Genomic DNA, 131,523 nt, shown 5'->3' on the forward strand with positions numbered 1-131,523 from the left:
AGCTCAGTCTTTGTTACTAGGTACAAGAACTCAGTGGTGAAGTCTTCATGTCTGGCTATTACTTTAGGTTCTGGAATATGGACAAAACCTGTTCCTCACTACAGATATCACGCTAACCTGCCCCACTTTGTTAGAAAGTTTGGCACAGAGCTGTGAGACATGTGCAGGGGACCTAGGCCACCCCATGGGCTCTTGTCAACAACTACTGGGTGGTAGAAGGTGTGGCTGACAGGGAGATGTACTGCTCAAATCTGCCTTCGGAGAGGACTTGCTTCCCAGGTGGGAGGAGTGTGGTTTTCTGATAGTCTCCAGCTGTTAGCTTCTCCAGGGTCTGCCTCAAGTTTTCAAGCCAAGGCCATTCTGTTCTTTGGCCAGCTAGTGACTAAGCGAAGTGAAGGCACAGAAGCCTGGCCATTTCTGCTCAATACAGGACTTCTCTCATGCTTCTGCATCAGAGTCTGACATCTCTTCTGTCCAATCCTGCTTCTGGCCTTTTTCTTTTACAGGTGTTAGTCCTTGTAAACCCTTTGCATCTTTAACTCCATCTCAGCTGCTCCTTCCTGAAGAATCAAACGGGCACAGAACACAGTAGAAGTGGAAAGGAGGAAAGAAGGAATGGGCTCCTCTCATGCCAGGGGCTCTGAAGTTTGAGAGTGGGTATTGTTTCCTGCCAGCTCCTTCTCAAAAGACAGATCAAAGTTATGGGATCTAACTTTGCCTGAGAAGTCCTGTCATCTCTTTGTAAAGTTACCATCTGAGGCAGGACAGCACCAGTTAGGAGACACTAGGTTAGTAGGAAAGATCAGGATATGGCCCTGTGGCCCTACTAGACCAGCTGGGCAGACTGAATGTGACCACGCTATTCTGGCTGTGAGCATTAGAGACAAATATGAAAGGGCCAGTGAGACCCTAGAGGATCATTGCAGATCAGGGCCTTGCTGAGGCAGTAAAGATCAACATGGTTTTGCCACAGGAACATGGAGTAGGGAAGGCTGCAAGGAGGAGCAGGTGATATTTGATGTGAGCTTTGATGGGCAAGCTCCCGGGGGACATAGTTATAAACCAGGGCTCACAGCCCTCTCAGTACATGTGTATTTAGAAAGCTGAGCATGCATTAAGGTATCACAAAGACTTCTTTGGACACAGCAACAGAAACTGACTCTGGCTAGTGTAAAAGAAAAGAAGATTTGCAGGAAGGCCACTGGGGAGCTGAAGAACCAGGCAGGGGAGCAGAGAGAAGCCTGGAAGCTCTGGGGCCCTGTGTGGCAGGAGCTCTTTTTCAACAATTCTACCAGGGCACCACTGTGAAAATGGACGAATACCACCATTTTTAGTGTCATAGTTTATTTGTTCATGACTCAGTTTCTAAGGAGAGATACAGTGTTCTCCCATTAGCTTGGTAGGGTCTGATGTTTTGATTGACAGTCCTGACAAGAAAGTATGCACACTCCAAGAGGTAAGAAGAGAACCAGGAGAATGTGAGTTCACAGAGATAAGGGAGGAGAGGTTTCTATGAAGGCAATAGCCAATATCATCCAATGCAACCAACAGGTCCAGTAAAATGAGGACAAATATTTATCCATTGGAATTAGCAATCAGAAAAAGTGGTTTCAGTGTGGAGGTAGAAACAGAAACTAGATGCTCTGGGTTGAAGATTAAATGACTAGGGAAGGTGTGGGCAGACCATTCTTTTGAGAAGTCTGAATAAGAAGAGAAGGCAAGAGATTTGTTATTAGAGACGTCATTAGATAAAGGGAAGAGTCTTTAAGGATAGGGGAGATGTGTCCTTCTGTATAAGCTAAGAGAAGAGAGCAGAGAAGAGGAGAAGGTAAAGACACAGAAGAGAGCGGCAAAAACAGACAAATCACAGGGGCCAGAGGAAGGGATTAGGGCCTAGGCAAGGACCTCCTTTGCATTCTGTCTTTGATGTAGTGTGCTCCTTGCAGTTCAGAATATATTATACCTCACACTTTCTTGCTCTCTTGTTGCTTGAATATGATTTTAATCTCTATGACAATTAATTTTATGTGTCAACTTGACTGGGATAAGGGATGCCCAGATAGCTGGTAAAACATTATTTCTGGGTGCATATATGAGGGTGTTTCTGGAAAAGACTATCATTTGAATCAGTAGACCGAGTAAAGAAGTCACCCTCAAGAATGTGGATGAATATCCTCTCATCTACTGAGAGCTGGAACTGACCAAAAATCCAGAGGAAGGGCAAATTATCTCTCTTCTTGAGCTGGGACATCCATCTTCTCCTGCCCTCAGACATCAGAGTTTCTGATTCTTGGACCTTTAGAAACACACTAGCATCTCTCCTGCCTGCCCCAGTTTTCAGGCCTTCAGCTTCAAAGCTGAAGTTACACCATCAGCTGCCCTGGTTTTCAGGTCTTTGGACTCAGACTGAATTACACCATGGGCTTTCCTGGCTCTCCAGCTTGCAGATGGCAGATGTGGGATTTCTTAGCCTCCATAATTATGTGAGCCAATTCCCTTAATAAATGTCTTCGTCTATCTATCTATCTGTCTATCTATCTATCTATCTATCTATCTATCTATCTATCTATCTATCCATCCTATTGATTCTGTTTCCCTGAAGAACCCTGACTAATATAACCTCAATTCAACCATAAGCTCCTTGAAGGCAGGAACCACGTCTTTGTAAGCAGAATAGGAATGGTGCTGCACGAGATTGAGAGACTAGAATCCTAGGACTAATTTGTATTATCAGATTATGCTAGGCTGAATGTTACTGATAACTACAGTGGCTTGGTCCGTTTTTAAATTTTCTTATAAAATAAGAAGCCTGGAAGTAGGCAGTTCAGAGCTGGTACAGCAGCTCCACAATTTAACATGTATTTAACATATCAGATGTATGTATTTAACATATATTTGACATGTATTTAATATGTCAGACTCCTATTCACTCACTCAGCCATCCTTAGTAGGTGGCTTTGGAGTTCACGCTTGCAGTTCATTTCTGAGACTCATAATGGCCCCTTGACCTCTGGGCTTATACCCACATTCTAAGCCAAAAGGAAACAGCAGGAGAGGGACAGAAAGCTCCTGTGCTTGCAAAGCAAAATCTTCCTACTAATCCCAGGTAGACTCCTGTTTGCTTCTCATGGCCATCTCTAGCTGCACAGAAGTCTACTGCTCTAAACTGAATTGGGGCTTCATTGTACTCTGGCTTCTCTGCATCCCTGCCTTCCTCCTAACAGCATCCTTTGGGTTTCCTTTTGGGAAATTGTCCCTCTCCACTATGAGAGTCTTAGTAGGAGAGGAAATTCAGATGCTTTCCTTTCAACATCTGCAGTTGAAGGAGTTTGCCAACACCTTTCCCAGGACAAGCAGGAGAGTGTATACTAATCTTGGCCAATCTGAGGGCCTCTTCCAAGACTTTGACTAGTGTGTGAGTGAAACAAGGGCATAGGAAGTGTCTGGAGTTTAATCATCTATCTCTGCAACAGCTTCCTGACCAGACCATTACTACTAAGAGATTATTCCCAGGGTTTTCACTTTCTAGCTTTTCAGAGTTGCTGTCTCTCTATCCCATTCTAAGCCTGGATCTCCAAACTTTCTGTAAGTTCTGAAGGCCCAATCCTGCCAACAAACTCCCTTCTACTGGGTCACAGAGACTGTTTCAATTGCTTCTAACAAAAAAGTCCTGATACTCCAAACCCACCACTGGTCAGGTGTGATCTTAAGAAAATCACCTAACCTCTCTGGGTACTCTCTCCTGATCACAAAAGGATAGGTTATTCCTAAAGTGTTTTCCATTATGACTTTGACCACCTCCAGAAGGCCCTCTTTGTACCAAGTAGGCCCAAATGGACATCAAAGCCTGGATTAGGGTTTTAGCAATGGGGTAAAATATAAAAGCTCCATTAGGAACGGCAGCTGACAGCATTGGGATGCTGCTACGGGAGCACTCCTTGGACAATTAGCCCTGGTAAGCACCAACCAAAACCCACTCCACTGCTTTTGGCACCAGAGTGCAATGTTTTCATTAGCAAACAGGCACTATTTAGTGTCTTTCTTGCCATAATTATAAGGGTCCACTTATAGTTCTGTGCTTTCAACTGTTCTTGATTATAAGACTTCTTAATTGTGCCACCATAAAACATGTTTTCACGGGGAATCTGTTTTCCACTTTAAAGCCTCTCCTGCAGCAATGTATTTGTCTTACAAAACTTCAGAATAAAGGGTAGAGGTCTCTGTAAATTCATAGTCTGTACCCTCAAGGAAAAATTACTTTGTTAGAATAGCAAAGTGGCCCCAGTTTGGCCTTATTTTCTAGCAAAAACTCATTACTTAGCTGCATTTAATAATCCATGAAACATTTCTATTAACTTCAGTGTGTGAATTGTGTGACTGCAGAATGGGTAAAAAAAAGTGAGAAACAGGAAAACAAAATATGCAGAAAATGAAAATAAGTAAGATGTTAAATATTTGATCAAGGCCTTTATTTTCAGGTAACCAGTTACCACCTTGGGGTCTCAAATGCCAACAGAAGCCACAGAATACCATTCTGAATTATTAAAGTGACTAGGAGAACCTTGCTTCTTTTTACTGCTTTTAAATGAGTATGTAGCCTTTCAAGCTAACCTTTGCTTAAATGTTTAAGGTAGACATTGGGTCAAATATAAAAAAGCGAAAGTTCTCAGTCTAATACTCAACCTGTAATTATAAATCAGATTATGTAATATGGCTCAGACATTTCATTTTATTTTTCTCTCTGTGTTCCAACAATTTTTTTCAGTTTGAGAGGAACCTAACCTAGATTAGTTGAAAATCTGCATTCTAGAATATTTTTATCTGTATGTGTGCTGAATATATTTTTCATTTGCTCAATTCAATGCATTCATTCATTCAACCGATATTTATTGAATATCAGGTGCTAGGCACTGTTGTGGGTGTGAGAACTGTCAGAGAACAAAATGTACAAAGATTCAGCCCCTCTTGGGCACTACACTTCGGCAAGGGAGAGAGATAATGAGTAAAATATCCTCCAATGATAGGTAATAAGTACTACAAAAGGGGTTGTATGGGAGTGTTTTTGTTTGTTAAGTGGAGCAGTCTATTAGAAAGCTAATGAATTGGGAAAGTTACCGTAAGAGTGGGCACTGTGTCATTTAGGTCAATGAGGACAACAACATGTGGTTCTGGGTGCAAATAGGCCCTGTATACAAGGAACAGCAACAGAGTCAAGGAAACCAGAGATGAGAACGGCTGACAGCTGGAGCACTTGTCAGAGCAGATCCTTGAGGGCCTTGCACACTAGGGGGAGGACTTGAGATTTTACCCTAATTGTGGTGGAAGCCACTGGAAACTTTTGAGTAGAGGAGTGTTATAAACTGATTCATGTTTTAAAAGCATAATTTTAGCTCAATAGTAAGTATAGCCATGAAGCCAAATTGACAAAGTGGAGGTTTTCTAGTGAGGACCTGCTTTGATGCCTGTATAAGGAAGATCTGGCATGAGCATTATCTGTTCACTGTTTGTAAGAAAACACCTGGCCCGGCACGGTGGCTCATGCCTGTAATCCCAGCACTTTGGGAGGCTGAGGCAGGTGGATCACCTGAGGTCAGGACCAGCCTGGTCAACATGATGAAACTTTGTCTCTACTAAAAACACAAAAATTAACTGGGCGTGGTGGTGAGCGCTTATAATCCCAGCTACTTGGGAAGCTGAGGCAGGAAAATCACTTGAACCCGGGAGGTGGAGGTTGCAGTGAACCAAGATCACGCCACTGCACTCCCACGTGATTGACAAAAGTGAAATTTCATCTCAGAAAAGAAAAGAAAACGCTTATCTGCTGAAGTCGTGGCAGTGACTGAAAAGTCCGCCCTCTTTGGTCATTTGAAAAGTCCACCAGTCTCCCTTTTACATTTTATTTTTACCCACGCAAAGCTTGCTTTTCCTCAGTGACAGGTCAGAAGTCAAGGTTAGAATGGGTTCATCCAAAAGCAGAGGCTGCCCCAGTCTACGGCCTCATCACAATCCATCCACAAGCAAGCTTTCCAGAATGTCCTCAGGTCCAACCCAGGACTGTGACTCTCATCCATCTGCACACTGCTTACTGCCCAAAGAGTTCCTCCTGAAACTTCATCAGCACACCGTTAGGTGATAGAAGGAAACTGCAGAAGAGTATTATATTATAGCCAGATCTCAGTTTAGTAATGACATTTTATGCCTAGAAATAATGTTTTAAATGTTCAAAAATAGGAGCTAAGTGGTCAGTTCCAGCTTTTTTCCCTGTAGAGACCTGTCTCCTGCAGCCTTGGGTGGGATGATTCCAAGGCATGCTCTTCACACTGTTTTCTAGGGTTTTCCCCTAGGATTAAGCCCTAATCATCTATTATAGTAGCTGGCTTAATATTTTACTGAGCTCCCCTTTTCTTCCCTGTATTGCTTCTTCACTACTCTGCTGGTGTTCCATGTGCCTCTCAAATAACTACTTGCATTAATTCTTACCTCAGGATCTGGTTCTGAGGCACTCAAGCTGAGCCATCCTCTACGTAAAATCTTCCTCCTTCCTGAGGTGGCATTAGGTGGCCACCTCCCTTGAGCCATAATGGCAGATAAGATCCAGGAAAAATGAAACTTACCAATAAAGGAGAGATCTGAAAATATTATTACCATTATACCCATAATCCAGTAGTCTTTTTGTGAGCTTAAGCAAGTACATGACTTGCATTTACGTATTCCTCCTTCTAAAAAATTAGGAGGTAGTTGCCTCTCCAAAATGGATTTCTCAGCCACTGCATCTTCCCCACTTAGGTTAGGTAAAGCTTGGCTATTATATGAGGTTTTACCTTCCAGCACAAGGGGATGCTACTTTTTTAAAAACATAGTTTTATTTCCATAGGTTATTGGGGAACAGGTGGTATTTGGTTACATGAGTAAGTACCTTAGTGGTGATTTGTAAGATTTTGGTGCACCCATCACCCGAGCAGTATACACTGCACCCAATTTGTAGTCTTTTATCCCTCACCCCCTTCCCATTCTTCCCTCTGAGTCCCCAAAGTCCACTGTGTCGTTCTTATGTCTTTGCATCCTCATAGGATAGCTCCCACTTATGAAAATATACGATGTTTGGTTTTCCTTTCCTGAGTTACTTCACTTAGAATAATACTCTCCAATCTCATCCAGTTGCTGCGAATGCCATTAATTCATTCCTTTTTTCTTGCCTAGGAAACCAGGCTTCCTCCTAGACCAAGCTTTAGTCTTCACTACCTCAGGCAAAGAAAGCTTCCCTTGCATGAGGAAGTCATTGCCCAGCCTCTTCTCTGCTCTCTGTGTGCAGCTTCTCCCTCCCTGGCCTAGGGCCCTGACTCAGAATGACTCTTCAGCCCATGATTTTAATCAAAGGCCTCTAATCAACCTGTGGTACTACATGCTACACAAGGTTCTTAGAAATCCCTAAGCTTTCTCAGGAGCCTCCCACCCTGCTGGGAAACAAGCCGACTTGTCAATTAGAGAATATCCAAAGATGTTAAGCCACTTAATCCTCCCCAAAACTCAGTGTGGTAGGGATTGTTACCTGCCATTACAGGAAAGGAAACTGAGGCTTGGGAAGGTAAAGAGACTTGTCCAAGATCACCTTCTGGAGCCACATTTTACACCACAGGTAAGAGAAAAGGGATCCGAGAGGGCATGGACACTGTGTCTTCAGACTGAGTGGGGAAGTACTCTTTACCTGGGTACTTATTGGGTGCAAGTTGCATGCCCCCTGTGCTAATACACAAGGGACAAGTTTATGGGCCTCCTAAAAGTGCAGACAGTGCACCTGTCCAGCCAACTTCATGGGTGCACTGTGAGGCTCTGATGATGGGGACAGGCTTATAAAACACTCTCCATACTAAGATGAGGACGTGTCCCTGTGTCTAGGAAACGCTGGAAATTAAGTGTACAGCAATCAAAAAACCTTGACATCATCCTTGATGGCTCTCTTTTTCGCACACTCCAATTCACTCCATTAGAAAACCATATTGGCAGAATCTAGTGAATCTTGTCCTTCAAGGCCTCTCCCTGCAAGGCTCCCATGAGCCCTGGGGGCTTATGGAGAGTTCTGGGTAGGCAGAGGAAGCCAGACTGCATTAGGGAAGCAAATTTGGAACGTAAATTTCCTCAGAAGGTCTCAGAGGATAGGGACCCCAATCTCCAAGGCCCCAAGATTCTGTTATGATTTATTTCTCATTCTAAATAAATATCCACTGGCAAGCCCCAATTCTGTCTTCTCTTTCTCAAGCAGCCCTCTCTTCCCCTCTCCCCACACAACTGTGTACGCTTCAGGCCCCAGAAATCCTTCGCTGATTTGAGGTCTGGCGTTTTCCAGGGCAGGGATTGAGAATAGAGGTGTAAATTTGTCAGAAGGAAACGGGCCGCGCAGTAAGAGAATAAATCCTCATATAACATGGCAGAAAGTCAATGGATAAATAAAAAAATCGCCATGTAAGCTTCTTTTATTTTATTTTATTTATTTATTTATTTTTTGCGACAAGTGGGTGACCACCAGAAGAAATTAACAGAGGAATTGTTAAAAAGAGCTATGATGGGAGGGAGAGGTGGCCTGTTGCTTTCATTATAAGCAAATCTAGATAATTTTATTTCGTAATAAGTAAGTGGGCGTTACTTTCGTGTATTTTTTTAAAAAGAAAATTAAATAAAAATACAAAACAAACAGAATACAAAACAGGAAAATAAAAAGCAAACACGCACGCAACACAAAAGGGCCTTGGCGGTGGGGAGCCAACGGGCGGTGACGGGGGCGGGGAGAGGGCGGGGCTTAGGGACCCGGGGCGGGGCCAGGGCCGGGTCTCCTTAGGGCCCGCCCCAACGAGGGGGCGGGGCGCAGATCTGTTTGCCTTAGACACCTTCCGCCCTGGGCCGCCAAGGGAGCGCAAGGTCACGTTAGCCTTAGGCTCCGCCTCCAGCTCGGGTACTAGACGGTCTAGACCCGAGGCTACCCGGGCCGGAGGCAGGCTTGAGTACCGAGACCAAACGTTGTTCCCTTCCGGACCTTGGGCGCCGGGCCGCGCGCTGACCGACAGCCCCCGCTAGGCCCAGCAGGTCCCCTAGTCCCCCGCAGTGTCCCGCAGTCCCCCGAGACTCGCCGAGCGCCGTTGCTGGGCCCTGCGAATAGCAGGTAAGCGCAGCCCGGGCCCCTCGTCAGCCCGCTAGGACCTGGATCGCGGCTGAACGTCAGGACCCTCTGGACTCCCGGCCCCCAGCGGAGTCCTGGGAGTCCCCGCTGGGGCGACAGGTGGCGGTGGAGTACGGAGCCACCGGGAGTCGAGCGAACCGGGGCACAGCTCCGCGCTGCCTCTGCGCGCGGTTGGTTCTCACTGCAGCGTATCAACCTAACCCCCAGCACCCCTTTGGCTATGACCAGAGCCCCGGAGACGTGGGTTCGGATCCCACCTTTAGCACTCGTGCACTCAAAGGTTAAAAATATAAGCATGGTGTCTAACAGATAACGTGTGCCACTCAGTGCCCGCTGCTGAGCTAAGTGCTGGGGTTACAGTGGCAGGCCGACAAACGTGGTGCCGTCCCCCGTGCAACTCACAGTCCAGTGGGGGGAGACCGACAGCAAATGGATATCTATGCAAACAAGTGTGAACGTTAAAACTGTAGTCAGAGCTATGAAGACTGAAAGTCTAGGGTGCTGGAGAGTTTTTATCAGGGCCCCCAGCTACAAAGGCTGCTGGAACTAAAACTTTAGAGAATTCCCGAGCGGGGAATAACAGAGCACACTCATTTTGTTGGGAGAGAATGTGGCTTGAGGAAAGGAGGGTCGGTGGGGCTGGCCTGCAGAGAGCTGGGGAGAAAGCAAGTTCCTTCACCTTAACTTCCTCCTCTGTAAAATGGGACTGTTCTACCCATTGAGGATGGAAATGGTGAATGTAAATGACTTAGCACCGCATGATGGGTGCTGGATGTTACTCAGCACTAAATATCCAAGGCTGGATGTTGTTCTGGACTGAACACAGTGTGCCTGCCTCTCAGCAAAGTCACTTCCCCTCTCCTTGAGTCCTGTTTCTTCCTCTATCAAATAAGTAGTTCTGAGTAGAATCTCTCAAACAGCCTATTCTCTAAAACGATGACTGGTTTAGTTGTTCATTCTTGAAACGTTTAACTGGCACCCACTTTGAGGATTCAGAGAGAAATCAGTCAGGGTCCCTGCCCTTCTGGAGCCCATGTCGGGTGGGCCAGGTGAAATAAAGTGACTGTTCCATCCTGGCAGAACCCAGAGGAAGGGGTGTGACCCTCTGGCCTTGCAGGGGAAAGCTTCTCTATTTTTGGCCAGGTGCACATTTCTCATAAAGCCACCCAGGAGCCCCTGAAGGTATGGTTCACACAGCTCCACTGAGCATCAGTTACTTCCTGAATTTCATTGGTGGTTCTCAGCTTTTGGTGTCACCCCTAAAACTGGACAGAAGACTTCCCAGAAGCAGCAACTATGCTGGTACCTTGCTGAGGACATATCAGACCTCGAGACCCCATGGATTTGGGAGAGCATTTTAGGTTTCAGGAAACACCTGTCAGCTGCTCACTGTATTTTATTGGCTCAAATGATCCTAATTTCTTATTTGGCTCTGTTCACACCATTGACGTAGACAAAGGAAGTGCTCTATGAAAACTGAGAGGCCCAGAGAGTGGGGGAACCCAGATGAGGCAGGAGTCTGGCACCATTTGTGGGGAGTGGTAAAAATGAACAGTTAAGATGTTAACAGAGGGCGCTGGAGGGAAGAGGAGAGAGGGCAGCCGTTGTGCAGCCTCTCTTTTCCCCTCTCAGACCACAGCAGGGTGCTAGCCCATAAGAAGGGAAGCTCCAGGCTTGGTGGTCACAGACCTGGCACTTCCCAGCTCTGTGATTGACCCTGGGCAGCTCACTCACCATGTGAGTCATGAGGATTGTGCAGGCTTAACAGGTGCTTGGCATATAGTTGGCCCTGAAGAAATATTAACTCCTACCCTTTACTTCTCCTGAATGAACTAAAATATGCATAGTTGTACTGTCTACCTCAGAAGGTTATTATGGGGATTTACTGAGGACCTAAAATACATAGAGCAGTGCCTGACATGTAGGAGGATACTACTACTATAACTATTGATATCGTTCCTTAGGCTGGACAAAAATTGAAACAAAACAGGGCAGCGGCAGGAGAGGGATAGGAGTGGAGGCGGTATGAGGAACTGTGCAGGGTGATTAGTTGGGAGTGAGATTATCTGTTGCAGTGGTTTTGCCATAAAGCAAGAGCCTGGCAGCAGAGAGGGGTGTTCTGCGTGATAAAGGGCCTCCTGGGCAGCTGCACTGTCAGGAAGTCCCAAAGTTTGAGTGTCTTCGTAGACTCAGGCCAAAGAAAGCATAGCAAAAGTTGGGTAAAACTAGGGTTGAAAAAGGTCTAAAATGGTCTTTTTGATGATGTGTCTCTAACCGATGGCTGAGTGGGGGTTCCCTGCAGGGGGCTGCCACTGCTCCTTGCAGACCCTTGCCATCCATTTGAGCATGGTAACTGCCTGAGACTGGTCTGGCTCTTTGACCTGGGAGCTATGGAGTCTAATTTTGCAAACTTTGCACCCAGTAGAGTACCAGGCCAAAAAGGCATGAATCGGTAATGAACAAATAAGTGAACAAAAACCCGAGGCAGATTTTTCACTGTATCTGTGCACGTGTGTGTGTGTGTGTGTGTGTGTTTAAAAGGAATTGGAAGGTAAGGAAAGATAACTAATGTATTTAAGCATTTGCTGAGGGCCAAATAGTTTCATGTATGTCGCAGCTTCGTGGTGAACACCATAGTCTTGTAAGCAGATAAAATTGCTTGTGTGACTTTCCCATGTATCACCAAAATGCTCTAAACCTGTTTTTACATCTGTAAAATGAGAATCATTGTAGCTAATTCATAGGGATGTTAGGAGCATTAAGCAAGATAAGCATATGAGGCACTGACCTCAGTGTACAACGTGTAGTATGGTAAGTGCCCTGTCAATAATGGCTGCCTTATTATTATATTTATTCATCTTGCCAATGCTCTCCACTGTGATAAGGAAACTGAAGGCCGTAGGCACAGATGGGTGGCATGGATTCTGAACTCAGTCCCACCTGGAAGCAAAGGCACTCTGCAGACACTAACCAGACAGCTTGTGTGAAATGAAATCAACTTTATGTGCATTTCATTCATTACTTAAAGCACTTGACTATGAAATTTTAAAAAGAAAAAAACCTGCAAAATTATAATTTATGTGCCTTTCAAGTTCAGGTATTTTATCATCTCAATAAATCTTCCATGCATCTATGTTAAACCACTTTGGGCTGTCGAAGCTCTTAAATAAAGTGGCTTGTCCTCACCAGTGTCTGTCTTTGCTCGTTTATCATGGTTCCCCAGTAAAGATGGACAGATCGCATTTTGCGGGGCAGGCCTCAGGATGGCAGCTCCTGTCCCATTGGTTTAGCTGTGCAGTTCTGCATGATGGTATTTAGCAAACCGCGGTGGACTCATGATTCCTTCATCATTGTTTCTCCCACATACACGTAGACCCACGTGCTACTCTAGGAATTAGGAATAGAAGGGCATTCTATTGCTAGAGAGAATCTGAGAAATCAGCTCCAGGGAAATCTAAGATTCTTTATAATAGGTTTTAGGTGGAAGTGCCTGGGATGAGGGTGACCGTGCATCTGGAAGTCAGCACTGTCTGCTCTTTCCACCCAGGAGTGCTGTGTCTGGGCTGCCTTCCTGCCGGGGGAAGGCCTGGTCTGCATCCCTGTGCCTCTCTGCTGTCCCTGCCTCTGGCCAGAGCTGCCCCTAAATCCAGAATGCCTGGGAAGCCTTCCTGAATCCCTCTTCAGCCTTCCCATAGTACCAGTGGGTGCCTGTCGGCCTGCCCTTCTCTGGCTATGCTGAATTAGCTCCTCTGATGGGCTGTGAGCACTTCCGCAGCTTTGGACCAAGTGTTGCCTGTACTCAGCAGCATGCCTGGCACGTTGTCCTCTTTCTCTCTCTCTCTCTTTATTCCTTCCTCCCTCTCTTTCTTCTACAAATACTTCAAGCAGTGTCCTGGGGATTCGAACAGTGAGTCAAAATGACGTAGTCCTGACCCTCATGGAGTCCGCACACATCATGAGACAGATTTAACAATAGAATTAAGCACATAAACACACATACAGCGACACATTTTAAACTGGGTTAACTCTCCTGAAGGAGGAGCCTGGTGTGTCAGGGCCGTATGTGGAAGGGAGAAAGATAGAGAAATATAGTCAGTATCACTAGAGAGAGAGGGGCCCAAAGTGTTGGATGGAGGGTTATGTTCATTTTTTCATATACCCTTGAAGACCACTGGATGATATTTTTCTGTAAATCCTGGTAAGCAATGGTGTATGCTGCCAAGGTCATCCTACTGAGAATGTATACTTTTAAAAACAACTGTGCTCCAGCTTCCAAATGGGAGAATAACGCTGTAATCCAATTCACTTACCCCTTTATAGCTTCCAGAGCTCCTCCTCGGGTGTTGTCTGGTGGGGTACTGCAGTTCTCAGTGTCATACATCTCATCTTGAGTAGCAGCAGCAAACAGGGATCCAGCTCATCTGAGGGTAAATCTGGTGGCGTGGACACTGGAGCCTTTTCCCTTCTGAGTGACAGAGTCCACCTGAGAGCCTATTTGTTTCCTCCTTCTCTGATACTCCTGGGCACACCAGGCTGAGGCTCTGGCATAGATTTGATCATGTTGTGGCTAGTGGTCTGCTGAGAGGAAAGAAGGGCACTGCTGACTACTGTTGTCCAGAAAGGTGGGCCCACTCATCTGTGTGCAGCTGTGGCAGGGTGAGCTGGCAGTGATCCTACCGATGCAGAGCCATGCCATGCCAGCACAGTCCTTCGTGAGGAACCAGCAGTTCTCCAGAGGGGCACCATGCTTGCCTTCAAAACCTATTCATTTCCACTGAGAACAGGGAGAAAATCACACTAAAGGCCTCTTTAAAATAAGATGTGATCCAGTCTCAGGAAACATTCTCTGTCCATACTTGAATATTATTAGAGAGTTACTTTGGCCAGAGCTGTTGACAAAATACATCTCCAATCCCTACCAGTCTCAGATGTAGACCTTATCACCAGAGATGAGCTGCCATCTTCTCTGCAGCAAAAGAAGGATGCATCACTGCACAGAGATTGAAAAGGCCTCCATGCTACTCTTAGTGGGGTGAGTTTGCCTGCCTTGCCCAGACTGGTGGGGAAGGGCTATATTCTCAAGGTATAGCTATAATAGGACTATAATCGTGTGGCTCTTAGCCATGGAGAAAAGAAGTGGTTCTGGAAATCTCCCTTTCATAAAGGCTGACACGTTGACAGTATTTATGCCTCTTGAAAGTACATGTTAAGTGGTGGATATTTATGAAAAGGGTTTTGAGGAGTAAATGTGTCCATCAGTCAACCTGGAACTTTTTAGAGCTCCTAAGATGATTTTAAATTAGAGCCAATCTTCTTCCTGCCTTCCCCCTTCCATCAGCACACCCCCTTTCTTTGCTTTCTCTTATAAAAATGAAGTGTCAAGGCAGTACACAGCCCAGGGTGGAGGTTGTAACTGCCTTGCAGAAGCAGAGTTAACATATTAAAGGCAGGTGTGTAGGGGTTAGAGCCTTGATTCTGCTCCTTCCCACTTGTCACAGTGTTCTGGAAAGAGGAGAGTATGGAGCAAGGCTGACAAGCATGGCTCAGCCTGACTGCATCCTAACCACTGTCATCAGTGGCCCTGCTATCAGCCAGGCTGCTCGCTGAAAGGTTTACAACCATAAAGGAAAAGAATGATGAAAACATGTGATGCAAACCAGCCCGAATTTGGGCTCAATAAGTGGCAGATGGGAGTGAATGAGTGTCAGTGTGAGTGAGGGAATCACACCAGGTCAGGTCAAGAGAAACCTTTAGAAGGCTGGAAGCTTCTCTGTGAGCCAGTGATCATTAGGACAGAATGCCTGTTACATGAATTAGTGTGTAGGAGTCTAACTTGGAATTATTACTCACTTTCAAATCTTCGTTTTAAAGATCAGTAATAGGTTTATTGCACAAACCTTATACTTAGTAACAAAGACTGCTTTGCTTTTAATTTCCCATCTGGCCTTCTTCTATGTAACTTGTATGATGTTCTTGATCATTCTTGTCTTAATTTTTTTGTGTGTGAGAGAAAGGATACCACTGTCTGTTACTCATGCTGTGTTTTGTAAGTAATCAAAGGACCATCGATGATAAAAGTATAGGAGCTGCCTGTTTCAGGTGTCACTGAAATGCTGCTACCTTTTGGCTGCTTCTGAGATTCTGCTTTCAGAAAATAATCTGAACAGTAGAAAGAGCCACTGTATAAGAATGCTGTCTGCATCATTATTTGTAATGGTGAAAACTTAGAAGTGATCTGAATATACAGTATAGGAGGAGAACAAATTACAGAACGACGGGCTGATGGAATATTATGTAGTACTTTAAAATATGAAGATTGGTCACATGGGAAACCTTAACATGCTCTGGGAACAGAACGCCATTACATAACAGACATATTTAGGAAAACAGCCTTCAAGGGAACCCTCTAAGGGGATAAGAGTTACATACGAACAAGGGAATTATGGATAACCTTTTTCATATATCAAGCTTTCTATATTGTTTTATTATTCCTATAACTATTTTAAAATCTTAAAATCAGCCAAATTAAACAATGATCTTTCTTCAGTTTGTAATTTCAGGGCACTACCTTTGTGGCCTTATCCTGAATTAAATCATCCAATCAAAAAGAATGTTAAAGCCAGGTTTGGCTCCCTGTTTCCAGGTTTCCAGTCCGGGGATACAATCTGGGTTCCTGGCTGAACGGCCTGCAGATGTACTCACCCTGGCCCTGTAGACTTGAATTCTCAGGGATTTTAAGTTACAGAAGGCCACTGCCTCTCCTGGTCCCCAGTAGTGTGGGAGGAAGGAGGAATTTGGAATTGCAGCCTTCAGAGACCTTATTGGTGACATTTCAGCAAACTCTGCCCGCAACCCAACGCACACAGTTAGCAATTGCCTAGGGTAGCCCTGTCTCATTCTGGCTTCTTGTCTTGCAGGCATTGTATTCTAGTATCTCAGGAACTGGATATTATGTGTGCACTGCCAACTCTCACTGTGACGGCCTTGTATCTGTGTATTATTTGCTACCTAATCCTGGCCAAAGCCTAGTGCATGGCCAATGGTATGTTCTAAATTAAACTCAATCAATTGGCTAAATATTAGGAAGTCATAACACAAGACAAGGACTTGAGTTTGAGTAGTTCATTTGAGAGTGGACCCCAGGAAGCACTAGCAAAATGGTGGGAAATGAGCTAGGGAAGTGTACCATCACTTCATCTCCAATTAAAGATTTCAGTAGCTCTTCATTAAAATATCTGTTCATAAACGGGGCATACTATATGGTTGTGCTGACATTTCAACTTAATTCACTCTATAGTTTTGTGGATCCCAATTCTTTTTTTTTTTTTTCTTCTGAGACAGGGTCTCACTCTGTTGCCCTGGCTGGAGTGCAATGGCACGATCTTGGCACTCACTTGAACCTCCGCCTCCCAGGTTCAAGCAATCCTCCCATCTCAGCCTCATGAGTAGCTGGGACTACAGGCATGCACCACCACACCTGGCTAATTTTTTTTGTACCATCAAGCAGCCATGACCAGCAGGGGCAGCTGGGCTTTAATCCTGATGGGGATCTCCAGAGCCAGCATAGAACCATCTCAGAGTTATGCCATCATGGGGCTGGGGGCTGGGTGTACGTACACATGCCATTTCTGTCAGTCATTGCTTTAGCTTTGTTCCTTAAGGGAAGTTAATTCTCAGGTTCTTCTGGCAGGTTCCAGTCACCAGGTAAAACACTCAGGCAAAGAGATGGAGATGCTGTCAGTGGAAGTCAAGCTCTTCATTAAAATATCTGTTCACAAACGAGGCATACTATATGGTTGTGCTGACATTTCAACTTAATTCACTCTATAGTTTTGTGGATCCCAATTCTTTTTTTTTTTTTTTCTCCTGAGACAGGGTCTCACTTGTTGCCCCAGCTGGAGTGCAATGGCACGATCTTGGCACTCACTTGAACCTCCGCCTCCCAGGTTCAAGCAATCCTCCCATCTCAGCCTCATGAGTAGCTGGGACTACAGGCATGCACCACCACGCCTGGCTAATTTTTTTTTGTATCTTGTAGAGATGGGGTTTCACCATATTGCTCAGGCTGGTTTTGAACTGCAAGGCTCAAGTGATCTGCCTGGCTTGGCCTCCCAAAGTGCTGGGATTACAGGCATGAGCCACTGCACCCAGCGCCCCAGTCCATTTTATAGGCTTTTCTCCGCCATGCATAGAAGAGGACTAGCAGCAGAAATTTGGGGCATAATGCAGATTCTAGAAACACTCTCTATGTATTTATTAAGTCTATTGGAATATTTGTCACTACAAATGAAGGCCATACTCCAAGAAATGATTTAAAATTGTAAATTATGTAGCAAGTTCAATAGGGTTTACTGGTTAAAGTTCATATGCTTTGAGTTCTGGGCATTTTAGATTTGTGTAGAAAGAATTCAAAATCTTAGTGTTTTAGATAAATGAAGTCATTTCCCTTTAAGTTATGGTCCAAGATGCATTCCATAAAGACTGAGATGACCATTGTATTTGTCCCTGCCATTTCTGGGAATGGTCAACAAAGGAAGTTTTCATAGTCTCCCTTACAAAAAATTTTTTTTCAAGATAAATTCAAGAGGCAGCTGGTTTGACCACCTAGTGCCTTTTGAGCCACCTCTCTGTTATACAGATGGTAGGTATTCTATTTGTCAATGACTGACTGTCTCCCTTCCTTTTTTCCTTCTATCATGTGCATTTTGATTTTCTTTCTTCATTTCCTCTAATGTTGCTAAGAAGATAAAACAGGAAGCCCCAAATTATTTGCTGTTCTCTCTCTTATAGAGTTTGTTTGAAGTCATTTGTATTAACGGAAATGCATTGAGATTTTGATTTTCTTTTCCTACCCTCAGGAAGACTGCTCTACTATAGGTCACCAGTGACCTTCACATTACCAAATCTTACAGGCTTTCTCTGTCCACATTTTCAGTGCTACATGTGATATCTCAGACCGTGCCCCACCTTTTGAACTGTTCTTTCTTGGACTTTCTTCTCTCTTCCCTCATTGTTTCTTCTTTGACTTCTCTACCTGCTCCCTTTCCTGTGCTGGCATTTTTAGTGGGGCATCCCCAAGATTCTTCCCTTGGGTTCCTCTTGCCTGTACACTACACCTGGATAATTTCATTCACACACCTGGTTTTTAACCATCACCTTTATATAGATACCTCTCATATCCTTATCTCTATCACATCCTTTCCCTATAAGCCAGACATCTGTGTCCAGCAGCCTGTTGAATGCTTTCTCATGTAGCTTCTGTAGGCATCCAGAGTCAGCATGTTTTGTTTGTTCTAGACTATTTCCTCTTGCACAAGGCTGACTAAATACTTGCCCCTCTCGGATTGTTTCTGCTACCTCCTTGAAGTCATACATACACCATTATGGGCTTGTCAGAAGGCTTCTGTCTTGGAAGATCAAGTGTAAGACAAGCACAGGAACGAAGAACTGTGGGTTAAGATTTAGGAACTTAAAACAGAACCGTAATTTTATTATCTCTTGCAATTCTGGGGGTTGACTGGGCTCAACTAGGCAGTTCTCACTCTGGGTCTCATTCAGAGGCAGTTAGAGGGGGTCTGAGGCTGGACCCACTCCAAAGGCTTCCTCACTCAAGAGAAACCTAGAGAATGGGAGCAAATATTTGCAAACTGTCCATCTGACAAGGAATTAATAACAAGCCTATGTAAAGAACTCAACTCAATAACAAAAAAAAAGCCCAACTATTTTTATTTTTTAAAATGTGCAAATGATCCAAAAGAGATTTCACAAAAGAAGACGTATGAATGGCCAACAGACATATGAAACATCCCCAACATCACTAACATCAAGGAAATGCAAATCAAAACCACAATGAGAGGTCATCTCACCCTATTTAAAATGGCTATTATCAAAAAGACAAAAAGTAAATGCTAGCAAGGATGAAGAAAAAGAGGAATGCTACTATATCATTAATGAGAATGTATTAAATAACTTAGTACAACCATTATAAAGAGCAGTATGGGAGTTCCTCAGAAAACTAAAAGTAGACCAATCAAATGATCAATCCCACTGCTGGGTATATACCCAAAAGAAAGGAAATCAGCATATTGAGGAGATGTCTGCACTCCCATGTTTATTGTAGCACTATTCATAATAGCCAAGACTTGGAATCAACCTAAATGTCCATCAGTATGCCAACCATTCTATCAATCAATAAAGAAAACATGGTATTATATGCATAATGATACATTATTTGGCCATAAAAAGAATGAAATCCTGTCATTTGCAGCAACATGGATGGAACTGGAGGACATTATGTTAAGTGAAATAACCCAGGCACAGAAAGAAAATTATTGCATGTTCTTACTCATGTGGGAGCCAAAAGAGTTGATCTCATGAAGGTAGAGTAGAATGATAGTAACCAGAGGGTAGCAAGGGTTGGGGAGGGGTGAGGTGGGTACAGTAAAGGGAGGTTGGTTAATGGGTACAAATGTACAGTTAGAAGGAGTAAGTTCTAGTGTCTGATAGCACAATGGGGTGACAATAGTTAACAGTAATTTATTGTAGATTTTTAAATTGCAGGAAGAGAAGATTTGGAATGTTCCCAACATAAAGAAATGATAAATGTTTGAGGTTATGGATTTCCTCATCATTACACATTGTATGCATGTAGCAAAATATCACAAGTTACCCTGTAAATATGTACAATTATTATGTATTAACACAACTCAAAATAATGTTTAAAAGGCTTTCTCATTCAGTGACTGACAATTGATGGTGGCTGGCAGCTGGGGCCTCCACTGGGATGCTGGAATGGCACATCAGGTGGTCTAGATTTCTGCACAGCATGGCATCTGGGTCCTAAGAACAGGTATCCCTGGAGGACCAGGTGGAAGCTGGGTCACCTTTTACGGTCTACCCTCAAAAGTCTCATAGTATCACTTTTGCCATATTTTCTGGCCTGCCTATCTTCAGGGAGACGGAATAGACCCTCCTGACTATGGGAGGCATGTCACCGTCCCATTGTAAGAAGAGCTTATGGACAGCGCATGCTGTTGTGCGTGGGTTGGGAAATACATCCTGCCACAGGTCTCCAACATGTCTGACTACTCCTCTGAGAACCACCTGGAATGCCACAGAAGCTTTCCGTTTTATTTATTAAATTTTTTGATAGGCAACATTTTTACATGATTCAAAAGTTAAGAAAAATAAATATGAATATATTCAATGAAAATATTCCCTCTCATCTCATAGCTTCTACATTTGCCTCCCCATAGACAATCACTGCTATATTTTTATATGCTTTGAGTTTATAGATATTTTGATATTTCACTCTTTTTATACAAAAGAATATTTCATACTCACTGTCCCACATTTTGCTTTTTTTTCACTTAAAATAATTCTGGAGATGACTTATCAGTACAAAAAGATCTTGATCTCTCTCTCTCTCCTGTTACAAATGAATAGTATTCTATTGTCGGCTTTACCTGAGATCACTAAATTAGTTTTCTATGGGTAGGCACTGAGCAGTTTCCAATTTTTTTACCGTTACAGATAACGCTGCAGTGAATAACATGCCATCTTTCATAGGAGAGAATTAGGAAGCCTTCCTCAAGAGCTCAAGCCAACATGGTCATCCTCTTCCCACAGTGCCTTATACCTCATTCTGTCATGGCACTTACCATGTCTCCTTTCACCAGACCATGGCTGCTAGAGATTATGGACTGTGGCTACTGTAACTTATTTCCATACTGCCTAGCATAGGGCGCTCTGTGTCCACACTTTGCTGAGGAGGTCTGTGCCAAGGAGGGAAGAAGGAGGGAGGGAGGTGAATGGGTACAGGTATCTTGGGGGCCTGTGTTTCACCTCCTTTTATTGCATCTGTAACTGCATTTCTCAGTGGCAGGTACCACTTAAGGCCTGTGTGTTTCTTCCTCAATCTGTCACTGAAACTGGAATCTGGTTCTACCCTGTTTGGCCTGGCTTCGTTTACAGGGTGTATCCCAGAAGACTGCAGCCCGAAGCCTAGTTTCTGTAGAGTCTCCCAGGTCAGCCCAGAACTACTCCCTGACAGCTTGTCCTGTTCAAAAATAGCACCAGCAGGAGCTTATTGTGGGGGAGGGTGCAGGTGGTGGTCATCACATTAGTAGTACTAAGATATTGTTGAAAAATTGCTGTCCTGATAAAAATCCAGCAAAATAGAATTCTCCTTTGTCAAGGAAGTATTCTTAAATCTCAGTCTTTTGTTAATTTTGCTAGGAAATGTATTCTTTAAGAAATATAAATTGTTTTGTTAAATTAAGGAGGCAAAATTCTAATTTTCACAAGAAAGATTGACAGTTGTGCTCACTGCTTTAAAGAAGGCTTTCTGGGATGGCTTATATTCAAGATTCTTTCTATTGTAAGGAAGAGAAACTTCACTGAAGCTAGATTAAGCAAAATTAGGAGTATGGCTAACATAATAGAAGCGTTTTGGGGAATCAGACACAGCTGGGTCCAGGTTATCAGCTAGATGATGGTGCTAGGAATCTCACCTTCTCCGTCTTTCAGCTCTTGTTACCACTGAGTTGGCTTCATTCTTTAAGGTAGGGAAGATAGCAGTTCCAGGCTTACATGGAGTTTATAGCCCCTTGTCTCAGAAGACACTCTTTTTTTCCAGTATCCCTATTGAAAGAGGAACTGATTTGTTCTTCAGGAATCATGGCTCCTGGGCCACTCATTTTTCACAGATAGTTGAAGTTTTCTAGCCATCTTGATTGACAGACTTTTCAGAATCATGAGGAATCATAGTCTAGCAGTTTTGAAAGTGAAGGTGTTGCAGGACCACACAATGGAGCTGCCTACCATGGATGGTGATTCAAAATTTGAATTTCAGACTGTAAAGAGTATCTAACTTGGGGATGCTAGACCTCAGTTAAGAAAGGGTTCCTATGTTAATCTCTCTACTTTCGTTTATGTTTGGTATTTTCTGTAATATAAAGTGCTTTTAAAAATCGCATTAAAAAATGTTTAATGCCTTAGTTTGGGAACTCTCAACAAACAAGTCTTCACATTTCTATATGTTTACTGTCTGATGTTCTCACCTTCTGTTTTTCTTTTCATTGCACAAAGAGACCTTAATCCTTACTTCCCTCTAAGCTGGGAATTCGGGGGAAAAAACACAGTAGTTGACTTTAGATTTGTGTGGTATGCTTGGAGGGTATTGAGGTGAAGACAGTCAGGTGCTCTTAAATCCATGTTTCCAAGCTTCCCAGAACAAAAGCCTCAGAAAACTCCAACCAGGGAGAGAAGGAAGTCTTTGCTGTGACGATAAGTCTACATCTCCTCCTTTCATGGGCAGTACTTGAGCTGGGGTCAGTGTGGACAGATCAGGTGAGGGCTCAGTAGGGTCCTGACTTCGGGTCATGTGTATAGTTTGAGGGAGGCCCAGATGCTCAGAGGGTCATGAACTAGCTGCTGGAGGGACTCTTAGAGAGTGTTTCGACTGCCTTTTTGTTTTACAGGTGAGGAAGCTGAGGCCAGAGGAGTTAAGTGGCCCAGATTCACACAGTGAAGTAGCAGGAGCACAGCTAGGTTTGAAATCCTGGAATCTAACCTTGGAGTCTAGTACTACTTAATAGCTGTGTGACTTTGAGTAAGCACCATTGCTTCTCTGAGCACTGTGAGATAGGCAGAATAATGGCCCTCCAAATGTCTACATCCTAATTCCCAGAATCTGTAAATGCGTTAGTTTCTGTTGCATGGGGGCATTAAGGTTGCAGATGAAATTAAAGTTGCCAATTATCTGACCCTAAAATAAGGAGAATATCCTGGACCATCCAGGTGGACCCAATCTAATCACAAATGTCCTTGTCAGTGAAAGATGGAGGCAGGAGAGTCAGAGAGACGCAGCGTGAGAAAAACTGGACTGCCCATTGCTGGCTTGGAAGATGGAAGGGAGGCAGGAGCCATAGAATGTGGCAGCCTCTGCAAGCTGGGAAAGACAAGAATAGATTCTCCCCCAGAGCCTGCAGAAAGGAACACAGCCCTGCCAACACCTTAACTTTAGTCCCTTTTGGACTTCTGACTTCCAGAACTATAATAAATGTGTGTTGTTTTAAGCCACTAAGCTTGGGGTAGTTACAAAAGCAATAGGAAAGGAATACACCTGTAAAGGGGAATAGCCGTGCCTCCCTCAAAAGCCTGGCATTTACAGTCAGGAAAATCATGTCTGAAAATTACCCAGAAAAGATCCTAGTAGATGCTTCATAATAGTCATATTGATTGGGGGGTCATTAAAAGAGAGCAAAGGGAGAGTAGCTGATGGGTAGGTGTCTGAAGAACCAAAGTCTGTGCCTCTGTGGTAAGGCACAGGACTACTAAGAGGCCAATAGGAGACACCAGATGGCCCAATGGGTGGCCAAAGGCACCCTTGGAGAACCTCTCTGCTCCTAAAGTCAGCAAGGCCTTCCTCCTCCAATTCTTCAGCACTTCCATCTCCAGCAGCACCACTGTACGTCAGAGGAAGCAGGAGCTAGGAGCCCACCTTGAGGATTTGGTAGCATGTGGGCCTCTCTTTGACCCCTGAGCTTCTGCCTGGCCATCACCCTAATGCTATTGCCTACTCTCATGGCCTTAAAGATTATTACTGCTACCCCCAGCGTTAGCAACTGAACTTTAATGAGTTTACTATGGGCCAGGCACTCTGGGATAGCCTATGTCACTGTCTCATATAATCTTGATGACAACCCACTGAGGCAGGTCTCTATCCCCCATATTACAGATGAGCAGATAGAAGCTCTAAGAGGTCAGGCAGCTTGCTCAAGGTCAAACAGCCCATCATGGCAGAGCCAGGATTACAAATTAGGTTCATCTGACTCCAGATCCAGCCTCTTAGACAAAGCTGGTTACCAGGTAGGAGAAGAGAGACAACTGGCATTCACTGGCTCCTGGAAGGAGGCCTGGGAGATCCTCCCACCTGGACCTCCAAGTAGCTGAAACTACAGGCACACACCAACACACCTGGCTACGTTTTTTTAAATTTCCTGTAGAGATAGGTCTTGCTGTGTTACACAGACTGGTCTCAAACTCCTGGCTACAAGTGATCCCTGCACTTCAGCCTCCCAAAGTGCTGGGATTACGGGTACGAGCCACCACACCCAGCCCTCTAGTTTTCTATATGTTTGTAATTTTCCATAACAAATTTTTTTTTAAGTCATTCACTGAGTACTAGGATGTACTTAGTCTTAGGCTGAAGTAGACACAGCCCTACACTAGGTGCCTTGCCCATGGTAGGGCAAATCTTGGGAACAGGCTCAAGAAAGCCTTATCACCATACTTGATTCTTAGTTCGCCCCATTGCACAGGTGCTTTTATTGAGCTCTTTATAGTCAATCTGCAATCAAGCAAATAAGAAACAGTTGGCTGAGTCTTTTATGCTACCTGACCGTTGAAAGATTCCTTATGGTGTGCGACTGTCCTTCCACAAACAGGTGGGCGGGTTTTTCCTTCGTGGTGGTGGTATTCCTTTACTGTATTATGATACAAAAAAAGGAACATGGTGTTTTGTGAAATATCTCATGGTACATACTACTTAATAGGCATTGCATATGTCACTTCAGATTCCCCAGCACGTTTTCTTTAGCAAATTCTAATCTTTTTGGTTTTACCTGAAAGTTCATTTTTCAAACTTAGCATTGGAATAATCAGATTTTTTGATCTCCCCTTAGCCTCGTCTTACTTTGTATTTTTTCTTATCAAAATAGCCAGCCGGTGAAGAGGAGCAGCCCTTGGAGTGTTTGTTGTTACCTTATCTTCTCTCTCACTGTAAGGTAACAGTATTTCCAAAGACTTTACCAAATCTGAAGAACTATATTGAGTATCTTTTAATAGAGACATCACTGCTAATCAGGAGGCCAGGTTTTGCCCAAGTTCTGGTTTAGCTCTCTAAATACAATATTATCCCTCAGATAAAACTCCATTTCTTTCCTATAAGCCTTTGGACATGTGAACGCATAACCGGTGACCTTAGTGGTAATTTCATAAATTCTTGGTGAAATGAATTGTATAAGATCAATATATCTGCAGACTCATCACATTTTCTTGAGCTGTGAGGGACTTTGAGATGAATCTGGTACGGCTCTGTTAGTGGAGGAAACATTCATTTTAACTGTGTCGTCAATTCTCAATTAACAAGGGTAATGGAGTGGAAGGAGGTCACTGATAAACAAAAATCATAGTGAAAATAAAATTGTAGTCAACACTCGATTTTCTGAGGGCTGATTAACTGGTTTGTGGATTGAGATTAATTCTCGATGGACCATAGGTTGTCATCCTTTTGGTCACTGGCCAGCAACTGCTCACCACTTGGCACGCCCCCATCCTCTCTGTACTCAGGAGGAGAGGCGCTTCCCAGAAGCTAGACCAGGCAGACCTAGTTGACACTGGCTGGAGAAGTACCACAGTGGTGGAGACCTCAGTCTCGGGAGGCAGCAGTGGCCTTTTGGACTTGTCCCATCCACCTCTAAAGCAATGGGTCTCAAACTTCAAGAAATAGAACCACCCACAGGGCTTGTGAAGACCCAAGTTGCTGGGCCCCAGCCCTGATTTCTGATTGCAAAGATCTGGAGTGGGATATAAAAACGTGCATTTCTAGAAGCGCCCAGGTGATGCTGATACTGCTGGTCTTTGAAAATTACTACTTTCCAAAATGTTTCTCATCCTATGTTGCATACTAGAATCACCTGGGGAGCTTTTAAAGACTATCGATGACTGGATGTACCTTGACCAATTACATGAAAGGCTTGGGTTGTGGGACTCAGGCCAGGGGGATTTTTAAAGCTCCCAGCTGGTTCTAATGTGCATCTAGGATTCACAACCATTGCTCAAGAATGTTTGCCACACCTCAAATGCCTGCATGCAAGCCTCATGAGGTTTTTCTTATCTTTGCTCCCCCCGTATATTTGTTTAATATTTTTCTTTAAATCAGCTTTTCTGTTATGTAAACATATATATTTAAAAAGCAAACCATGTATCCCTTGCATGTAGGAAAATTAGTTTCACAGGCCATAAATGGGGCATAGTTGTAAAAACAAATATATTATCATTTGACATTTTTAAGTTCTTACCTGAAATTGTCTTGTATTCCATCACACTTGGGGAGTCTCTACTCTAGAACTGTGCTTTCTGATCTTCTATCACAAAGGTGATAAAATGCACTATTTATGTTCTTCATACACTCCCATAGGCCAGAGGGCTGTGCTAACTTTGAGCACCTCGGATCTCCTCAGCAAGACAAATGGGTCCGAATGCTAGTGAGTGCAACTGTGTTACAGAATAGCCTCGAATCAGTGATAATCTTTAATTACAAAAAAGGTAATTCATCAATAGGAGAACAGATAAACTGTGGTATAGCCAAATAATGGAACACCATTCAGCAATGAAAAGGAACAGGCTGCTGACACACAGAACAATGTGAGTGAACCTCAGAAACATTGTGCTGAGTAAAGCAGACACAGAAGACCAGACAGTGTGATTCTATTTATATCTGAAAGAGGCAAAATGTGTCTGTGGTGGAAAAACTTAGAACAGTGGCTGCTTGAGAGAGGGGTACAGAGGGATTGAGTGAGAAGGGACCCAAGGGGACATTCAGGGTGAGGGAGATGTTCTGTATGTTGAGAGGGGTTAGAGTTACACGGTGCATGCATTTGTTAAAATTTATTGAATTATGCCCTCAAGATTGTGCATTTCATTGTATGTTCAAAGAAAGGAAAAAATGCTAAACAAATACTGAATTCTGGTTAATAACATGTATGCTGAAGTGTTTAGAAATAAGTATGCTGCTGTCTGCGACTTACTTTGAAAGGCATCAAAAACAATAAGCAGGGTTGCCAGATACATAGAGGGGTAGATATATGATAAAACAAACAGTAAAATATTAATGGTAGAAATTAGGTGGTGGATATCCAGATGTTCACTTTAAAATTATTTTGACCTTGCTGCACGTTTGAAAATCTTTCATAATAAAGTTTGGGAGGAAATTGCATACATTCAAAACAAACAAGTACTTCATCTGCACATCTGTGTTCTTGAGTTTTTGCCACCCCAGAGGGTCTTGCTAGGAGATGGCTCCTCGCAGAAGTCAAATGGGCCGGAGGCTTGTAGCGATGAGCTGGGAGTGTGAGGGCAGGGTCCTTAAGAGAAGCCTCTGCACTGGGAGAGAGGACTCTGAGCCTAGACTCCTCAGTGCTGGGCCCCACTGCAGGATGAGAATGCCAAGGGTACTTCCTTCCTTTCACTTATGTTGTATCTTGGGGAATCCCAGGGTAGATTAGCTGGGCAGTGAGCTCTGGGAAAGGAGCCCTGCAGAAGCTATGTTAGATGTGGCCTGCAAATACTACCTGAGCCTTACCACAGAGAGGGGTGCTTCCCGAGCTCCTTCAACCAGCAGAACCCCAAAACATGCCACCCCTGATGTCCACTGGCTACCCGGAGACCAGAGAATGTGAAGGCTGGGGGTAGAGTGTGGGTGGGGTTCCTGGGGCATGCACTTACCATTTTGGGGATTGGGCAGGTCCAGTGGGCAAGAATGGCATTCTCAGGCCTGGTAGGAGGGAGCTCTCTAGGGAGCCCCACAGCACACTCATGACATATCTCCACAGCACAATCCCACAGCATGCCCATTGCACCTCATGACACACTCCCACAGCACTACTACACCACACCCACCGTGATACCCTCCCATAGCAAAACCCCCGACAGTGTACCCTCATGGCACATTCCCATGCTATATCCTCCATACAATACCCCTATGATCTATCCTCCACAACATGACTTCCACAACACATCGTGCAGCATGGCTCTCCTGTCACCCACCCTCACCCCACCTTCATGGCACACTTCCCCATGAGACATCTATAGGCATGTCCCCCATCCAACCCCTCCATGGCAGACTCCCCACCACAGAAGCCCCCACAGCACCCCACCACGGCGTGTGCTTCTGTATGACAACCACTGCAACACACACCGGCAACAGCCACAGCACACACCCCACTGCACACCTCCTAAGACACACCCCTGTTGAACCTTAAGTGGAGGCCCCATTGCCTTTGCTACTGAAGAAAGAGTAATTTCTGACACCTGCTGCACTAACCTGTTTTTCCTTCCTTTGCTTGGGCAAAGATCTTGAGATACCCAGGAAGGAGAACAATTTATTCTTGAGGGAAGAAGTTATCATTGATGTCTAAAGGATAGTTAATATGCTGATTACATTTATTTCCTACAAAAATGAATGAGCCCATCTTGAATACCAAAGATCTTGTGGCTTGGATGGAGGGACTGACTGGGCTCAGTGAGGGCTCCTGTTAGTTTCTGCCCATCTAAAAGCAGTGGGGAGTGAAATGGCCTGGCTGGCCCTTCACTACAGGAGCTTGAACTTGCCTGTATTTCCTAGTACCACATCTTGGGATGGAGCCCGGAGCTTCTGTGTCCCCATCAGAAACAAGATGATAGCACTTCTCTGCAAATGTCTGCAGTGTTTGCAAATATTAAAGATAGAAGTGTAGCTACAGGCACAGTATAGGTACTGCCAAAATATGAGTTAGTAGACCTAAAAAGCACCTAGTAAATAGTATATTAACTTTTAGTTATTATTGATTTGTCATGCTTGATTTATTATTGTCATCCATGAAGGTTTAAAATGTAAAAATAATAAGATTTGGAATTCCTATAGCTACAATGTTATGACTTTCGGTTTTCTACCACAAATAGCATTTTGGTTTTTGTTTGGTTTTAGAGACAGGGTCACCCAGGCTGGAGTGTAGTGGCACAACCATGACTCACTGCAGCCTCAACCTCCTGGGCTCAAGAGATCCTCCCACTTCAGCCTCCCAACTAGCTGGGACTGCAATCATGCACCACTACATCCAGCTGTTTTTTAAAAACAATTTTGTAGATATGGGGGTCTTACTATGTTGCCCAGGCTGGTCTCAAACTCCTAACCTCAAGTGATCTGCCTGCCTCAGCCTCCCAAAGTGCTGGCATTTTGAGTATTTAAGGAGCTGCTTGTTGTTTTTCCATATCTGCCCCACTAAAATGAGTTCCGTGAGAGCAGAGAGTATATCCTCCATGCCTCTTTTCCCAAGACTGAGCACAGTCACACATGGAAGATGTTAGGAATTTGGATGGTCATCACAATAACAAAACTGTTTAGCTCATTTGAGCTGCACTTTAGAACAAAGCCACCAATAGGACCTTCAAAACCATGGTTGTGATCTCATTTACATGCTACTCTGTCAGTTAATGTTACATGCCAATTAAATGCGACATTAAGCTGCCAATAGGTCTGCAACTCTGCATGATAGAATCCTTTTCACTTCAGCCAGTGACCTGAATTCATTGTGTCCTACTCGTTAATTACCAAGGTTTGTCCTCAACCCCATCCCCAGTCACCCCTGAGCAGTGCAGAAAGGCAGCCAGACGTGGCCCTGCCATGGGTCTTGTTTAGGAGAGGTGGTGATGCAAGTTAGCATGGCTGGATTTCAATCATATTACCAAACATTGTAGTTGCTTGGCTGCATCTGAGTTAGTGACATTCTAATCTTTTAAAATTCCTGCTAGAAGCAGAAAAAGCAAGATTTAGAGCCCAAAGACGTGAGGGGATGGCCAGTCACATAAAGCAGCCCAGTTTTCAAGGAGCTACTCTTGGAAAGCCCTCAAAAGCAGCAATTCTGCTACCAGCTCAGCTCACCTCTGGTTTGCTGCAGTCCAGCCAGGTTTTAGGTAAATAATCACACTGAGCAAATGTGCCCATCTGGAAGGCCTGGTCTAACACATCCCACAAGCTTACATTTTAGTTTTCAAACTCTTGCTATTATATTGCCATTGGCAAAAGATGCAGCAGTGCTTACTACTTCCCTCCGTCTGTGGCTCGGGCACTTTAGTAATTTAGAAATGCTTCTTCTTCTTCATCTAGTGAAGTAAAAATAATTATAATAGAAAATGGGTAATTTGCAGCTACAATGCCAGGCTGATAATCAAAAACTTGTAAATGGAAACATGAGCATATGTTTATCACTTCTTGAAATTAGAATGCAATTGAAAGTAGCTGTGGCCTCAAAGAGAGGGCATTACGGAAGGGAAGGCAGGCTTACTTGTTAGTTGGAGACCTGCCTGCTAATGAGGCTTTTAAGTTGCTGTTGCCTCAGGAGCAGTGAATAAAGGAAAGCATCCCTGAGAGCTTCTCAGCTTGTTCAGCGGACCCTCAGGTAATCACTTATAGATTGATCACTCTCCTGCATAAAACCATGCAGAGGCTTACCAGCCACCACCGTCAGGATCAAGTTTGACCTTGTCAACATAGAGCATAAGGCCCTTGGCAAGCTGGCACAGGCCTCCCATGCACCTTAGCCACTCTGTTGACCCTGCTACTGCCTCACCATGCTCCATGGCTTCTCACATTCCCAGGCCTTTGCAAATGCTGTTTTCTCTTCCAAACTCATTAACCTGCCTAACTCCTAGTCATCCTTCAAAACTCAAAACATCTGTTACTTCTTCCTAGCATCCCCCTCTTAACCTGACTGGGCCGAGGGCTCTCCTCTGTCCACCTGGGCTCCCTCTGTTTCCATTCGTGCCAGCTCTTACCACCCTGGGCTGTGACCATCCTTAGCCTTTCTACCTCCCACCAGCACAGACAGGTGAGCCTCTAGGCATGACTGTGGTGTGTGTTTCTGTCTCCCTTGTTCTGGCATACTGCCTGACTCATAGTAGCTGCTGTTTGATGTTTGCTGAATGAAGGGATTATTAATGGCAGTCAAGGACTTTGAAACCATTTTAAAGTTTGTCTTTGAAAAGCACAGTTATGGCATAGAGTCATTGATAACATAAATCCTATAATGCATTCCACAGCCAACTGGGCTGGTTGGGTCCTCTGTGTCTATGTTCATTTTTGTGATAGACTTAGGGTGGATCATGAGTTAGGCCTGCCCAGTTTTCACATCAAAGGCAAAATTGGCCCTAGAAACATAATAGTTTTGCCTCTGTACCATAATCAGGACAGCAATGTGTTTGCTGCTTTGCATCTTATTTTTGTGATATTGTTAGAAGTACTGAAGGGCACACAAATGCTTTCGGCATCTAAAGGAGGTCAGTTTTATTAATGAATCAATTGTGAGCCCAGAAAGTAAGTTTTCTCACTTTTGCCTTTGCTCTGTAACCCAGCGTCGGGCTCTCTCTCCCTAGTGGGCCCACAGGCCTGCCAGTGAATGGGCATGTCTGCCAGTGGTTTCATTTTTCATCACCATCCTTATTCGGAGTCAATTCCAGCCTCATGGGTCAGTAGGGACACACTGTTTACGTTTAAATCAGTCCCCTGGTTTGAAGTTGACTTTATTTTTATCTGCAGGTTAATTGCCAAATGCTTAGCTTTTCAGCTAATCAGGTACCTCTCATGCTCCTATCCACAGGGAAATAAAGGGGAGCCAAGTGCAAATCCTGCCTGAAGGATCTCATTTATAAGACATAGTGAGCATGATGGTTTTGGGAGCTGTCCCAGACTAAGACTCTGCGTGTGCCCTGTACTCTACTAGCTCCTGGACACTGAGGGACAAGAGGGAGTAGCGGAAGCACTGGTCAGAGGGCACTACTTGCCCTTGATCAGATCTCATAGCTTGTCTCCAACCTGCTGACCTATGGAATGATGAGGCTAAACTAGAAAATGTCTCTGGTCCCTTCCACCTTGCTCTGAAATGCTGCCACGCCCTAGGTTTGAGTTACAATGTGTTGCTGTGACTCAAGCAGTGAGTGAAGGGAAGTAGGGGAAGAATGTCTAGGCAGCCAGGATTTGCTTGAGGAGTTTCTGGGGCTGGAATAGGGTTGGACTGTGGGGAAGCTCATTTATCCATTCAGCCAGCATTTCCTAAACCTGGCTTATGCCCCAGGTGGGACAGAGCTAGGCAGAGACCTTGAAGGCAACAAACTGAACCCTCTCAGGCATCCTCCTGACCCCACCACGTGGCTACTACACTTAGCCGTCTGTTGTTTGTTTCCAAAAGTGTCAGTGCTGGCTGTATTTGCTAATATAGTCAAATAACTTTATTAAATATTATATACACTGATGAACTATGAGTATAAAAGGAAAGAGTAGGTTTTGCTGATAAATGATTTGTTTGCTCAGAAAATAATGGCTTCAACTCACATAAGCATTTTATAACTTCTGATTTCCATTATTTTTAAATAGAACAGTTTTTTTTAAAATTATGGGGGTTTTAACAATATCACCTTTTGCATTATTCCATGACACATTGAGAGGTGTAAGATATTTTGCATTTGAATTAAAACACACACACACACACCTCTGAGTCCCATGTTATTTACAGGATGACCTCTTAGGAGCCATTTAATCCAAACATAAGTATTTTTATAAAATGGAGTAGGCACAGGAAATGACAGAATAACACCAATAGAGTGACATTTATGAAGCAATGACTCCTTAAGTGGCAACTTATGGCAACTTATGGCACCACCCCCCTGCCACCGCCGCCAATCTATCCTTTCCTTTAACATTTTTACTCCATTACTTCAATAAAATGAGAGTAAAATACTTATCATGAAACCCATTTTATACTTTGAATCTTTTTAATCCTCTTAAGTGAGTGTGCCTCTCACTGGTGAGGCACATGGAGTTCCTGCTTTTCTCTGGTCGCTTTTGCTTCTGGACTTCTAGAAGTACAGCCAAAACTGTTTGCTCTCACAGAGGCAGAGCTGCATTTGGTTGTGTGGTGATTCCCAGTCTCTCTCGAGGAAGAGAAGATGCGTGGTTTATTGGAGCTCAATACCCTCTCCCAGGGGAAGAGGCTGCAGGACATCTGTTTGCTTTTGCTTTCAAAATTAAAGTGGATTTAATTTGGTTTTGAAAATTTTGCAATTTCACTTAAAAACATTGCTGTTGGGAACCGGGGCGTCAAAGCAGTGAAGTCCTCGCAAGGGCCTCTCTTGGGCCCACTGAGAAGTGCTGTTGCCCCCCATAGGCTGCTCTTGCTCCTACCCAGGTCCTGAGGGGCCACACCACACAGCTCAGCAGAGATACCTGGAGCACCTGGCAGGGAGGGGTTGAATCTCAGCTCACTCCTCCTTGCTATGCAACCTTGGGCAAACAAGTTCAGTTCTCTAAGTCCCAGTTTCCTCATCTGCAAAGGTGGAGTAATAACATCTAATTGAAATACGTGTGCCCCTTAAATAGTTGGAAATAGTCAGTGCAAATGCTTATTCTTTAGCTTTCCTTGGATTGTTCATCCGGAGCCATTTAGCCTCACTTCTGAGTCCCCTTACACACAGTGAGGTTGATCATCTGGGTACCCACAAAATGTAGGGGGACATTATAGCCCTGAGCTGCTGCAGGGCAGTGATGCTGTGAGTCTTCTGGAATGCCATGCCTGGCCTGGGCACTGGCTGGCTGAGGGTAGACCTCAGGGCACGAGGGTCTTCCCCAGGCATGGCTTCCTCCCAGAATCACCTCCAGCCTAGGCTTTGGGGCCTCTGGGCAAGGGCCTAGAATTTTCTCTGGCAGGCCTGAAGCTGGGTGGAACAGTGAGGTCTGGACACAGATCAAGGAGTGGGCTCCAGATATACTGCTCAGTGGGGACGGGAGGACTTAGGTCCCCAGGCTGTCAGTTTCCCTCCTCCAGGGCAGGGAGCGTGGAGCATTCAGAGGAACACTGACTTTGGAATAGCAGAGAAGGCAGGAAATTGCTGTAGCAGGAACACTGAGTTATGGCTGGAAGAAGCTTTAATAGGCCATTAGGGGGTGGGATAGGGTAGGGGAAGTAAGTAAGGAGGTCATTTTGCACCACTGCCCAGAGGCTGGGACCCTGTGGCCAAGAGTCTAGGGATTCCTTCTGCCCTGAGACCTGCCAGCTCTCCACACAGCCTGAGCTGTACCACAGATGTGGGCCACCTTAATTCCAGCAGCTGCCTTTGAGATGCACCCCTTGGTTTTCAGGAGTCTGGAATCTCATCATGTCTGATGGAGAAGCAGTTCAAAGTCGTTGGCAGTGGGTCAGCAGTATTGTCTGCAGATAAAGCATAGCTTCTCTTCTCTTAATATCACAGATGTTAGGCAGCCTTCTCCTCTCAGAGTAACCTCTAGCTTTTGAATCATTTGACATGAATATATATGGAATAATTGGTGGAGTTTTTAGTCTGTTAGTTTTCCATTCAGATTAGTTAGAAATGTACCTTCTTGAGCTAAGGCCTAATACAGAAACTACTTTGCAGAAAAATGGAGACTTGGGAAACTTAAAATGAAAACCATATAATGGAAGCCATTCTTTAGTCTCTAATCATGAGTTTTTATGCTGTGCAGGTATTCATATATTATACTTTCTACTAAAGTTCTTCACACAAACAGGCCTTCTTACCAATTACAAAAATTATGGTTAACATATCATGCCAACTCCATGCTCTTCTTATTTTCCAACATATTTTCCTTTTACAATAGAAATGTTCATATTGGATTAAATTAGAAAGTTATTTTAAATAATCACTTCTGAGGTATCAAAGTGAGGAAGATTTTTTTTTTTTTTAATTTTAAAAACAGTGTGGTGGTTTTCTTTGATTACTTCTTGGATCCTGCTGTTCAGAAAAAATCAGATACTCCTTTTTGTAAGTGAAGTTATGAACCTTCCCTGAAGAGTTTTAGAAAGACAAATACTTCTCCCTTGGCATGATGTCAGCAACTTCTGCCTCGAGGAAGGGAAATGGAGTAGAGAATCGCTCCAGGTCCTTTTCAGCCTTAGATTTCTCTGAATTCATCACCTTTACAGAAGGGAGCTCCCACATCTTCCACATTTGTCCCAGAGTGTCGATCTCATTAAGCCTAGTGATGAGGGTTATATGTCAGGATGCATTCCTCAGGTAAAACCTAAAAGTCTCCACAGCCAAAGAGCTTGGTTTATAAAGCACTGTCACAGTGTGATAGAAATCTCAGCCCTGAGCCCAGAGCTCTGACTCTAGCTCTGCTATTAACTTACTGTGTAACCTTGGATAAGCAACATCACCTCTCCTGTACTCAACTACTAGTGAGTTTCTTCAGTTATAACACAGGCGGTTTGGACCACATGTTAACAGTCTGCAAACGGGAGCACAAAACCAACAGGGTTAAATATTGTGGTTAAGCATAAGCCTTCCAGATAGAGCATTCCAGCTGCCTAAGGAAAAATCCAACTCCCAATCTGTATATTTTTGTAACAGTATCTTTAAAATACAGAAGATGAAAATCTTTCCCGAAATTTGTAATAAGGAGTCATCAAATGTCAAGACTTCTTATGATTTGTGGCAAATCTTGGAGAAATATGTCTTGAAAAAATAAACATTTCATTTTATATGGAGAAGAGAGAGGGATTGGTTCCTTTCATTCAGCAAAAAGCAGTAATTGCAGTAAGAGCCATCGCTTAAGAAGTACTCGTAGAGACCTGTCACCCTTAAAGCACTGCCCCTGTGCCATCTGTGTTTGAGACAGAAGTTACCCATGCCCCTGCTTTTGTTTATCCAAAAGGCAGTTGCGCTCCTGGTTTCTTGTCCAGAAATCACATCTTTGCTTTGGGGTCTTGAGACACACTCCCATTCATCTCTTCAGTGCCCCTAAATTGAATGTTGTAAAGTCAATGCATATTTCTCCTAGCTGTATTAATGCCTTTGGGGTGTGTAGTTTGTCAGCCTGACTGCATTCATCCAAAACAGTGTTTCAAATTGGCAAGTAAGGTGGGACTCTTTTGATCCAAGAGCTCTCCTTTTGTATGTGATGAGGCATGGTTTGGGCGTGTTTTGGGGTGTACTCAGAGGAGTGAGGCTAGGGGTATCCTTTTCAAAGGTATAGTGCCCCCCTCCCTGGTGTGCAGCTCACAAACACTGGGAGGGTTGTGTACAAGAGCTAACCCTGCAGGAACTGACTGCTCACTGGTGAGAAGCTGCCCTTCCAGGAGGTAAAACAACCTTTGGAAACATCGTCATGTAGAGTTTTTCAGAAGGAAAGTGTTCAAAAGACAGATTCCCTTGGCTTTTGTGTGAAACTGAGTCAATGAATGGTGACTTTGCCCCACTCTTGTAGAAGAGACAAAAGACACACTTGCCTCAGACTTTGGCTACTTACTGTGTGTCTTTTTTTAAAAAATAAAAACATGGAAGACCACCAGGGAGTTTGGTGTAAAAGCCTGGGGTTTTTGTTGTTGTTGTTTGGGTTTTTTTTTTTTTCTTTGCTTCCTGTCCTGCAACATTAGCTGGGTTACAGGAAACCTCCAGAAGCCACAGGCAATCTTTAAAGACCATCTGCTGCACAGCCCTTCACTGAGCACACAATTACTGAGGGTCTCCATTGTTTGCCCGACATCATTCAAAACAAGGTTCTCATGGTGTATCTTTATTGCATTTTCATCTTTTTTGATTCTTAAAGTTACAAAAAGAGTACGTGCTTAGGGAAAAAGTGTATTAGTATAAAGCAATACTAATAAAGCCCAAGTCTGTCCACTCTTTTGTCACACCCTCAACAACCCTACTCCTTCCTTTGAAAGTAATGACTTCTTATTTGATGTGTACCCATCCAACAAATTCATAAACATATCTAGGTATACATATATATAGTTTCTGTATATTATAGCACAGATTGCTTTGTTTCAACAATGTGAGAAAATAATATTGTCTGCAACTTACATTTTTTACCAATATTTACTCATTAATAATCTCCCACATCAGTATATGTAGAAGTATGTCACTCTTTTTAACAGCTGCATAGTATTACATGGAATGTAACCATTCCCTTGTTGGTAGACAGTAGGGTCTCTAACTTTTCACTATTGCAGATAAACCTTCAGAGGACAGTCTGATGACATATGTTTGCAGGTATCTGGCCATGTTTATTAATAATTAAACTATTGGTTTAAAGATATGCTTCCCCGACACATGTACATGCCTACACAGCCCTATCCAAAGTATGAGGTTAATTTATAGAAAGTTTCCTAAATCCTTGGTTCCCCCCTAATTACCTGCCCCTTCATGCTTAATCTGTTCACATGTTTGCTTTAAGAACTAAGCATTTCTTTTCTCATTCCCTTAGCCTTCTGCTTCAGGAGGGGACGCTGCCCAAAACTGGGAGTTGGCTGCCTGCTTTTCTTAACCTACATGTATCAGTCCATTTTCACACTGCTATAAAGAATACCTGAGTCTGGGTAATTTATAAAGAAAAGAGGTTTAATTGACTCGCAGTTACACATAGCTGAGGAGGCCTCAGGAAACTTATAATCATGGCAGAAGGCAAAAGGGAAGCAATGCGCATCTTATGTGGCAGCAGGTGAGAGCACAGAGGAAACGGACACTTTTAAACCATCAGATCTTGTGAGAACTCTCCCGCTATCATAAGAGCAACATGGGGAAAAGCCCCCAGGATCCACTTACCTCCCCCCCAGATTCCTCCCTTGACACGTGGTGATTACACTTCAAGATAAGATGTGGGTGGGGACCATAGCCAAACCGTATCACTACACCTGCATTCAACCCTCTCCCTTTCCACTTACTGCAGGCAGGAAGTTAAATTCAGCCAAATATTGTCAAAGAACCATAGAGTTTGGGAGATAGCTTTTGTACAAACTGAAACTCTTCCCTCCAACATGTCTGTGAGTGTATTAGTTTTCTGTGGCTGCTGTAACAAATTACCCTAAACTTGGTAGTTTAAAACAAAGGAAATTTATTTTCTCACAATTTTGGAGGCCAAAAGTTCGAAATCAGTATCCCTAAGCCAAAATCAAGGCATCAGCAGGGCTGCATTCAGTTCAGAGGCTGGAGAGAGAAATTTGTTCCTTGCTGATTCCAGCTTCTGGTGGCTGCCAGCATTCCTTGTCTTGTGACTGCACCCCTCCAACCTTCAAGGCCAGCATCTTCAAATTTCCCTCTTCCATCTTCAAATGGCCTCTCTGTGTGTCAAAACTCCCTTTACCGTTATTTTATAAGGATACATGTGATTGCATTTAGCACTCCCCCTTCTCAAGATTCTTAATCACATCTGCAGCAACCCTTTTTCCAAGTAAAGTAACATTTACAGGTTCTAGGGATTAGGACCTGACATCTTTGGGGGACATGATTCAACCTAGTTTGATGGAGTTGTTGACCTCCTTTCCGATATATTTTACTGCTGGGGCACATTTGAGATTTCCTTTGAACCATTTGGAAGAATGTATTTTTATTCATAAGGGAGGCAGAAATAGATGTTATTTTGCTCTGTACATTGAAAACTTAGCTAGAAAGGTGAAGTGCCAGAGTCAAGGTCAGACAGAAAATCTCTGGCTTACAAGCTTCTTAAATTGGAGACTGTGTGGCATGAATTGCATGCACAACTGTAATGAGTTAAATTACAAACGTGCCTGTCTTCACTTTTCAGTTTAGAAATGTTTAGCTGTATGAAAGTGTATATGCCCTAGCTAGAAGGCAGTTGAGAAGCTGTCTATTATACCTTCTTTCCTGCAGATCAAACCACACCCATGCCATAAATTTTTTAAATCTTCCTAGATGTGCATACAGGTGTTCCACTCTTGTTAAAAACAATGAATGATGCTAGGCAATATTAAGGGCATAAGGCCAGCAGAAGTGCACACCGCTTAGGCATTTAGCAGCATTCAAATACAAGGATAAGCTTCATGAGTGTACATTTAACTGGCATTATGTCTGCTGCTTCGAACTCTTCAGTCCTCCCTGTAAAAAGCCTATTATAGTTTTGGACTTGGCCCTCCCCTTGCCATGTGAATGCTAATGTCTAATACCTCCATTTCCCAATTTCACAGCAGACTTGCATGCTCATAAATTAAACTGCATCGCTCAGCATTATCGTGTGCACTCTAGGATTCAGTCCAAAATGGCCCAAACTGCTGCCTATTTCAGCAGAACTCCCTTTGGCCATTGCCTGTTAATACATTATAGAGACATTAGGACAGTGATTTGAGAGTGCAGACCAGGCAGGTAGAGAACATACTTCCCTGCAGAGAGGTCTGTCGGCAAATGGGAGTAGCTCAGGGAAATGATTGTAGGGAGATGTTGGCTGCCTCATTTTAGGATGGGGCCTACGTGGACTGCCCCACCTGAAACAGGGGGAATTCATCTGACAGAGACTTTCTCATAAAAAACTATTGAATGTGAATAGCTAAAGTTTAAAAGAACAAAATCAATTGAAAGAAGTAAAAGAAAGCCCAGACCATGGCTAAGTTTTGTCACTTTCTAAGCCAGTGATGGGGGTTTAAAAACATGCCAAAATGTCCACTCCAGAAGCAGATTGCCAAGAACCAGACTGTAAAGGAAAATAGTGGTGCTTGGCTTCTCAACATAATACTAAACACCGATACTTTTAAATCACAACCATATCTGCACATGGTTTTTTAAAAACTCAAGTAATACGGAAGGGTTTTTAATGAAAAGTTGCAGCTCTGTCCCTACCGTCCCCCACCCCACCTACATCCCAAAGGCAAGTTGCTTTTGCCTTTTGAGTCTTTATTTTGGAAGTTAAAAGCAACTTTAAATTGTATACCATTGAGTCCCATTATGAAAAATAAAGATTTAACTCATTTATACTCTCTGCACCCTACCCTTCCTCCTTCCTCTCACTTTTGATGATTCTATTATGTTTATTCTTTAATTGGATACATTTTTACTTGAATAATACACTTCTATCACTTGAGTCACAAATGGCCAGTTTGCCTATCCAATATCTGTTTCCCGCTTCTTCCTTGCTAAAACCCAATTTTGTTGAGAGCAACAATGTGCCATCAAAAAAAAACTATACTTCTCAGTTTTCCTTGTGATAGTTTGCCTTGTTACAGTGTTCTGGCCAGTGAGATGTAAGTAGAAATTGTTGGGTAGGGCTTCAGGAAAACTCCTTCTAAAGGGGACTGACTCGGCAAGTAGGTTCCTTTTACCCTTCTCCTCTCTTTCTTCTTCTTACCTGGAGCACAGGTATGATGGCTGGAGCTGCAACAGCAATCATGTGACCATGAGATAATCTTGAGGGCAGCTGGAAGTCATGTTCTAAGAATAACAGAGAAAAAATCTAGAGTAGATCCTGGCAAATTAGTGACATCAGAGCTGCTGCCCTAACCCTAAACTGCCTATCTTCCTCAACTTCATTTTATGGGAGACAAGTGTAGGCCCTGTTTTGTCTAAGGCATTATTTTCCCCCACATTTGTTGTTCACAACAAATCTGTGCCTCTCGTTCATCAACTGTAATCAGTATCTAGACTCCTCATGAGGTGAATGGAAGCTATTGGTGCTTTTGCCCTCCTTCCCATTATTCTCCAGCTACTGCTTCTGGTAGCTGTATTTTATTTATCTTTTTTTTTTTTTTTTTTTGAGATGGAGTCTCTGTCACGCGAGCTGAAGTGCAGTGTCATGATCTCAGCTCACTGCAACCTCCGCCTCCCAGGTTCAAGCGATTCTCCTGCCACAACCTCCTGAGTAGCTGGGATTACAGGCACGTGCCACCACGCCCAGCTAATTTTTGTATTTTTAGTACAGACGAGGTCTCACCATGTTGTTCAGGCTGGTCTCGAACTCCTGACCTCATGATCCACCCACCTCAGCCTCCCAAAGTGCTGGCATTACAGCTGTGAGCCACCACGCCTGGCCGTGAGCTGTATTCTTACATTGCCAATAATGGTAACATTACCTTTCTATTCTGTGATTACAAGCCTTCTGTGCCTTTTCACTAGAATGACTCTAAAAGTTGAACACCATTAACTAGGATTTAGATTATTATGACCACATAGGTGTTCACTCCTGGGTCAAGTGTCCCTGGATCACTCAAAGAGAAATTCCTAATATGGGAGTCAAATGAACTTTTTTCTCATATTCCATCAAGGAGTTAAAATTTTGTCACATTTTAATTTACATTATTTTTGGACCATGTTATTTAAATAGCTGTTTGTCTTGGATTTTTTGTTGTTATTGTTGAGAGAGAGATGCTTTCACTATATTCCCAGTTTACCAAACCTCTCCAGCATTCACCTTTTTTCTTAGAGCTCCACATTTTCACACTCTGCCCTCAGCTCTTACTCCTCAGCCTATACAACTTTCATTCTAGCTTCACCTTTCCCCAGAGTTAAATTACCTCTACTTATGTTGTTTTTCTTCCTTGTTTTGCTGGAACACATCCTTAAAGAACTTCTTAGAGTGACTGAGAGGTAAACTTTGGGTCCTTTCATATTTTAAACTGTATTTGTTCTATTCCTGTACTTAATTGATGGTCTAGATTTAAAATTGTTTTCTCTCAGTATGCTGGTATTGCTCATTGCATTTTTGCATGCAGCATTGCAAATAAGAGGTCAGGTACATGCCAGTCTTATTTGCATTCTTTTGCAAATTTTTTTCTATTCCCTAGAAATCTCAGAGCTGTTTTCCTTATTGTTAGCGTTCTTTTATTTCAGGCCAAATGTGTCATCAATTAGGTTGATGTTGGTTGCAGCTGTCACACCAACTAAAATTGACTTCATGATAAAAAGGGTATTTATTGGCTTACATAATTGAAATGCCCTAGATGGGATGAGATGGGATTGACTTTAGGAATAGTTCTATCAGATCTCTGGTGCTATTTCTCTGTGATTCTCTTGGTATAGGCAACTGGCTAAATCTTAAGACAACCCTGATAGAACAGAAAACAAGGAATCAAGGCAGAGATTGACAAGCAATGCAATGGTATCGAAGCCTGGCATCAGAGAAGGCTTAACAAGGAGACCTTTAATTTTAAATGTTTGATTGTGATAAAATACACATAATATAAAATTTAACATCTTTGTCATTTTTAAGTGTATAATTCGGTAGTGTTTAGTGCATTGATATTGTTGTGTAAGCAATCTTCAAAACTTACCTCACAAAACTAAAAGTCTATACCTTTTAAATAATAAGTATTCCTTCCCCCTCTCCTCCCAACCCCTGACACCACCATTCTACTTTATCTTATTAATTTAGCTGTTGTAGGTACCTCATATAAGTGGAATTATACAATAGTTGTTCTTTTATGACTGGCTTATTTTTACTTAGCATGATGTCCTTAAGATTCATCTATATGGTAGCATATGTCAGAATTGCCTTCCTTGTTAATGCTGAATAATATTTTGTTATATACATGCAATGTGTGTTTTGTTTTTCCATTCATTTTGTTGATCCATTCTTCTGTTAATGGACACTTGGATTCCTTCCACCTTCTGGCTACTGTGAATAATGCTGCTGTGAATAAGAGTGTACAAATATCTGTTTGTATCACTGCTTTTAATTCTTTTGAGTATATACTTAGAAGTGGAATTCCTGGATCATATGGCTATTCTATTTTTAATCTTTTAAGGAACCTCCATACTGTTTTCTATAGCAGCTGCACCATTTTACATTCCCACCAACAATGCATGGGAGTTCCCATTTCTCCACATTCTTGCAACACTTGGTATTTTCTATTTTTTAGTTAACAGTCATTCTAACAGATAGGAGGTGGTTTCACATTGTGGTTTTGATTTTATTTCCCTAGCTATTAGGGATGTCGAGAATTTTTCATGTGCTTGTTGGCCATTCATATGTTTTCTTTAAAGAAATGTCTACTTAAGTCCTTTGCCCACTTTTTAATTGGGTTGTTTGTTTTTGTTGTTGAGTAAAGGAGACCTTTTATGGACAGCCTCATATGTGCTGAGTGTTGGGGGGCAAAATTTAACAGAGAGAGATGGATGGAAAGGACATTCTAGGCAGAGGGTCCAGCAAGATCAAAGGCATGGAGGTGTCAGAGTGCAGTGTACATTCAGGTTTTTTCAAGTCGCCAACCTGTGTCAGATCATAAGTTACAGGAGGGAAGCAGCCAGCACTAAGGCAGGAAAAGCAGGGCTGCCTCACCCTGTGAAGAGGGGGAGTGAGGACACTGCAGTGAAGGAAGCCACCCTATGGAGCGATCAAGAATGTGGAGATCGTTCTACCAGATGCAGGGCTGCCCTCATCAATGTCCCCATTGTGCCCATGGGACACTGGATGTAGTCCAGAGGGGTCTGTTAAGAGGTTCTGGAGGCAGCTTTCCCTGAGGTTTAGTTCTCAGTGCCAACCAAAAATAATGTTCATTCAAAGTAAGTCACAGTGCCAACCAAAAGTAATGTTCATTCAAAATGGTTTCTGAAAAGTTCCCAGAGCAGCGCCACAGTGGGGCTCAACATACCATCCTTTCCTAGGCCCCATACACCAAGGCCTCCTCAGGCACAGGTGCAGTCTCTCTTTAACTGCAACCCACATGAAGTTGCTCCCTTGATGTTAGGGACCAAATTATGCAGAAGATACTTATCTTTGCACACTGGGATCACATTTGGCCCATGAAAGTGTACACACCATTAGAGAAAGGCAAGATCTGAGGCCTCTTGAGGTGTATCTCTTTGGATGCTTTGGGCCACACACCACCGAACACCTGACCAGCAGGAGCTTTACCAATAAAGGTATTTTAGCGGTTTATGTAATCATAAGTCTGGAGAAAGGTAATACTGTACAAGGTTAATATAGTTCTCTAGGCCTTCCCTTTGTGGTCATAGGAGGGCTGTAGCAGCCCCAAGCATCGTATCTCTACGCCACAGTGTCCAGGGGAGGCAGGTAAAAGAAGAGACAGAAAGGGGGATTTCTCATCAGTGCTCTTTATCATCTAGGAGAATATTTCCTGGTTTCCAGGTACTTTCTTTTGCATCTCATTGGCCAGAACTAGGTCACATGCCCATGCCTAACCAATCGCTAACAAAGAGCATGAGACTTCCATGGTAGGTGTGGTGCTGTGGTTCTTATGCCCCTTATCCCTGAAGCAAAACAAAATTGGTGTTTGTCAGCCAGAAGAAAAGGGAATTGTTGGGCTGCAAGAAGGACCAGCAGATTCTCCTGGGCTGTATCACACTTACTCTGGAACATCTGCTCGTGGAAGACAGTATAAATCATTTCATGTCAGCCTACATTTTATTTTATATGTAAATTATTATTTTATTGAGTCCAGCACATACAGGTGAATTCTCATGAGTTGGATGTCTGTGGGCTGAAGCTTCACTGTCTTAATTTTGGTGCTGATACCTTCATATGTCTTCCCTGGGCTTTATCCCAGCCTCCAAGAGTGCAGTGTTCTTTAGTTCCTCTGGCCTAACTATAACCTAGCTCTGCCTGTTGACCTTGAGGCCCAGGGATATGACTGGTCCCCTGGGGCCAGGCCCTTTCTTTCCTATCCTCTGGACAGCCTCTCTGTTCCAACTATAGAAAATGCTGTGCTTGTGGCATGCACACTCATAGGTCAACATGTATCACAATGGCCTAGAAAAAGAGCCATCAGCTAAGATGTAGCATAGCAGTTCAATACATTAGTTCTTTGGAAATCACAGAAGCAAATTAAGCTTTTGCTGATTTTTAAATTCATACACAGTAAGGGAAGTCAACAAGTCCTCATCTCGTGGGAGGGAGCCTGGTATGGGGTTAGCTGGAGGGTTGTGTATAACTTACTGGCAAATGTGTCAAGCTTCTTGACCCTTGTTAACCTATGCATAGGCTTTGGTGGGAACATGGACAGGACATGTTCTGCCAGTTGCAGTTGTGGATTCTGAAGCAATAACTGCAGGAAGAAACAAAATTAAGTTTGTCTGCTTAAGAATCATAGAGACGCCGGGCGCTGTGGCTCACGCCTGTAATCCCAGCACTTTGGGAGGCCGAGGTGGGAGGATCACGAGGTCAGGAGATCGAGACCATCCTGGTCAACACGGTGAAACCCCGTCTCTACTAAAAATACAAAAAATTAGCCGGGCGCGGTGGCGGGTGCCTGTAGTCCCAGCTACTCGGGAGGCTGAGGCAGGAGAATGGCGTGAACCCGGGAGGCGGAGCTTGCAGTGAGCCGAGATTGCGCCACTGCACTCCAGCCTGGGCGATAGAGAGAGACCCCGTCTCAAAAAAAAAAAAAAAAAAAAAAAAAAAAGAATCATAGAGACTACAGTTGTTACTTATGCACTGCCCACCATTCAGGCCTAATTTCTAGCTAACACAATAGTGATTATGCATACCATTAAATATATGTTAGATGAACTCAGTTAAAATTTTTAATTAATCACAGCCTCAAATCTGACTCAGGCCTGCTCTGACTTCACAGATCACTGCCTAGATTTGCAGTTATCTGCTTATCACCATGGCAGTCTACTCATAGCTCAGTGAAGAAGAGAAGCTGGGCTGCTTGGCATATAATTTCTAGGAGGAAATTATGCTACATGAGATTGGAGAGAATGGCTCTGGACTTGGTTATGTTGCACCCAGTGAACGTATCAGGTGAACAGCTCTCCTTGGTCACCATGTCTCTTGCCTGCACCTCCCCACTGTGATTCATGGAGCCTCCACTGGCCTGTTCAACCTTCATGGAGAGCCTGGCCGAGTTTCCACCCTTCCCAGATATTTCAGGATCCTGTTGTTATCCTGTTAGCTTAAGGAACTCAGTAGTAGTGGCAGCTTGATTTCTCTTTGAGTAAATGAATGAACAAACAAATTAAAACAAAGTGACCTTTTTTGTTAGGATTTTTAGATTACATTTTAGGGCTGGTCCTAAGAGGATATGAGAACTTAGGGACAAGGCTGACAGTAGCATAAGGGAGACAGCTGTCACCCTATATTCCTCAGCAATTTTTCTTTCTCCTTTATCAGAATCTTCATTTCTTAAAACCAGAAAGCAACCTGGATGATCTGAGTTTTCCCCTGATCAGGCTGCTTTTTGCCCACTCAGAAGGGACACTAGCCCCTTCTGTCTGACCTCCTTCTGTTGACTGGAATCCACCACGCATACTGATGATCATGGTACGATTTCTACTAGCATGTTCCTAGGACCCTTATGCATGCATAGTTTGAGAAAACCTGTCCTGCTGGTGCATGGGACTACAGAGTCCCACCATGCACTGTCCTCACTGGGAAAGGGGTTCTCCTGATTCTGTTTCCATGTGAAGACAGCTGGACTGTGGCTGTGTAGACAGTCACTTTTATCTGAGTTTCTTTCTGATGGAAATAAATTGTATTATGTATGGAAGGAGTGTGGTCAGGGCCTCATGAACTCTAGTATCTCCTCAACATCTTTCTCTTCTCAATTGTCCATCCATCTGTGGATTTCCTGGTTCACTAGAGGAAGTCCAGAATTGACTGCTGTCTGTAAAGAACCATAAAAGGTCTGAAATTTTACCCTACTTGCAAGCTAACAAGTTAACCTGCCACTGTTTCATGGATGCTGGCAGAAGACATGAGACTCCTCCCACAGAGACAAAATACTTTATTATTCACGGCGACAGCGGTAGCCAAATGTCAGCATTTTCTTGTGCCATTTTCTGAGCTACAGTTCCCACAGGAGGACATGACGATGGCCACACAATACTCATACTTGCAGTGGATTGTGTAATGGGAGAAGATCCCTGGGCTTCGGAAACCCAGTTATTTTATCAGGGACAATAAACATGTCTGTCTTTTGCTCCAAAGAGGGACATCATCTCATCATACTAGACAGTAACTCTGCCTGCTTTTGCCCCAGCAGGAGACGATATTGGTCTTCCAAGGCTGCTGTTGGCTATTCAAATATCCATGAAAAGAAGTCCAGAACAATCAGCAGCCAATGCCTTACTTGAAAGACATGCAGAAACATGAGCAACCCATGGAGAATTGCCTCCCAACATCGTTTTTGTCTTGACCTCATCTATACATTCAATTTGATTATTCCACACACGTTTTATACTACTCTGAGCAAGACCCTATGCTTGGAGCTTGGGATACAAAAATAAAACACATTCTTTGCCCTCAAGAAGCTCACTCTCCAGTAAGATAGATAGGCAATGAATAGAGGGTAAGGTAGGATGGGATGAGATGTAAGAGAGAAAGGTCTAAGGGGATGTGGAAGGCGCAGGAGAAGACCCAACTTAGCTTAGAAGGAATAGGCATTGAGAGCTTTGTAGAAGAGGTAAAGTCTAAGTGATGTAGCCATTAGCCTGGCACAGATGGGTGAGAATGAGTGAGCACTCAGGACAGGATGAAAGGCAGTTTGACAGAGCAGCCATAAGGAGGGGTTTGGAGGGTAAGTAGCAAGCCTTGGGGGAAAAGGTCACGACCAGGTAAGGGGCTCTGGATGACACCCTAAAGAATTTCAACATTATCCAGAGTGGAACTGATGGGGAAGAGATTAAGCAGGGAATCAGCATGTTAATGTTTGTGTTGAAAGATCCCTTGGGCAGCTACGCAGAGGATGGATCAGAGGTGAGACTGGAAAAAAGAGACGAGCTAGGAGTACATTCAGATCCAATTGAGAAATAATGAGTCCCAATCTAAGGCAGGGACTGTGCAGTTTGAGAGAGGGATGAGCAATAAAGATATTACAGAGGTGGAACTATCAAGGCAGGGGAGGGAGAAGAGCCACATGGCTGCCAGTTTTGTGATTTGAGCACTAGAAGGGCCATGGTGCCGTCCCCTGATGTCATTATGAACAATTGCTTCTGCATTTTGCTGCTACACAGGGAAGCCCTCAGGGCTGTAGATGGCACAAGATGCTTTCCCAACACTAAATGTGGCATATTGCCCACTGTTAGACTGGAGTGGGGGCCTTTGGGTGGACCCCAGGTTGGGTATGGGCAGAGGCAGGGAGAGGATAGAGGAATCAAATATTACCTCTAAGGTGGGAATCAGGAATCAGGGTCTTTGGATGGGACTCAGCCAAGGCAGCAGATACAGTTTATGGGGTTAAAACAAAATTTAAGTTTGGAAGGGAACTGACACCCCAGATTAGGAGGCACAAATTCTCAAAAGGGAAAGCAAACCGGGTAAAGAAGAAGTGCCAGATGCTGAAGGCAGTAATGGGGATGGGAGGGTGGACAAACCTGGGGCTCTGCTGTTTTGACTTGGGGAATATTTCTTCCACAGCTACCTGCTTCAGCCTAGATCCTGCCATGAAGTGGGCTGCTGCTCCCTGGCTCCCACTCTGTTCTACTTTTCACTCTTACCTTGTCTCCCAATGAATAAGGTAAATATCTCTTAAAGTCATCTTCCACTCTGCATTAGACCCAGTGGGATCCCTGCCCTCAGGGGTTTACAGTGTGCTAGGCAAGGAAAGAGTGGGGGCTCAAAAATATAGACTAAAAATATTTGTCTGTATCTAGACATACAGTATATCACCTTTACAAGGTTAGAGGAGGGAGCTCTGACTTCCAGGTGGGCCTTGCAGGAAGCTCCACAGGAGAGTTAGCATGGAAGAGAACATTCTAACACTAAGAAATGGCATAAACAGAGGCCCAAGAAGCAGGAACGTGCAGAAGACACATCAGAGAATGGTAGGTGATCCCAGCTTGACGATGATACGGAGTACTTGTAAGGAATAGAGAAGGTGGGTGAGAGACAAGTAGGAGAGGTAGAGTGAGGCCAAAATCTCCATTTTCCGTATGGGTCACTAAGGCTGAGACTGACCGATTAAGTCATAGTAAGCACAAGGCTATTTGCCAGATATTTCTGGCTTTCTACCTTCAGCACATGGAGACGAATTGTACTTTCTAGCTCACTGTAGTTGCATGGGATCTATAGAGGTGACATGTGGCAATTTGGGGCCAAGCGTAAAGTTGCTGGTGAGGGACTTTCCAGAGCCTTCTTTCTCTCTACTATTGTGACTAACTGCATTCCATGTAGTGGCTGGTCTATCATCCTGAGTCATGGATTGAGGGACAATTTTGTCGATGACACAGAGCAGAGCCTTCAACCCGTGTGGAATGGGTATATATTATGAACATGAAATAAACCTTTATTGTTTTAAGCCACTAAGATTAAGGGTTGTTTGTTAGTGCAGCTTACCTGGCCTGTCCTGATTGATACACTTAGTCAAGATAACTCGGTTAGGAAGTACTTGTTGGCTTTGATTCCATGTCTGTCTTGTCATCAAGCCAGTGTCAGGCAGATGCCCATGGACCTTTAGGGGCCCATAAACAGGGTCAAGTCTGGAGCTGTAGATTTGGACATCACTTACACAAATGTGGAAGGAAATGGAAAGAAAGTAATAGAGATTTAGTCTGTGGGCTTTAGGGGTGAGGCTTCTTGCCCTCATGTTCTTTCTGTCCCACAGGTTTGTAGTCAATTCCACGTGGTCTGTTGATAAGTAGGACATCACTGCTGCCTGCAGGGTTTGGTGGTTCAGAGATGCTGGCTTGAGTTTGTTGACAGCTGCACACTCATAACATTGCTAAAAACTTCATAAACTCTGATGTCTGGAAATAGCCCAAGTGATTTGAGGTTTTGCTCACTTGTAAATGTTTGAGTATTGTGTCCACAAATTGCAAATTGAGTAACTCAATTTTGAGGCACAGCTGTTATTTGGAAAAGACCCATCTAGGAACGCAAGCTCCTTGCAAAATAATTGTGCTTCATTTTTGTCAAGTATCAGAAAACCATTAAACTGCCAAGCCATATGGCAAATGCCCACTAGAAGCAGAGTGCGACAACGAGCCATAATGAATCTGTTTTGGGGGAGAAGTAGATGGGACAGCGTCTGGTTTTTGTGATCTACAGAAAATCACATTTCAGCCATCCAGAGTCCTGAGTAAGGATTTTTCCTCCCATGAAAAATTCATGTAGCAAATTAAGTTATGGTAGTTTTTGTTTTTTCCTTAGGTGAATTTTTTCCCTTTCAAACAATGTCCATTTGAGTTTCTGCGTATAAAATAGACTTAACTGGGGCAATAGAAAGTTCTAAAAGTTTACATACTTTTCCATTTTTATATACTAACACAAGAAACATTCATTAAATATTGGCATAGCAGTTAGAATTAGGTTTAGCTGTGTATAATAGAAAAATGGAAAATAATGGTGGCTTTGAAGATCGTTTCTCCCCCAGGTAAAAGAAACCTGGAGGTAGGCAGCCTGGGGCTGGTATGAAAGCTTCAGGGTCATCGAGTCCTGGTTTTCTCTTGACCTATTCTTTGTCAAACCTGGAGTTGGTTCTTGTCCTCAGGGTCTAAGATAGCTACCATACTCCAGCTATCACATTCCTGGTAGCAAGAGTAGAGAAGAGGAGAAAGGCATGCCTTTCCCTTTTAAAGACAGTGCCTGACCTAAGATCACTGGCCAGACCTTAGGCATGTGGCCTCAGCCTACTGCCAAAGACATTGGGAAAGGTAGCAATATGCCCAGCTGAAGGCAGGCATTCTGTGACTAAAGAGAATGGGAGAATGGATATTAAGGAGTCACCAGCAAACTCTATCCTACCAGAGGTCCTTGATGCTTGTTCTTCCTGCTAGATTATAACCTTCTTGAGGACAGGAACAGATTTTATTTACTCCTCTATCTCCAGGGCACTAGCACAGTAGCTAGTAGGTTGTGTTTTTAATTTTCTGCTATTTGCATTCCTAACAGCAGACCCAAAACACTCCTCACCTTCTAACCCCCTTTTCTGCCTTCTTTGTCCAAGTTGACAGGTCAGCTATGATTTGAGGCATATTTATTTTTCATCATTAGAAAATGTTACTTCTACCAGAATGATATTAGACTGTCTGTTCCTGTGTTTTTCAATATTGACTCTAAATTCCAGAGACAAGAGATACTTAGAGGAGGATTGTTTTATTGGAGCTAGACAAATGACTGCAGCATTGGTACTTGGGCTTGACCTTCCTCATCAGCACCCTTCAGTGGTGACATCTCCCAGGCCGAGCTGGTCTGAGTGAGCTGACTAATGGGTAGAAGGATGCCGAATGTGTGTCCAAGGGCTGGCAGGTCTTGATCATGGGTAACTAGAAAAATGGGAGGTCTTTTTCAAACAAGGTAAAGAACTGCCTGGAAGCTGGTATACGGAGTGGCAAATTATGTTTTAAAGACAATGAAAGACAAAGGAGCTAATATTTCTGGAGAACCCTCTGTGGGCCAGGCACTGTGCTAGTTGGGTCACCTCCAGTAACCTTCATGAGAGTTCTAAGAGGTAGATATAATTATCTCCATTTTCTATGTGGCTCACTGAGCCTTGGGAGGTTGATTGGACTCTTTACCAGAAAGCAAGCACAAACCCTTCCCTTCCAGGCATGTTGAAAGAATTAGCATTGATGTGTGTGAAGTTTTTAGCACAGTGCCTAGCCTATTACTCAATAAACCCAGTAGCAGTTACTCAGATGTACTTTATTGCAGCAATTGAAACTAGTCCCAAACTCATGAGTATGGCATTGCAAGAGATCTCATTCCACTCCCTGTGCTCCTTCAAATCTTTTGAAATTTCTCGAAACTGAAGAGTGGGCTGCCTGCTTTCCTGGGAGTCTCATAATGAGGATGAATGCTTAATTGACATGTTTGTGTCCTCCAAGGGGTGGCTGGCAGAGGATCCTCACACTGACAAGGAAGGCATGCTTTGCTTTTGTTTTTAGCAGCATTGTGTGCCCGTAGCGACAGCAGGTGAATCCAACAAAGTTAAAAGGGAAAACTACTGGAGTTCGCATGAAGGTTGATTGCCCTGGAGAAGTCGACACACGCACACAGATGGAAATGGTTTCACCGAGTCCTGAAAAATGTGGTCGTCAGCCCCACGTACAAACCATGACTTGTGTTTTCTTTAAGATGAGGAGGCTGGTCAAGAGGTCTGTGTAATGAAAGATGTTTGTAGAATCCATTTCCATTCTGCCTGAAGCCATCTGCTTTATGTCTATAATAAACAGGGATGTTTTCAGCCACTTTCCCAGGCCTGGCCCGTTAGAAATGCTCACTGCAGGGAAAGGTAAATTAACTGCCTCCCAAGCCATGAGCATTAGCACATTACATCTGCAGTGACGGCACTTAACCTTCCCGGGTCGCCTTCCTTACTGTGCCTCTGTGACGGCCTGTGACAAATGGGCTAAGGGGTGCACACTAGGTTAGAACTTAGTACGCATGGAGTATTGGCCAGCATCACATTACGTGGTGAGCCAGGTGAGATGTGAGCAGTGGAAGAGACCATATTCCAGGAAGATGGAGGCTGCCTGGCCTTCTCCAGCCAGAAAGACCTGAGGGCAACTGGGGCCGTTCTGAGACTTTCTGATGTACCCACTGTCCCTGAAACTTCCTGATGCACTTGAGTACTCTTTCTGAAACACAGACTGAGCAAGTCACATCCCTGTTTAAAATCCTTCAGAGGCTTCCTCCTTGCCCATAGGATAAAATCTAAACTTCATAGGCACCCAGGGTCCCTCGTGATCCTTCTACACTCTGCAGCTTCATCTTGAGCCACTCACACATCAGCTCCTGCCCACACGTGAGCCATACTGACATCTTTCAGCTCACCCCCCACCTTCAGCTGCTGTGTCTAGGCCTTTGCAGCACTATGCCTTGTGCCTGACACAGTGTTCGCTATCTTCCCCAGCATCTCAATTCCCTCTCCATTCCTGCTGTAGCTGGAAAGTCCTTTCTGACAGCCTGCCACTAAAAAGTGTGTTAACTTCCTATGGCTGCTGTAACAAATCACTGCAGCCATAGGAAACTAATGTGTGGCTTAAAACACCACCAATTTGGCCAGGCGCGGTGTCTCATGCCTGTAATCCCAGCACTTTGGGAGGCCAAGGCAGGCAGATCAGCTGAGGTTGGGAGTTCGAGACCAGCCTGACCAACATGGAGAAACCCTGTCTCTACTAAAAACACAAAATTAGCTAGGCATGGTGGGACACACCTGTAATCCCAGCTACTCAGGAGACAGAGGCAGGAGAATCACTTGAGCCTGGGAGGCGGAGGCTGCGGTGAGCCGAGATCATGCCATTGCACTCCAGCCTGGGCAACAAGAGCAAAATACTGTCAAAAAAAAAAAAAAAAAAAAAAAAAAACCACAAATGTATTGCCTTCAAGATTTGTAAGTCAGAAGTTTAAAATGAAGGGGTCTGCATTCCTTCTAGAGACCCTGGGGACAGTCATTTCCTTGCCTTCTCCAGCAGCTAGGGGTCGCTTGCATTGCTTGGTTCATGGCCCCTTCCTAGCACCTCTCTCTTCTCTGACGACTGCTTCTTTCATACATCTCTTTCTCTGTTTATGTAGCCCCGTTGCTGCCCTCTTTATGGGGGCCTTCAAGATAAAACTGAGTAATCCAGACTACCCTCCTCATTTCAAAAATCTTTATGTAATCATGTCTGTAAAATCCCTTTTACCATGTAACATAACATATTCACAGGTTCCAAGGATTAGGACACGGTCATTTTCAGGGGCCAATTATTCACCCTCTCACAGTGAGGTGTTAAGCCCTGAGCCCTTTCCCTGGGGTTATTGTCTGTTGAATTGTCCTTCCCATAGATGACTGGAAGCTCTTTGAGGGTGAGGGCTACATCTGCATTTCCTCCTATTGCATCCTACTGTCCAGTCGAGGGCCTGGCCACTAGTAGATGCTTAATAAACAGTTGTTCACTGAGTAGTTGGCAGGCAGGGCAGTGCCAGAGACCTGGCTGTTGTGGAGAAACTGGATGGACTCTGAAAAACAGTGCAATGAGCAATGTCTAGGCAGTAAAATCTGGAAGGAATTGTCTGGACCGTCTTGGCAAATGGACAGCCATCAACCTCCAGTTCTCTAGGGCAGAGGGATGACCTCGGTGTCAGTTTGCAGGAGGCCAGCATATCCCTGTTGACAGGATCATGGTGTTAAAGAGGGCCCAACAGGCAAGGATGTCTTTTTTAAATTTCAGATTGAGTGAAATTTAAAAAAGTGAAGTGAGGCTTTGGGGAGAGATATTGTGTACCTTCAGGGAGCCAGAAAGTTCACTTTATATCTCTGGAAGACTCATTCCATTGACTGGGACAGAACCAAAGAGAAGAGGTAGCCATCTGACAAAAATACTTGGTTAGGGATAGACATTGACTCTCTTGTTCGTTCCACACACATTTCCTGAGTACTTATTGGTGCCAGGCACAGTGCTAGGAGTTGAAAGGACCAAGATGAATTTAAAAACCACTCTCTAATCACTTGAGCCCAGGAGTTTGAGGCTGCAGTGAGCTGTGATTATGCCACTACACTCCAAACTGGAAAAAAAAAGTGAGACTCTGTCTCTTAAAAAAAAAATTTAAAAATAAACACCTCTAAGAGATTATCTTCCACTTGGAGAAGAGCAACATGCATAAAAAGCAATGACAATTCTCTGGTGAAGAAAGAAAAAGGTGATAAAATGTGAAAAACAAGTACAGAGTTAGCATGATAGTGGGGGGCTATTGGGGGAGATACAAGGTAAATATTCCAGGGAGAAAACCTTGAAGGCAGATCACCAGGGTGGCAAGGATGAGGATGGCATTTCAGGTGGTCATGACTGCATTTGCAGAAGCAGCATGTTGTGCTTGAGGAGTGGGACGAGATGCTCTCTGATGACTATGGAGTGGGAGGCAGTAAGCTGGAGAGGGGGCGGGAGCCAAAGGTAGAACCTGTTTGCCTTGTCTCCAGTTTAGTGATAAATTCCAACAAGCCTGTACACCACATTCTCAACTTGTTAAATCCTTTAGCAGCAATTATTACTCTGTGGCCTCCATTAAATGCTTATTGATGAGAAGCCTTTCCCAATAGCAAAAGTCTCCTTCACTTGCTCCGTCTCACTAGATATTATTAGATGATAAGGGCAGATGGGACACTTTTATGGCATGCATCTTGCCTTGTGTCTGATGAGACTGGCACTCAAATCAGAGCCAGTTTATTGTCCTGGTGGGTCCCTGGAGTGAGTCCATTTTAGCCCTATCACTGTATTTCTCTGGGTTTGGCTTGGGAGGGTACTTAGTTGAAGCAAATTGGAGTGTACAAATGGTACAGGTGCACTGACCCTGTTACTGATCCTGGGAATGAATGCACACTCACTGTGTCCTTCAGCCTGCGACGTGGCCCAGACAGAGCACAGTCTCCATTAGAACAGTGTGGCTCAGTATGCCCACAGCAAAAAAAGAAAAAGCAAGAGGCACTTAATAAAGGTCATTTATTCTCCTTCTCAGCATCACATTTCATTGCTGTTGATGCCACCATTCAAACAAATGTTCTAATTTACAGTTTCTGGGAACTTTTGGAAAAATGGATGAGAGCCCCCAGGTTACTTGAGATGCTACAGTTACATGTTTTAATGGTTCTAACAATGTATATTTTGTCAAAATGAAATAGAATTTTGAAAGACTTCATAATAGTTGTAAAAAACAGCCACCTTTTCAGTTACAGTCATCATGAGGCTGCTCTTGTGAATAGCTTGGCACACTTTGCAAATATCTCATTAAACCATCCAATCTCCCTGGGAAAAAGCTAGCAGCAGCTTGTTGACTGCTTTCTTCCCACACAGTAGGGGGGATTCCTGCTGCCTCAAAGGAAGTGTGAAGACACCACGGCCCACCTAGGCTGAGAGTTTTTCATCTTCACACTGTAGCTCAGAGTACACACCCTCCAGCCAGCCAGTGCCCTGTTTCAGTCTTCACTGATCCCTACTCTGGGCCAGGCTCTGTGCTTCGAGCTGAAATCCCAGGATGGAGAAAACACCACTTCCTTTCCTAAAGGGTTTACTGTCCAGTGGATAGGAAAGACATATAAGCAGGCTTTTTCAATAAAATGCGGCATGTGATTTATTAAAGGTAAGTCAGAGATGAGTTAACCTAAGCTAGATGTCAAAGAAGCCGTCTCAGCAGCCTTCCACCCTCCCAGCACCCAGACACTTGTATCCCCAACTCTGTGGCAGCCACGGTGGATTAGTTAATCCAGTTTCCAATACCCTTTCCCTTACTGTTCTCACTAGAGAGGCTGTCAAGCTAAATAGATGCCTTTCTAGCCTTTGTTGTAGCTAGAGTGGCCATGTAACCTAGTTCTGGCCAATGAGACAGAAGCAAAATCTACAGGAGGTTCTAAACAAGCTCTTGTGTTCTTGATTAAGAGGAATAGCTAATCTGGTACAGCTTCTTGCTCCTCCTTCTTGCCTTTATTGAGGTTATGATGGCTGTAGCTGCAACAGCAATCTTGTGACCATGAGAGAGAAACTGAAAGAATTGCAAGTCATTGTTGAACCCATGATCTAATGTCATTAGGTGCCTACTTCCAGACTTTTTGTCATGTTAGAAACAAATGAACCTCTCTTTGTTTAGACCACTGAGGTTAGGCTTCTGGTATTTGCAGCTAATATATCCCTAACTGATATAGGTACCTAGCAAGTAATTGATAAATAGTGATTGAAGTAATAAATAATGTAATCATATGAATTGGGTCTTAACATATTGGGATGTGCTGGGGGGTTTTCTGGTTGGAGGAAACCAAAATAGCCTGTACAGAAGGTTGAAGCAGGAAGCCATGAAGATGTCACAAAGAAGTCCTAACAGGTAGTTCATTGTTGCTAGAATATAAAGTAGGAAGCTGGATGAAAGCCTGGAGAAGGAGATAACATGGGCCAAATTGAAACAGTTTCCTTTGATACAAGCAGGGTCCCAGGTTCCTGTGACTGAGCACTCTACATGTTGCCCCCAGAACTACAGGATTACAGCTAAGACCATCATAGCAAGATGAACAATAAAGGCAGTAAATGCATTCCTCCTGTTGGTTGCTGTATTATCTATTACTGCATAACCAATTACACCAAAATGTAGCAGCTTAAGACAACACATTTATTTATTATTTTTATTTATTATCTCACAGTTTCTGTGGGTCTTGAATCCAGACATAATTTAACTTATAAAACCTGTCTTATAAAGCTTCCGTCAGTGTTCACAGGGTTGCAGTCACATCTGAAAACTTGACTGGGGGAAGATCATGCCCACACTCATGCACATAGTTGTTGGAGATCCAGTTCCTCACTGGATGTTGGCCACCAGAGGTCTCTCTCACTCCCTGGGCCCATGGGCATCTCCATGGGGCAGCTCACAACCTGCCTCCTGGCTGCATCAGGGTGAGCAAGTGAGAAAGCAAAAGAGGTGAGCAAGAGGGAAGCCAGAGGCCTTTGGTAACCTTAGCTCAGAAGTGGTAACCACTACTGCTGTATTCTGTTTGTTGTAAGCAAGTTTCAGCCTATACTTAAGGGATGAGATTACCAGTGAATTCTAGAAGGATCACTGGGAGCCATCTTAAACACTGCCTACCACAGAAACACCGCCATCTCCTTTCTCCTCCTGCTCCATCAGGGTCAGCAGTAACAGCACCTTTCTCACCATTGTTGTCATCATCACAACCACAGTGATTGTTTATTAAATGCTTCTTCTGTATCAGGCACTTTCCATATGTAACTATCCTTACTATAACCTTGTAAGAGTAAGTAACTTATCCCCATCTTGCAGGTTAGAAAACTGAGGCTCAGAGAGGGTCTGTGGTTTGCCCTAGGCCTCACAGCCAGTGAGAGGCAGAACTAGGGGTCACCCAAGGCCCACCTCAAGGACGCAGCATCTCAGAGGCAAGAGAACCGTGTCTGCCAGCCAGTCCTGGAGCCTGGGCTGTTTCCTTCTCACTTTTAACCTCAACAGAGTGAGGTCAGAGGGTGGACTGCACCCTCTCAAAATGGTTGGGCCCCAGATAAAGGACAATATGTGAGATCAGAATTCAGTCTGCATATTAGATAATAGTCCAGTAACAATGTTGGTTTCCTGATTTTAATCATTGTTCTGCAGTTATGTAACAAAGTGTCTTCATTCTGAGAAAACACATACTGAAGTATTTAGAGGTAAAGAGATTTTATGTCTATGACTTACTCTCAAACATTTCAGAAAAAATATTTATAAACAGGTATGTATGTGTGTGGAAAGAGAGTGAATGATAAAGCAAGTGTGGTAAAATGTTAACATTGGGGAATCGATAAAGAGTATAAAAAATTTTGTATAAATTTTGTAACATTTTTTCAATAAGTCTAAAATTGTTTCAAAGTAAAAAGTATTTTAAAAGTGCTAATATACTCTAGGACCTTGTGAGATCTATTAGGATTACCAGAAATGACACTGTGGGGGTCTTCTAGCCCTCCTTCTGACCCCAGGGTGATCTGTCGGAGCCCAAGGAGGATATAGAAGTCCAGAACAGAACATGGGTTCTGGGATCAGGCTGCCTGGGTTCCAGTCCTGGCCCAGTAGCTTCTAAGGTCCCTGAGCTGTATGAGTAACCACTCAGGGTTGTTAAAAAGGACTTGGCAAGAGAAGGATATACCTTGGCATAGCACTTGGCGTACTTCATGGCCCATGGCAAACCCTCCTTAAATGTTGTTTTAATGGCCTCCTCAGTCATCTTACAAGTTGAGAAGTAATGGTCTGTGTATGGTTTAGAGAGACTGATCTGGATAATTGTCTCAGTGCTAACTCCCTGACATGAGCTTTTGTCCCCATAAAAGCAGGGTGGCCACTGCAACGGGTGTGGATGTGCCGGACAAGATGAAGAGCCGAATCCCTGTGGTTCTCCTGGCCTGTGGCTCCTTTAACCCCATCACCAACATGCACCTGCGCTTGTTTGAGGTGGCCAGAGATCACCTACACCAAACAGGTCAGTCAGGGGGCCCTGAGTCCAACAGAAGAACTGATGGGTTAGGCTTCATGGGGCTTTTCTGGCTGCTGGCATCACTATTATTAAAACAGCTCAGTTTATTTATTCACAGCATAACTAGAGGCATTTTTTTTTTCATCATATTCAAAGGGTTGATGCTTACAGTCTTGTGACATGTATACAAGTCATACACCTTGCATAGACCTGAACACATCTCAAGGTCTGCCCTCCCTGCCCACCTCACATTGGCAATGAATGACAACAGGCCCTCTATAGAACCTGTGCCACAATCAGGGCATCCTTTCTGGTACTCCCAACATCTACCTACACAGCCAGATGAATAGGTTGCATATGCCTTAGAAAGCTCCTGATACTCTTCAGAGGGTAAGCAAATGCTTGACAACGGGCATTTTGACATTTTCTCATTTTAAAGAATATATCTTAGATTATTACAAATTAATAATCTTGTATATAGGGCATTTCCAATACAGATGGCATGACTTGGCAGAAATATTTAATCAGCTGAAAATATATAATCTGAGGATATTTCATCTCCTTGACTTTCTATTTCATTATTAAAGGAGTAAAGTGACATTTATAATCTGCATGATTGTTTCTGAAGAATGTAAGTAATGTATCTGTTGGCTATCAAGTATATATGAAATTATTTACTTGTATATTTATGAATGTATTATGTATTCATATATGTATTTTGTGTTTCTATATTGTTTGTAAAAGTTTGCCTTTAAGGACATTGTTTTTATACCAGAATCGATTCCTATTTACTTTTAATATAGCAAAAAGTAGTTGAGTAACGTGGAAATCATTTCTTCAAAGAAATAATGCATAAGTATTAGTTTATTTTAAAGGAAATATCTTTATTTTAAAAACATATTTTTATTTAAAAAGTGAAAGTGAGTGTCTATCCTTGATAAATAAATAGCTTAGTAAATAATAGGAATAAAAAATATTCAAACAATTCATTAAAACTAGTTGGTGGGCATTTTTAGACAGTATACCAAAAAGGAAGTATAAATGGCCAACAAATTTAGGGAAAGATGCTCAAAATCACTAATAATCAAAGAAAGTGCAAATAAAAATGTGATAAACTATACAAAGTGATAAGCACCACCATGAGGGCATCTCCTGTGGCTGCTGGAACACCACAGAATTGCCACCATCTGCCACTGGGCTTATAGTTAGTGCTCAAAAAATATCTGTTGCAGGATTAAATAGTTTTAGCCTATGAGACTGGCAAAGATTAAAGATGGACCAAATTCAGTGCTGGCAGAATAAAGAAGCACTGGCAGTAGTAGGACTGTACTGGTAGTAATAGGATAAATTTTGAGGACAATTTGGTGTTCTGTGACAAAAGATTTAAAGTCTCTACCCATACTCATAATGAAGAGAAAAATGAACCAATGGAAACCAAACCAGATTTGATGCAGATGTTATAATTAGCAGACAAAGACTTGAAAACAGTTATTATAATTACGTGCTATATGTTCAAGTTAAGCAGAGATATGGAAAATATAAAAGGACCCAAATCAAACATCTAGAATTAAATACTACAACCTGTGAGATGAAAAATACACTGTAAACAATAAAAAACAGATTAGACATTACAGAAGAAAAGGTTAGTGAACTTGAAGATATAATAACAGGAACTATCTAAAAATACAGGAAGAAAAAAATTTAAAAAAGAAAGAATAACAATGAGATATGGGAGAACTTGAAGCAGCTTAATATACTTGGAATTGGAATCCCAGAAGGAGAAAACAAAGGAAGAACTAGAAAAAATATTTGAAGAAATAATGACTGAAATTTCTCCAAATTTTATGAAAACCCACAGATCCAACTATCTGAACAAACTCCAAACACAAGAAACATTAAGAACACAACACTGAAATATATAATAATCAAATTTCTCAAAACTGGTAATAGTCAAAAGCAACCACAGAACAAAAATAAAGATGACAGCAGATATCTTGTTACTGAATTTACCAAAAAAGAATTTAGTGTAATAACATTGTTAAAGAACTGAAAGAAAATACTGTCGACCTAGAATTCTATATCCATTCCATATCCGGCAAAAATATCTTTCAAAAATGAAAGCAAAGTAAAGGCATTTTCAGATACTCAAAAGCTGAAAGAACTCACCACCAGCAAACTTGCATTACAAGAAATGCTGAATTCTTCAGGCAGAAGGAAAACAATACCAAACAGAAACATGGACCAACACAGAGGAATACAGAGCATTAGAAATGGTAACCACATGGGGCAATTATGTAATATTTCTTATTGATTAATTTTCTTTAAAAGGTAATTAACAGTTTAAACAAAAGTAACAATACACTGTGGGATTTATAACTTATGTAGAAGTAAAATATATGATAACAGTAGAATAAAGGCTGAGGGGGTAAAAGGGAATATACATAAAGTGGTATAACATCACTTAAAGATAGACTGTAAGAAGTTAAAGATATGTTTTAAACTCTAATGCAACTGTTAAAATGAAGCAGTTAGTGTTAATAAGCATACAGAGGAAGTAAAATAGAATTGGAATATACTCAGTTAATTCAAAAGAAGAAAAAGAAGAAACAGATGAGACAAACAGAAAACAACATAAGAGATTTAAACCTAACTATATCAATAATCACATTAAATATAAGTAGCCTAACAACTTCTGCAAAGAGGCAGACTGCCAGATTCAATAAAATAAGCAAGACCCAACTATAAACAAGAAGCATACTTTAAACATAGAAACCCAAATAGGTTAAAAGTAAGAGAACAGAAAACTGTCCTATGCTAACACTAATTAAAAGAAAGCTGGAGTGGCTATAGTAGTATCAGAGAAAGTAGATTTCAGAGGAGTGAATATTACGAGGGATAAATAAGGTCATTTCATAATCATAAAGGGGTTAATGCTTTAAGCAGAAGTAATACGCTTTTTGCACTTAGTAATATAACTTCTAAATATATAAGAAGCAAAAACTTATAGAATTGCAAGGAGAAATAGACAAACCCACATTTAGAGTCAGCTATTTTAATGCTCTTCTCAGTAATTAATAGAATAAGCACACAGAAAATTAATAGAAGACTTGAACAACACTATTAAACAATTTGACCTAATTGACATTTATAGACCACTGCATTGTACATCACAGAATACACATCCTTCCCAAGGGCACACAGAACATTTACCAAAATAAGCCATATTCTGAACCATAAAACAAGTCTCGGCCTGGTGCGGTAGCTCACGCCTGTAATCCCAACACTTTGGGAGGCCAATGTGGGTGGATCACCTGAGGTCAGGAGTTCGAGACTAGCCTGGCCAACATGGTGAAACCCCATCTCTACTAAGAATACAAAAATCAGCCAGGTATGGTGGCACGCACCTATAATCCCAGCTACTCAGGAGGCTGAAGCAGGAGAATCAGCTTGAACCTGAGAGACACGGGTTGCAGTGAGCCGAGATCATGCCACTGCACTCCAGCCTAGGGAATGGAGCGAGACTCCATCTCAAAAAAAAAAAAAAAAAAAAGTCTCAATAAATGTAAAAGGACTGAAGTAATACAAAGTGTATTCTCTGACCACAGTGGAATTACATTAGAAATCAATAACAAAAAGAGCTCTGGAAGATCTCCAAATATGGAAATAAAATAACATACTTCTAAAAACTCATGGGTCACAGAAGAAATCAAAATGGAAATTAGAAAACGTTTTGAACTCCATGAAAGTGAAAACAATATATAAAAAATTTAGGATGCCACTGAAGTAGTACTTAAGGAGAGTTTTATAATACAAAATATTATATTAGGAAAAAAATGGTCTCAAATCAATGATTTCAACTTCCACCTTAATAAACAAAGGAACAGATGAAAAACAAAATAAGCAGAAGAAAGGAAATACAATAATGTGCCACACTATGACATTTCAGCAAATAACAGACCATATGTACGACAATGGTCTCATAAGGCTGTAATGGAGTTGAAAAGTTCCTATTGACCAGTGACGTTATAGCATCATGTCTCAAGGCATTACTCATGTTTGTGGTGATGCTGGTGTAAATAAACCTACTGCATGACTAATCATATAAAAATCTAAAAAGTCTACCATAGGCCAGGCATGTTGGCTCACACCTGTAATCCCAGCACTTTGGGAGGCCAAGGCAGGTGGATCATGAGGTTAAGAGATCAAGACTAGCCTGGCCAAGATGGTGAAACCCCATCTCTACTAAAAATACAAAAATTAGCCAGGCCTGGTGGCGCACGCCTGTAATCCCAGCTACTCGGGAGGCTGAGGCAGGGAATTGCTTGAACCTGGGAGGTGGAGGTTGCAGTGAGCCAAGATCGAGCCACTGCACTCCAGCTTGGGTGACAGAGCGAGACTCTGTCTTAATCAATCAATCAATAAGTCTAGCATATACAATTATATACAGTACATAATACTTGATAATGGTAATAAATGACTAAGTTACCGATTTATGTATTTACTATATGTTTATCCTTAGAGTCTATTCTGTTTGTTAAAAAAAAAAAAAAAAAAAAAAACCTCACACCTGTAATCCCAGCACTTTGGGAGGCCGAGACGGGTGGATCACGCGGTCAGGAGATCGAGACCATCCTGGCTAACACGGCGAAACCCTGTCTCTACTAAAAATACAAAAAAACTAGCCGGGCGTAGTGGCGGGCGCCTGTAGTCCCAACTACTCGGGAGGCTGAGGCAGGAGAATGGCGTGAACCCAGGGGCGGAGCTTGCAGTGAGCCGAGATCACGCCACCGCACTCCAGCCTGGGCTACTGAGCAAGACTCCGTCTCAAAAAGAAAAAAGAAAAAAAAAAAAGTTAACTGTAAAAGAGCCTCAGGCAGCTCCTTCAGAAAGAATTCCAGAACAAGGCATTGTTATCATAGATGACAGCTCCATGCATGTTTCTGCCCCTGCAGACCTTCTAGTGGGACAAGATGTGGAGGTAGAAGATGGTGATATTGATGATCCTGATCATGTGTAGGCCTAGGCTAATATGTGTGTTTGTGCCTTAATTTTTAACAAAATTTACAAAGTAAAAATTTAAAAATAAAACTTATAGGATAAGGATATGATGAAAAACATTTTTGTATATCTGTACAATATGTTTGTGTTTTAAGCTAAGTATAATTACAAAAGAATCCAAAAGTTTAAAAAGTTGACAAGTTTATAAAGTAAAAAAGTTATAGGAACCTAAAGTTAATTTATTATTGAAGAAAGAAAAATATTTTTTAAAATTTAGTGTAGTTTAAATAAACAATGTTTATAAAGTCTGTAGGAGTCTACAGTAATATTGTAGTCCTTCACATTGACTCACGCCTTGACTTACCCAGAACAACTTCCAGTCCTGCAGGCTCCATTCATGGTAAGTGTCCTATCAAAGTATGGTGTTTGTATACATATTTTGAGACAGAGTCTCGCTCTGTCACCCAGGCTGGAGTACAGTGGCGTGACCTCAGCCTACAGCAACCTCCACCTCCCGGGTTCAAGCGATTCTCCTGTCTCAGCCTCCCGGGTAGCTGAGACTACAGGCATGCACCACCATGCCTGGCTGATTTTTTGTATTTTTAGTGGAGACGGGTTTCATCATATTGGTCAGGCTGGTCTTGAACTCCTGACCTTGTGGTCAGCCTGTCTCAGCCTCCCAAAGTGCTGGGATTACAGGCGTGAGTCACCGTGCCTGGCATGTTTATCTTTTATACCATGTTTTTTACTGTACCTTTTCTGTGTTTAGATATGTTTAGAACATTTCTCAAAAAAAAAACATATACAAACGGCCATCAGGTATATGAAAAACTGCTAAACATTACTAACATCAGAGAAATGCAAATCAAAACCAACATGAAATATCATCTTACCCATTCAGAATGGCTATTATTAAAATAACAAAAAATAACCAATGTTGGTGATGATGCAGAGAAAAGGGAACTCTTATAAACTATTGGTGAGAATGTAAACTGGAACAGCCATTATGAAAAACAGTATGGAGATATCTCAAAAAACTAAAATTATAATTACTATTTAATTCAGCAATCTGTCTACAAGGTATCTACCCAAAGGAAAAGAAATCAATATATCAAAGGGATACCAGCACTCATATGTTTATTGCAGCACTATTCACAATAGCAAAGATATGGAATCAACCTAAGTGTCCATCAATGGATGAATAGATAATGAAAATGTGGTATATATACATAATGGAATACTATTCTGCCATAAAAAAGAATGAAATCATGTCATTTACAGCAACGTGGATGGAACTGGAGATCATTATCTTAAGTGAAATAAGCTGGACACAAAAAGATGAATATTACATGTTCTCACTTTTATGTGGGAGCTAAAAAATTTGAACACTTGGAGGTGGAGAGTGGAAAGATAGTTAACAGAGACTGAGAAGGGTGAGTTGGGGAGGAAGTGGAAGAATGAAGAGAACTAGTTTAAAAGGTACAAACATGCAGTAAGATAGAAGGAATAAATTCTAGCCAGGCGTGATGACTCATGCCTGTAATCCCAGCACTTTGGGAGGCCAAGGTTGGTGGATCATTTGAGGCCAGGAGTTCAAGACCAGCCTGGCCAACATGGGAAAATCCTGTCTCTACTAAAAATACAGAAATTAGCTGGACATGGTGGTGCACACCTGTAATCCCAGCTACTCGGGAGGCAGAGGCATGAGAATCACTTGAACCTGAGAGGCTTGCAGTGAGCCCAGATCATGTCACTGCACTTCAGCCCAGGCAACAAAGCAAAGCCCTGTCTCAAAAAACAAAATGAAACAAAATAACAACCCAATGAAAAACTGGGCCAAATATTTAAACAGACACTTCACCGAAGAAGACATATGGAAATGACTTCTCATAGCATTAGGGAAATACAGATGAAGATCACAGTGAGATACCACTGCACCCCTATTAGAATGACTAAAATTAAAAACTGATTATACCAAGTATGGCTAAGGACCTGAAGCAATTGGAATTTTCATACACTGTTGGTGGGGATAGAAATAGTGGAATGACTGTGGAAAATAACTTCGCAGTTTCTTAAAAGTTAAATATGGCCAATTGCATGGCTCGTGCCTGTAATCTCAACACTTTGGGAGGCTGAGATGAGAGGATGGCTTTGAGGCCAACCTGGGCAACATAGCAAGACCCTATCTCTACAAAAATTGAAAAAAAGTAGCCAAGCTTTGTGGTACATGCCTGTGGTCCTAGCTACTCAGGATGCTAAGGCAAGAGGATTACGTAAGCCTAAGAGTTCAGAACTGCAGTGAGCTATGATTGCACCACTGCACAGTGTCATAGATGACAGCTCCATGCGTATTTCTGCCCCTACAGACCTTCTAGTGGGACAAGATGTGGAAGTATAAGACGGTGATATCAGGACGACAGACTGATATCCCATCTCAAAAAAAAAAAGAAGTTAAATATGCATTTACTATATTACTATATGATTCAGCCATTCTATTTCTATTTACACAAGCTGTTGTCTTTGTTGTGAGATTTACCAGAGAGCAGGGCTTGTACTCTACTTTGTAGAATGTGCTGCTTCTCAGACAGGTCTACCTACACAGTGTTATTAAAACACTTGATGTACTTGCAGGCTCTCCTTTAGCCTCAGGAGAAGCTTCGGCATGGCCCAGTGAGGTTTCACAGGGTACTCCTGGTCCCCAAACGCCATGATTACTATGGCATGCATAGATAATTGATCACATTGGATACATTATATGTTTATATTATATATAATTTCTATCATTTGGAATATTAGTAGGTAGAGGGGTTTTCGTCACATATGACCTCAATCACCCTCTTGCCTTTATTTTCAGTCATCCCTCCATGGAAAGTACTTGGTCATTTTTGAAAGTTCGGAATGGACTCTTCCACCTATGTTGGTGTTATACACTGGGTTGCCACCTTTCAACATTCCACAGATATTTACTGCATCTTCCAAGCACTATTGCTGAAAATAGAGTTGGTTAAATTGCATCTCCTACCCAAAAGGATTGCATAGCATAGGTGGTGAGAGACCTACCACATGGTAGCAGGTGATTGTGGCACTAGGTACAAAGGAAGGGCATCTTCCAACTGCAGTTGGGGAAAATTCCCGGGAGGAGGTTTAGCCAGGCACAGTTTAGGCAGCATATATACAGAGAAAGCAGCATGGGTAAAAGCCGGCAATGGAGGAGAATCACGTTCCAGTGCATAGGAGAGACATAAGGCTGACAAGATGGGGAGGACTCAGGCGTAGAGGTGAGACTGATAAAGCAGAGTGGACCCACTTGCCACCATGAGAGTATGTGGAGTGAATTTTCCTTCTCTGCACAGCCAGGCATCACCCACTGCTACCCACAGCCAGCTGATCTGTGCACTGAGCCATAACCCGACCCATCTTCTTTCTAGGGACAGATAATTTAAACAGTGCCTTTATTCTCCATCTGAATCAACTCATGATTAAGGCTGAATGAAAATTTGGTCCCAAGCTTTCTTTTTTTCATTAAGAAAACTAAATCTCTCTTCTGTGGGTGTATTTTCACTAAAACAATTCACAATTTTCATTCAATATTACATGCATATAAATCAAATTAAGCACGCTGAAGCAATTTGTTTAGTAACTTTAAATAGAAATTAATAGTGTCTTCCTGGTTTGCTGCAGTAGCACTAACTCCTTATTGGCCTTGCACTCTTTCCCCCTTTCAAAAGCATTCCTTCTTCAAACTACAATTGTCCTCCCTTCGTTGATGTCTTCCTTTTCCTCCTGAAATAACAACATAACCTTAAAAGCTGACAGAGGCACTATATCGAAACTTTTAACTATCTTTAGTCCTGTGATAACAGACCCCTTTATGATGAAAAAAGTGTACATTATATAAAAAGGAACTTACATCTGTAGATTTCATTGTTAATAATACATTACCAAAGTCATCAGTGCTCAAGAGATAAAATGTTGAACTCAGCTGTTTTTTTCACACTCCTTTACTTGAAAGAACGTTTGGGAATTAGATATGGGCTGGTACAATTATGTGTTATCTGTGGATTTTCTGTACTTTATAGTGTGGTTCTTTGATCATGGGCACATCTTTGGCTTGTGTCACATGCTATGCAAGTTCTCACAGAGAAGATTCTCAAAGGCTTGATGGATGAATTTGTGTGGTGGATGTAGGTGGTTTTAAAAAGTTCATTTGGAATTTTTATTTCTATTTTGCTGATTTTTTACAGAAAATGATTCAGCACAACATATGACTAGTCAGTAGCTTTGGACATACCTAAAGCATTCATTGAATATGTAAAGAATTTGAGCCTACATTTCTCTTAAGATGTTGGATGTATTCCCAGTTGTAAATGCTTGTTTTCCCAACATGTAAGTTTGTTTCCCAACAAACTTACTAACAGAGATTGAATTACACTTAAATTCTGTTTACTGTTATTTAGTTTGTTACTTCTAATCAATATAATTTAATTATTGGCCTATATTTCAGCAATAATCCACTTGTGTTTATTTCAAATTGAACTTTGTCGGTTAATATTTAGTTAACAACTATTTAGCACTTGTTTATTTTCTGTATTTAACAAACACTTATGTCATCCTTACTGTTTACCAGGTAATGCTCTAAGTGCATTACATGAACTGATTTAATTTTCATAACAGCCCTACCAGGTGGGTACTGCTATTCTCCCTATTTTACAGATGAGGAAGCTAAGGCTAAGGCTCAGAGACATTGAATAACTTGCCTGAGATCACACAGCCAGGAAGTGGTAGAGCCAGTTTGCCTCAGAGTCCGTGCTCATAACCACCATGCCATGCAGACTCCATTCATTCACCTTATCTCTTATCGCATGTCCATCTCTGCTGGGTGTTGTACTCGATGCAAGGATACATGGGAGCAGAAGTAGCCCCTGTGGTTCTGGAAGAGACAAACACTAATTGAATCCCACAGAGACAAAAATTACCAAGGTGACATATACCACTCGGGACGCTCCCAGTGCCATCAGTGTGAACAGTGTGACATTCTAATGGAGACAGAGGGTCCAGAGAAGGTTTCTCTGAGAATGTTAAGGACTGAGCTGGAGGAGAATGATGAGGTATTTCTTAAGTTAAAGGTGAAGATCGCTGGAGTCAGAGGATTCAGAAAAAGAACATTCTTGGCTTAAGAAAGTGCACATGCAAAGACTCTGTAGTGGAAGAGAACGTGGCCACTGAGGAATGACCAGCAGGCAGGGAGCAAAGGAACATGTTGCAGTAGGTGAAGCAAGAGACACAGAAAGAGGCAAACCATGAGAGCCGTGCAGGCCATTTGTGAAAAATGTGCTTTTTAATCCTAGAGCTGTGAGAAGATGAGAATATATGCGCCCACCCTGCAACACATACACACACAGAGAGAGAAGAGCGGATGAAGAAAAACCAGTTCGGAGGGAGTTGAAGCAATATTTTTGATGATAGGGTGATGATGGCAATAAACGGATGTTGACAGTGGAAGGTGTAATTAGAAGGTAAAATTGACCTGGTAATGGATTGAATGTGAGGAAGAGAAAGTGCTACCCACTAGAAAGAGAGAGTCCTGAAGGAGGACCAGATCTGGGGAATAGACAAGTTTACCTTCACACATGCTGAGTTTGAGAGACCTATGAGAATACAGGACTGGAGAGAGACATTTGCGAGTGACCTGTAGGTAATAAATGAAGGTATCCATAGGGGTAAATGAGATCACAGAGACAGTGAGAGAGAGTTGTAAGGAGAGATGAGCCCTGAGGAGCCCCAGGCTTTGACAGCCTTACAAAGGAGAATCAGCTTACAGAGAAGTTCAAGAAGACCCAAGAAATAGGAGGAACCAGAGTAGTTTCTGTCACAGAAGACAGGAAAGATGAAGGGTCCCCAGCATTAAGAGTTAGAGTTTAGTACTGGAGTTAGATGAAGACTGAAAAATCACATCTGTGCAGTTCAACAATGTGATGTCTGGGAGAATGGCTTTGTTGGTGACATCTGGGAGAATGGCTGTGTTGAAGCAGTGGTATTGACAACTGGATTGGCTATGCATTCAGGAGAGACTAGGAGAAGAGGAGACAGAGGTGGCTAGTAGCAACAGTCCTCTTGTGAATGGCAAGGACCCAGGTAAAGTGAGGTCAAATGTACAAGAACAAGGAGAGATTATTTGTCATAATGACAAGGGGAGCCATTTGAGACAAGCAGCCCTGGGGGAGCATACATGCCCTGTCCAAAGGGGAGAGTGGCCACACCTTCTAATTCCTCACAAGAAGCTAGAAATAGGAATTTTCATGTTTGAAAGATTGTTGATGGAAATATGGAAAACAAAACATTAAACTCTAAACAAATATTCTACTCTAGTAAGTAGATTTCTTTTTCTTGATACACAGGGTAGCAATTCTGAAACTACTTTCTGTGTATACTAGCACTGAGCAATAAGTAAATATCTTATAGATAATGGAAGTCAAGCATTTCACTGTTGGAGAAAGAAGCTACAAATGCGGACAGAGAGAAGTTACAAATGTCCTGTGATATGGGATTGGAATTAAAGGTATCAGGGTGAACTCATGAATAGATAAGATAAAAAGGATAGATACAGTGGGTGGATGGGTGGATAGATGGATAAATGGATGGGTGGGTGGGTAAGTAGGTAGGTGGGTGGGTGGGTGGGTAGATAGATAGATAGATAGATAGATAGATAGATAGATAGATAGTGTGTGGATATTTATATAGATACACATGCAACTCTATCTTAGCCCTGTCTGCTGAGAGGGCCTAGAACTAGTTATACCCCAGTAGCCATAATAAAAACTAGCATCCTAAGTTTGGCTTCTAAGCACCATTTTGTACTAAAAGAGCTCCTTAGAAAAATTGGCCGGGCGCGGTGGCTCAAGCCTGTAATCCCAGCACTTTGGGAGGCCGAGACGGGCGGATCATGAGGTCAGGAGATCGAGACCATCCTGGCTAACACGGTGAAACCCCGTCTCTACTAAAAAATACAAAAACTAGCCGGGCGAGGTGGCGGGTGCCTGTAGTCCCAGCTACTCGGGAGGCTGAGGCAGGAGAATGGCATGAACCCAGGAGGTGGAGCTTGCAGTGAGCTGAGATCGGGCCACTGCACTCCAGCCTGGGTGGCAGAGCGAGACTCTGTCTCAAAAAAAAAAAAAAAAGAAAAAAAGAAAAATGGTTGAATCTGGGGCTGCGGATAGAAAACACAAGATAAACTTGGAACATTTTGTGGTACCAAAAAGTAAGGAAGTGTTCAAAGAATGGCACATGTCAAAGGGACAGCACAGCCAATGTAAGGTCTCCCACCAATAAAAGCTGAGGACAACTTGAACATAAAAGCAAATAAGGGATTATAACTAATTTCATACATTTGTAGTCTATGAGTCTAAACTGATTTAAAACCAATAAATATATTGGTTAATTAAATGAACGAACAAATGCAAGAAAGGGGAAGGCTCTTTCTTACAGTAGAATGCCAGTGCAGGAGGAATAGTGGAATTAGAAAACCACCATTTAGCAACCATCCAAATAATTGATTTACGCAAGAATCACTAATGAATGTTAATACTAGTGGGTTGAAATAACAAGATATGTATGTGGTCACAAAGTAACTTCTGACAATAGACTGATTAATTCCACAGGAAAAAATATCTTTATAGCTGAGAAATGTAGCAGACACAACCTTAACCAAGTCATCAAAGCTAATACCACCAATATGGGACATAATGACCTCATGCATGTCCTGATATGATGCACTGAGGAGGGTCCACCCCCACTTCTGTGCTGGTTCTGCCAGAAGGGCGTACCCTGTACCTCCTCCTGAGGAAACATCAGGCAAGCCTAAAGTGAGAGACATTCTGCAAAATAATCGGCCTGTATGAAACGTCAATGTCACGAAAGACAAACTAAAGAACTATTTCAGAAGAAAGAAAGCTAAAGAGAACCCAGGTCTCTGGGCCCAAGGCCAGTGTTTCTCTTACTGCCTTGTGCTCCAAGAGGCAACAGCAGGTTTCTATGAGGCCTCCTCAATGTGCAAGTCCAAAACACAGATTTGGTGAGAGCAGAGAGTCTGGTAGACTAACAGAAAGTAGGGAAGCAGTCAGGGCTTGATTGTGGAGTCTGAAATGCCTGATAAGGAATGGGGACTTTAGGTGAAAGGGACCCATTGAAAGTCTTTAACCAACTCCCCCATCACATGCCTGCTAGGCCATGGGAGGAGACTTAGCAAGGAATCTTCAGACACCTTGTGGAAAGCAACTGCTAGAATCTCTCAGCAACCTGATTCTCAGCCCAGATCCTCATCCAGTGCTAGGACTTGCTGACTCTGAGCATTCAGGCCCACTTCACCAGAAGAGGGATGCATGCATTTGGAACATCTGCCTACAACCTGGTCCAAATGTATACTGGAATGCATGCGGAATACAGGGAGAATACAACTCCACCTGCCTGCAGCCTGGTCCAGCATGCATTTCCCACCTCATTGCCAAGGTGATCTTGTGACACCTTGTCAAATGCCCAGATAAGGTTCTGCATTTGTGGCTGTTGCTTGCCTGCTCATCTGGAAACTCCACTGAGTAGGAAAATGACTTACTCTGAGTGAACTCTTGCTAGCTGTGGGCAGTCCTCACTTTTTCAAAGCAATCAGAAACTATCATTTTTAGACTTGGTTCCCTGATTTTGCTCTAGTTCATGTTCAGAGTCCCAAACTATGGTGTCCAGAGTGTATCCTCTATGCTTTGCTTTTTTTTTTTTCTTTTTTTTGAGATGGAGTTTTGCTCTTGTTGCCCAGGCTGTAGTGTAATGGCACAGTCTCAGCTCACTGCAACCTCTGCCTCCTGGGTTCAAGCAATCCTCCTACCTCAGCCTCCCAAGTAGATGGGATTACAGGCGTGCACCACCACGCCCAGCTAATTTTGTATTTTTAGTAGAGACTAGGTTTCTCCATGTTGGTCAGGCTGGTCTCGAACTCCTGATCTCAGGTGATCCGCCAGCCTCAGCATCCCAAAGTGCTGGATTATAGGCATGAGCCATCGCGCCCAGCCCTCCTCTATTGTTTTTCTATGATCGACTCAACAGATACCCCTAGAAAGAAGAGTAGTTCTCACTTAGTTCTCACTTGGTTGTCCTGGGTCTTGGGATTCTCTTCTCTATTTCTGCTTTCCCTTAGATGCCACAACCCACAAAAGAACTGCAGAATTTTGGTGAAATTCGAAGGGGGCATGCTCCCCTCCTTGTGACCATGGTGTCATAGAAAGAGAGCTTTGGAGTCAAATTTTGGTGTCAAACTCACTTGCTGCATGAGCTTGAACAATTTACTCCATATCTCTAGCTTGTGTTTCCTCAATTGTGAATTAGGAATAATATCCCCTCATCATACAGTGTTATTTAAGGATTAAATATGATGATATACATAAACTATCTAGCCCATGCAATATATCCAATATATGTTTGGTCTCTTTTCTTGCATCCTGAGTGGACCCCAACTCAACACTTCCTTAAAGCATCTCCTATTCCTGTGGCCATGACCAGACAGGTTAACGTAATACTCTCATAAGTATGCATGGAAGAGAGAAAGCCTGAAGACAGTTTCTCCTGTTTTCTTTTAGACCTTTCTTGATTCTTTATGATGTTATTTCCTAACGATCCTGCTCCATGTGCTTGTGGCATCCCAGATTAAATTGCATCATAAAGATAACAACCCAGTCCAAAGCCTTGTCCTTTTCTTAACACCACACCCCCCACCCTCCATCCTTACCAACTTTGGACAACCTTGAGGAGAGGAAAGGTATTTTATGGCTCCCAGTTTTTCCTCTCAGTGACTTGCATTTTAAATTGAAGTATATTTATTGTAATATCATTTACACCAGCAATTTTCTGTGTTAAATAAAAATGTCTGATCAGTGTCCAATGTGATGTATATCACTTTTGCTACCTTTTAATTTGAATTCTCTATTACACAGTGAATATGGAGAGAATTAAATGCATATGATAAGGTGGTTCAGAACAATCTGAGATAAGGGGGAAATTAAGCTATGATAATTCTATTGAAGGCAGTGACAGCCCCAGTTCTGGGTCTTCTGGGCTTTAGGAGATAACACAAGAGCATGAGTAAATATTATATAAGCTCAGCATGTTGCTTTACTCTTGGGCTCACACAGATGTGTATTAATCAAATATAGCGATTTTAATATATATTCACAGACAGTTCTCTAGCCTGGTCTGAAAAACTGTTCATTTTCACATTTCTAACTTAAAAGATTTTTCTGAAGAAGATAGATTTAAGAATATTTAATTATTCCAACAATTGTTTTGAACCAAGGTAATTTTTTTCATATCATATGAGGCTTCAAGGATTTGAGGCTACACATGTTAGATTCCAAATTTTTTTTTAATTAAATGCTTTCCTGATTTAATAACAAATCACCATTTTCCTTCTTTTTAATATGTCTGTCTTGAGATTCTTGAGATGTGGTTTAAATGAAACAGATCTTGAAAGGGTCTCAGAGAAGGAAATTTCCATGGCATGTGCTCTAGCACCAGACTTGACTGCACCAGGTCAGGGGATAAACAGCACTTCACAGATGAGTGTGCTTTATTTTGAGGCCCTCAGACACTTCATGAGATCCCTGTATTCTTGAATTCACTGCCTCACTACTGCCAATATACACAATGCTATGAAAAATGGGGAACCATTACTCTTATCTTTGCAAATTATACCTCTCACCTCTACCCCTCTTTTCCCATCCTCTTCTCTTTTCCCCCAACCAAGTAATTTAGTTTTACTGTCTTACTCCTTAATGTGCGCACCTGTAGTCTCAGCTACTCGGGAGGTTTAGGCAGGAGGATCACTTGAGCCCAGGAGTTCTGGGCTGTAGTGCGCTATGCTGACCCACCAAATTCTGCATCAGTATAGTGACCTCCTGGGAGTAGGGGACCACCAGGTTGCCTAAGGAGGGGCGAACAGGTCCTGGTCAGAAACAGAGCAGGTGAAAGCTCCTGGGCTGATTAATAGTGGGATAGCACTTGTGAATAGCCACTGCACTTCAGCCTGGGCAACAAAGCAAGACTTTGTCTCTTTAAAAAAAAAATGAGTTGCAAACCACATATCCAACCAACAAGGGACTAATGTCAAGAATATCTAAAGAACTTTCAAAATTTAACAATTAAAACACAATCAGGAAATGAGCAAAATACGTGAAGAACCATTTCACGAAGAGGATACACAGACAGCAGATAAGCACATGATAAAATATTTAACAACATTAACCATTAGGGAAATGCAACTTTAAACACACAATAAGATATTACTACACACCTGCCAAAATGGCTAAGATGAAAAATAGCAACACCATCGAATTCTGGAAAGAATATCAAGAAACTGCACCGCTTATAATTGCTGGAGGGAATTTAAAATGGCACAGCCACTCTGTAAAGCAGTTTGGCAGTTTCTTGTAAAACTAAACGTGCAGTTGCCATATGACCCAGCAGTTGCACTCACGGGCATTTATCCTAGAGAAATGAAAACTTATGTTCACACAGAAACCTGTACACAAATGTTCATCACAGTTTCATTTATAGTAGCCAGAAACTAGAAACCAACCAAATGTCTTTCAAGGGGTGAATAACTAAACTGTGATACATCCATACTATAGACCACTCCCCAGCAATAAAAGAAACAAATTATTCATGCAACAACTTGGATGATCTCCAGGGAATAATGCTGAGTGAAAAACACCAATCCTAAAAGTTTACATACTATGTGATTCAATATCTATAACTTTCTTGTAATGACAAAATTATATAAGTAAGGAACATATTAGTGGTTGCCAGAGATTAGGGATGGAGTTTGGGAGACAGGAGAGAAGTGGGTGTGGTTATAAAAGGCAACACAAGGGTTCCTTGTGGTGATGGAAGTGAAGCGTTCTGTGCCTTGACTGTGGCGATGGCTACATGAAAACTACAGATGGGACGAAATTTCACAGAACTACCACACAATCAAAGGAGTGTAGGATCAGTGGATGACAGCTATCTGAATATCCTGGTTGTGACATTGTGGTATAATATTGCAAGATGTTACCATTGGGGGTAACTAGGTAAGGGGTACATGGGATCATTCTGTATTATTTTGCAACTACATGTAAATCTACATTTATCTCAAACCATTTAAAAAATACAAAAAAAAATGGAAACAACATATTATATTAATTAAATGTTAATTAAGCATGAAAGGGTGAAGTGAGGAAGTGACACTGTCCTTCACTGGACCTCTTCCATGCCTGAGTTTTCAAACAGCCACTTCATCCTCAAAACAGTCCTGTGAAGTAACTTTTAACATTCCTATTCTGTAGGTACAAGGAAACTTGAGGACTGGAGGGGTAATAAGTTTTGCAAGTGTTAGGTAAAGCCCCAGTCTCAAAGAATGCAAAGCCAGTGCCCTCGTCCTTGGCACCTGGGGCACCCCTTCTGAGCAGGCCATGCTGTCTCTATTGCTGTCACTGCTGCTATGCCAGCCAGCCAAGCCCAACTCTTCACTTCCTGAGGAGGCACCTCGAGGGTTAATATGCCAAGGCCAGTAACCATCTTTGTCTTCCAAATGGGAAGCCAAGATCATTCAGAGTGGAGCACCAGCTTCTTTGCTAAACAGACCATAAAGAGAAACCATGCAAAGAGCATTCAGAAAACCCAGGATGGCATCAGATAAAACAGAGTGAAGTAAAATTCCCAACAGCACAAAGACATTAATTAAAATGAATTGAATAGATGTGTCTGTATAAATATTCCTAAAGATGGGGTTGTCAAGACAAAGTTAGGCCTTGGGGAAATTTATGAGTTACTGATAATTATAGGGAAAATAAATCATAAAAGGACAAAATAAGAATAGATTTTGTAAACTAAGGAAATTGGTGGCTTATGAGGGGTAGATGGGAACAGAATAGAAAGAATGGGGAAATGGCAAAGGGTTAGAAGATAGGATGAGGGCAGAGAGACCCTTCTCTTAGTATTCCTCTTTATATAGCTCTTACTATTAGAACAATGGGATCACATGCCAGAAAAACTAAATATATAATGAAAGTCAATCAGGATGCAAGGGGAACCCAAGATGAAATGCAAACAGTAACAAATGAGCCTGGCTCTATTACAAACGAATGCATAGCCACACTGAGGGCAGTAGGAAAGAAAATAACCCCAGTAATATGGAAAGCAGCATTGTGATTGGATACTGCAAGGCTAAGGACAAGAAAAGGTGTACATAAGTCCTGTTCACTAGTTAGTAATTTGTTTTCCACAGGGGTGTGGATGAGCAATTTTAAAACTATTTTACGTAAGTACTAGGATTGAGCAAATGAGTAAATGATTGTAGATGATCGAGCCAGGTTTGAAGAAAGGAGTTGTGAATTCCTAACATTGAAGAAAGGAATTATGAATAAAGGAGAAGAGGCTACCTTAAACTCTTTGGTGTTGTATTAGAATTGGAGGTTTCAGTATGAACAATTTTCAATATATATACAGATGGGTAGTTTTAGAAATAAATGCAGAGTGGTATGTGGACACATTTGAGGATAGATAGATACAGATAGTTGCAGATATAATTAATAAAATTATATAAAATTTTCTAGCTTTGCCCTCTAAGAGGGCCTAGAAATCATGCAACCCTAGCAGCAATGAGTACAGCTAGTCCCCTTGGTTTCTAAATGCCATTCTTCAATGAAAGAAACCAGGGCTCCTTGGAGAAACGGTTGATTCCAGGGCTGGAGCAGGGAGCTTACAAGATAAGCCTGAACATCTTGCAGTTCTGAAAGTGAGGAAATGCTTAAATGATGGGAGAACGTCAAAAAGCCACAGGAGCCAACTTAAAGGAGCTTCCATTGGGCAAATCTGGGATAATTTGAGGAACAAAATAAATAATGATAATGGATTACACCCCACAGAATAAAATAAGTACCCATGAGTCCATATTGACAAAAATAAATGATTAGATGAATATAGAAATGCAGGAGAAAGGTCAGTCCTTACAGTAGAATACTAATTAATATTGTAGAATGTCGGAAATAGAAAATCACTATTTTACAAACTAATATAACAGTAATAATTGTTACAGACCAGAATCATCAATGCATGCTAAAATCAGTAGGCAAGATATGATGGGAATCAGGATATTTACATAATCTCAACAAAGTGTTTTCTTACAGGACACATGTTAACTGATACGCAGGGGGAAATAGTAACTTATGTGGAGAAATCTAGAATATACCACTCAACCAAGTATCAAAGTTAATATGACCAAAATCAAGACAAATCAACATCATGTACCCTCTGACGTAAGAGGTATTGAGAAGAGCAAAGCATCAGTTCTGAGGTATTCTTGCCTACGGTGAATAAGCTTAATCTAATGATGAGAAAACACCAACCATACTGAGGGATGTTCTACAAAATAACTGGCCAGTGCTCTTTGTAAGAGTCCAGGTGCTGAAGACTGAGGAGCTGTTCTTAATTAACAGAGACTGTAGATACAGGCAACTATGTGCAATGTGCGATCCTAGGTTGAACTCTGGAACAATAGGGAAATAGAAATGATGTCTCTAGACCAGTGTTGAATTAATGTTCATTTCCTGCTTCAGATCACTGTACCATGGTTATTTAAGTTATTAACATTAGTAGAAGCTGAATAAAGGATATATGGGAACTCTTTGTACTGTCTTTGCAACATTCGTAAGTCTAAAATTATTTAAAAATAAAATATATATAATTACAAAGGAAGGCAATTATGTTGAAGTCATTATCTAGATATTTAAGTAAATTTGTTACAGTAAAAAAAAAAAGTGAAATCAAAATAATAGTAATGTTATATGTGCATGGCTCTTTAAATTTTACAAAAAGAATTTTACACTTTTTACACTTTTTTAATTGCCAAAACAATCCCATGAGGTTGGCATTACTGCCCCCTCCCCTATTTTAGGGATGAAGAATTTAAGAGGTACATAGTATGGTAAAAACAAGCACCAAAGACATAAACAAAAAAAATTCAAAGTCAGGCAAATGAGCCTGCTTTCAAATCCAAGCACTACCATTTCCAGCCTGTGCAACCTTGGCCAAACCAATTAAGAAACTTTACAGAAATTCTGGCAACTGGCTTTTGAGATTTTTGTGAGAATATAAACCCTGTAAACAGCACAAAGCCTGGCACATTCTGGGCACTTAAGAGAAAAGGAAAAGAAGATGATGGTGAAGATGATGATGGTACTTTAGAGCTGAGAAGCATCTTTGAGTTCAGCCCAGAACTCCCGTGCTCCCAGCATAGAGTTGATCACCTCAAAAGTGGTTTTGGCCACAGTGTAGACATTGTGGAGTGGGTTTATACCCTCACAGATTAATTCTGTTTGAGGGAGCCCAACTTAAAAATATCTGTGCCTGTCCATATATGTAGAATATACATAAGTTTGCATGTATTTGTATATTGAAAGAGTTAACAATAGGTGCATTCACAAACCAATAATTTCTAATATCAAGATGTCTAAGGAATGAATACAGATGAGCAGGAAGGATTGGTGATCACCTGGTAGCACCCTCCGCACCGCCCTCAGACTCATCCCTGATCTGCCTCCAGTGGGTCTTGCTATCTGTGGATGTGCTTGAAAAACTTTGCAGCAATTTGAACCTGAGATACTTTTTCTTGAGACACACTAAGAACTTGAACACACCTGATAAGTTATGGGATAAGGCTCAGGAAGGCTGGCACACCCGACCCAGTGCCCTGCATACTGCAGCTCCTCATTGCATACTTACTGGCATGAATTAATGAGGATTCTGCTGAGAGTGGTTGTTGCTCTGCCACCACATTTTGCACCACATTGCTTTGCACTTGTTGGTTTTTCATGTCTCTTTTTCCCCCTTAGATTTCAGTGAACTTGCATTTCCTGTGGGACTAGGCTTAAAAATCAGCACATGAGATAAATTGCATATAATCAACAATATCCTTGAACATCCCTTAAATCACCTCATGCAAGATGATATATATACAACTGATGTATACACACTGCATCTGTGTGTAGACAATGTGTAGACAGTGTGTTAACAATGTAGAGTGTTGGTTAAGATCGTGGGCCCTGGAACCAGACTACCTGGGTTTAGATCTCAGTCTTACAGTTAATTAGCTTTGTAACCTTAGGCTAGTTATTTAACCTCTTCGTGCCACAGTTTGTTCATTAGGAAAATGAAAATGACAGTCACACTCCTTTCATACAGGAGTTGAAAGGATTAAAGAGAGTATATGTAAAGCCTTTGGCACAATTCCCGAGATTCATATATGCCACTCTTTATTATTGTACATTTATGTATGTGCAATATGTACAGCAATGCATACATAAAATATAACTTTAAAGTAGCTCAATTACATAAACCTGAGCATATAGCTGAGTAAATTAAACAATTGTCTGCTGTAATCCCCTCCCCGCAACCTTGAACCTTCCTCAAAGCAGCAATAAAACTTAATTTGGTGCTGATTTTAAAGCCCCTCTAGTTGCCACATGACTCGCACCAGGGGCTGCTCCCTTACAACTAACTGAAGCCCAGCGTCCACATTTCTGAAGGCAGAAATGAACCTTCCAATGAGTTTAGCTGACATGCAGCCCTGTGTGACATCTTTGCCTCCTGTCATAGAGGTAATTAAGGGACCCCTGCCTTGGATCAGAGGTCTTGTTTAAACTAGACCTTAGACCCCAGGATTCTGCTGTGATACCATGTCTGGTTCCACTTGATGGCTATTGGGATGCCACAGTAACTAGGGGAACATATGTGCAATTATATCTAGTGACGAACCGTTGAGTACAACCTAGAATAATGAAACTATGCTTTCTGTCTCCTCTTCTTTCTTTATCTGGACGTGGAAAGGACAGTGGCGACAGTGGGTGCAGTGGTGGTGGCTGCTTTAACAGCAGTAGTGGTGATGTTTGCACTAGTGGCAGTGGTGGTAGTACAGATCGTGGCAGTAATGATGGCAACAGCATTGGTTAGTTGGACTGTGGTGGTAATGGTGTTAGTGGTTATTGGCATAGCAATGGGGCATATTAGTGGCAGTGGTGGTAATATGGTGTTGGTCATAGTGACCATGATGGCAGTTGTCTTGCTGGGCATGGTAGGATGGTAGTGGTGCTATTAATGTGATAGTGGTAGTGGGAATCGTTGTGTCGGTTGATGCTGATCATGATTTGATGATGGTGGCACTGTTGGTGATGGGAAGTAGATTGTGATTTCCGTAATTTAGGTCAGTGTTTCAACCTGAATTTCAGAAGTAGGAAGTTGATATTGGAGGAAACACACCCAAATATCTCATATACACCCCAAATTGTAAAATATCTTCCTAGGTCTGGGTAACATGGGCAATGCATCCAAATGAAGGCAACCCAATCCCCCGATATAATTTGCTGATAGAGCTCACTGAGTATTTCACAAAGCGTGGTCCTGTGAACACTCATCCAGCAGAGGGATCCATAAAAACTAAACAGGCGTGGGAAGCCCAGGGACTTCTGTCCCCTTCTTGGAGAATTACTGTGCACATTAAGGGCTCTCAAAGGATCTGCAATCTGAAGTAAAAGTCTGTTTCACTTTGTCTGCCCTCATGTTTCTCAAACATATTTGATCACTTAACCCTTTTTCTTTGGGGAAGGTAGATGCCTATAAACCATTACGTAGAACAGTTAGAGAAACAATATAAACAACACTTGAAATAAAAAGAAAAAGCTTTAAAAAAGTTTCCCCACAGGGACTAATTTTCATGTGCTTAGTGAGAATGGGCAACTTTAGGTTATTTTAAATGTCTTGTATTGCAAAGTGGAAAAGATCATCTTAAATTTACATAATCAGAATTGTGTACAAGGAATTCATTAGACATGTAAATTAAGAGTATTATTAGAAACAAACCTCAAAAATGAAATTGCATTAACTACATAAAACATTTACAATCTAAGAAACCCATATCCTTTTATTCTATACTTATAAAATTAGTAATTTGATCATTATAGAAAAATGGCCCTTGTTTACATTGGAGTCCAATGCTAGGTTAATAAAATAACCTTGGATGACCGAAAGGAAGTGGTCTCTTTATAGCCAGTGCCAATCTGTGGTTCTCCAATAGCACATGAGAATCGCCTGGGATGCTTGTGAAAAATTGAAGTGCCTAAACCTCACTGCCAGTAAGCAGATTTGGTTACAATCTGGAATTTGCGTTTTTGTCAATGACATCAATGCAGACCTCACTTTGAAAAATACCAGAAGGAACTCACATTAATCTATTGTCTTCTATCCTGCTCATTCTACCCAATGTCAATCTTAGGAAAAAGTCTCATTTCAAGTTTCCTGCTCCTGCAGCAGTTTCAGGAGCAGCCCAGGCAAGAGAGGTTGACTGGTAGGCCAAGCAGGTCTCTTCCCTAATACAAAGCCTGTTAACCTCAAAGGCAGAGTCCACAACCCCACCAGTTGTGCTTAAAGAATTAAGAAAATGGCTTCCTCATTTCTACAGTGATTCCTTCCCATTTAGTGAGTAATCATTAGTCTTAACACGAATAATGCAAAAAAGGCAGCTAAGCAGTTTAAATTTTATCCATAAAACTAAGCCCTGTGTTTCACCACAGCATTTAACTCCATGACCTATTTTATTGAATCCCCTGCATATCTTGGACAGTTTCCTTGAGTGTAAATTACCATGAAGGTAAATTGAAAACGTATCAAGAAATGGGCAAGGATATTAGTGTAGAATCAAGGCATCATCGAGCTTCAGTTGTTATGAAGATTTTTAAAAGTATCTTTTCAATACAGTTAAAGTGAAAAGAACTGATTTGATTAACAGGACTTTACCTTTCTTAGGTTACCATCTGCCTTCAACTTTGTAGGTGATTCAGTTTCAATGTCCCATCCTCCAGAAAACGTGCTCCAACCTGTTCAGAGCTTCTTTCAGCTCCCCAAGCTTCCCTCATGTGTCTCTGCCCACCAGTGACTACCCATGTGGTGACTGTCCATCTCCCTTGGGACTTTATCCCCCATCCCCAACCCTATCCTGTGAGGGCAGGGCTCCCATCATATTTACTTGTGAATCCACAGTGCTGGTACACTCTCTGGCTTGAAGTGCATGCTAAACTGTCTGCTAAAGAGTCAGTGTGTTCCCCTCTTGCCTTAAAAAGCAGGAAAGGAAATGCTATTTGTAGTGAAAACAAGGAGGCAGGTAGGGGAAAATTCAGATTCTACTGATATTTCTAGTATGCTCTCCAACCATGTCTCTGCCCCTGAACTATCCCTATATTAGTCATTTGAGTCTTATGCCATGCCTCCAAAGTGTGTGGTATTATTTAGTCTTATTGCACAGGTGAAGGGAATAGGGTATAGAGAGGTTAAGTAATTTGCCCCAGGTCACCCAGCTCATAAGCAGCAGAGGCTCCCACTTAGGTCTGTCTCTGCATGCTGGACCTCAGATTCCTGCCACTGCAAAGCCTGGCTTGAGAGGAGAGTTGAAGTGACAGATTGCCCAGGCTCAGTTATTTGTTAATAGAGAATACGGCTGCTTTGCCTAGATTCCACACGTGGAGGATGTCCAGTGCAGTGTTGAGCAGCTTCCCTTCAGCAGGAGCGGACTTTATGCCCAGCCAGAACTGCCTGATTACGACCTGTCCTCACTGCCTGCTCTCTGGCTGCCTTTCTTCCTATATGAGGTTCCTGCCAGGTCTGAGGACCCCAAAGAGAAGGGAATGAGGTTTTGAGGGGCTTTGAGACCCTAGCATTTGGGAGTTCTGGTAAGTGCTTTTTAAAACCCACCTGCTGTGAAAAGATTTTGGTCAGTGGGCAGAAAGACACGGCTGGATGTTAAACGATCAGAGACAGAGGCATGCAAAAAAAGAGATTCTAATACCCCAAAAGCAGGCAGGACCCCAGCGGAGCACCCCCTCCTCTGGAAGTTGTGTAAGGGCTCAGATGCACAGAATGTGCTGCCAGCCAACCAGTGCCACATGTCTGAGACTTAGAGAGATAATTACAGAGAAAGGAGCAGGAGAAAGAAGAAACGAAAACATCCTTTCTGCCAGGTGTGGTGGCAGGCATTAATTTCAAAGGCCTCTGTGTGACAGGATTGAGGAAGACAGAAGCAGGGAGAAGAATAGATCCAGGTGGCAGGCCTGTAATCCCAGTAGTTTGGGAGGCCAAGACGGGTGGATCACCTAAGGTCAGGAGTTCAAGACCAGCCTGACCAACATGGTGAAACTCCATCTCTCCTAAAAAATACAAAAAAATTAGCCGGCGTGGTGGCAGGTGCCTGTAATCCCAGCTACTTGGGAGGCCGAGGCAGGAGAATTGCTTGAACCCAGGAGGCAGAGGTTGCAGTGAGCCGAGATCATGCCATCGCACTCTAGCCTGGGCTACAAGAACGAAACTCTGCCTCAAAAAAAAAAAAAAAAAAAAAAAAAAAAATCCTTTCTGTCCAGGACCAAAGGGAAGTTTAAACCCTATGAAATATTGCTGCTTTGTTGTTTACTTTGCCAAATTCTTAAGAAGTTGCACACAAAGAAAGCAGGACATTTGGAAATAAAGAAAGAGAAACCTCATACTGACAAGCTCAGGCACTGAAAGATTCTGAAGACCAAAGTGGGCTTTATAGTGTGCAGGAAGAGTTTGCTGATTGAAAGGAAGACTCTGCACACAGAAAGAAGTAAGAAAAATTGAAAGCAGACAGAAGAGCATATACTCCAAGGCCACTGAGGAGGGAGGGCGGATGATCACACTTCCAGTAATGGCCACCATGGTCCCAGCTGGCAGACTGTGGTGCTAGAGGGCCAGGCTCCATTTTGGAGTAATGGGAAGACCTGGATCTATTCTTGTCCCTGCTCCTGGCTTCCTCAATCCAGCCACACAGAGGCCTTTGAAATTGATGGGCACTTCTGGCCAGCAGGACACAGGGTGGAGCAATAAATAGGTGGTCTCAAATTCATTTGGATCACACAGGTGAAGAGCTCTCTGGAGAAACAAAAAAGATGCAAAACATTACATAAACTTGAAGACTGATGAGGAAAATAAAGAAAATGGTGCTAAAATGGCCTCAAAGTTTCAGTGGCCACAGCCAGATCATATTTTCCAAGCTTCACTTAGAGGTGAGGTTTAATCATAGTAGTCTGTTTGTAAAAGCATGCATAACCTTTTAGTTGAGATTCTGTTCTTTTTTATGTGTTTTCTTAACATGCTATATTACCCTCAGCTCTTTGTTACTTGATTCTTAACACTACTTGGGACAGTTGCTCCTGATCTCTTAGATTTTTGTCTTTCAAGGCCTTTGCTTCCCAGGGTGCACTTCAGCCAACACAACCAAGGGAAGAAGAAAATGGGGAAAAGTGTGCATGAGGTGGTAAGGGCCAGACTGTGCTTGTGCCCATAGAAACAGCAAGCTTCTCCCAGCAAAAGCCCCAGAGCTGAAGTCTGCAAAAGGGAAAGGCAAATTAGTAACCAGTCTGTGCTACAGGGCAGCCACGTCTGAGCATTACCTAATGCTTTTCTCAATTGTTTGGACACATGTAGTTTTGTTTTAAATATGTATGGTAATTCTTAATAAAATGGTGATAAATGTGCGAAGCCGTTCTCTGTGGAAATAATGAAGTCTTTACAGTTTGGAATGCTATTAAGTCTTTGCTTCATGGTTTGTGAGGCTGCTAGCATTTTAAGCAGCAATAACATTTTACTGAGGCCCAGTCTTGCTGAGGGGGATGGTCAGCTCTAGAGGGGGCAGTTTTTCCATCACACCTCAGAGTGACCTGGTTTGGGGCTACACATAGATGGAGGTGGAGCTACTTAGTGGTACCCTTCTCAGCCCTGCCTGGCTCAGCCACTGCCTCTCCAACTGATGATTCACCGTCCATCATCAGTACAGTGCAACAGAAAAAAAAATACGGGCAAACCTGGGTTTGAATCTCAATCCTACCATTTTCAGGTAGTATAACCATGGGAAAAATCATATAACCTTTTTGAATCTCCATTCCTGTTCCAGTTATCAAATATAACAAACCACCCCAAACTTACTGGTGTAAACTGACCATTCTGTTATGCTCATAGACTCAGTGGGTCAGGAATTTGACCAGAGCACAATTGGGTGGCTTGTCCCTGCTCCATGATACCTGGGGTCTCAGCTGAGAAGACTTGAAGACTGTGACTGAGTGGACGCTGGAGGCTACAGTCATCAGGGACTCTTCACTCATGTGTCTGGCAGTTGGTGCTGTGTGTTGGACATTGACCACAACATATGCATGTGACCACTCTGTGGGGTCTTTCTGAGTAGGATAGTTTGGGCGTTTTTTAGAACCCATTCATGGCAGCTGGGTTCTAAAACCAAGTGTCCCAAGACCATAAGATGTAAGTGCATGGCATTTTTATGACCTAGCCTCAGAAGTCACACAGTATCACTTCTGCCATTGAGTAAAGCAGTCACAAATGCCTACCCCAGTCCCCCAGGAGGGACACAGACTTCACCTCTCAATGGAAGAGTGGCCAGGTTCTAGAAGAGCATATAAACCAGGAGATGATCCTGTGGCCATGTTTTGAAAAGACTGTCTGTCACAATTCTCTCCTCTAGCGAGCCTAACAGACCAGAGAATGGAGGGAGTGATGATTGCCAGTCACAAGCTAAGTGCCATGAGCTGTTCGTCTGTTATCTAACTATTTAAGTCTTAAAATAGTATCCGCACACTTTTTTGTTTGTTTTCAGATAAGACGTTATATTGGTCAGCTTCAGCTGCATAAAAACTACAAATTATCAATGGCATACAAGAATAAGCAGTTTATTTATTGACCACAGATCTTGAGTCAGCTGAGACAGATGTGTTCCTCCTCTCCTATTCTGAGGTTTAGGAGAGTTAGGAGGGGCAGTGGCTGCCTTATGTATTCTTCTCATGTAGATGGCACAGGCAAAGGATTGCAAGCCCCACCAAGCAAGCAAGCTTTAAGTTTCTATTTATGTCCCATCTGCTACTATCCCATTGGTCAAAGCAAGTCTCATAGCCAATTCCAAAGTCAAGGGGCAGGGAAATACATTCTGGCCTTTGTGAGGCTGTGGCAGAAATGTGGGTGTATAATACTATAATGGCAGAGTGAGGAATTGGGAGCAATAATTCAATCTACCATAGCCATTTTCTAGCACAAAGAAAATTGGATAAGGATATTGTGGCATTACAGCTAGTGTTTAACAATATAATCTTAGGTGCAAAATACCCATATAAAGTAGTAGGGTTATCAAATTGCTAATAAAAGAATAATTCAACAAGACCAGGTAGCATTTATCCTAGGTATTCAAGGACAATATACCATAAAGATATCTATTAATATACCACATTACTAAGACAATATATTTTTATGAAACTTAAATCATCATCTCAATGCACACTTAAGTCATTCAATAAAATCCAACACCTACTTGGGGATTTTTTTTATGCTCTTAGTAAATTAGAACTGTAAGGATCCTTCCCTGGCATGATGCATAATGGCATAACACTTCAAAAGCATCCCCGCAGAAACAAGGAAATAGAAAAGAATGCCTACTCACCACCATTATTTTCCAATGGTATCAAAACTAAGAAATATAGTTGTAGAAAGGAGATTCATTTTTCATTATTTGCAGGTGGTGTTACTGTGTCCTTAGAAAGTCCAGGAGAAGCATTTGAAAAACTGTTAGAACTAATAAGTTCAGTAAGATAGCCCAGATTCAAAATAAACCAATCAAAGTATGGGATTTCCTATATAATGGTTGTAATGCAATGTAATGAAAATATATATCTATATACATGGCAAAAATATAATGGAACAAAGATCCCATTCACAAGATGAAAAGCCAAGGACATTTGTCACCAGGACTAACCTGAACCACATACATGAAGGGCACCAAGGGCAGCAGGCAGCAGCTCAGCCTGCTCTGAGGCTGGTCTAAGTGGTAACATGGCCAGCTCCTCACGAAAACAGCCATTTATTGATTGGCTTTCCGGTGAAAATGCCAATAGGTGGATATTTTTCTTTATTTGTTAACCTGAGAAAGTATCCAGAGGTTCTCCCAGAAGACTAACCAGGTGCTCAGAAAGCTTTCAGAGATATCAAAAGGTAATTGTTTTTGAAAGTGATTAAATAAGTGTGATACTGACTCCAGACAGCATAATGGAACATGACTCTATAGAAAAAGGTAACATAAGGTAAAAACAAAAACTTAAGTGGGAGTCGGGAGGAGATTATTTAGTAACAGAAAACAATTAAGTATTTGGAAGGGAAAAAAAGGCAGTTTGATTTCCTACTGCATATATTTCACTCAGTGAAATACTAAACATAAAACCTAAATGTGGAGAATTCCCTGTCAATGGCTGTTTCCTTTGACCTGCAGCTACCTCCTGGAACTACACAGGCAGTATATTTCCGGGGGCAGAGAAAAAAATTACGGTAGGCCTAGATGTTGCCTTTATCCTTTTACTGTGAGCAAAATAATTAAACAGGACCTACCGAGGCTCTGACAGGGCCACCCAGCAGCCCATCAGGGACAGATAGACCTTTCTGGAAAAGGCTGACTCTTCAGAGAAAAACCATAGGTCATATGAGAAGGGACTGCAGTTCTAAAGTAGGGACCAGGCGGCAGATTCAGGGCAAGTGGCTCTCCATTTAAGAATATAAAATTTTTAAATTTCTGGTTCTCCATGACACTCAACAGAACAATGTGATAATGCAAAAGAACAGCCTGTCACGAAAAAGGTGTAGTCTGTGGACAATGAAATGCTTCGGGAATGAAAACCCCATTGCCCAATGAGTGCTCAGGGAGGGCAGCAGGAAGGCTATTTCTGGCACTAAATAGAAAATTAGAACACCAGTCCCAGAACTCAGGAAAAAGATAAGGGATGATAATTATGAGATGAGACATACAGAATTGATGCGAGACAATAGAGCAGAGGTGCAATAACAACCCAGAAAATGACAGAAGAAATGATCCCTGAGTTGAAGACCTGAGGCTTTACTTCACAGGGAGCGGGGAAACATAGTCATTCTAAGACCTGGGCCTAATTCCCAGCAGCTAGACTTGAGTTGAGTGAAAGGGAAATCATGATTTGGAAGAGTCCTCTCTATATGATTGCCAAAAGACCCAACAGGCAAATATTTAATATATAGTCAACCCTCTATATTCATGGGTTCTGCATCCCCAGATTCAGTCAACCACAGATAAAAGAAAATGAGGGGAAAAAACATTGTCATTATTCTCTAAACAATACAGTATAACAACTATTCACATAGCATTTACATTGTATTAAAGATATTATAAGTAATCTAGAGATGAAGTATACAGAAGGATGTGTGTAGGTTATATGCAAATATTACACCATTTTATATAAAGGCATTAAACATCTGTGAATTTTGGTATCCATGGGAGATCCTAGAACCAATCCCCTGTGGATACCAAGGGATGACTATACTTATTAAAATAGTTCATATGTGTCAATAGATAGATGATCAATGAATGTGAGCAGGCAGTTCATAAAAAGAGAAATAGAAATGTCTAATAAATTTAAAATCACATCAGTAATTTTAAATGCAAATTGTAAACCACAAAATATTCCTACAGACTGGCAAAGGTGTTTTTAAATGAACAGTCCCAGTATGGCCTGATGCAATGAGATGGCATCTTTCATACCCGCTGGTGACTTTCTCTTCTTGTTCAGAATTTCTGAAAAGCAGTTTAGCAAGATAAAGCAAAACACCCCAAAAATTTTCAAGTCAATAATTTTCTTTCTGATAATTTATCTTGAAAAACTATCCAAGACCTGGAACCAAGATCTACAAAGATAGTCATATTTGGATTCTAACACAAATTTTTTAAATATATTTTTAGTCTGTATCATTATGTATCTATTAAAAGTGATGGGGTTTTTTTGTTTTGTTTTGTTTTGTTTCAGTTGCAAGATTTAATAGAGTGAAAACAGAGCTCCCATCCAAAGGGAGGGGACCCATAGGGGGTTGCTGTTGCTGGCTCAAATGCCTGGGTTTATATCCCAATCATTGTCCCTCCCACTGTGCTCTCAGGAGATAGATGATTGGCTATTTCTTTACCTCCTGTTTTTGCCTAGTTAGCATTTTAGTGAGCTCTCTGATTGGTCGGGTGTGAGCTAAGTTGCAAGCCCCGTGTTCAAAGGTGGATGCAGTCACCTTCCCAGCTAGGCTTAGGGATTCTTAGTCAGCCTAGGAAATCCAGCTAGTCCTGTCTCTCAGTGCCCCGTCTCAACAGGAAAACCTAAGTGCTGTTGGGGAGGTTGGCCGATGACCACTCTAACTGCTTCCTGCTGTATTGGGGTGTAGTAGGGGTTGTGCAATTGAGACTTCCTCAGGAGGGGTGCCTTCGATGTCATTAACTTGGGATCATGGGCTAGCAGGCCGGTCCAGGGGTCTCCAGTAGATCTTAGTCATGGACTGCATTTGGGGCTCCATTTGAAGAACCATTTGTAGTTTTATAGCTTTGATTCTGGAAGAGACAAACTTAACAAGGAGGTTAAAGATACAGGGATTGAAAGGTATGGCCTGCAGTGCAGGGGATTATATCTTTGGCACACTTCACAGGCCCTGGCTATCTGCTTGATAGTTTTGAAAAGGCCTGGTCCTGTAAATAATGACTTGGCCATCTGATGGGTGCTATCAGTGCCTAAGTGAAAGGTTTGGTGAAGGGTTTTAAGTAATTTCCATTGGTTAGCTGTAGGCAAAAGTATTTTCCCTTTTTCAGTGGTTAGCCATCCTGAGGGGAGGAAACTATGTCCTCGTGAGGTTTTCCATTCTACTTTTTCTGTTGAGTACTGGGGCTTGGTTTCCTGGAGGGGATTACCCCATACTGGGGGTCCTTCTATAAGCATTTCTAATGGAGGGTCCCACCTTGCGGCTCTTTTGGCTTAAATATTCACTTCGTGGTTCTCTTTTATTTTTCTTTTTTTTTTCTTTTTGATGACCCCAGTAGTGGAAGACTGTCACCTCTTTAGGTTTCTGTACAGCCAATAATAATCTCCTAATGGCTTCCTCATGTTTGATAGGTGTTCCCTCAGAAGTTAGGAGTTCCCTTTCTCTCCATATTGCTGCTTGGGCATGGAGGACTAGGTAAGCAGACTTAGAGTCTGTATATATTTACCCTTTTTCCTTCTCCTAATTCTAGTGTCCGAGTGAGGGCTGCTAGTTCTGCCAGCTGAGCACTAGGTCCTGGAGTGATGGGATTACTTTCAAGTATTCCATTATCACTGACCATTGCATACCCCGCTTTTTGAAGTCATTTTTCTACAAAGGAACTTCCATCAGTATACAAGTTGAGGTCAGGAACAGTCAGGGGAACCTCTAGAAGGTCCCCTCGAGTGGCGTAGGTTTGAGCAATGACTTGTTGACAGTTATGTTCTGCCTTTTCTTCGTTGTCTGGAAGAAATGTGGCTGCATTAAGAGTTGCACAAGTGCACAGTTGCATCACTGGCCCTTCAAGTAATAGAGCCTGATATTTAAGTAAATGGTTGTCTGACAGCCACAAGTCTCCTTTAGCAGTGAGTATGCCATTCACATCATGAGATGTCCACACTGTAAGATCTCTTCCTTGTATTATTTTAGCTGCTTCAGATACCAAGACTGCTACTGCCACTACTACCTGTAAACAATGAGGCCAACCCTTTGCCACTACATCAGTTTACTTACTCAGGTATGCCACGGGTTGCAAGCTCATCCCTCGGACCTGTGTAAGGACTCCTAGAGCTATTCCTGTTTTTTCTGTGACATATAAAGAAAAGTCTTGCCCCGTTGGCAAGCTTAACACTGGGGCTTGAGTTAGGGTCTTCTTTAGGGCCTGGAAAGCCACTTCTGCTTCAGGTGTCCATCTTAGTAAATGGATATTGGCTTTCTGAGTTTCCTTAATTAGTATATATAATGGTCTATTTCGCTGTACGTGGGAATCCATATTCGGCAGAAGCCTGTTATGCTAAGGAACGCTCTTAGTTGCTTTAGGGTTTGGGGATGAGGATAAGCCAGTATAGGCTGGATACATTCCTCACTGAGGGCCCTGGTGCCTTTGGATAATTTTAGCCCTAAGTATTTAACCTGCTGTGAGCAGAGCTGAGCCTTCGGTTTGGAAACCTTATAGCCATAGGTAGCGAGGAAATTTAAGAGCGCTTGGGTGGCTTGATGGCATAAGGTTTCTGAATGGGTGGCTAAAAGTAAATCATCCACGTACCAAAGGACAAGAGTGTCCAGGTATGAGAATTGGCTTGAGTCTCATACTTGGGCTAATGCCTGGCCAAATAGATGGGGGCTATCCCTGAACCCTTGGGATAAAACAATCCAGGTGAGTTGAGACATTGGGTTTGAAGGATCTTCAAAGGCAAACAAGAATTGAGAGTCAGGGTGTAGAGGGATACAGAAAAAGGCATCCTTAAGGTCCAGGACTGTAAACCACTCTGCTTCCTCTGGTATTTGGGAAAGCAGAGTATAAGGGTTAGGTACAACTGGGTATAGAGGGACAACGGCCTCATTGATAATGCTGAGATCTTGCACTAACCTCCACTGTCTGTCGGGTTTCTGTACTCCTAAAATTGGAGTATTGCAGGGGCTATTGCATGGTTTTACTAGGTCTTGGGCTTTTAGGTCCTTAACACTCTTTTGGAGTCCTTGTTGGGCCTAAGGGAGTACTGCCTTTGGTAGGGAAAGGAGGCAGAAACCTTTAGTTTAACTTGAACAGGACGGGCATTCTTTGCTCATCCATATTGTCCTTCTGTTGCCCAGACTTCAGGATTAATTCCTTCCTCAAGCAGGGGACAACAAACGGGTGTTCCTTCCCCTATGTTCAGGTGTACAATGGCCCCTGCTTTTGCTAGAATGTCTCTCCCTAACAAGGGAGTGGGGCTTTCAGGAGTAATTAGAAAAGCATGTGAAAAGAGTAAAGTTCCCCAGTCACAGCTTAGTGACTGGGAGAAGTATCTAGTGACTGGCTGTCCTAGGACCCCTCGGATAGTGACAGATCTGGAGGACAGTTGTCCGGGACAGGAGAGTAACACTGAGAAGGCCATGCCAGTGTCCAGGAGACAGTTAACTTCCTGGCCTTCAATGGTCAAGCATACCCGGGGCTCTGTGAGGGTGATGGCATGGGCTGGCGCTTGCCCCAGGCACCCTCAGTCCTGCTGCTGGATTATCTGGGTAGTGGCTTCTGACTCAGAGGACTTTCATCCCCTGGGGCAGTGGGCCTTCCAGTGATTCCCTTGACATAAGGGACAAGGACGAGGGGGTGGCTTACTTCTATTTGGACAGTCTTTTTAGAGTGTCCTTGTAGACCACACTGGAAGCAAGGCCTATTAGGCATTTGATTTGCCCAGCTTTTCCCTTTTCCAGAGCCTCCAAATTCTGCTTGGCTGAGGGCCATGACTAAAGCGGTGGCCTTTTTTTAATCCTGTTTGTCCCATTCCGCCTGCTCCTCCTGATCTCTATTATAAAAAACCGAGATTGCCAAGTTCAATAGGGTTTCTAAGTTTTGCTCTGGGCCTAAGGTGGACTCTTGAAGTTTTTTCCTAATGTCTGCAGCTGACTGAGTGATAAACTTATCCTTTAAGATTAGTTGGCTTTCAATAGAGTCAGGTGACAGGGAGGTATGCTTCTTCAATGCCTCCCTTAGTCTCTCTAGAAAGGCAGTAGGATTTTCTTCCTTTCCCTGTGTTATAGTGGACATCATTGGATAATTCATAGGCTTCTTCTTAGTTTTCCTTAGTCCTCTAGCACGCAGGTTAGCAAGTGTCTGCGGCACCAATCTCCATGTTCTGATTCTGTGTCCCAGTGAGGGTCTACACTGCCTGCTGGCCTGTGGGGAATCTTTCTCTTTCCTCTGTTGTCATCCTATCATTGACCTGACAGCTACCAGAGATCGCCAAACTCTTGGGCTGCAGTTATGGCGGCACTTCTCTCATTTGGGGTTAGTGTCTGATCTAGCAGTAACATTATATCTCTCCATGTCAGATCAAAGGATTGTCCTAACCCTTGTAAAACATCAATATAGCCGTCAGGGTTATCTAAGAATTTACCTAGGTCTATTTTAATTTGCTTGAAGTCTGAGAGGGAAAAAGGTACATGCACTCTAGCTGGGCCGAATTCTCCTCCTCTCACTGCTTGGAGGGGGCATAATCGGGGAATATTGACACTCTTTGGTTCATTGTTTACCCCTTTGTCTCTCTCCTTTTGGATCATTTGGGTTGAAGGGGGATCCTTATTAGTTGGGGAAGGAGTTGGGGGGATGCTGGGGTAGGGAGGTAGACTCTGAGGGCTTCCTGTAGGGCATAAATCACACTTTTTACATAATTGCGAGTTGTCTCTTAATGAAAAGAAAGTTTGTACATATGCCACTTCACTCCATTTGCCTTCTTTTCTACAAAGGAGGTCTAGTTGCAAGATGGTGTTATAATTTATACTTCCCTCAGAAGACCAGGTTTCTCCCCCTTGAAGAGGATATCATGGCCAGGTGGTACTGCAGAAGAATATAAGTCATTTCTTTCTTAGCGTCTGAGGGTCAAATTGGTCCCAGTTCTCCAGAATACATCTTAGGGGTGTTTTTGCCTTGGGGGGAACATTTCCCATCTGAAAAAAGAACACAGGGATGCCAGCACCCCTAGTCATTTTCCACTGAGCATTAGTCCTAGAGCATCCTCTATGGTCCTAATGCTTATTCCTTTCCAGGGTGTGTAACCACCCATGGACCTCTGCTTATTGGATTAGTTACTCTCACCGGTGTAGCAGTCCTGCACCCCTTTTCCCGCCTTTTCTTGACCACAAAGAAAGGGGCCTGGGCTGCTGGGTTCTTGTGGTCCTTTACCAGCGTGCCCAACATTGCCTTTGTGCTCAGAAGTGAGTTCTTTTCGAGGGTGCGTAACCACCCATGGACCTCTGCTTGCTTATCGGGTTAGTTACGCTCACTGATGTAGCAGTCCTGCACCTGTTTTCCCGCCTTTCTTGACCACAAAGAAAGGGGTCCAGGCTGCTGGATTCTAGTGGTCCTCTACCAGTGTTCCCAATATTGCCTTTGTGCTCAGGGGTGAGTCCTAGAGCTGGGCTGGGTTCCTGAGTATTTCATAACAACCCAGCTGCCCCATCAGGATGCATTCCCATAAAAGCAGTTCTTATGCAAATTCATTTCAGAGAGGGTGTAGGTAACCTTTTGAGTCAGGATTGAGATAGTCTTTTGATTCTGTAAGTACATTAAGGCTTAGCTGAGTGCAAACGGCTTGCACGTTTGAGGAGATCAATCATTAGGCAATTTTTCTAAGTCTGCTTCCACAAGAGTCTGTATCAATTACTGAATACCCATTGTGGTTTTTTCCTCAATCACCTGGGAGGAACCATCTATCTCCTGTCCTGAAGGGAGTTCCTCTTAGGTCTGGTCGGACCCTTATATGGTAATTAAGATTTAAATCCCCTGTTAGGAAATCTGTTGGGTTAAGGGAATTACCAGTGGTTGGTGTTAAATTATCTTTTTTTTTTTTTTTTTAACAGAATAGCCCCATATTTTAAGATTTTTGAGTTAGTAAGCTACCTTTTTGCTTTTTTGACTTAGAATAATTCTGAACTGGTGAGGTGTGCTAACAATGAGGTTTCCTCCAAAAGTTACTTTTCTACTTTCTTCTGTTAGCAAAGCAGTTGCCACTACAGATTGAATGCTGCTACAGATTGAATGGGTTACTGGGTTAAGGATTTTTGATAGGAAAGCTATGGGTTGTCAGTGGTCTCAGTGTTTTTGGGCTATGCCCTTGTTTACAGTGACAACAAGGTAGTATTGGAGTATTATAGGATCATGGAGAAGACCTTCAATTATCAATTATAGGTTTTAAATTTACCCTTGCTTTTAGAGGAATAGGGCACACGGGGTTTTTTTTGTGTGTTTTTTGTTGGTTTTTTTGTTGTTGTTGTTTTTTTACTATTTTTATCTTTCTCTTTCTTTTACTCTTTGACTCCCTCTGTCTCTCTCTCTCTCCTCTGTCCCTCTCCTCCATCTCTCTCTGCCTCTCCTCTCTCTCTCTCTCCTCCATCTCTCTCTCTCTTTCCTCTGCCTCTCTCTCTTCCATGTGTCTCTCTCTCTCTCTTTCTCTCTCTCTCTTCCATGTCTCTCTCTCTCCTCCTCTTAGCCACAAACTTAGGGCCCTGGCAAGGGTGGTGGGGAATGGGTCCCACATAACTGCCCATGTCGAGAGTTGTGTGTCTAAATTGGGAGGGACATCAGGGACAAGACTCCCTGGGTTTATAGCCTAGATGCCTAAGGACTCAGCGTAGAGCTTTCTTAGATCCCTTTGGAGATACAACTTGCTAGAGGAAATGAAGTCTGAACCTTTAGTACCTAGGAGGCAGGGATCAGAGGAAGCAGATTCAGAGGTAAGGAGAATTTTGGGGCTACACTCTCAAGAAAGTCACAGTCAGGACCCAGGAGGTATGGGTCAGAAGGAAAGGTAGGCGTGCATGCATGGGTGACTGTTGAGTAGAGACTTCTGGCTGCACCATGATCTCTACCAGCTACTGCCAGGAGTTCGGGACAACAGCTTTCTGCCTCTAGTTGGCCCTCAGCTTCCCCAAGAAAATTGAAAGTGGAAGCTAGCTCCAGGCAGACCAACGTCCCCAGCCCAGAAGGGTTGAGGGTTGTTAGAAAGCCCTTCCCCAGATAGCCTCACACCTGAGTCTTAAGTCCTGCAGCCACGCAAATCGTTTTTAACTGGCCGACAGATGCCTGGTATTTTCCTTCAGTTCTGAGGAAGAATAGGACAGAATAGCAAGCAAAAGTGGTCCCATATTACTCACCGCTTTGGAGGTCCCATCTGGGTTGCCAAAATGTTACCAGGGGGTCCTTGCTCCCCGAGCTCCCAAGATGGTGGCGGGCCGCTTCCAAAATGGCAGTGGGCCACTTCCAAGATTGTTGCAAGCCTTGTGGTCTCTGACCTGGAGTTCTTGGCCTCACAGATTCCAAGGAATGGAATCTTGGGCCATGCGGTGAGTGTTATAGCTCTATTAGAAGCCATGGGTCACAGAAGAGAACCATGGAACCTAGTGACTCAGCTCGATTAGTGTTCAGCTCAATTAGGACAAACCTGGGCACTTAGCCGTGTGGAAACAATGGCAAGCCTTTAGCCCAATCAAGAGCCGCAGTGGGCGCCTCACTGGATCAGGAGCACAGCAGACACTCTGCCGGATCTGGAGGGATGGAAGTCAGCAACGATCTGCAACAGCAGCAAACAGCAGTGGTGGACAGCAAGCGAAAGCTCAGCTCCAGCTGTAACAAACATGGACCAGAAGAGTGCAGTTGCAACATTAACAGAATGAAAACAGAGCTCCCATATAAAGGGAGGGGACTCAAAGGGGGTTGCCCTAAAAGTGATGTTTTCAAGAGTGCTAATGACCAAGAAGAACACATATCATATAATCTAAATAAAGAAGATATAAAAATGAATTTACATTATTTGAAGAAAAATATACAAAAAAATGCAAAATGAATATAATATAAACCATATTAACCTCTTACATATGTTTTACTTTTTATCCTTCACACTTTTCAGTAGACTGTAATCTTTCTACAGTGTGCATTAATTTTTAAGCTTATTTTATATATCATATTTATAAATTTATTAGATAATAAAAGTTGTTATTCTAAGGCTTATAGTGTTATTTGTTCCATCCTCATTTCTAATTCCTGGTTCCCAGAACAATCACTTATGCCTCTTTCAGATGTTTTCTCTGGTACTTGACTCCCCATTTCTAAATAATAAGCTTATACTGTTGTATCTTGTTTTTTTCAGATTTAGATAATATATCTTGGCTTCCTTCAGGAAAAATGAAGATTTCACTCTCTCACACCTTCACCCTCCCATTCACACCTCGCCTCCACCACATGCTCCCAAATTGATTAGCTCATAACTTTGGGTTCAATTCATATTATTGTTCACATTTATGTCTATGTAAATAGTGTCAACAAAACCATGCAGTGCACTATGATTCCATTGCTTCTCATATAAACTTTGGGTTTTTTCCTAGAGTTAATAATTGTTCATTTATTTGTTGCCTTAGTTCCTTATGCCTATCATTAATTCAGTCTCAATTTTACCAAAAGATCTCTAAAACTCTTCTTAGTACAGACAAATTAATCAGATGATCTATCTGTTCCATTTTTTGTCTGCCCATATCCCTCCTAAAGCCCTCCAGGTCCTATCTGGACATCCAGCTCTGTGTACCCACTATACTGTCATCCTGGGATTGCCTTTCACTGTCTCCCTGGGGATTCTCTTTGCCTGTTTCCTGATTCAAAACCCTTGTTTCTTGGATTTCATGTCTTCTCTTCTGCTTTTGGGTTTACTCTCTTATTTGGGTGGTGGAATGTGTCCTCCAGCATCTTTGTGAAAAAAGGGTATAGAGGAGGTAAATTTTCTGAAACCTAGCATGTATGAACACATCTTCATGCCATACTTCAAAGGGCAGTAAACTACAGCCCACAAGCCAAATCTGACCCATATCCTATTTTCATTTATGTTGTGAGCTACGGATGGTTTGCTTACATTTTTTAAATGGCTTCAAAAATTATGCAACAAAGTTTGTATGTAGTCCATAAAAACTGTATGTGGCCTGCAAAGCGTAAACTATTTACTGTCTGTCCCGTAATAGAAAAAGCCTGCTGACGCCTGTTCCAATTGATGGTAGCTTGGCCAAATGTAGAATTAAGGTTGGAAATTATTTTCCTTTAACATTTTGAAGACTTCCCTCCACTGTCTCCTGGATTCAAGACTTGCTGTTGAGAAATCCAATGCTATCCTGCTTTCCAAGTTCTGTATATTAAACCTCTGGTATCTCTTTTGAAACTTTTGAAACTTTTAGGACCTTCTGTTTAAACCTACTGGTCTAAAATTTTATAAGGTTTTGACATTGTGTGAATCTTCTTTTATGCCAAATGCTGATTCTCAGAGGACCATTGATTCTGAAAATATATGTCCTTCTAGTCTGGGAAAGTAGAATGTCTTATTTATTTGATGATTTCTTCTGTTCTCCTGTTCTCTTTCAGAAATTTCTATTAGTTCAATGTGTACCTCATAGATAAAACCTCTAGTGTTTTCTTCTTTGTAGTATGCAATTCCTGCATATAATTCCTGAAAATCCTACATACAATTTCTGTATTGCCTTTGTATCCTCCAAGTTCCTTTGCTCCTGGTAGCTGTTTTAGTCTCTGTCTTTCATGGTAAGCACCTTTCCAAAATTTGTCTCTTCCTAGACTGTCCACTCATGTTTGCAGATCAGGTCCCAGATGCAGGCTAGAAGCTCTTGATGTGAGTGTAAAGCTGCACGGTTATATGATCAGGTCCTAGGTTCAAGACCCCCAAATGTGTATAGATGTTGGTGTCTTCTTCTAGGTAGGTCTGTTCCCCAGAGAGACATTCTGGGAAACATACTTAATCTTTCTGTCTTAAAGATGTTACTTCCCCGCACTCAACTGTGCCTATATTTGAGAATGAAGGTTCTCTCTGGTCCAACCCAGGCAGAAAGCAGATATCTGCCCTTCTGCCACAATGGGAGGATAAGGTAGGCTATTGGAGGCTGGGGTGGATCTAAGGACTCTTCAAACAAACTCTAAACTGGCCCTCCTGTTTTCAGGCCCTCTGGCACCCCCACCTGGAGAGGTTCTTGGCTCCTTCAGTTCCTCAGCCACTCTGGGCCTCTGCTACTGCGCAGCTTGCCTCTTATGCCTTTCCTGCATGCAGAAGACTCTGCTTGGTTTGTTACTGTTTTTTATCAGCTCTCCAGTGTCCAAAATGTTTTGCATTTTCCCAACTATTGTCTCCTTTTGCACTCTCTTTGCTCTTGTGATTTCATGCTTTGTTTATTCCTTTATCATTTTATTAGTTTTCAAAGAGGGTGAAGATAAACAAGGAATTCTATCTGTAAGGATAGTATATCTTTGTTCTAACTGATGTGCTCATCGTGTTATCCAGAACGAAAAGACAAGTTCGTGTCCTTAAGGAGTGCTCAGTGTCATGGGAAAGGCACAGGCAGATGAATCATGTTCATACAGGTGCTGTAATGGAGATGTGTCTGAGCAGCAGAGGGTCACAGGAGAAGTATCTGCATCTAGTGGGGGAGGGGCTGGGAGGGTCACTGGGATTGTGGCCAAGAGCAGTGGGGAAGGGAAAAGGCTCGGACTTACAACCATTTGGAGGGCAAGAAGGAGTTTTAGATCAAATTGTTATTTTTATTGACTCTCCTCTCCTGGGTGCTATAAAAAGCATTGATTTCTCAATGCAGGGCCTGCCCTATCAAGATGAGCTAAAGCATCACAGGTGACACCTGGGTATCCAACACGCCCAGCAGAGCTGCCTGGGGAGAGCCCTGTCCTTCCACCATTTTCTTCTATAAAACAGAAATTAATGTGAAGGCTAAATGGAAATTGCTCAAGAAAGTCAGCACCCAACAGGAGTTAGTCCTCCTAGCCCCCATTTCTTTTAAACAGGAAGAGAAAAAGAAGTAGCATGTATGTCCCGTGTATAACATGGAGCTCAGACATGCAGAAAGATCACTAACTTTGCTTTCTGTAACATTCAGCTTGATCTTAAGCCACCATTCCATGAATTGTGAAAAAATGTGCCACTTCAAGGGGTTCTTGAAGTTGTGAACTTTTTAATGTTCAGCTTAGTCTTTTGCAGGTTAGTTATTAATCGAGTGCATTTTTTCCTGCCTACCTCCCCAAGAGTGCATTAAGCATCCTGGATGGCTTAGCATCCTGGCTTCCAAAACAGGGCAGCTGCCCTCACTACTTTCTAGCCAAGGGATCTGTCCTTAATCTTAGGCACTGGCATCTATCCACTGTCACTCCACTATTGAAGCCTCCTCAGCTTTTCTTGTCTCAGGCATTATATCCCTGCTGTCTGGATCTGTGCCTAGGCGCCCCCTGGTACTGCCAATGCCATAGTCCCTGGCCTTGGACTGAACTCCCTATACCCTGTATCTACCCGCTAGTAGCCCAAGTACCTGCTGACTGCTAATTCTCAGCCTCCTTCACTATTCTTCTTAAGGAGACTTAGAATTGCTGTGGATCTGTGCCATGCCCTGCCAAAGCTGAAGGAGAGTGTTCTGAAGCCCTCTCTGCTATATATGCCACATGCCATTTCTACCCTGTCAGTGCCGTTCCATATTGGCACAGAGCAATGCAAGGTGGTCTTCCAGAATTCCAGGTGGGAAGCAAAATATAAACTCCACTGCTCTACCATTGCCAGATTTAACTGGGCCTCTTAACTATGCCCTCCCAAACCCCAATACAAATTAGGTTTATCTCTGCAGGTTATGAGAATATAGGGAGCAGGCCTAATGCCTGTCTAAACTGTCACCACAGACATTGTCTATCAGGTTCTTCTCTGCCCTTCTGCCCATCCTTCCACCTCACCTCATCCTCAGGCCAAGAAGGGCCTTTTGTTTTCATTTTCACATTCTTTTCTTTTTACTGCTCTGTGAGCTTTAGTGAAACTGTGCGTTCTGATTCCCTGGGTTTTCTGGTTCTTGATTATTTTAAGAGTAACTTTTGGAACTTAAATAAACCTTTTCTCTCTCAATATAGCCTGGCTCTTTTAAATGAAAGCTTTAACCTTCACAAGCATTACCTCTGAAATGAGTTTCAAGAGCCAGTTGTGGGAGTCAAAAACTGAATATGACCTCCTTGCTCTCAGCTGGGTTCTGCCATCCCCTTGAAGGAGGGAGTACCTCAGCCCTCAGGAAGGAGAGTCTGGGCCTGCCAGGATTACCATGCATGGAAAATGCTTCCAGTTTCCAGAGGGGCAGGCCACACTCTTAGGATCAACTTTCCCATTACAACAACAAAAAGTGGTGGGTAGAACATTTTCCACACTTTACCTTTTTTTAACTTTTATTTTGAGTTCGAGGGTACATGTGAAGGTTTGTTTTGTAGATAAACTTATGTCACAGGGGGTTTCTTGCACAGATTATTTCCTTACCCAGGTATTAAGTTTAGTGCCCATTAGTTGTTTTCTCCGCTCCTCTCACTCTCCACCATCCACCCTCAAGTAGACCCCAGTATGTGTTGGTCGCTTCTTTGTGATCATGAGTTCTCACCATTAGCTTCCACTTGTAAGTGAGAACATGCAGTATTGGTTTTCTGTTCTCCTTCTCTTTAGCAAACTTCACTTTTAAAGCTAAAAAACTGAGAGTTAAACACCTGTAACCAGAGAGGTTAGCAGGCTATGGGAGCACCAGAGCCACTGGTGCCCTGTGAGCACTTGCCAGAACTGCTCACTTAAGCTTTGAATCAGCAGCCATGCAAGTGGGGAAGAATAGAATTCAGAGACTGGATCCCTTCCAAGCGGAGAGGCCTCAGAGTTGACTTCCCACAGGGAGCTATACCCTCAGGGGTAAAGTGAACTAGATCTTAATTCACCTTTTCTCCCTAATCCTAGAGAACTTCTGAGAAGCCTTAGTGCCTTAGTGCTGAGACAAGCAAAAGAAGAAAAGTGAAAGGATAAAATATCCCTAGGAAGAAGTAGCCACACATGAGTCCTTCTTCAGATTTGAAACTCCCATCCTGGATTAGCCAAAAAAACTCAAGCCAGGAATTTGATTTCAGGTTATTCATGAGCTTTAATAACTCTAGGTGCCTGACAAAAGCAAATATGAACTGTCTCTGGAATATCTATCTTAGATCTGGAGATCCTTCACAAATAACTGCTCAGGGGCATTCACCAGAAAACATTCAAAAATAGGCACAAAAGAAAACAATATAACTAAGAACTATCAGAAAAAACAGACAACAGAAATAACCTGTACAGACTTTGAAATTGGCATTGTATGATACAGATTTTAAAAGTAGCATTTATATCTAAAGAAAAAAGAAACTATAGAAAGTCACTTACCAGATTTGATGAAAAACTCATCAGAATTTATAGAAATTATGACCAAAATAAACAAAATTAAAAGTTTATTGAAAGCCCATTAAATGTGTGCACACCAAAAACAGGATCCCAAAATACATGGAGCGGAAACTGATAGAGCTGAAAGGCAAAATAGACAAATTCACAATTATAGGTAGAGACTTCAACACCCCACAATTGCCAATTACTGCTGCTGGACAGAACTACTGGACAGAAAATCAGCAAGGATATAGAACTAAAGACACTCAACAACAGCATCAAATTGACGTGTAATAGAACTCTCCATCCAGCAACAGCAGAATATATATTTTTAAGCACCTATGGAATATTCACTAAGATAGGTCATATTCTGAACTATAAAACAATCCTGAAAATGTATGAAACGAAAGATGAAAGTACTAAAAAGAAAAACAGAAAATCCACAATCATAGTGAGAGATTTTAACATGCCTCTGTTTACAGAAAAAATCAGAACGTAGATTTAAGCAAAACAATTAGTAATCTTGACTGAATGGACAGAACATTACATTTGACAACCATAGAATATGCATTCTTTTTAAGCACACGTAGGACATTTACCAAAACTCACCGTATACTAGGACATAAATCAAATATCAACATGTTTCACAAGATTGAATCAATATGGAGTATATTCTCTGACTGCGGTGCAACTAAGCTAGAAATCAATAACAAAAAGATAACCAAAAATCACAGTTTGGTAATTAAGAAAAATACTTCTAAATAATTCATAGATCAAAACAGACGGGTAATAATGGAAATTAGAAAATGCTTTGAACTGAATGATCATGAAAACACTACATATCAAAATTTGTGGGATTACTTAGAGGGCAATTTTATAGCCTGAACTGTATATAGTAGGAAATAAGGATGTGAGGGCGATATGGCTATGACATCTGTCGCCACACTGATCGCCAGAGTTGATTCGGTTGATCTGGCTGGCTAGGCGGGTTCCTCTTCCTCCCTCACTGCTCCATGTGCGTCCCTCCTGAAGCTGCGCGCTGGGTTGAAGAGGATGACTATCCCCGATAGAGGAGGACCTTCAGTCAAGGGTATACAAGTAGCTGCACTCCTCTGCTAGAACCTCCAAACAAGTTCTCAAGGAAATAAGCAGACTGCAAATTAAGTTTAGGCGTACACCACAAGAAGTTAGAAAAAGAATAGCAAAATAACACCAGTAGAGTAGAAGGATAGAATTATTAAAAATAAGACCAGAAATTAGTGAAACAGAAAGCAGACCTTCAGTAGAGAAAACCAATATGCCAGAAGTTGGTTCTTTGCAAAGAACCAACTAATAAAATGACAAGCCTCTAGCAATATTGCCCAAGGATAAAGAAAGAAGTCACAACGAACATTAGGAATGAAAATGGGCATCACTGCAGATGGTTCAGATAAAAGACATTAAACAGATAAAAGAATATCATAAAGAACTTTATGCCTGTAAATTTCAAATTTTAGATATGATAAGCAGAATCCTGGAAAATGTAAGTGGCCAAAATCATAATGAAGAAGTGAAAATCTGAATTATAATCGTTAAAGAAATTAAATTAGTAGTCAAAAATTTGACTACTGAGTCTGCTCCCACTCAGGATGAGGCACTGGAGATATTTATCACCTGCCTGAATCCAGGCTGCCAGGTGGTGAGCGTCTGTCTGTATGTGGAACACCACTGCTCTCTCTTATCTAGGAATGTAGCAGGTCGTCCAGGGTATCATCTCTCCTGTCAGTGACAGCACAAATTAAACTCTGGCCTCACAAAACTTCACTGGTGAGTTCTACAAAACACTCAGCAAAAGAAAAAAAAAAAATGTTGTTTCAGGCTGGGCACAATGGCTCATGCCTGTAATCTCAGCACTTTGGGAGGCCGAGATGGGTGGGTCACTTGAGGTCAGGGGTTGGAGACCAGCCTGGCCACCATGGCAAAACCCTGTCTCTACTAAAAATTAAAAAATTAGTTGGGCATGGTAGCACATGCCTGTAGTCACAGCTACTCGGGAGGCTGAGGCAGGAGAATTGCTTGAACCCAGGAGGCGGAGGTTGCAGTGAGCTGAGATCGCACCACTGCACTCCAGCCTGGGTGACAGAGCAAGACTCTGTCTCAAAAATAAAGTTATTTCAGTCCTAACACAAGATCTGTTACAGGATTGAAAAAGAACTCTCCAACACTTTTTATGAGGCTAGGATAACCTTGATACCAAAACCTGATTAGGACAGTGAGAGAAAGGAAAATTATAGACCTGTCTTACTACCTGAAAAACAAATTAGCAAAGGGAACCCACCAATACACAAGAAAGGTAATATATCTTGGCCAAATAGGGCTTATCTCAGGAATGCAGTGTTAGTTTAGGATTCGAAAATTCATCAATGCAATTTACTATATTAACTGAGTAAAGGAGAAAAAAAAATCGCACAATCAAGAGTTGCAGAAAAATTTAATGAAATTCAACATTCATTTATGGCAGGCACTCTTAAACTAGGAATAACAGGGAATGTCTCATAACAACATATTTGTCAAGATAGACTAGGCTAGCTGCAATAATAAATCCTCTAGTTTTAGGAGCTTAACACATGAAAATATATCTCTCACCAAATGAATCCCATGTGGGTTTAGAAGATCTACAGGGCAGTTATCAGAGTGAGCACAGTCCATGTCTATTTCAAAGTACACTCTCCCATTCCTGGGAGAAAGAGCACATTCCTCCCAGGTCAGTGATGGCCTGTGTAGTCCATCTACAGCCAATACCCACCAACCCTGGTTCACGCTAAAATCTCATCCTTTTGTCCTTCATCCTCAAAATCCCCATTTGGGCTAAGAAACTACATATAATTTTCATCCTCACATAGAGGGCAAAAATAGTGCCCCTGTTCATTCCTAGAGGAGGGGAAGTCATGCTGTTCCTCAGCTATATCCTGATCCTAACTGTCCACACTGCTGTATGGGACCCTTGCCTGAGCTCCACCCTCACAGCCTTTGTCTCAGCAGAGAAACCTTTCTCTCAGTGCTCCCTGGGTTGTAGAAGACTCTAGAGGAGAAGCACATGTTCACTGAGGTAGTGCCTTTACCCTTGCCTAAAGGAGCTACCCTTTCTCCCCCATGAGAGAATGCCAGAGTCTACTCCCACTTAGGATGAGGCACTGGAGATATTTAGCACCTGCCTGAATTCAGGCTGCCAGGTGGCGAGCATCTGTCTGTATGTGCAACACCACTGCTCTCTCTCTTACCTAGGAATGTACCAGGTCATCCAGGGTATCATCTCTCCTGTCAACGACAACTATGGGAAGAAAGACCTCGCAGCTTCTCATCACCGAGTGGCAATGGCCCGGCTGGCCCTGCAGACATCCGACTGGATCCGGGTGGACCCCTGGGAGAGTGAGCAGACACAGTGGATGGAGACAGTGAAGGTGCTGAGGTAATAGTAGTCACTCTCCTGTGTGATGACCAGGGGTCACGGGAGATGTCTGCAGAGCCTGCGGGGTAAAAGGTAGGGCAGTTTGTGGGGCTGGGTTTCTGCCAGGCCTTCTCAGCAAATATCCAAGAAGCAGTTTCTACTTAGCAGGAGAGAGACCAACAGATTCACATTCTCAGAGGGGTCCCTGAGCAGAAAAATTACAAAACACTATCCTTTCAAAAGCACTTTGTAGAAACACCCAACCTTATGTCAGATGACTGTAGCACTGGGGTCTAACGCCACCACTTAGTAGCTGTGTGACTTTAAGCAAGTGATTTGACGTCTCTGAGACGTATTTCTCACTTGCAAAATGGAGACAGCAAAACCTAATGAGGATTTTTTAAATGTAAATAACTTTCCTGACCCAGAACTACATAATAATATTCAGTAGGTGGGACCTTTTGTTATTTTTATCATAGTCTAGGCTGAAAACTACATCTTTAGAATAAGCTGTCTTTTTTAATTGTACAATTCCTGGGTTATGTAAACCCAGACTTTTATGTGAAATAGAAAAAAAGACTGTAAATCTAGAAACAGTTACTCTGGATTATTTTTTCTTCTGGAATTTCTATTTGTATTCAGCATATGTAATCAAACTGTTTAAAACCCCAAGCCAGCCCTGAATGTTAGGGCAGTGGGTCACTAGCTTGTGTCTGCAAACTTTAAGGGGAATTGCCAGAGAAGCAGGAAGTCCCACCTCTCCTGGCTGTTGGGATTGTGAGGATGGCCTGCCTCATCACTAATGACAACCAGCTCTGCTGGAAGGGATTGCAAATTGCTGTGTCTTTTGTCTATTTAGAACCACTAGGATCGGCAGGAAATGGGAGGCACAAGGGACAAGGTGGAATGATTGACAGGCCTGTTCATAATGTGTTTTAGTTTTCATTTTTTCTTGTCTTCAAAATCACTTGGGAGAAAAAGGTTTACCTTTTTAGTAGAGGTAATCATTTAGTTTTTATATCCTGGTTCTTATTACTTACCTTTTACTGGGGAAAGAAGCAGCTGGAAGCATTTAGCAGTTACAGTGTTGCTTCAGAACCTGTTGCCAAATTAAAAGGAGAGCCATTATAAAATAATTGTTATGACACATGCTCTTCTTTATTTTTTTAAACTACCCATTAGTATAAACAAAGACCCATATATTGAAAATTATATAAGGAATAAATTGACACCTAGATCATCCTTTTAGAATGAGTCATGCAGTCATTTCTCATTAGAAGCAAGAGAATAGATAGATCATCCAACAAGTAGTTTAGCTTGAATATGTAGGCAGAAACAGACGCTTTCTCCTCCACCCAGTGAGAAGCACTGTAGCCTAGGACACAGGTTTTAGAGCCAAATTTACTAGCGGGATGACTTACGTGATTTAGCCTCCCTGAGTCTCAATTTCTCACCTAATAAAATGGAAATGACATCACCCACTTCACTAGGATTCTGTGTGAATTAAATGAGATGATGTAGGCAAAACACCTGGTTTATGGTAGGCACTTAATAATGTTAGCTACCTTCCCTGAATCCCTAATGCTGGCCCATAATTTGTCCTCAAAACAGATAAGCCATTCATGGATAAATAGAAGTTGACCATAGTACTATTTATGATTACTTGTGCTGAGTGAGCTAAGATTGTACTGAACGCATTCGTTTTCTTTTTAATTTTTTTTTTTTTTTTTTGAGATAGGGTCTCAAAAAAAAGCTCCATGGTGATTCCAATACAGGCTAGCCCACTGCTTCAGCTGCCAAGTTTATGAATTAAGCTCTGTTGCTCAGGCTGGAGTGTAGTGGCACGATCTCGGCTCACTGCAGCCTCCGCCTCCTGGGTTCTAGCAATTCTCCTGCCTCAGCCTCCCAAGTAGCTGGGATTACAGGCACCACCATGCCCAGCTAATTTTTTGTATTTTTAGTAGAGGCGGGGGTTCACCATGTTGGCCAGGTTGGTCTCCAACTCCAACCTCAGGCGATCCACCCACCTCAGCCTCCCAAATTGCTGGGATTACAGGCATGAGCCACCACACCCGGCCTGTTTTTAATTTTTTTTTATATATCTCCTTTATTCCTGTGTTTCTTGGTGTTGGCCTGCACACTGGAATCACCCAGGCAGCTTTTAAAAGTACCCATGTTTGGGTCTCACCCCAGAGACTAGCATGTCTTTGGTCTGGGTTGGGGCATCAGGATTTTTAAAAGCTACGGGGTTATTCTAATATATGGCTAGCCAACAGCTTTAGCTGCCAAGCATATGAATTAAGTTTATGATCAGTACCAAGATGCATCCAAACCAGCGGTCTCAACTCTGGCTGCAGGAATCACTTAATAAGCTTTTCCAAATGCTCACCTCCTCCTACCCACCCCAGAGATTTTGATTTGTCAGGGATGGGCTCTAAACATTGCTATTTTCATAAAAGTTCCCATATGTATTTTGTGCAACCAAAATTGAGAATCACTGTTACAGTCAACACAGTTTTATAAAATGCTGATTAAGATTTTTAAAATTATTATTTGGAGTGAGTTTCATCTCCAAAATGTACCAACTGCATTTGTGTTTGATTACTAACACTTTCTGAAAAGTATCAAAATTGAGGATTTGTAAGACTGAAAATCCAGTTATAATTGTAAAGTCAGGTGGTTTTAGAAGCATGGTAGAAATCCACCCATCCTTTGCTCCATTTAGTTTCCTCTTGATAATGTCCGTAGTGAATCTACATCATAGTGGCATAGTAACAAACATCGCTATAATGGAAATTCACTGTGGAGCGTATTAAGGATTCCTTCTTTCCCTATAAGATTGTTTCTTTTTATTCTAATTTTTTAAATCTAGGTCAACTTCCATGCCTTTAGGACACTTGATAACATATGTCACTCACCTTTTCCTTGTGTTGTGGGCAAGGCCTTAGTCACATGCCACTTGATGTAATCCATCATCGTCATCACCCTTTCATGCATCCCTTTGCAAACGTGATCTTGTGTTGTCCTCATTTTACAGATAAAGAAACTGAGGCTCAGAGAGGCTACGTTAATCACAGTCACACACAAATAAACAGGACGTAGAGCTCCCATCTGTGGAGCTCTGAAGTCATGCTTATGGCCATCTTCAAAAACAGGGATCTACAGGCTGGGAGCATGATGTGGCTGGCTTTACACCTGCCACAGCTACCCTCCAATCTTTCCTGAAGACCAGTGGGGCTGCTGAGGACACCAAGAACATGCCCCCAGGGTCAGTGCACAGGCCCAAGGTACCACTCAGGCAGGCAGCAAGAAGCAGTAATGGTCATGCCCCATGGAGGCACAGTGGAAGTCCCTGGCAAATGCATGTTGTAGTGAAAGTAATTATTTCCACAACAAAGTTCAGAGATCCAGCTAATATTCAAAGTAGGGTCAACCTGAACTAGCACCTTCAAGGTAAGTAAAATGAGAAACACCACCACCTTTTACTGATCACCCTCTATGTGTGCCAGGCTCTTTCATGTATATCTAATAAGCTCGGCAACTCCAAGAGGTAGGTGGGTTTAGCCCTATTTTATACGTGAGGATGTGGAGATTCAGAAAGGGTTGTAAAATACTTCAAGTCCTACAGTTAGAAAGTGGAGGTGAGACTCGATCTACTTCAATCTGATGTGAGAGCCCATACCAATCCAAGGGTGAATCCTCAGAAATAAAGTTTACCAAAATCAAAGCAGTAAAACAATAATGAAAACACTGAGTGCAGCCAGGCTCTAAGAAGACTCTGCTGAGATAATCTGGAAGGGCTTTGAACCAGGTTAAATGTATTCATTCATCCACTCCTTCCATCATTCCTGAATTTAGCAGACCTCAGGAGCATTTTCATGGGTACTAGGAATATAAGATGAATCAGTGGTGTCCCTGTTCACAGTCTGGTGGGAAGATAGACTAAGAGTAATGATAATAACAGTTAACATTTATTGGGCTCTTTTTCTGTATGGGCTGGTGCTAAACATTTCAATTAATCCTCACAAAAGCTCTCTGGGGTAGGTTCTGTCGTGATCCCTCATTCTCTAGATAAAGAAACTAGAGACACTGAAACTCCAGAGCTACTAGTTAGAGCCAGAATTCCAACCCAGTCTAATTCTAGAACTTAACACTGTGCCCCCTCCCAATGATATTCAGCTGCAGGCCACTTCCCCAGTGTTTGGCAAGGTAGAAGCACTTCTTCATTCATGATCTTGTGATACTCAGTGTAGATAAGACCAGCATTAACTTTCATGACCAGTTTACAGATGAGGTCCACGTGGCTCTGAGAGTATCAACACTACAGGGTGTCAGGGTCATTCAAGCAAAAAAGCCTGAACTTAAACCCACCCACTCTGGCTAAAAAGCATATGCTTTTCCCACCAGGCACTACTGCCCCCTAAATACAGCTCTAGTATAAATGCATAATACAGGAAGTGGAAGTTGGCAGATCAAATTGATGCAAGAAGGGGTGTATAATGATTGCCTGTGTTTGACAAAAGCATATATAGGTATCTCATGATTTGCAGAAGTTTGATTGCTAAAGAAGGCAGGCATGCCAAATTTGTGAAAGTCTAATCATATTTGAAATGCCCAGTGCACTTCGTGTGTATTAACCCCTTTAATCTTCATAACCACCCATCAGAGGTGGGCACTGTCATAATTCCTCACTGGCAGATGCAGCACCATCCACAGAGACTTGAAATCACCCACCCAGGGTCACACAGCCAGCTGGTGGAGGAGCTGAGATTCAACCCAGGCCATCTGGCTGCAAGCCCTGGCTCTTGGCCGTCACCCTATTGCCTTCTAAAGTACTAGTTCCTAATGAGAGCAGGCAGCTTTTCTGGGAGCTAGCTGTGGGCCATGCACTGTGCCAGTGCTTCAAAATGTGTGTGTCTCCTTCACCTTCACAAGAGCCTAAAAGCAGGTGTTGTTATCCCTGCTTCTCAAATGAAAATGTGTCTTGAATTCAAGTCTGTCTGATTCTAATAGGCATGTCTTTAACCCCTACTCAACAGTGACTCCTTCTTTTTTTTTTTTTTTGAGAAATATTGAAGAAAATGTTAAAAGAGTAGAAATGTACTAATTTCCCTGCCTTCACCCATGTCACATGGAAAGTAGTGGACTGTCTTGGACAGGACTCTCCGTGAAGACCCACATGGCTTTCTGTCCCAGCACCTGGCAATGCCTGCCACAGAGTAGGCCCTCGACAGTTATTTGTGGAATGAGTGAACTAAAGTATATAAAAGCAGGTTGAGACAAAATCTGAAAATCCCTGGGTGGTTTTGAGGGCTGGAGGACAGACATACCCTGAGCCCATATGTTTACAACGCAGGCATCATCACAGCGAACTACTCAGATCTCCACCCCAGATGGAAGGCCCAGACCATGGCAAAGCACTCTCCCCAACCCCTGCAGGTGGGTGCCGACCCTCTTGTCTGTAGGAGAATGAGATGTCAGGGATTCTGTGAGAATTGAAGCGGATAGGGGTGGTCCCAGCTGCAGAGAACTTGAGTCCAACCCTCTGAGCACAGATAAGGAATTGAAGACCTGCCTGGTTGGGATGACACTTCCGAGGTTGAAGTTCAGATTAGACAATCTGCCACCACCCCCTGTAAATTGCTCTGCTAATTTGGGATTTTTTGCCCCAAAGAAGTTTACCTACCCTTGTGACTTGTTCTAATGACATGGATTATAGTCAGGGTCACGCAGGGATAAACTGATGAGTGCTGCTGGGTTTCTTTTAAAAGCCCTAGCCTTTTTGAATGTAAAATATGCCATTATAAAACTTGAACAAAGAGACTAAGACTTTATTTATAGCAGAATTACTCAATGGTTCACTCAATAGAGGAAACCTATTTTTAAGGGAATTTAAAGTTGGTTTGGATTATCCTCTTAATTTGTAAGCCTAGACGTGTAAGCCAGGAAGTGTTGTCATTTCCTGGTGTTTGATTAAACCTTGTTGGCTGTGATTTCACCGTGTGAGCTGCCCTGGTGTCAGGGGCAAAATGCATAACGCTCTCATGCAAATAAGCAGGAGCACCATGCAGCGGTGGGCGTGCAGATTCCAGCAGGTCATCTGCAGAATTTCCTATGGCAGGGTCTCCAGACTTTGGTTGGTGGAACACTGCTTCCAGATTAGAAGAGTTTAGGAATGCCGAGGTTTAGCACACCTAATGTGGTTTCTTTACTGCAGGACTTTTTAGAGCCTTTACTATGTCCATGGCCATTGTGATTCTACAAGAAAGAGAAATACCTTGCAGTCATTCTTACCACTTTTTTAAGTATGGAACTCTTTGTTCAATATCTGTTAGTATTTTTCAGAACTAGCGCTTCCTAGAGCAAGATTGGGAAACACTCTTCTAAAAAGACTTGGAAATGCTACCAGGCCCTAAAGGTGCCATGCAACAGTCCCCAAATGCTGGCCAAAGGATCACTCACAGCAGTATCCCCTGTGCAGCTTGTTAAAAGCACTAATTCCCAGGTGTCTTCCCAGACCTTCTGAGTGGGAGTAGGGCCCAGGAATCTGGATATTTAATAAGCACTCTGAGGATTTGCTTTACAGCCAGTCTGGGGGACTGTGCATGAGAGTAAGAATCTAAGAAGGAGTTACAGTACCTCCTATATAATCATCTCATATAATGTTTATTGCATTCCTCTGGTCTCTCTGTCTGCCTGTCCTCTCCGTTACCTGCATGGGCTCCTTCCCACCCATCCCCCATAAGCACAGTGCCCAGTATTCATTATCAGCCTCTCCCTTCTTTCTGCATCATCTCTGACTCAGCAGGCATTCTTTAAAGGATTCTACAGACACTTTCTGAGCACCTCACTGGAAGAGAGTCTGGGCTCAGGCTGAGAACAGAGACAGCCAGCCCCAGCCCCCATCCCAAGCTGGAGACAGGGTATGAATGGAGGTGAGTCCAGGCGTGAATTAGGAAGGCTGCATGGAAGAGGGGGCACCTGCACTGAGACTTGTAGGATGACTGGATTATTGAGGTTGGAGACATTTCTGGGCCAAGAGGCAGGCCAAGGAAAGCACAAGGGTGGGAGATGGCGTAAGTGTGAGGCACTCCATGCCACTGGGGCAGACTGGAGCCTCCAGTGAGAGGCAGGGGCAGCCAGAGTGACTCAGGAGGGACAACACACTGAGGCTCCCATCCTCTCACACTTCGCTTCTCTGCGTATGCTTCCAGAATCCCTGTCTCAGCTTTTTGCCTGGCCTGCCCCTCCTTCCTCTTAATTCTTTGTTCCCCTATTGAAAACCTGTCTGTGAGGCCCAGTTCAGAATTCACCTTCCCTGTGGAACCAGCCCCCACTGCTCTCATTAACATGAGCTCTCTCCCTCTGCCAAAGCCCACCCCAGGTTCTTTCCAGATTCATTTTTCTAGGGGCTACCAACTTACTCTGCTTGGCCCTGTATTGTTGAGGGCCTCTTTCTCTCTTTTCAGACCCTAAATCCCACTCATCTTGTTCTATTCTAAAGTAACTATTTTTTTAAAAAAGGAAGTTTACATGAAATGAAAACTGTTTTTCAGTTTACCAAAATATATCAGGGACTTTAAAAATCCTTGCACTCTGCTTGATAAATTCCCATTCTAGGAATCTGGCTAAGGGAATAATTAGAGATTGGGACAATTATTTATGCAGAAAGATGTTTATCACAACAGTTTTTACAATGGCAGGAAGTGAAAGCAATCTCAATGTTTAAATGTAAAGGAAAGTATACGAAAGTTTTACTGTATACATAGGATAAAGAAACTACATAAAAGGTTTTGATGGTGTGGAGAAACACTTATGAAGGAAGTGGGAAAAATCAGGATACAATACTGCATATAATCTCAAGTATATAAAAATATGACTATACTTTCACATCTGTTTGCATGTCTAAATAGAAAAGACTAAGGAAATACACTAAAAACTTATGGTGTTTTATTGAAAGCAGAATTATTGTTGTTATTATTTCTGCTTTAAGTACTTGCATATTTTCCATATGTTCCATAGTGAACACAGTTTGATGTTTGTAATTGGGGTAAAATGTAGAGCAATTAAAAACAGGAAGGTAGAATTTTTCTCAGCATAAGTTTGGCTTTTGATGAGATGGCATGTGTGTTACTAGTGACATATTTCTAAAGGACCATTTTGTGTGTTGTGTATTCTATTGGTGTGCTGTTATACTCTGGGGTTGCAAATTACATGATGAGCTCAGCAATTTCTGGCTGCCAGAGCCTTGCTTTGCCCATCACTCCTGTGATTTGCAGGCCTCCTTGGGCTCACCCAGAGTCATATGGATTGCTACATTCTGGGCTGCTTGGGTGTGACACTTTGGGATGGATGATCCCTCCATTTCTTTCACAGCTGACTCTGTCTGTCTTTTGTGAAGGTGGCCCCCGCCCATGGCTGATGGAACTGAGCACAGCTCGGCCACATTCAGAGGATTCCCTCTCCCAACAGAGCAAGCCCTTTATCTGTTTCCGTTTTATACTGAATGTTCCAAGGTGGCCTTGTATGGTAAATTTAGGTGCTGCCTGTCAGATGCTTCATCTCTCTTGTCCTGTTTAGACCCAGAAGTCCCACATTTCTAAGTGTGTCTGTGAGGTACCATGACAGACATCGCTGTCGGTGGCAGTGTTCACATGCTGCGCCAGACAGGAAATTTACATTGCATTCTCTCCATCGCTCAATTCCCATAACTTCCAAAGAAAGCTTTACTATCCCCATTTTATGGCTGAAGAAATAGGCACATAGGCTAAGTAATTTTCCTGAGGGTACCAGCAGATTTAAACTTGAACCCAGAGCTGACTGACCTCAAGATTGGTATTCTTTGATCTCACAGACTTAGGACAACCAAACTTTCAAAGATCCTAGTGGCACTTCCCTCACAGTCTATGTAAATTTCAGCTTTATCTGCCTTTCAAAGCCCTTAGCTACTCAAAGGTAGAGCACACTGCCCCCAAAATGCCCACGGACATCCTGTTTGTTTATGTATCTGTATCACTGTTAGGAGAAATCATATTGATTTTCTTTATGCTACACCCTGGAGTTACATACTTGGGACTTGGATAGAATCACTCAGTCTAAAACTTTAGTAACCTTGTTGTAAATGGATTTGGAAGAGATGTGTGAATGCCTTTGTGAGCCCTGAAGACAGGACTGCCAGGAGTTGGAGGTCTGCGGCCCATGTTGCCTGAGAAGTGATCTATCACATGGTATTGTCATCATGGAATAACAGGCACCGCCAGCCTCACAGATATGCCTTTGATTTGGGGGGCAGGGGAGGTGTGGGCACTTGTTCCTTCTAGGCAAGGCTCAAAGTGAATAGTATTCCTTACTGTCATTGTTAATGAATCAAACAGTACCAAATATTGAACCTGACATGCAGAAACTGTCCCCACAAAAAAAATCTATTGGAAAAAGAAGGTGGTATCTTCTCTGTTCTCTGACCTGTAGGAAGAGAGGGGATGTGTCCCAGGCCCCAGCAGAACTTGGAATGAAATGCACATCATAGTACCTTCCCCATAGGAAGATCACATAAAACTACCTAATTGTTTGAAAGACCAAACGTAGTTCTTTGTACTACACTGGTCGGATAGATAAGAAATTGGAGTAAAACTTCACAGATGCAGAACAGTTCAAATACACATTATGTTGTAAGCAATGGGACCAGCCCAAATTAGTGAAAAGTGTGTTACCGAATAATTGTTAAATGTAATTTTATTGGTTTAAAAAGGCCAGACACTGGGAGATAATTCATAAATGTTGAGTGGGTGTTTCTATGAATAGAGTGGTAGATAAATGAGTAAATGGATAAGTGAATGAATAAATGAAGCGTAATATCCTGATTTTAAAGTTGAGATCGCATGAGGGGTATCGAATGGCAGAACCAGAATTTGGATCTAAGGTGTCTGGATCTAGAGTCTTAGTTTGTAACCGCTAAGAGTTCATACATGCGTGAATGAAGGAATGTTTGAATATCACTTACTAGACCAGTATTATGCCGCTAGAGCATCTGAAAAGTGTGTTTCTGTGATTGAATATGTTGCTTTAAATGAGTCCAGAGCTCATCATCTCATGGACACTGAGACCCAGAGAAAGAAAGGGCTTGGCTCCAGCCGCACAGCAGCCTGTGCCCAGTTGAGGCCAGGACTCAGACTTCTCCATGACACCTCCAGTCTCTCCCTTTCCAATCCACAGTCACTCCAGTGCTTTTGTGTGAACTCATCTCTCTGGTCCACGTTTGGATTCCTTCAAAGGTTCCACCTTAGAGGATCCCAAACTGACCATTTACACCAAGTTTTTCCCCAGTATGGTAGCCCTGGAGCCTCTACTTACTGAGACTTTGTGCGACTGACAGGTGCCAGTGCTCTGGGACCCCAGTCTTTGCCATCTGCTGAAGCTGCAATCAGCTTCTGGAAGAATCAGAGACCCTGCAGCTTGTTTCTAGCACAGACGTGGATTTCCTTTGCTGATTAGCTCACCAAGAGGGACACAGATAGTGCCAGGAAAATCAGTCTGGGTCTCTAGGAAGGACTTCTCCAGTATAATGCAAGTACAGATTCCCACCAGCAGGCAGCAGCAGAACCCAGCAGTTGCCCACCTGGAGGATGGCTGCCTGGGTTTGACTCCTGACTTCTCTGCCTAGCTGAGTGACCTCAAGCAAGTCACTTATCTGTCTCTGCCTCAGTTGCCCCCTCCATAAAATGGGCACAACAATACTCACCTCATAAATTGTTCTGGGGTGCATATGGTATTATCCACATAAACAGCTTAGTAGTAGTGCCCATAGTAATCTCCCAATAAATGTTATGTATGATTTTATTATCACAATTAGCATTCTGTTAGAACACATTCCAAAGGAGTATCCACATTAAGCATTGTTCTAGAGCTTTGTTTTATTGGAAACTGCAATGAAAAGGCCACCAGCTGGAGTCTTAGAGACCTTTTGGTTATCCAAAGAGCCTTTATAATTCATCTTTATAGTGAGATTTTTATATTAAAGTGCCAGGTACTAGTTCCTAGTAACACAAGGGCTGAAATGGATTTCAAATAGGGCAGTGACTTGTCCAAGGCCCACAGCTTGTTGGTCTCAGGGCTTTCAGAACGTTACTCTCCATCAGAAGACACAGTACTAGGTACAGCACAGCCACCTTTAGAGCACTCTGCCTTGGTCCAAAGCAACCACAGACAGACTTCTGTTAGAACACTGGAAAAAAAAAATTGGTATTAGTTGGCACTTTTCCAATATTAAACAAAAGGTGTATTGATTAAATCATTACTTACAACTGTATTCCCTGAAATAGCTGCAGATTCATTTACATGCTTTTTCTTTTCAAGTCATGAACATGGAGACAGAGTTCTCGATACATTCCAAGAAAAGCATTTTGTGAGACTTTCCAACAGAATATGATGTTGTCTTTCCTGGCAGTGACCCTTCTGTAACTTTACTGGGTCCATCCTTGTTTTTGCAGCTGTGCCTGAGCTGAAGCTTCTCTGTGGGGCAGACGTCTTGAAGACCTTCCAGACCCCCAACCTCTGGAAGGATGCGCACATCCAGGAAATAGTGGAGAAGTTTGGCTTGGTGTGCGTGGGCCGGGCAGGTCACGACCCAAAAGGGTACATCTCAGAATCTCCCATCCTACGGATGCACCAGCACAACATTCACCTGGCCAAGGAGCCCGTGCAGAATGAGATCAGTGCCACGTACATCAGGCGAGCTTTGGGCCAAGGGCAGAGCGTAAAGTACCTGATCCCCGATGCTGTCATCACCTACATCAAGGACCATGGCCTCTACACCAAGGACAGTGCCTGGAAAGGCAAAAGCACCCAGAGCGCTGAGGGCAAGACAAGCTAGGGAGGGGGGACTCGACCCACACCTCCTCCAGCAAGCTCCTGCTGAGGATAGGGCTGGTTAAGGTTTCTGTTTTACTTTGGGTTTTGCTTCTCCATTTTTCATTTGCTTTATTTCTACAATGTTTCTACTTCCAAGGAGTCTTCTGTCCCAGGAAGAGATACCTTCTTTGCAGGAGAGGAAAGGTCTAAATCACAAGGATAGACATTTATCAAAGAAGTTAAAATGGTGTGGCAGGTCATTAGGATTAGGCAGAATCTCTCAGAGCTGCTAGACAAGGAGGCCTACTTATTTTGTGTGGATGGTAATTATGGCGTACACACTGAATGCAGTTCTGAGCATGGCAGGGGCCTCTGAGGGTCAGATCAGAATTGCCCACAATGCGTTTTTTAACTAGGACCAGGTGCAGCATGCTAGTCTTGATTGGAAAGATTTGACAGGATGCTAATTACTGAACAGTGGGTTTTTGTCAACGCCCTGGTTTCAGAATATGAACTGAGGAGTCAAACAGTTGGAAACCACACATTGCTGATTTACATTGGATCTTGCCTTACAAACCATTGTCTGCCTGCCTCACCAGCCTTTCATAAAATTTAAACAAAACTCTTTCTACGTAGTGATCCTCAAGCAGTATTTTTGATATAGCAAGTGTCAAACTTGCTATAGTATAAAAGCCGGGGCTCCTGGTTTCCAGGTTTCTAAAAAGGAACTGAGGTAAAACAGATGCCTGACTGTTTTAAAGGATCTTTTTTAATGTTTTATGACTGCCTGTCTGTTTGAATACTGGCAAAGGGATAAATAATAAATTGCCATCAAAAAGTACTAATGAAAAGTTTCTCTTTTTTCTTCCTTTGTTATATTATTAATGCCTGATGTACCAGCTGTTGCTCTTCTTTTTAGCTGCTCCATGAAATTTGCTACTGTTCCAATCGAACTGGCATGAATTTAAAAGTTTGTGTTTCCAGGTAGTAGGAATGGAGGAAGCAATTGCTTTTTGGTGCCACACAAATGGCCTTCTAAAAGAAAGCACTGGGCCAATAGCTCTTTTCAGGGTGGTCTCTGAAATATTAGAATAGGGACCTCATGTGCATACAGGATTTGTCATTCTGCTCCCAAATTAGGGAAAGGTTTTGATTGGCCTAACTCTGTTTCAGTTTACTCATTATACTTGCTGACCACATGACTGAATGCATTCAGAATTTACATCTCCATAGTTTTACTCTGGTTCATCCTAGCTACAGGTTTAGTCATGCAGAAAAACAAAGAGCCTGTTAGGAAGAATCTATTTTCTCCCCCCTCCCGCAAAACATCTCAGTGTTCGCATATGTGTCATGAAGTGAAGTAGGAAATCAGGATTTTCTGGATCCAGCAAGGTCAGGGTGAGGAGCAGATTTTGATCCCTGCAACCACTGAAGCTGCCAGCCATTCCTCACCCTAAATGAACTCTGCACTCCAAGAGGTCCCTAAGGACCCTGAGAATCAGACAACCTAGTCCAAAATCTGCCACAGCAAGCTGTGTGACTTGGACTAACTCCCTTCCCCCACTGTGAGCCTCTGTTTCCCTGCCTCTAAAATGGGAGATTTAATCAGACACCTCCAAAGTATCTTCTGGTTCTGGTTTTCTAAGACTCTGAGTGCTTCTGACTTCAGCCTACCCAGCCTTCTTTGGATCCAGTACACGTCTAGCCAGACTGGAAGCTCCCCAGGGACAGAGGATCTTTGTTTCCAGGGTCCCAGAAAGGGCCCTAATTATATGGATCTCTAATTTCAAATCAATAATTTTTATTCTTATTTCTGGAAAAGGGCCTTCCAAATTGTACAAGGTTTTGACTCTCTAAAATGGATTCGCCATTTGCCCTGATGACAGTGTAGACAGAAGGGAAGTGACGATGTATTTGAGACCTGAAGGGGGAGTTCACAAGATCTGGGGATAGGTGGAGGCAGCTGGCTTTCAGGAAGAGGGAACATCACCTGCAAAGGCCTTGAGGCAGAAGAGGCCAAAATGGGCAGCATGCTGAGCTGGATTTGTCATCACTTCCTGGAGAAGGGGTACCTTACTGCATCATGCACCTGACAGCAGGTGTCTGAAGCCCCCTTGCCCCTGTCCAGCCTCTCCAGAGGCTCAGGGCACCAGGTCCAACCAGGTTTGGAGGTGATGTCATCATCTCCCTGATCCATGTGTGCATCATGCAGCCCCTACCAGGCATAACATCCACTTCTGAGCCCTTATGTTGTCTCTTTCTGAAATAAAACAACAGAACCACAAAACCTACTTCATTAAATACATCTATAAATAAAACATTATATATCTTAATTTCTGTACTCTCACTTTATCTCATTGATTCATGTAGCCTTTTTTTAGCATCAGAAGAAAAATATGTATCACTGCTGTGCTCCTGATTTATTGTGTTGACACTGACCTGCATACCTGATTCCACATTCCTTTCCATTCCCTCGGGTCTTTTCTGCATCTACTTTGCCAGGGTGTTTTGTTTATTTTGCAAGAACAGAAAAACAGTGGTTTGGGCTCCTGAGTAAATAGAATTTCCAGCCTTAAATAAAGGTTCTCCTGTGATCGCATGTACTGCCCAAGTGAGAGGAGCTCTGTATCCTAGCCTGAGGAAAGGATTTTTCATTTATAATACTGTCTGTGTCACTTGGGACAGAATTATGTGAAATCCCATGTTAAACCAACAGCGCTCCAGATTTGCAAGGTACATTTGGTAATTGGGTTAATACATGAATATGAATTTCCTTATCCCCGTCCTCACACTTTCTATGCTAACAATGTTTCTGCCCTCCCTTTCTGCAAGGATCTTCATGCATAGATTGTGTTCAGTTTCAGTCATGAAGTTATTTTCTTGGATCAAAAATTGGCATTATAGATATATATGTGTGACTAATAAACAATCTGTAATCATGCACCTAGGCACACGCCTCAGAATATTTTAGTATTGTTAAAATAACCTCATAAAGGATTGTTCATGGCACCACAGACTGTGAGGACTAGAGGGAACCTTCAAATTCATCTTGTCCCACATTTCGAAATTATCAAATATGTAAATCCCACAAATGAATGGAGTTTCACTACTAGAAAGAATAATAATAATGTGTTCTGTGGATGAGTTTGGGGAGGCCTCCTTTCTGTTCCCCTGTTGAAAATCTGTATGTGGAGTGCATGCCATCTCAGTCCTACCTTCTATACACCCCCTGTATGGAGCTGCTTTTATCCATCTCTTCTGTCACCTCCCCATCCAAAACACCATCATCTCTCACTTGGATCACACAACAGCCTCCTAACAGGATGCCCCAATCCAGTCCTGACCCCTGCAGTCCATTCTCCACATAGCAGGTAGGGCAGCTGTATGTGTGTGCAAATCTGGTCATATTACTTCCCTTCCCAAACTCCTTCCAAGGGACATTAAGAAAATGAAAAGATAAGCCACAGACTGGGGGGGAAAATTGCAAAATGGGTATCTAATAAACAGTTTAAACTCAGGATATATAAAGAATTCTGATGACAAAAATAAGAAGACTAACAACCCAACTAAAAAAATGACCAAAAGATTTGACTAGACATGTGTGGGAGAGGAGAACACAGCAGGCCTGATGTTGCTCTGTAGAAGGGTCTGCCTGTGCAGCTGGCCCTTGCCTGGCATCTGAGAACCTGGCTTTTGGAATGTCACCTCTGTTTCTAACTGATAAGGCTGTTTTGTCTTCCCAGGGCACTGAATCCTACAGTACCAGCTTGCCTAAACTGTTTGTACAAACAGTATGATTTATGGTGCACACGTGCTTTTCTTCTAGGAGTTTGGAATTTCAGTAATCACCCTTGGTCGTGTGGCAGAAGAGTGCCTACATCACTAGCCCACAAAAAACTCTGGATGTCGAGTCTCAAGCAAGGCCCCCAGGCAGAAACAACATGCACCATTGCTGCATTTCACCACTGGGGAGAGAAGCATGTTCAGTGCAAACCCCACCCCTGAAGAGAGAACTTTAAAAGCCTGCACCTGGACGCCTCCAGACTCTACCTTATGTGCCTTTCCTCCTGTTGCGTGGTGTTTCATTATGATAACCGTTGTGTGGATGCAACTGCCTCTGAGGTCTGTGAGTCCTTCAAGCAAGTCCCCAAACAAGATGTTTCACCAAAGAAGATACATAGATGAATATAATAAGCACATGAAAAGGTACTTAACACCATTAGTCATTAGAGAAATACAAACCAGAACCACCATGAGATACCATTTTATGCCCACTAAAATAGTTCAAATCCATCTAGCAATCCACTCTTAGATGTCTATTAAAAGGAAATGAAAACATATGTCCACTCAGACTTGTAGGCAAACATCTGCAGCAGCATAATTCACTATAGTAAACACGGGAAACAATTCAGGTGTCCCTCAACTGACAAATGTATAAACAAATGTGTTGTATCCATGCAATAGGACACTGTTCAGCAATTTTACAAAGGACTAGTGATGCCTGCAACAACGTGGATGAACCTCACAATGAGCTAAGTGAAAGAAACCAGACACAGAAGATACATATTAAATGATTCCATTCACATGAAATTTCTAGAAAAGGCAAAACTAAAGAAGCAAAAGCAGGTCAGAGCCTGGAAATGGGATTGACAGCAAGTGGGTACAAGGAAATTTTGGGGGTGATAAAAGTCTTCTAAAACTAGATTGTGAAGATAGTTGCACAACTGTGTACATTTACTAAGGCTCATCAAACTGTGCACGTAAAATGGGTAGATATTGTGTTATTTAAATGATACCTTAATTAAGGTGTTTAAAAGAAAAATCCCCCTGAGTTTCTCCTGCTTGCATTTGAGGTGAAAACCCAGCTCCTCATGGGGTGGCCACCTCCCTGCTGCAGTTCTTTCTCTCTCTGCTTCATCCATGGGGCTTTCTCCACCTTCTCATCCCACCCTCTTTCCCATGAGTGCTCCAGCAGGTGCTGTTCCCTCTGCCTGGCACGCCTTCTCACTTCTCCACTTCCTTGGGGTAACTCAGAGTCTTCTTCAACTCTCTACCTCAAGTCACGTTGCGCAGGAAGCCTCTCTGGCTCTGCCCACTGCACTGCTAGCTCCCTGCCCTTCTCCTTGGGGACACTCGTCACTCCTAAAACTACTGACTCTTCTCCTAAGTACAGCTTCTGGCTCAAAGTGGGTGCTCAATAAATATTTCATAAAATAATGTCTGAATAATCATTTGAATAGTTCTGAGAAGCCCATGATAAACAAACCTGTTTAACTTTGTGTAAACCAGTGTTTTTGAGGCATGTTTTCACAAAGAACCCCCAGCTTTTTTTGTTTTTTGTTTTTTTAAGTGGAGTCTCACTCTGTCACCCAGGTTGGCGTGCAGTGGCGCGATCTTGGCTCACTGCAACCTCTGCCTCCTGCGAAGAACCCCTTTTTATACACATATACTTGATGGTATATGCAACACGATATTTAGAAGAACAGTTTAGGAAGTTATTGTCCAAAGGTTTTTTCTAGTTCTTTTTCCTGCTACAAACAATGCTGCAATAAACACTCTTATGCATAAACCCTTAAAAGCCAGTGGTTTTGTGGGATAGATTCCCAGGAGTTCTTATTGCTATGTTAAATGGTATGTGTACATTTTATTCTAATAGATGTTACCAGATTGTAGACAGTAGATTTAAGTAAGTTCATTTTTTAAAAAATAAAAAGCAGAATCCCAAAAAGCTGCTAAAATTCTCATTTCCTTATTCCTTTCCAGAGAATCTCCTTCATTATCTTTGATACAAGCCTAAGCAAAATCCATTTCTTTATTTCAACAGATAATCTATGATGAAGAATTTCAGGAATTTATTTGCCACAGAAAGACAGCAATACACGGGCAAACATTGTTCCTAGCATTTGCTGGGTGCCTAAGTCAAGGTTTACTTTTAATTATTGGCAAAAAGGAACTCTTCAACCTGCCTAAATAAAGGAGGTGGGAGCATCAGGTATCATAAGACTGTCAAGAATGGAAGGACCCAATGACAGGACATATAATAGGTTTCAGGAGAACTGGAAGAAAAAAGAAGAAATTGAAGATCCCTCTCTCTCCCCTCTCTCTCACTCCTCCTCCTCTTCCTTTCTGTCTCCCTTCTCTCTTCCTGTCCTTCCCTCTCTCCCTCCTCTTCCCCTCTTTCTCCCTCTTCTTCCCCCTGTCTCTTTCTTCCTCTCTCTCTCCTTCCTCCTCTCTCTTCTTTCTCTCTCCTTTTCTCTCCCTCTCTCTCTCCCTCCTTTTCTCTCTTTCCCATCTTCTCTCTTTCTCTTCTCTCTCCTTCTCTCTCCCTATCCAGCAGCCTTAACACCTGTGCCCAGATGACCTTCCCCCTTTACCCCTCATCTCAGTGTCATGATTCCAAATTCCCAGAGATATGCACTGTCCCTGAAAGGACTTGTTCATCCTTCCCCACATGGCCATGGCTGGCAGGTTGGGGCCATATGTTTCTTCTTCAAACTGTGGCAGTGACATTTTTGTAAGGGGGAAGAGTAAGTAGGAAGAAAGGAAATGATAGGCATCCCAAACACTTGAGTAAGTGCCCCTTAAATCACAAAGTAACCCAAGTAACCTGACATTTTGTGCATATATCCCCTTACTCCTGTTTTGCTGGAGGCAGTGGACTAGGATGGCATGCTGGTGGCCAAGCCACACCACTGGAGGGAGAAAGGAAAGCTGGCAGGGATGGCACCTGCATGTCAGCCACTCCTCACTGTTCTCCTTCCACTGTGGGCATCCAGGACCTGAGCCTGGCCGATTGGGCAGAAGCTGGGCCTGGATGAGCCTGCCTTCCACAGGGGAGGGCAGAGGAAAGGAACTGAAGCTGGCTGGTAAGCCACCACCTTCAGCCCAATTCTGCAGAGGAGCCAGGAAACTCCTGCCCAAGAGACACACTGAGCTCAGAACTGGGAGCATCGAGCCAGGCATGAGGGCCCAATCCTCTGCAGCAGCCCCAGAACCTTGTCTCCAAAATTCAACTGGCTTCTTGGAAAAAAGATGGCAAATTTGTACAAATGGATGCTTGTGAGGATTGTATGGATTTTCATCTCATCTCAAGGTGTCATCTCTTCCAGATACCTGTCTTTCCTAACCAGTACCCTGCACCTCATTCTCATCGAACCTGGAGGACAGCCTGTCCTCTGTGCTCCTGTGCCCCTGCACATCCCCAGTCACATCCTCACTCATCCTGGTTGTCCTGCTTCTGTGGCTGTCTCCTTGGCCTGACTGTGCACCTGTTGAGGGCAGGGGCTGTGTTGGAACCAGCTCAGTGTCTCACAGTATACAGGCCAAATACCCCACGGAATGGCTTCTAGATAATCTGGTGAAGGCCTGGCATCCACTCCCCCTTCCTAACAACATCCTGAGTTCCTTTTAACAGCTGTTCTTCCTCATCTGGTAGAGCATTGCTGCATGCTCATTTCCAGATTTTAAATCTGAAGTACAGCAACAGACTGAAAAGGACTGGAGTTTGTTCTTGTGGCTGTGTTCTAACCAGAACCCAGCATGAGGTCACACTTGTTTTTCTTATTTCCCTCCCAAAAATGTTGTTTCGTGCTTGATAATCCATCTAATAAATTTTCTTATTTCTTAAGTTCTCCAGAATCTGTTTCTGTTCCTTGTGTCTTAAATAGGAAGAAGGGTAGGGGGATGAAGGAAGAAAGGAAGGAATGGAGGGAAGGAGGGAGGGAAGGAAGGAAGGAGGGAAACTAACTCAAACCCTGAGTGAGTGAATGGGTGAGATAAGACCACAGCTTGGCTGGAAAGCCTGCCATCAGCCGGCCAGAAGTGGACAATGGTGATGGTTGCTGTGGTGAGCAATACTGTCTTGCTGGAACAGCCAGACCAAGCCCAGACATTCACATCTATGTCAGCACTGGGCCAACCGCACTGGGCCAGCCATGAAGATGATTTCAGAAAATTCTCCCCAGCCTTCACAAATGTTATCAGGCCCATGGTGTCCTCTGCCATCTAAGTTATGACTAATGGACATCTACTGAGCTCCTGCTAATAAGAGACAGGAAGGCCAAGGCCCTGGGCCTCAGATTGCCCCAGACTGCCAGGGTCAGAGCACAGGGAAGTGGCCAGAGCAACTGAGCTATAAAGATATCTGGGCTCCGGTTCCCAACATGCAGAGAGCATAAGACTCACCTACAGAGCTTGGTAAAGATGCCATCTGCTGCGCCCATCCAGACTGTGATTCAGTAACCTGGAGTAGGCCCAGGAATCTGGGCTTTAACAACACTCCACTCTGAGGCAAATGGTTTCTCTTTAGGAGACACTGAGAATTGAGAGAAGGAAGAAATGCAGGTAGGCATTCCCTGGCGGCAGCAGACAGCTTGACCTCTGATGAACCTCTGCAGAGCTCCTAGGGGATGGAGCGCATCTGCCCTTCACCCCCTCCCAAGATAATTCCTCCCAAAATATCTTCAAATTGTGCTGCTGTCACTCTGGTGTCAAAAGCATTCAATAGCTTCTCATCACCTCGAGAAAAATGCCTGGTTTCTTGGTCGACCTTTGAGCCTCTGAATCTCATCACCTCCTTTTGCTCCTGTCTGTTCTCTAGTTGTTTATCCATGAACCCTCTCCCCTGAACATCTTGAGGTCTTCTCTGTCACTGTAATAAATCACTGGTTTCCCACCTCGCAATATTTGCCCATACCATTTCTGTGATCTGGAATGAACTCCCCTCTCCTCTTATCCTCTCTTAGTACTATTCAGTCCTTGGGACCCCCTTGAGCCTCGTGTCTTCCAGAAAGCTCCCCCTCCCAACCCTGATCCCCCTCCTCTGACCTCGCAGCTCATGTTGGTGTCACTCTGTATTAGACAACTGAGGCTGACATGGGGGTTCTCCGCCTCTGAATCAGGGTGTGTCAGAGAATCCATGAGGAGAAATCCATTTACACTGTCTGACCTGGAAAGATTGGAATGAAATGAGGTCCAGGGAGATTTCCAGAGCAAGCCTGACTTGGACTGTCAGGTCTCCAGACCACTGCATCAATTCTCAGTAGCACACCAGGCATCCCGACCCAACCCTAAGCTCTAAGTTGACCAACTGTGTTCTTGCTTCATCACCCCAGTCCTCCCTGAGCCCTTTCTGTGCTCCTCCCGCCCTCAGGTGCACTGTGCTTGCCCAGGCATTCAGAGGCCCAAACAAAATGGTTTTCTTAGTTCCTTGGGTGGACCCTAGACTGAGAAATAACCAACTGAAAGGTGTGAATTCAGCAAAGATCACACCCTATCCCACACCTCCGAGGAGGCAACCCAAATAAATGACTCCACAGTGTGGCAATAACAGAAAAGAGTGTGGGCTTTGGAATCACACAGAACTAGGTTAGAATTAAGATTTTTTGACTTGGAACTATGTATGTGGCCTTCAGCCAATTACTTACTCTCTCCAAATTTCATTATTTACATCTGCTAAAGAGTGATAAGAACATCTATCCCATGCTGTGGTTCAAGGATTAAATTAGATAACATATGCAACATATTTGCTACATGGTGACCACTCAAACAGTGACTGGGATCATCCTCGTCATGGTCTTCATCAGGCTTTATGAAAAAAAATCTGAACCTTTCTTTTACGCTCATCACAATCTATCCCAGTGCTCCTGTGTCTTGCCTGGGGCCCCTCCACATCCACTATCTGGTCTGCCAAGGAAAATAAAGGCAAGTACTTTGGCAAGGACCCTGGGAGCCTATGTGCAGATACAATTCTTTTAAGATGGGCAGGATTTTGAATATGCTACTCCCTTGAGTCAGTTAGCTTTTGCTGTATAATGAACCACTCCAAAATTAAGTGATCTAAAATCAGGACCATTTATTATTTTTCATGAGTCTAACAGTTAGCTGGTACCTCTGGGCCAAGATCGGCTGATCTTGCCTAGGCTCACTTACGTGTACAGTGGTGACCGGTGGTTGTCTGGGATAATGTGGGTGGCTAGGCCATGTGTCTATCACCCATCAGACCAGCCAGATGTGTTCACCTGGAAGCAGGTAATAGTGTCCCAAGTGTCTGAGAACAGAAGCTGCAAGGCTTCTGGAGGCTATGCCCAGAACCGATACAACTAATTGCTTCCACCACAAATTCTACTGGTCAAAGCAAGTCATAAGGCCAGCCCAAATTCAAGGGGTGGGAAAATATACCCCATCTCTTGATGAGAGGAGCTGCAAAGCATTGTGATTTATGGCCACTTCTGTAATCTACGCAGGCCTCGAGCATTTCTCTGCATCCCTTATGATTCTTAATCATGCACTGAAGTGAAAATCTCTGTTTTAAAATAAAGATGGATGGACGGTTGAAGGAAGGACAGAAGGAGAGTTATATGTGCAATGCTCTATATGAAGGAGTGAGTGTGTAGATAGGTGAATGGGTAGGCGGTGGGACAATTTCTGTAGAGGTGTATTATGTGGGTAGATAATAGGAGGTTGTGATAGATGGTGAATTTGTGGCTGGGTGGGAAGGTAATCTTCACACCCCACTCTCATCCCTGTAGCCCTGGAGCATGGTGACAAAAGAACAAGACAGCTGTGCCTGTCATTGTATTAGTCCTGGCCATCTCCTGGCAGGCAGAACCCTCCCCTCCCCACCCACTGCACCCCCATGGTATGCTCCATTCCTGCTATGCTGGCTGGCTTGCCACAGAAGCTCACTTACATAACTTTGTTTCCATAACCATATTTCTCTCCTCTTCTCCTTTCCCTTGTAGTGACACTCCTGTGCTTAAACCTTTTCAGGGGCTCCCTATTTTCTACAGGATGGAACCCAAGTAGCTTGATACCACCTGTAAGGCTCTCCATGGCCTGGCCCCGCCTGTCTCTCCAAGATTTTCTCCCAGTGTGTTGGACCATCTCATCCCTCCTGCCTCCCACTATTCACCATTTGCCATGCTGAGTCACATTTGGTTATTTCACTTTCCCTGAAGATTCCAGCTTTCCTATGCCATCAACCATCATCTTAACCTTGAAGCACATTTTACAATCCTCTACTTGTTACATCTCTGTCTTCCACTGGACTTTGACTTCCTCAGGATTATGTCTCACTCATGGCACTGCCCTCAGCATCTAGCCCAGTTCCAGGCACCCAGAAGGTGCCCAGAAGTGTTTGCTGAAAGGGTTCATAAGCCCACAGCTTTGGCACCTTCCCCTAGTTCTCTCAATAAGTGTCCATTTTAAGCTCATGTTACTGTGTGTCCAGCTCTTGACCAGGTGCTTCAAGGAACACAGAAGGAATTTAAGACAGTAACTAGCCACAAAGCATTGACAGTCTGGGTGAAGGAGCTGAAGCAGGTGTGGACAAGCACTCACGCATGAGAAAAATCTCTGTCCACCCAATGCAGTATAAATAGCACCACTGGGAGAGCCCAGGGCTCTCTGGATTCAGAGATCATGGTGGAGTTGGAGCACAAGGACTTGGTGAGTGGAGGATAAAGAGAGGATGGAGAATATTTGAGCCAGGGGATCTACAGGAAGGGATCTAAGACTGGACTGTGAGGACACAGAAGACAAAGCCACCAGCACAAGATGGTAATGAAAAGAAAAGGGAAGTGGGCATAGGGCTGGGAAAAGATGTTGGGGCTGGATAGTGGAGGACCTCCAGGGACAAGGAAGAGAAGGAAACTGATTCCTCAAAATGACCCTGTGAGGGTGATGGCTCAGAGACATTAGGTGGCTGACTGATCCCAGACCACACAACTAGAGAATGGTGGGCCTGGGACTCAACACCAGGCTGACTCTAAAACCCAGCTCTGTTCATTGCATTGGACTCTATCTCTCCAGAGGCATTGGGGCTTCATAAATATTATTATAATGCTACTGGGAATGTGTTCTCTGTTCTTGAATCAATGTGCTCCTGGCCTATTTCTTATCTTTTTGGAAAGACAGGCTCTCCACAAGCTGCCTAAACATCGTGTTTATCCTCTGCTGCTTCTGAGGAGACAGGACAGATACTGAGGCCTTGAGGCTAACCCTGAAGAAGTGACCTTGGCACACTGCTCGAGGTCACCACCCTTAGTCATGGGTCAGCATGAGCCCTGATCTGGATTCACTCACAGGGAGGGCCTTAGAGGACTCGGTCCCATGCTTCCTGGAAATCAATGCATGTTTGACCAGCTGCTCCCCTTTCATCTCTTCTTGTATAATTCTGCCCCAAGAACGTAAAAACATTGCTATGGCAAGATTTGTTCTTTTTAAATCTGGCCAGAGCCTCACTAAGGTACATTAATCTTTAACTGTTTATAGATTTTTCTGTTTAGAATGTATGCCCTGTGCTTTCGTTTCACTTGGGGATTCAAGTTCTACTCCCATATTGATGATGACTTGGGAGACTTATTTTCTCTCTGGGATTTCCTTCTGCAGGCTCATTTATCAGGTCCAGCAGGCCAGGATCCCATGGATCTCTGCTTCATTCCAGAAACAATAGGTAGTTAAGACCTTGGACTTTAGGATCAGACAGAGCCAGACACAAACTGAGTCCCCAGCCCTGCCACTCTACCCATGTGTCCTTGAGCAAGTTATAAAACCTCTCTAAACCTCATGCTCTTCTGACAATGAAGACCCAATGGAATTTTATCTTACCCAGGATTCTATAACCAGCACAAACCCCATAAATAGTCATAACAATTATTTTTGCCAAGTCTAACTCCGTGCAAGAACTCCCATCTCATCTCACCCTCCCATCCCTCACCCTTTCCCATCTCCCCTTTTCTTCCAAGGCTAGCTACATGCTCTTCCTCTATTCACCTTATAGGACCACCTGCAATTCTCACCATCACCCATTGCCCCAATTAGCTCAGTAAGAGGGTGCAGGGTGAAATACACACAACTATGATTTCCTTAAAAGGCAGGAGGTGGGGAAGGCTGTAAATGTATATAATTCATATCTTTTTCAAATTTACTACTGGCCAAAAATACTTTTTAAGAGTTAAACCAAAGAGAAAACACCAAATTGAATAAATTTTCTGATAAGTCTTCAGCCCTCAAGGCCCAAGTACACCAAGTACTTGAGAAAACATGGTCAAGGTAAGAGATTTTTTTAAAAAAAATCCTCCCCCACACCTCACCACTGGCTCAATGGCCCTATGGAAAGGAAAACAAGCACCCATGTGGATGACTAATCTGCTTACACCTCTCTTCTGTCTAAAACTAACTTCGCAATGGCCACTCCTAGTTGCCAGGCTTCTCAGATAGCCTACTCTACCTCTCACTTCAGTCCTTTTATGGGCATGTCATGGGGTAGAGAGGCTGACTGGCCACCAGTAGGCAGATAAATTATACTGACCCTTACCCCAACTTTCAGTGACTCTAATATAACCAAACTGTCATTGACATCTCACTTGAAAATTCCTTTAGTAATTGTTTCTGACTAAAAAACATTCCTAGATCACTGTCATGGCATCATAAGGGACAGAATCATGACATTCTCAGTCATTTCATCTACCGTGTCTCTCATAGGTTGAAATGGCCACTTAAAGACTAAAATCAGGCTGAAATTCAAAGACTGACTGTTTCTGATTTCCTATCAGCTCTGCCATTACCTGAGATGCTGTTTCTCAGCTGATCCAAGACCTGAGCAACCATCCTGTTAGGCATCCATAACTCCACCAAAGTCCCCGTAGTCCCACTATCTGGGTTGATGGGCCTCTGAGACGCATAAGGTCTTCACCTCCAAGATAGGACTGTCAGGACGCAAGGCAAGTTCCCCCTGGCACAACCTTGGAATTCATGTGTGGG

At 42.8% G+C, this 131,523-nt stretch overlaps 1 protein-coding gene across 6 annotated transcripts; it reads left to right on the forward strand.

The window, feature by feature from the left end:
- The first annotated feature begins 8,798 nt into the window (after positions 1–8,798).
- On the forward strand, positions 8,799–118,610 carry NMNAT3 (nicotinamide nucleotide adenylyltransferase 3). 6 transcript variants are annotated; one of them, XM_025376143.1, is made up of 7 exons: positions 8,799–9,154; positions 48,066–48,165; positions 51,473–51,509; positions 58,424–58,569; positions 105,750–105,933; positions 111,269–111,351; positions 117,399–118,610. In XM_025376143.1, the coding sequence occupies exons 4-7, from the start codon at positions 58,461–58,463 to the stop codon at positions 117,779–117,781; spliced, it is 759 nt and encodes a 252-aa protein (XP_025231928.1). In that variant the 5' UTR covers positions 8,799–9,154; positions 48,066–48,165; positions 51,473–51,509; positions 58,424–58,460; the 3' UTR covers positions 117,782–118,610. The 6 variants fall into 6 exon arrangements, with proteins under 6 accessions (XP_025231928.1, XP_025231933.1, XP_025231927.1 ...); XM_025376148.1 differs by lacking the exon at positions 51,473–51,509 and adding an exon at positions 108,950–109,365 and having other exon boundaries at positions 58,421–58,569; XM_025376142.1 differs by lacking the exon at positions 51,473–51,509 and having other exon boundaries at positions 58,421–58,569.
- Positions 118,611–131,523: the final 12,913 nt, after the last annotated feature.

This window comes from Theropithecus gelada, chromosome 2 (assembly GCF_003255815.1).
Source record: "Theropithecus gelada isolate Dixy chromosome 2, Tgel_1.0, whole genome shotgun sequence".
NCBI lineage: Eukaryota > Metazoa > Chordata > Mammalia > Primates > Cercopithecidae > Theropithecus > Theropithecus gelada.

Bases quoted from the DNA above. Each gene is read 5' to 3' on its own strand.
- NMNAT3 (XM_025376143.1), top strand. From the start codon at position 58,461: ATGAAGAGCCGAATCCCTGTGGTTCTCCTGGCCTGTGGCTCCTTTAAC. The intron at 58,570-105,749 runs GTCAGTCAGGGG...TCTCTTACCTAG, and splicing joins AGATCACCTACACCAAACAG to GAATGTACCAGGTCATCCAG. The intron at 111,352-117,398 runs GTGGGTGCCGAC...TTGTTTTTGCAG, and splicing joins ACTCTCCCCAACCCCTGCAG to CTGTGCCTGAGCTGAAGCTT.